General features: G+C 46.3%; 5 protein-coding genes and 1 pseudogene across 5 annotated transcripts; 1 reads left to right on the forward strand and 5 right to left on the reverse strand.

The window, feature by feature from the left end:
• Positions 1–780: 780 nt before the first annotated feature.
• On the reverse strand, positions 781–31,605 carry MAP3K3 (mitogen-activated protein kinase kinase kinase 3). The gene is made up of 16 exons (XM_069953649.1): positions 31,370–31,605; positions 25,181–25,302; positions 24,525–24,565; positions 13,351–13,450; positions 12,899–13,012; positions 12,112–12,229; positions 11,714–11,847; positions 11,313–11,386; positions 10,632–10,699; positions 10,447–10,539; positions 10,074–10,265; positions 8,777–8,925; positions 8,240–8,371; positions 7,374–7,503; positions 6,092–6,269; positions 781–5,888 (listed from the first exon to the last, which is right to left on the reverse strand). Exons 1-16 carry the CDS (start codon positions 31,476–31,478, stop codon positions 5,657–5,659), a joined length of 1,986 nt encoding a protein of 661 aa, XP_069809750.1. The 5' UTR covers positions 31,479–31,605; the 3' UTR covers positions 781–5,656.
• A 3,710-nt stretch (positions 31,606–35,315) lies between these two features.
• TACO1 (translational activator of cytochrome c oxidase I) lies at positions 35,316–45,502 on the reverse strand. Its single transcript, XM_069953650.1, has 6 exons — positions 45,415–45,502; positions 43,460–43,732; positions 43,279–43,385; positions 37,176–37,309; positions 36,652–36,829; positions 35,316–36,055 (listed from the first exon to the last, which is right to left on the reverse strand). Exons 2-6 carry the CDS (start codon positions 43,707–43,709, stop codon positions 35,855–35,857), a joined length of 870 nt encoding a protein of 289 aa, XP_069809751.1. The 5' UTR covers positions 43,710–43,732; positions 45,415–45,502; the 3' UTR covers positions 35,316–35,854.
• Positions 45,503–48,705: 3,203 nt separating this feature from the next.
• LOC138772718 (proline-rich protein 29-like) lies at positions 48,706–55,424 on the reverse strand. The gene is made up of 6 exons (XM_069953321.1): positions 55,263–55,424; positions 53,348–53,438; positions 52,912–53,033; positions 50,429–50,628; positions 48,835–48,905; positions 48,706–48,758 (listed from the first exon to the last, which is right to left on the reverse strand). The coding sequence occupies exons 1-6, from the start codon at positions 55,329–55,331 to the stop codon at positions 48,727–48,729; spliced, it is 585 nt and encodes a 194-aa protein (XP_069809422.1). The 5' UTR covers positions 55,332–55,424; the 3' UTR covers positions 48,706–48,726.
• A 3,584-nt stretch (positions 55,425–59,008) lies between these two features.
• On the forward strand, positions 59,009–78,470 carry PRPF6 (pre-mRNA processing factor 6). The gene is made up of 21 exons (XM_069952932.1): positions 59,009–59,231; positions 63,487–63,652; positions 63,748–63,866; positions 64,015–64,093; positions 66,003–66,179; positions 66,263–66,418; positions 66,516–66,610; positions 67,617–67,773; positions 68,297–68,459; positions 68,541–68,659; positions 69,424–69,642; positions 69,772–69,894; positions 69,975–70,096; positions 70,317–70,455; positions 70,556–70,675; positions 70,758–70,934; positions 71,073–71,206; positions 71,572–71,663; positions 71,826–71,940; positions 73,782–73,908; positions 77,769–78,470. Exons 1-21 carry the CDS (start codon positions 59,065–59,067, stop codon positions 77,919–77,921), a joined length of 2,919 nt encoding a protein of 972 aa, XP_069809033.1. The 5' UTR covers positions 59,009–59,064; the 3' UTR covers positions 77,922–78,470.
• A 5,872-nt stretch (positions 78,471–84,342) lies between these two features.
• On the reverse strand, positions 84,343–86,179 carry LOC138772192 (ammonium transporter Rh type A pseudogene; annotated as a pseudogene).
• Positions 86,180–104,416: 18,237 nt separating this feature from the next.
• Positions 104,417–111,693, reverse strand: SOX18 (SRY-box transcription factor 18). Its single transcript, XM_069953066.1, has 2 exons — positions 111,177–111,693; positions 104,417–108,102 (listed from the first exon to the last, which is right to left on the reverse strand). The coding sequence occupies exons 1-2, from the start codon at positions 111,484–111,486 to the stop codon at positions 107,315–107,317; spliced, it is 1,098 nt and encodes a 365-aa protein (XP_069809167.1). The 5' UTR covers positions 111,487–111,693; the 3' UTR covers positions 104,417–107,314.
• Between the last annotated feature and the right edge of the window lie 32,486 nt (positions 111,694–144,179).

A 144,179-nucleotide genomic window follows, 5' to 3' on the forward strand; every position in this document is an offset into this window, starting at 1 on the left:
GACGGCACTTCCGTGGCAGTGGTGCTTGGTGAGAAAAATGTTCAGATATTAGGAAGAGCCCGGCACTCACCAAGTAGATTATGCTTCTTTATTGTAGTGTAGCAAACGTATGGTACAAGGACGCGTTTCAGCCAAGCATGGCCTTCATCAGCTTAGGGGTGTACACCCCTAAGCTGATGAAGGCCATGCTTGGCCGAAACGCGTCCTTGTACCATATGTTTGCTACACTACAATAAAGAAGCATAATCTACTTGGTGAGTGCCGGGCTCTTCCTAATATCTGAGCTCTCTGGTAATGTCTGTTCTAGCAAATACTTCTATTAAAAATTCAGGACCATGTTTTCTCAGAAGCATTGTGCTATTGCTCTATTATTCCAAACTCTAAGCATACACACTCTATGGGTATAGTAATTCCCAGTTGGTTCATACACTTCCAGGAGGAATCAGAGGAACAGCACAATGCAGTAAGTATCTGCTAAATAGTGGAATACAGAAAATGAAGTGGTCTCCTGAGAGTCTGATAGAGTACAGTATACGCCAGTACGCTCTACTCTCCAACCAGCTAAACATTCAACTCTTTCATTCCGTAGTCTAATGAAGGAAAGAATTGGGGCCTGATAGACACTCACTCCCCCACCTGCAAAATGGTTCTGAACCCACTAAAACAAACGTGAACACATCTTTTACTGCTCTAAGCTCCATAGCTGTTACAAAACTATAACTCCCAGCATGCCCTGAGGTTGGAGACCAGATCAGAAAGTATCAGTCACGTGACTCTGCATTATATTAATATAAATGACCATTTATTGTAAATAAAAACAAATAAAAACTGGGATACATTGTGAGGGCTCTGCACTGCAAGCCCCAAGTCAGTATATATATATATATTTATAGAGATTTATACAGTAAATAGGATATTCCCTTTGGCACAGGTTCCCACACATGAAGGAACAAAATATATTCATTTAACAGATGCACCAACCTTGTAACCTGTTCTCCTGCCAGGGAGCAATGTACTGGCAGTATAACGTCTGATAGACCCATCATGGCCGTCGTCCGGTTCCTCTTCTTTCCCTAGAAGTCAGTAACTTGCTTCTCTCCAGCCATTATAAAACTACAATCCTCAGGCCATGCTGGGTGTTGCAGTCTTAGTATAGCTAGAGGGATGCAAGTTGCAGACTGATGCCTTATACCTCGCTTCCTGACCAACCTTGGCTGATACACAAGTAAGAGGGTACATCTAATACACGCATTGACAATACTGCGCCTACAGGTCATGTTGGGTACTGCAGGGGGCACATAAAGCTACTGAATACTGAAAATGCAATAAAAACATGTCAAAATTAATTCAAGGCCCACTGAGTACAAAATATAAAGGTTGTGAGATGGTTACATCCCCTACGCAGAGGCACAAAGTGATCACACATACGAGATACAAATCCCTATTCAGACAAACAGTATTGTAGCAAAAACTGCAGGACTAACAGACCATAGATTCCTATGATGACGTTAGTTCGAGTTGTAAGATCTGAGGGTGGTCTGGGACTAAAGTCTTGATATGACCATCTAGTACAAGACTTTAGATCAGTGTTCTCTGACTGTAGCAAAACTACAACTCCCATGATGCCATAACAGTCTACAGCTGTCAGTGCATGGTGGGAGTTGTAGTTTTGAAACCACTGGAAAGCCTGGTTATCCAAGTATAGAAAAACACTGCTGCTCTCTACCAGAAACAGCATCAGTCCTGTCTTCAGTGTGGCTGTGGTTTTGCAACTCCGTTCCATTGAGGTAAACGGTGCACATTTCTAACAATACCAAATGCAACCTGAGAACAGATGTGGCACTGTTTCTGCAAGAAAGCTGATATGCTTTTTCTAATTAAGAGAAACCCTTTTAACACTTTAAGGGATTATCCAGAATTATTAAAAAATAGCTGCTTCCTTTAGAAAACAGCACCACCCCTGTCCTTGTGTGTGGTATTACATTTCCATTCACTTAAACTGAGGACAGGTGTGGTGCTGTTTCTGTAAGAAAGCAGACATGTTTTCTAATTCTGAATAACCCCTTTAATTTAAACATTATCTAAATAGTCTTAGTATGCAGAAAAGTGGGCAATCCCTTTAACAAAGGCACTTACCTAAAGAATGATTGTCAGCATCAGCCTCTCTTTCAGTATTCCTCACCTTCTGCACCTACTATATACAGAGTCTATAAAACTGTCCACCCAGAACAAAGGAGTTATAGCCTGTACTATAATCCAGAGCTGCATTCACAATTCTGCACGTTGGCTGATGAGTCTGCTCTTACAATACAGGGGGTAGCAGGTATTTTCTACATACAATTATAGTACAGTGTCTGGGTGTTTTGCTTTCTATTAACTGTCCTCCTTATGCCAAACAACCTCTAGATGAAGATAATAAGCAAGCAGAGAGTGCCAGCAGATTTCTGCTCTGAAGCCTGCAGAATAGTGAGTGCAGCTCTGGAGTATAATATGGAATGTAATTTAGGATCAGTACAGGATAAGTAATGTACACAGTAATGGCACCAGCAGAATAGTGAGTGCAGCTCTGAAGTATAATACAGAATGTAACTCGGGATCAGTACAGGATAATTATTCTCATACTGTAAACTGTGCAGCGGTGGACATTATGATAATAGGAAACCTAAGTGCATGTGTCTGCTTTATTGTGCATTAAATTAAATTCCTTTAATCTGGCATTTGATTATCTAGAAAACCTGATAAAGTGGAACTTTTGTGATATATAAATCATGGTCCTAGCAGCAGATAGAATATTCACATTACATTCTGGACTAGAAGTTCTCTTTTCTAATTCACCGCAATGTTACATAATCCAGCGGCTGCAATGCATAAAGTATATGAGTAATAACATCTCTAGGAGGATATCTCTATCATCTGTGCACGCTGCACAACATAACAGGAAGAAAGCTTCTCTAGAAGTGTACAGGAAGTGATCGGGGAGGTGAGCACATCATCTACAGTGAAAGTGTAAGTCACCCCATAACCCAGTACTGGTGGGTGCGGGGGTGATGAGGAGGGTGAGGGAGGCATGGGTTGTCAATTTCTTTTCCTTTTTTGGTCTTTTTTCACACTGTGTTGTCAAACTGTGCAATTTACTGTGAAAAACAGCAGCAATAGATTGCACAGTGTGGACGCACCCTGCGAAGGGCAGCATCTATATGTCATAGATGTTAGGGATGGGAAACTGTGGCCCTCCAGCTGTTGCAAAACTACAATTCCCATAATGACTGGATAGTCAAAGCTTTCCTCTGACTGTCCAGGCATGATAAGAAATTGTAATTTGTAGTTTTAAAGATTTCTGCGTACTGTTAGTGAACGGGAATTATCTGAATACATGGACCATAAGTCTCCAAACTGCGGCCTTCCAGCTCTTGCAAAACCACAATTCCCATCATGCCCGGACAGCTAAAGCTTTGGATTTGGCTGTCCAAACATGATGGGAAGTGTAGTATTTCCACAGCTGGAGGGCTGAAGATTGGAGAGCCATGACAGACAATCCTCTGTGAGAACAGACCACTCTCCTGTCCTGTTTGTTATAATGTATCAGTGCAGGTGAAACATCTTTCCTTGATTCTCTTGTAAAGAACCCTCAGTACTGATTTTCGGTATCTAACAGTTCACTAACAGCAAGCAGAGATCTTTAAAAATATAGAGAAATTAAAAAAAAAAAAAAAGATAACTTTTCTCATTATTTACCTACCCTGTTAGGGTATTAGTAGGTAATCCCCAATAAGGACCCTCATCTCATTGAGCATCTGCAGAGTAGGTGGACCCAGTGCATCCATATATAACATGGACAGTGTGCAATACTTTAATTCTTGTAAGGTGGCGCTGCAGGTGAACTGAACCCGTGAGCAGGGTGCGGTCCTATCTGAGTATAGGCTGGGGCTACAGGATGATTTTAGCCACAACAGAAGTCGTGTGACCAAAAATCACCATGTCACACTAAGGTAAGTAAATGCGGTCATACAACCCAAATGTGGCAGTGATCGCAACCTGAGAGATTTATGCAACGGTCAGGTTGTGGTCAGTGGTGGAATGCAGCGTGACCACATTTACAGACTCAGCACAGTCCATGTGATTTGTGGTCATGTGGCCAAATTCACTTTCTAGTCCCAGCCTTAGGCTTTCCTAAAATTGTAATACCCCTTTAAGACAGCCACATACACAAACACCAGGCAGTTGCGTGAAATAGAAGACACCCTCTTTCCTCTTCAGAATTAGTTCCGGGTCCCCCAAAAACAATGTGAAAACCTTAATGCAAATGCAGAGTGTGAACGTCACCTAAATGCTGGGGGAATGTAAGGTGTTAACTTTGGCATTTAATACCTGAAAGAAAAAAAAAGGTCATATCCAGAGATAAGACAAATACTTGGTGTAATAATCCGATTACACCCAAAAAATACCTTGTCAAGCCAACTAGAACTGTAAACATCACACACCCAAGGCTAAGGCACGCTATGTGCAGATCCCTCCACGCTAAGCTGCAAGGAACCTCAGCACTGAAGGTTGGTCAGGAAGTTGGAAGTGAACCCCCCCCCGGCACTTAGTTTTTACATCAAGACCAATTCAGTGCCAATACATTTTTCAATATATCTCTATAGCGGTCAAAGGCCTGTAAAGCTAATAGGGAGCACCAAATCTCCAGCACGGGCATGGTTAAAGGGGTTATCTCAATATGCTGTAATATTACTTATCCACATGCCCAGTCACCGTTCCACTGACTTGCCATTGGACTACTAAACAGTCGGGCAGTGTTGCAGTCCCATAGTGAATGAATGAAAATGTGGTTGATCATGCCAGGGCACATCAGGCCCTATTCCTGATTGACGGGATCTCCAGCGGTTGGACACCCACTCAGATCCTGTGGCTAGTTGCTGGGACAGCTTACTGCATATAGTTTCTATTGGACTCTTTAATACAGAATGCAGTTAGCTCTTAACCCTCCCAGAGTGGTGGCTACAAGATGCCAGAACTGTATCATTGAGCTCCATGTCTGTGTAAAGGGAAGCAGGGGATATGCAGCCCTGACCACTGGAAAGATATATTGTAAAATTCAGATGTAAAAACATAGTCCTTCACAGGGAGGGGGGGCACTTACTTAAAAGCAATGTATTGCTACCATCAGGTTATCTCACCGCCACTGAAATGCTTGGACTTTCCTTCATGACAAAATGAAGAGGCCACTGGGCCACAGTTATCATGCTCCCTGGCTGAAGAAGTGTTAAGGCACTTGTCTAAGACATGGAAGAACTCCTTCATGATGGGAGGATGAGGACGGTGCAGGTTTTTACTGGAAGTCATCATGCACCACTCCTCTATACTGTGTCTCTGGCAAGGAGTATAAGGAGCTCTTTTCCAGGAATCAAAGTCACTTCAAGGTAAAAAAAAATTATCCATTGTTCTGCTGCTCTAACACTGAAGTAGACCTAACCCTGTGCCGGATCTAGAACCTGTTCTAGACGCAGCCAGCGATAGGTGGTCGGGATGGGGGAGGAGGCTGGAGGGAAGATTGTCATCGCGTCTCATTAAATGCTCCATGGTCTTCCCTCAACGGTAAACGTTCATCTCACTGGAGAATATCCATGGTCAAGGGAAGGAGGACACTGATGAAGACTCAATAAGTAAGCTGCTGGGCAAAGGGATGCCGAAGAAGCTCCTCAGCAGATGGCCTCTGCCGCGCTTCCACCAGTATCCGCTTTACAAAGTCCCGACATTGCTCTGATGTGTTTGGCGGAAGGTGAGGATTGGTTGGCTGGGTGGCAATTTTAAAAATGGCAGCCATGGCTTCATACTCCGCCCAGGGAGGCTTCTCAGTTAGCATTTCCACCACGGTGCAGCCCAGGCTCCTACGGTAAGGACACAGAGTTAAACAGAGAACAGAACTAGTAGTCTAGAATACTTGGCAGAATGTGGGTGGATACATACGGAGTCTAATTTTTAATTATTATTATTTTTTAAATATTAACTAAGTTTGAAAGCATGTGCAACATTCCAAATGACTGTATGATTCATTATCTTATATCAGTATAATAAGATGTAACAGACTTACCAGACATCAGCTTTCCTCCCGTAACCCTCCCCGCTGATCACCTCTGGGCTCATCCAGTATGGTGTTCCCGTCACAGAACGGATACCAGTTCCTGACATGCAGATTGTCTGGAGCCGCTTACTGGCCCCAAAGTCTCCTAGCTTAACATTCCCTGCGGAGTCCCGAAGTATGTTGGCTCCTAGAAGAAGAGAAAATGTAAGAGTCCTTTTAACACAGCTCAACATGGGGCTGTGCAAGGACGCAAACGAGAGCCGATCAGCAAGATCAGCAATCGTTTGCAGTGCCTTTATACTTGTATTATTGGTGTGGCCATGGAAACTGACAGCACAGATATGCAAACATCTAAGCTATCAGTTTCCAGATCACACATGCAGTGCATACATACATACATACTTAGGATGCTGCTGTGTGATCCGCCATCCTGCTCTCTGGCCTGAAGATACTACTGGGAGAGAGGGATGCTGGATCAGAGAGCAGCACACTAGGTATGTATGCACGGCATGTGTAATCTGAAAACAGACAGCACAAATATATGCATATCCGTGCTGTCAGTTTCCCTTTGCAATTGGCCACACATCCCCTGTTTACACAGGAAGATGTGTGGAGAATAGCAAAAATTTTTAAAGGGGTCATCAATCGCTACAAAAACATGTCCACTTTCTTCCAGAGACAGCCCCACTCATGTCTCCAGATTGAGCGGGGATTTGCTGCTCAGTTCCATTGAAGTGAATGGAGCTAAATTGCAAACCGTACCTGAACTGGAGACAAGAGTCATGTTGTCTCTGAAAGAAAGTGGCCATGTTTTTGTAGCACTGGATAACTCCTTTAAGGCAGCCAATATGATACAATCAGCTAACGGGCAGGTGTTTTCCTGCACCTCGTCTGATCGCTGTCACTTTTAAACAGGCGGATTATCGACCAAAGGGAGGGTTTCTAGCAACCCTGGCCGATAATCGGTCTGTGTAAGAGGGGCTTAAGAGAAGGAAGGGCAGATAAGAGGAGAAATTGATGCTTATCACCTATCCATGACAGGCATCTGATTGTTGTGGGTCTGACCTCTGGGACACCACCTGTTCATAAAAAAGAAAAATCCTTGTCCCCTGGAACAGCAGTCCAGCTTTGCTTTATGACAACCAAGCACGTGTTATCGGTGGGGGTCCCAGCAGTCAGACCCTGACCAATCAGATATAGATGGATAAGTGATAAATTATAATGTTGGGATCACCTGTTAAAGAAAAAAAAAAGTTTTTCCCTTTGTAAGAACACAACACCAGGATCTTACCCTTTATGTCCCTGTGTACAATCATATTGCTGTGCAGGTAAGATACACCCTCCAGGATCTGCCTGGTGTATCTACGAGTAACGTTTTCTGTTAATGCTCCATAAGCTTTCAGCTGATCCTTCACTGATCCCTTAATAAAACAAACCATATGTAAATTATTTTCATCATAATAACAAAGAATATAATATTACAGAGGCTGTCACAGAAAGATACCCTCGTACATACATACTATAAGGGCATAAGGTCATTATAGAGGGGTATTCTACTCACTCAGGACTCCCTCCATGAACCGGAGGAAGTCACCTGTATGGTGGCTAATGCTCTGGAGGAAAGTTGCGGGCACTCACCGGTTCTGTTGCGGTATTTCTTTATTTATTCACGGTTAAAATATGGGATCAATGCATGTATCTGGGACGTCAGACGCCACATCTCACAAGTGCATCACACACATGACGGCCATTCCGCGCGCATGCGCATGGTCTAATGAAGCGCGCATGCGCGCGAAATGGCCGTCATGTGTGTGATGCACCTGTGAGATGTGGCGTCTGACGTCCTAGATACATGCATTGATCCCATATTTTAACCGTGAATAAATAAAGAAATACCGCAACAGAATCGGTGAGTGCCCGCAAATTTCTTCTTTCTACTTCGAATATTGCATTTACTTTATTGTTTGAGGAGCACACCGGTACGGTTTAAACGCTAGTCCTCATGACAAGATCCTAATACACATGGATACGTGCAAGTAGTGCCGGTGATATTGTCTCTACAGACTGTGTGACGCTCTGAGGACTTGGCCTGTATTACACAGCTACTGTAACCTAAGAGAGTGTATGTGAGCGTGCCTGAAAATACGCAACACTTACCCCTGGCATATACTCCATAAAAATAGTCAGCGTCTTTTCGCTTTTGTCCCGTAAGCAACCATAATACTGTACTATCCTTTCGTGATGCAGATTCTTCAGGAGCTGGATCTCACACTCCAATGCACTGACCTCCTGCAGGACCAGAAAACAAGGAAATAGGTTACAAATTTGCAGTAAATAAACTTCTGCTGGGTGTTGGAAGTTTTAGGCCACAATCACACAGTACAGTGGTCCCTCAACATCCGATATTAAATTGCTTCCAGGACGACCATTGTATGTTGAGTCCGGTTACAATGTTACAAGTTACAATGATTCAGAAAGGACCATTGTATGTTGAAAATATTGTAACTTGAGGCCATTGTAAGTCAAGGGATCACTGTATAGTCTTCTGCAGTGTTTGATGCTGTCCCTAGCTTAGAAGGGAATCTTGAATGAAGTTAGACTATAATAGAAAGTCAAATGCACATGTAAAATGCACTGTGTTTATAAGACCTGACCCAATGACTGGGATGGAGAACACAAAAGGGTTCTACTGACCTTGCTGGTTTCTGGACTGTCCGGATCAAACTGAACCTGCTTAGCTGCCAGCTCCCGTCCTATGTCCACATCGTAACACAGATAAACCCGGCCAAAGGCCCCTTGCCCCAGAAGCTTTCCCCTGCGCCAATTTATGGGAGCACTGGGAGCTGAAAACGAAGATGGAACAATGGAAAGTCAGAAAGACGTCACCATAAACTGTGCACGAGATGCTATCCATGTTTAGCGCTCAGCTTCTATATTAGCATTATGGACAATTCCTGTACACTCATTTAAAGTGGTTGTGTCTTTTAACAAACTAGGGGTGGGGTGGGGCAGAGGAAAATTAATCAAAGTAGTTCTAAATGTGTTTGTGTCTATATTATGCCTTTGGCAATACAGGCATCTTATCAGATTTGCACATGGACCATCAAACATTTGGAGAGATGTCATTTGTGAACCAGACTGGAGTGGCTTTGTGCCTTCTTGGGGATTTTTTTCCCCCAAAAAAGTTGCAGTTGTTAAATGTGCTGTGACAAGCAAAAGAGACATAATAGAACGTTACTAATGACAGACGTAGGTAGTGTAAACTTTAGAAAAGTTGTTAATTTTTGAGCAACAACGTAATTGCACAATAAAATCTTTTAAAAACTTTTCTACACTGAAAGACATACGTAAACCGATGATAACCGATTTTAAATGTACAAGTAATTCTTAAAATGTATAGTTTGAAAGATATAGACTGCCTAATCCCACCATGTGCTGCTTGGCTTGATAACCTGTTGCTCTTATTTAAGGCCCTCCAGGCATCCCCTGTCTTGGGTCACTCATGCCCAGTTCAATCACAGTTAACGGATCTGTCCCATTAGTACTAGCAGTTGGTTTTCACTTCACATGCAAGCAAGAGGGATTGTGGAGTGTCAGCACATTTGTTGTCCTATACATATATGTATGTGGTAGCCATCTGTTTTCACCTTCTTTGCTTCATGACACCACCCCTTTAAGTTACAGATGTAGGTGATACAAAATCCCTGCAGTTGCCTAGCCACTGCTGTCAGTAGCTAACAGTGTCTGTAAAAGGAACAAATAGGATGTTGTGGGTATAGTAATAATCTCTGTATATCGTACTGATCTGCATTCTGGGAACTACAGTCCTTCAACAGAGGTGTAATATGCTCCCAGAAGACAGTGAGGTACAAAGAAATTAATTTTAGAAGCTTAGCTGTACTGTGAATGCAGCTTTGAAGTATAATATAGGCTGTAACAATGACTAAGATTTTATATAGAGATGATTTTATACCAGTTTACAGCATCTTACATTTGGTGGGCACGTTCCTCTCCGGTACACCCAGTGTGTTCTCACTGTCTGCACTGCGCAGACGGTTGCGAGCTTCCAGGTATTGCACAGATAGGCCGAGGTTTTCCCCATTGGTGCTTAAAGAACGACTAGATGGCACAAGGGTGAAGAGATTGCCCTGAGGGCGCCGGATCCGTGGGAATGTTCTTCGTCCTAGAAGCATAGTAAAACTTACAGACCAGCTACATGAACAGATAAAGCCTTCTGTATATGACATGTGTGTGACAAACATCACAGGTGCTGCCACCCAGCTTCACTAGACTCCTGAACACAAGTATACATTACATGACCTCATATATAAAAAGCAAGGAGCTCTCAGTCAATGACAACTTACCATCACTATAGTCCTTATGGTGAATAGAGACGTGATACCTTCGAGGGTACGTCCCACCCTTCCCTGCTTTGTCATAGAACTGATTCTCACGATCTGCAATGGAACAGTGATGATAAAGAAAATTTTAGATTCCTCCAAGAGTAACACTGGCCAAGGTGAAACATACATATGACTTATCCTAGCACCTGAGAAATCCTGCCTGTTGTCTGGATTACTCTGAGCTCTTGACATTCGAGACTTCCTGAATGAAGGGCTGAAGGGAGACACAAGAAAGACAGCTCCAATGCAGCAAAGGTAGTAGTAGTGATCAGTGACAGATCAATCAACTTCCTGTAGAATGCTCCACAGGCCTATTTACAGCCAAACACCTGGACTAATCCATTATTTACACAGAGCAGGGGGACCAAGTTACTGAAAACTTTTAATCAATTTCTGACATGTCACAGCAGCGTATGAGAAGTTGTGATCATTGGGGGGGGGGGGGGGGGTCTGGCTGCTGACACTCTCACCAATTGCTGGAATAAAGGCACAAGAACTCAGCCGAGTGCTTTGTCCCTTCATTTCTGCTTAGGATTTGCTTGGAGTGGACAGAGTACTGACACCATGATGGTCTCATAGAAACTGTCATATCATTGTCATATCAAACGCTGATTAGCCCCACTGAAAGGGGTACTTTGCGCCCACGACTGAAAATATCCCATATGCATCACATACACAACAGTACTCTGAGGTTACTCTCTGCTGCATATTTCACAATGTATTTTTATCCTATTGGATAAATATGACATGTGAACGTACCCTTACAGTAGCTACTGTACAATATACACAGTCACTTATCCCTGTATACATATAGAGGGCCTGTATACCTGTCCTCAGACTGGTCCAGAGACTGGCAGCTTCCAGATATTGAATTCTCTGTACTGCTCAAAGGGTCCAGCATCTAAATCAGAAAAGTTAAGTTAGTGGCAGTCAGTTCATTCAGAGGTTATTTAGGATTAGATACAGCTGTATTCTACCAGAAACAGCGCTAATTCAGTCCTCAGTTTATGTGTGATACAGCAGCTCTGTTCCAATGGAATAAGTGGAGTTGTAATACAACCTAAAGACAGGGGAGGTGATTTTTTTGCAAGAAGAAAGACACATTTTTCTAATGTTGGATAACCCTTTAAACCAGTCCAGCATTTTCAGTGATGAAAAATTCCCATCAACATCCATAGGAAAACTGGGAATTAACTACCACACCCCTCTAAGTCAGGTTTAGACTTACACACTGATCATTGGTCTCTGGGATGAACTCGCCCTCACTGTTGATGCTGGTATAGGAGCCCTGCCGGGCAATCCTCTGCTGCCTCTCAGGAACATAGCCAGGAGGTGGGGAGCTGCGTCCGGCATTCTGTGAACCTGTAAGCAAAGAAAATGCCATAAATATACATGAAAATGACATTAGCTATAGGGTGGTGAGGGGCATGGTGTAAATTAAATAGGCTGAATGCATGTGAGGAGAATATAGGTTCTTTGATTTGATTTGTGGTTTTCCAGCTGTTGCCAAACCAAAACTTTTATCATGCCCCAATGGGAGTTTTGCAGCAGCTGAAAAGCCACGGATTAAGGGACACTGCTTCAGAGGGAACAATGGTGATCATGTAATCTATAATGTTTACTCACTGACAGACAGATGTCGGCTCCGGGTCTCTGCAGAATGATACGCCATAGTAACATCACCCAAAGACTGAGAGGCCTTAATCCGCACTTGTTTATGTACCCCAGAGTGAGGTGAGGACGTCTATAGAAAAGAAAATCGGTGTGAAATAGAGCGCTGACTAAACTAATAATATACATCCAAGTAATAATCGACCCTCACTGTACTGCATTATACATGTAAAAATCCACTGAGCTATGCTATTGCTATGTGTGTCTTCAACAGCTTGAAGACACTCTTAGGCCATGTTCACACAACATATATTTTCGTAAAGGTACTTAATACGAAAATATACGTTACGTTGCTGTCTATGGAATCCCAGCCGGAGTGTATACGCATAGTATACGCTCTGGCCGGGATCTCCAGCTGCGCCGCAGAAAACTTACATGAATTCAATGAGAACCTGTCACTGCATACAATGAAGCGCGTGGCACTGGCCGCACGCTCCACTGTGTGCAGTGGGGAGTCCTGATGCGGGCGCACACTGATGCGCCCGCATCAGAACTCAGGGGAGCTAAAGATCATCCAGCCGGTACCGCAGTACCGGCCAGGATGATCTTATCTGGCACCGGACGTTCTGTGACCCGGCCAGAGTCATACAATGTGTAAATATAGCCTTACTGTGGATCAGCAGGTCACACACTGCCCGTCTGCAGACCAGGACCCTTTACTCCCACCTTCTAACTAACATACTACACGACACAAAGCATTGAAAAGAGTGATCAACACAGAAAATTCACAGTAAGGTCATACATGGTTTCTGTCATGGGAGAGGAGCAGAATCCGAAGACTTTTCATGCTGGAACTTCGATCTAAGAGATCGACGGCTTTGTCAAGATCATCCTGACTTCTGAGGGGTATAGACAACTGCAAAGAAAAGAAATGGATGTCAGACATGCAGTATTATTACGCCAGATGTCACTCACAGACATCAAGAGAGTAAATGTGGACTAACCATAAAGACAGCTGGTAACAGGATAGGCTCACAGCCTCAACATATTGCTTTGTCTGGGATGGAGTCACATACACCTCTGCTCTTAAGTAGTAGTGAATACTTTTTCACCTATATATCTACACTGGCAACTACTCAGACAACCAATTCTTCTTCTGAGTCGAAACATTCAAACCAATAAGATCACATAGTTCTGTATAATCTGTGCTGGATTATGGGATTTAACACTACTCATATTCTAGAAGAATCTTACCTCATTGTTCATGTAATGTAGGTCCATCTGCTGCCCAAAGACAAACTTCACTTTCTGTTCTACATCCTCAAACTTTACGGGCCGAGGAAACTGCAGGATCCTGAAAGATAGAGAGGCCGAAAGATCAAGCGTCAGCGTGAATAAAGGCAAATTGCTAGAACGTACACACCGTTATCATGGTGCATATTGTATACATTTATAGTGGTCAGAGTTCCCTTTTTCTGATCCAAATCTGCTGCAGAGACACAGAGTATAATGATAATATTCTGGTAGAGCAAGAACTAGAGTAGCGATCCCCAACTTGTTGCGGAAACGACTTTCAGCGAGTGATTTTTTTACCTTTTTGTCCCCGTTGTCTGAATAAATATTTCTTGTGCCTGTCATTGGGGGACACAGCACCAGTGGGTATAGGCTACTGCCACTAGGAGGCGACACTAGACAGAAGAAGAAGTGACTCCGCCTGGCAGCCTATACCCCTCCTACAGACACCAGGCTAACTCAGTTTTAGTCTAGTGTCCGTATGAGGTAGACACAGGTGCCACGCACCTCTTTATTATTTTAGTTTTATTTCTTTTTCTTTCTTTCTAGGTTATCAGGGGGACCGTCGGCGTGGGCTGCCACACCAGACGTAGCCTCCCCCTGAGGGTGCACTGGAAGTTTTCACTTCCCATGCGCCGGTCACCCGTCCCCCATTGCCAGCTCCCTGCGCAGGATGCCGGTACCCCACCCAGGTGCGAGGTTACCGAGGGGGTGACCCTGCGAGCACCCGAAGACGCCGGACAGGTGAGTAGTCCTGTCCTTGGGGGGGGGGGTCATCCTGGCTAGGGCAACCAGTAGCCTCTTGCCTGCTCTCCCTAGTCCCCATTGCCACAGTGCACACTTCCCTGCAGCGCAGCCCTCTCTCCTCTATCCCCTGTCCTACTGGACAGGTTGTCTCCTGATCCCCCTTCTCATCTCCCTCCTAGCCTGGGCTGATGCCCACCCCCTTTCATCCAGGAGCCACTGCAGCCCGCAGCGGCTTCATAAGGGACAGCTGGGGGATTGCTGGGCTCCTCTCTCCCTTTCCGGTCGCGTTTTCTGGCGCTCCGCGCCGCCGTCTCACTGCCGCCGGCCTGCCCCACAAATTTAGGCCCCGGCTTCTGCCGGAGCTAGGCCGCGTCGGCGCACGCTAGTGACGTCACTGGGGGCGGGGCGCCCGCCCGTTTTTCGGCTCCTCCCGCCACAGCCCTTTCTCCTATTGGCTACTCTGTAGCCCCCACCTTTTTCCTCCTTGCCCCCTCCCTTCCTCCTCTTGCCGGCAGCAGCTTCAGCTCGTGGCCTCCTGCTGTTATCTCTGCCAGTACAGCAGCCTCAGCTCCCTGTGCACAGCAGCAGTCTAGCATCCAGTGCAGCTATTCCAGCGTGCACCAGCTACAGCTTCCAGTGCAGTCGTTCCAGTGCAGCTCCAGCATCCAGTGCAGTCGTTCCAGTGCAGCTCCAGCATCCAGTGCGGCAGCAGCTCCAGCATCCAGTGCGGCAGCAGCTCCAGCATCCAGTGCAGCAGCAACTCCAGGGTCTGGTAGGCTCACCCAGTGGGTGATATTCCCCTCCTCCACTCCCCAGGCTAACAGCCCTAGCTACCATGTCTGGTCCCCGGGATGACCCCCCTAGGCAGCTCGCTCCCGCGGCTGTGGCGACACACTTTGCGTGTGCTCGTTGCAATAAGAAATTCCCCTGTGGTCAGCCTGGTTCCCTCTGCCTGCTATGCCTTAACCCTGGTGCCACTTCCCAGGAGGCCCCCCCTCCAGGTCCTGATGTAGCTTCTCCTGAGTGGGCTAGATCCCTGTCCCAGGCGATCGGTGACCTCTCTAAGCTGTCGCAGGTCATGATCCATGCCATTGAGCGGTTGCCCTCCCAGGCGCCTCCAGCAGCAGGACCCTCCAGGGTATCTCCTGACTCCCCTTCCAGAGGACGGTCTCATAAGAGACCTAGACTCTCTGTCTCACGGTCGCCCTCTAGGTGTTCCTCAGACCTTTCTCCTCCCAGATCCACTGCAGGCGGTTCCGCTTCCCAGCGACCCCTCTCCGCCACCTCGGGGGACCCCTCTGACTCTGCTTCAGAGTCTGACAGGGAGGATCAGCTGGCCTCTGCAGTGCAAGCCTTGATCCGTGCAGTGCGAGACACCTTACATATTGAGGAGGAGTCCTCTTCTACCTCCAAGAGTGAGGTTTCCTTCCGTCGCCAGAAGCGACAGCCATTGGTTTTTCCCAGCCATAAGGATTTTGAGGACCTCCTAGCCAAGGAGTGGAATCACCCTGACCGGCGGATTCCATCCTCTAAGCGTGCCGAGGCTTTGTTTCCCTTCTCCCCTGACCTGGTCACTACATGGACAGTGCCCCCATCTGTGGATCCTCCAGTTTCTCGACTCTCCAAGTCAACTACTCTGCCTCTGGCAGATGGTGCTTCACTCACTGACCCGGTGGACAAGAAAATCGACGCTTTTTCGAAGTCTGTCTTTGTTGCAGCTGGTTCGGCCCTACGTCCTACCTTTGCTGCATCCTGGGTCAGCAAGGCTTGTTCCTCTTGGGCCAGGCAGTTAGTCCATGACCTCTCCCTGGACACCCCGCGTGAGGATCTCCTGTCTCTGGCCTCACAAATTCTACATGCGTCCAAATACTTGTGCGACGCTTCTCAGGAAGCTGCTCGTTTGTCTGCGCGGGCCCTGGCAAACTCTGTAGCCATCCGACGCTCTGTCTGGTTAAAATGCTGGTCAGCTGACGCCGCCTCCAAGAAGGCTCTGACTTCTCTTCCCTTTGCAGGAAACAGACTTTTTGGGGAGCGGCTGGATAAGATAATCTCGGACGCTACGGGGGGGAAGAGCTCCTTGCTTCCTCAAAAACCGATCCCGGCGCCCTCAGCCTCCCAGGCGTTCCAGCCGTTTCCGCTCTTTTGAGCCTCCGGCACGTCGTCGCCCGGCTAAGGATACGCCTCCAGCTCCTTCTAGGAAGCCCTCCTTCAAACCCCGCCCCACCTGGCAGCCCCGTTCTCGCCCTTCTAAGGGTCCTGCACCCAAGTCTTCTTCCTGAGGGTCCTTCACCACTCGGGTCTCTCCCTCAAGTAGGGGGTCGTCTGCTCTCCTTCAAGGAGATTTGGCTCGCCCATGTGTCCGATGTGTGGGCTCGGGAGGTGGTGTCCTCAGGGTACAAAATCGAGTTTGTGTGCATTCCACCTCCTCGCTTTTTTCCATCAAATCTCCCACGCTCTTCGGCACGGCTTTCCGAGCTTTTTCGGGCGGTTCAGAATCTCCTAGCTCAAGGAGTTGTGGTCCCAGTTCCTCCCTCCGAGCACTTCCAGGGATTCTATTCCAATCTGTTCACAGTCCCCAAAAAGGACGGCTCGGTCCGTCCTATCCTGGATTTGAAACGGCTGAACAGGTTTGTTCGCCTTCGGCGGTTCCGCATGGAATCCTTGCGGTCGGTGGTCGCGTCTCTAGAGCAGGACGAATTTCTTGCTTCTATAGACATCCGCGACGCCTATCTGCATGTTCCCATCGCAGCCAGTCATCAACGTTTCCTACGTTTCGCCGTCGGTTCTGGACATTTCCAGTTCGTTGCCCTGCCCTTCGGGCTCGCCACGGCGCCTCGGGTCTTTACCAAGATCCTTGCACCTTTGATGGCTCTGCTTCGGTCAAAGGGGGTGGCTGTCCTGCCATACCTGGACGACCTTTTGGTAAAGGGCCGCTCCAAGCAGGACACTTTGTCCAGCCTCCAGATCACACTCGATCTCTTGACCAATTTCGGTTGGGTGATCAATTATCAAAAATCTTCCCTACTTCCCTCCCGCTCTATGGAGTTTCTCGGGATGCTATTCAACACCGAGATGGCCCGCGTCCTCCTTCCTCCAAACAAAGTTGCCTCCCTGCGCTCGGCAGTCTCTCTGCTCCGCTCGGGCGCCCCCTGTTCGATTCGCCTTTGCATGCGAGTCCTGGGCAAGATGGTCTCCTCTTTCGAGGCGATCCCCTTTGCTCAGTTTCATTCGCGCCCTCTGCAGCAAGCGATTCTGTCGCAGTGGGACAGGTCCCCTCTGTCTCTCCACAAGAAGATCCTCCTGTCCCCTGCTGTTCGCAGGGAGCTTCTTTGGTGGTTGACGTCTCCGGTGGTCCTCCTCGGCCGCTCGTTCCTCCCCCTCAATTGGCTGGTCGTCTCTACGGATGCCAGCCTGTCCGGGTGGGGGGCTGTCTTCGGGAGCCACACAGCCCAGGGCTCTTGGTCGCCGACAGAGGCTCGGCTTCACATCAATATCCTGGAGCTCCGGGCCATCTTTCTCGCCCTGTCTCAGTGGACCGATCGCCTGAGGGGTTATCCGGTCCGTGTTCAGACCGACAACGTCACCGCCGTTGCCTATCTGAACCGTCAAGGCGGCACCAGGAGCCGCTCTGTCATGACCGAGGCCGCTCGCATTCTCCGTTGGGCGGAGCGGGTTGTTCCAGCTCTCTCGGCAGTCCACATTCCCGGGGTGGACAATTGGGCGGCGGACTACCTCAGCCGCGAAAGACTGGATCAGGGCGAATGGGCTCTACATCCCGAGGTGTTTCTTCAAATCTGCCGGCGGTGGGGATCCCCAGATGTGGATCTCTTCGCCTCCAGGCTGAACCACAAACTCCCCATCTATGTGACTCGGGCCCGGGATCCTTGCGCGTTCGCGGTCGACGCCTTGGTGACCCCATGGGAGCAGTTCTCCCTGGTTTACGCCTTTCCTCCTCTGCCCATTCTCCCACGAGTCCTGAAGCGCATCAAGGCACTCGGCGTTCCCGCCATTCTTGTCGCTCCAGACTGGCCGCGCCGGTCCTGGTACGCCGACGTAGTGCACCTCCTGGCCGACGCCCCCTGGCGCCTTCCCCTGCGGGCCGACCTCCTTTCACAAGGGCCAATATTCCACCCCAATTTACCTCAGCTGAGTTTGACGGCGTGGCTGTTGAGGCCGCGGTGTTGAGGTTTCGTGGGTTCTCGGAACCAGTCATCCAAACCATGCTTAAGGCCCGTAAGCCTCAGTCAGCTCGGGTCTACCATCGCGTGTGGAAGGCCTTCTTTTCTTGGTGCGAACAGAATAATTTTCACCCCTTGGTGTGTTCCACGCCCAAGATTCTTTCCTTTTTACAGTCCGGGCTGGATAAAGGCCTCAGTCATTCCACTTTGCGTTCGCAGATTTCCGCCCTGTCTGTTCTTTTTCAGCGGGCTCTAGCTTTCCGCCCCCAGGTGAAGACCTTTCTTCAGGGGGTGGTCCATTTGGCCCCTCCTTTTCGTCAGCCTTTAGAGCCCTGGGACCTTAATTTAGTCCTCGAGGTTCTGCAAGGTCCTCCCTTTGAGCCTCTTCGGGAGGTGTCTCTCTGTTTCCTTTCTTGGAAAGTCGCCTTCCTGGTGGCGGTTACCTCCATCCGTAGGGTGTCTGAACTGGCAGCGCTCTCTTGTCGCTCCCCTTATCTGGTCCTTCACAAGGACAAGGTGGTGCTTCGTCCTCTTCCTTCCTTCCTGCCGAAGGTCGTGTCTGCATTCCACCTTAATGAGGACATCATTCTCCCCTCTTTTTGCCCTGCGCCCTCCCATCCTAGGGAACGGTCCCTGCATTGTTTGGACCTTGTCCGGGCCATACGGATCTACTTGTCAGTCACTGCTTCCTTCCGCCGCTCGGATTCCTTGTTCGTGGTCCCGTCGGGTCCGCGCAAGGGGCTGGCGGCTTCCAAGACCACCATTGGGCGTTGGATCAGGGCAGCCATCGCAGAGGCCTACCGCGTTCGTGGCAGGGCTCCTCCTTTTCGGGTCACCGCTCATTCTACTCGAGCTGTGGGGGCCTCTTGGGCGGTTCGCCATCAGGCCTCAGTGTCCCAGGTCTGCAAGGCCGCCACCTGGTCTTCAGTTCACACTTTTTCAAAGTTTTATCAGGTCCATATCCTGGCTTCCTCTGACGCCAGTCTGGGCCGCAAGGTTCTGCAGGCCGCCGTGCGTTAGGCAGGCCGCATGGGGATTGTAATCTTCTTTCCCCACCCTCTGGGACTGCTTTTGTACGTCCCACTGGTGCTGTGTCCCCCAATGACAGGCACAAGAAAAGAGGATTTTTTGTACTCACCGTAAAATCCCTTTCTTGTGGCTTCATTGGGGGACACAGCTCCCACCCTGTTTGAGGTTGTGCTCCCGGGGCTTGTTCTGTTCTTGGGGTTTTTTCGTTCCCGGGACCAGCCTGGTTTTTTTGCCTGTTTTTGTTACTACTTTCTACTGCTTGTGACTAAACTGAGTTAGCCTGGTGTCTGTAGGAGGGGTATAGGCTGCCAGGCGGAGTCACTTCTTCTTCTGTCTAGTGTCGCCTCCTAGTGGCAGTAGCCTATACCCACTGGTGCTGTGTCCCCCAATGAAGCCACAAGAAAGGGATTTTACGGTGAGTACAAAAAAATCCTCTTTTTGTGAGCATAAGGCTCATTTATGTGAGGAAGTAAAGAAAAAAAATTAAAAAAAGAATAGTACCGCAAACTGCCTGAGGGTGTCACTGTGACTGTGGCTTATTGAATATACTGTCACTTTGCTGTAATGTACTTACATGTGGATTAGTATTTTAATGTCATCAACTTAATAATTGTAACTAATAAATGCAAACTGATCACTTTGTTATTCTTAGGGGATATCTTCCAGAAACAGTGCCACAAATTTCTCCAGTTTGTGCGTGGAATTGCACCTCAGTCTCATTGAAGTGGATACAGCAGAGTTGAGCAGAGTCAGCCCTTTCAAACTGGGTAAAGATAATGCTGAAGTTGTATTTTATACAAGTCACCCCATCCATGTCTTAATGTTACCCAAGCCCATTAAATATCGATTTATTCAAGTAATCTTATACCCACATGGCGTCTGCAATGCCAATCTCCCGTACCCGGCGCCATGTTTCTATAAAACCAGGAATGCCTCATTTGCATACAATGCCCCTGGCACCAGGCAGGAAATTCCAAAGGGGACAGAGATACAACGGTATAGAATTACACTACTGCGATTGAGATACTATCAATAGAGAGCCGTGCTATCCAGTAGATATCCCTGACCTCAACTCCAATGTGACCGGTCTATATCCGCACAGCAGGTCATGAATTACTGAGGATCTCAGACGTGAAGATTATGGGGAATAACAACTTCAGTTGAGAAAGCTACACTTGGCCTCTGCCTGTGCTGAAATGGCTGATACCAAGGAGCAATCCATTGTAAGAGATAAAAATGAGGGTTAGTGTCTCTTTAATTGATGGTTTTAGTAATGACTCCATTAGACGGAGCTGCACGATGTCTTCCGGATCTGGAGCAGACGCTGGCCTTGTCTGTGCTCCTCGGCCAGGACGCTGCTGGCAGCTCTCTCGGACTTTTATCTAAATCTTTTTCAGGGGCTGTCATTTTGACGGCTCTGCAGCTTGTTAGTAGATATGGTTCTCTGGAAGGAGAGGAAACCACAAGGGACATTCCTGGAATATCCAGCACCAAGCGGGGTACAGAGCGCGCCAGTGTTCGCTATGAGTCGGCTGAACCTTGCACCTCTGGTAGGAAGTGCTCCTCGGGCCCTGAGCTATCCCGCCGCTGCCTGTAAATCCTTGCTGCTCAGCCCCAGGCAGTCTTGCATAGCTGTGGTCAGATCTGGCAAACGACACCATATTTCCAGGCTCCTGTCTGTAAATGAGAGACCCTTAAGCGGAGGGAAACTCAGGTTAGGGATCAGAGGGAGCCAGGAAAGGTTCACAATCAGGCCATTGACGGGGCTGCATACATTGCCGGGCCAGACACCTATGAACTATAATTTACCAAATTACACCATGGCCAACATGGGAGAAGAAATAAAAACTAAAGATGGGATGGAGGACCCCACACCGTGCGGCTTATGCTCATACACAGATACCAGGAAATATCTGCTCCCAGCCTGACAGGATACAGCTCTAGAGACACTCAATAGGGCATCATAGCCTATAGCTAGAGTGTCCAGGAAGAGCCAATAGAACAAGGATGTCAAACTCAGGCCCTCCAGCTGCTGCAAAACTACAATTCCCATGATGGGAATTGTAGCTTTAAAACAGCTGGAGGGCCTGAGTTTGACACGTCTGCAATAGAATGTGCTGGCCCAACAGTTATAATGCTTGGGTCATGCCCCACAGTAGCTTCACACGTACCGGATCCACAGGGGATTTCACGCTGCAAATTTGCTGTGAAATCCGCTGCGGATCCTGGTATAGTGAAGGTCTACGGGGGGACACATACTCGCAGAAGACCCGGCCCCTATAACCCCCCGCAGCATACATTACCTGCTCGGTGCCATGGCTGTGTGAGGCTCCCGGCTTCCCTCGCTCCCCATCAGCCAATCAGTTCTGCCGTGCACAGATTCGCTGATGGGGACAGACCAGAGCCTCACACAGCCGTGGCACCGAGCAGGTAATGTATGCTGCGGGCCGGGGCTGCGGGCTGCCGGGGGTTAAAGGGGCCAGGTCACATATCCGTTGCGGAATGAAAATTCTGCTGCGGGTATGTGACCCTATAGACCTTCACTATACCAGGATCAGCAGCGGATTTCGCTGCTAACTCGCAGCGTGAAATTTGCTGCAGATCCGGTACGTGTGAAGCTACCCTTAAGGGTACAAACATACACACCGTATACGCAGCAGATTTGATGGTGCAGATTTGATGCTGTGTTCTCCGCCGGCGGTGCTGGCCGGGTTCTGGTGTGGTCTTTTTGGGTCTGGTCCTGTGGCATGGGGGTCGCAGGGCCGTCCCATGGCCCCCGTTCCCTGGCTGTGCACGCCTGCGGGGTTGGTGGCCACTGACTGGCACGGTGTGGACTTAGTGTAGGGACCCATGTGTATCAGATACAGGCACGAGGTACATGGGGCAGTATGGCTTGATCAATTCATACACAAAATTTTGATGTGTTTTTTATTTAGCCTAGCGGCACTAGTATCAGCCATAGGTGTGAGGTGCAGCACTCTGTTTCTTCCCTGAACCTGATGCTGTGTTCAGTTATTTAGATCTAATCTGCTGCGTATCTGCTGCGTATCGCAGCAGTAAATAAGCTGTGTATACTGTGTGAGTGTTTGTACCCTAAAGGGGTTATCCCAAGACTAAAAATATCCCCTATCCATGAGGGATAACTCAGTAATAGTGGGGGTCTACCGCTGGAATTCCCATGGATCATAAGGGTGAATGCAGAGAAAGTACTAGCTCATTCACTCACGTAACTGTGCTGGACAACGCGCACTGGGTGGAACAGGCTTTGCCGGGCTGATGATTTACACAGTACAGTACTAGATGGGATGTGGGGGCAAAAGGGATTACTGATGCACTGGGTTTATAAAGTGTTACACAATCAAAAGGGAAAGAAACAGCAGCAGAACAGCAAGGAAATGGTTACACTAAGCAATAGAAAAGGGTTACACTAAGGCTGCATACTCTTAAGTGTAGCTTCATACATACCGGAACTGCAGCGGATTACACGCTGCAAGTTTGCAGCAAAATCCGCTGCAGATCCTGGTAGTGTGAAGGTCTATGGGGTCATGTACCCGCAGCGTGCACTGATTGGCTGATGGGGAGTGAGGGGAGTCTGGAGCCTCACACACAGCAGCGGTGCCGAGCAGGTAATGTATGCTCCAGGCCGGGGGCTGCGGGCAGGTCACATACTGCCAGTAGAATGAAAATTCCGCTGCGGGCATGTGACCCATTCACTTCAGACTACCAGGATCCGCAATGGATTTCGCTGCAAACTCGCAGTGTGAAATCCACTGCGGATCCGGTATGTGCGAGGCTACCCTCAGTAAAGTAAATTTAGGACAGTTGGCGCTATGGCACGCCTATTCTCCATCTCCATGATGTCACGTGACATAACCAACCACTGGAGGCGCTGACTGTAACTAGAGCTGATTTTTAGAGTAGCGCTTATATTTGGAGAAACAGGGTACCTAGTAAGCTAGATCCTAAAGCTGTGTTTTTCTAAGGTTATCAATCATTCTAGGTAAATGAAGTCATTTTATGTTACGAATCACATTAAATAGTGTAGAGTTATTTTTAATATGATATTAGTGATATTTAATATTTGCCTGAAATGTTCCTATAGTGTTTGGGACATTTTTTGGCTGGGGCAGTATGACGCAAGCTCAGGGTACCCAGTGATTCCCAGCTACTACTAGCAACTGGCACTAGCCACTAACGACTGACATCAGTGATTACACCCATGTCAGTCATATGAACATTTAAATGCCTTCATAAACCGTGATTACAATGTGCCTTAATGACTTATTCCCACAGGTGTTCAGCGGTCTATCAGCCCCTGATTGCAGGGTGCTGATATGTTATTATGGCAGCGGTCATTAGACCTTTGTATAAGCCACTCTGCCGATTACAAGCAGAGAACTGAGCTAAAAAATATATATATATATATATATATATATATATATTATATTTAAAGAAAAAACTTCCCTAAAAAAAAAAAAAGCGTCCCCCCCCCATTAAAAAAAATGTAAAAATTTACTAATGTCGCATGTGAAATTGTCTAAACCCCAAATGAAAATTCCTGATCCTGAATGGTGAAAACGCAAAAATTACAAAAATTGTACAACATTTTTGATAACATCTTTGCAAGCATGGTAGCGGGGAAAAAAATACTGTATTTTTCCCTTTACAAGATACCCCCCCTGGTTTAGACAACTGAAAACATGGAAAACAAAATTCATGTTTACAAACTTTCCTGGTGGTCTAAGGCAGTGAAGGGGTTAAATATCAAAGTTTACTGAAATGAAAGTGCCACTTTAATACATCCTACACCCCCCAGCTCTGTTAAAACACACACAGCTCTGCTATACAAACATACCCACAAAGTACTACACCAATATACAAACACACTCACCTCTGCTACATACTGTACATTCAAACACAAATACTTCAGTACCAATAAAGAGCACATCTCCCAGTCATGTGACCAATTACATCACTGACATCACTGAACGTCCTGCAGCACCCGTTTTATGGGGCTTCCACATGTAGGAATCTGGATGTGATGCACAGCCAAATGATACCTATAGGTGACATTATCCAACTCACACATATTACTTACATAACTAGGGATAACTCCTACTATTTTGGGCCCAATTTACATTCAAAGACCCAGATGTATAATAATAGAAGAATGTTACTCACCGCCTCTCTCCGCTGTGTTCAAACTTTATTCTCACGTCATTCTATAAAGAGAACCCAGTTTTGTTATTTTTAGCTCCTCTCATAGGTCTGACTGCTGATACCCCCACCCCAATAACCAGCTACAATCACCAAGAAAAGCTGCTGATGATGGCACTGCAGCGGCCACTACAGGGGAAGTGGGGAATTACAGAGCAGCCATTTAGATAAATAAGGTACCAGGTATCGCACTCTGGTAATGAAGACAAGACCCCAGTGGGGATCCTCCCTCTATGAGGTCCAGATGCAATGAATGATCCAAAAGATTATAGTATTAGGATACTGTTTTTGTTTAAGAACAGGGTCAGGTCTATGCACAGGTTGGGTGTGGTACTGCACCTCCCCCACCAATTACATCAACGTTAGGTATAGTATAAACTCCTTTCCAGATAATGATCACTGAGGAAGAGGAAAATCTCACCGGAGGCAATACAGATTAGATGCTGATACAAAATGTACCCGGCTGTAACACCAGACACAGACACGAGTGGCGCTGTGACTGATAGTCCCAAATTCTAACAGGTCGGCGCTCCCGCTGATCGCCCTGTGTAATAGGGGCGTAATCCTGCACCCCCTGTAACAATGAAATCATTCAGCCATGAGGACATGAGGATGCTCACCTGTTTATTGGGAAGGCCGCTGGTCTTCGTTTTCACCCCCTCGATTCCCGTAGTCCGATGTCGCCTTCCCATCTGCAGGGCAACCAGGTCCTTCATAATGGACTTCAGAGCCTCCTGCTCATCTACATGGCGGAAAAAGAGCAATTATAGTGGTCACATGCTAACCGAGAGTAAACACCAACTTATAACTAGTAATATCTAACCATGAGAGGAGACATAACCAGCATCCTCATCTACAATGTATGAGAGGAGACATAACCAGCGCCCTCATCTACAATGTATGAGAGGAGACATAACCAGCGCCATTACCTACAATGTATGAGAGAGGAGACATAACCAGCGCCATTACCTACAATGTATGAGAGAGGAGACATAACCAGCGCCATTACCTACAATGTATGAGAGAGGAGACATAACCAGCGCCATTACCTACAATGTATGAGAGAGGAGACATAACCAGCGCCATTACCTACAATGTATGAGAGAGGAGACATAACCAGCGCCATTACCTACAATGTATGAGAGAGGAGACATAACCAGCGCCATTACCTACAATGTATGAGAGAGGAGACATAACCAGCGCCATTACCTACAATGTATGAGAGGAGACATAACCAGCGCCATTACCTACAATGTATGAGAGAGGAGACATAACCAGCGCCATTACCTACAATGTATGAGAGGAGACATAACCAGCGCCATTACCTACAATGTATGAGAGGAGACATAACCAGCGCCATTACCTACAATGTATGAGAGAGGAGACATAACCAGCGCCCTCATCTACAATGTATGAGAGAGGAGACATAACCAGCGCCATTACCTACAATGTATGAGAGGAGACATAACCAGCGCCCTCATCTACAATGTATGAGAGAGGAGACATAACCAGCGCCATTACCTACAATGTATGAGAGGAGACATAACCAGCGTCATTACCTACAATGTATGAGAGAGGAGACATAACCAGCGCCATTACCTACAATGTATGAGAGAGGAGACATAACCAGCGCCATTACCTACAATGTATGAGAGAGGAGACATAACCAGCGCCATTACCTACAATGTATGAGAGAGGAGACATAACCAGCGCCATTACCTACAATGTATGAGAGGAGACATAACCAGCGCCATTACCTACAATGTATGAGAGAGGAGACATAACCAGCGCCCTCATCTACAATGTATGAGAGAGGAGACATAACCAGCGCTCTCATCTACAATGTATGAGAGAGGAGACATAACCAGCGCCATTACCTACAATGTATGAGAGAGGAGACATAACCAGCGCCCTCATCTACAATGTATGAGAGAGGAGACATAACCAGCGCTCTCATCTACAATGTATGAGAGAGGAGACATAACCAGCATCCTCATCTACAATGTATGAGAGGAGACATAACCAGCGCCCTCATCTACAATGTATGAGAGGAGACATAACCAGCGCCATTACCTACAATGTATGAGAGAGGAGACATAACCAGCACCCTCATCTACAATGTATGAGAGAGGAGACATAACCAGCGCCATTACCTACAATGTATGAGAGAGGAGACATAACCAGCGCCATTACCTACAATGTATGAGAGAGGAGACATAACCAGCGTCATTACCTACAATGTATGAGAGAGGAGACATAACCAGCGCCATTACCTACAATGTATGAGAGAGGAGACATAACCAGCGCCATTACCTACAATGTATGAGAGAAGACATAACCAGCGCCCTCATCTACAATGTATGAGAGAGGAGACATAACCAGCGCCATTACCTACAATGTATGAGAGGAGACATAACCAGCGCCATTACCTACAATGTATGAGAGAGGAGACATAACCAGCGCCCTCATCTACAATGTATGAGAGAGGAGACATAACCAGCGCCATTACCTACAATGTATGAGAGGAGACATAACCAGCGCCCTCATCTACAATGTATGAGAGAGGAGACATAACCAGCGCCATTACCTACAATGTATGAGAGGAGACATAACCAGCGCCATTACCTACAATGTATGAGAGAGGAGACATAACCATCGCCATTACCTACAATGTATGAGAGGAGACATAACCAGCGCCATTACCTACAATGTATGAGAGAGGAGACATAACCAGCGCCATTACCTACAATGTATGAGAGAGGAGACATAACCAGCGCCATTACCTACAATGTATGAGAGGAGACATAACCAGCGCCCTCATCTACAATGTATGAGAGAGGAGACATAACCAGCGCCATTACCTACAATGTATGAGAGGAGACATAACCAGCGCCATTACCTACAATGTATGAGAGAGGAGACATAACCAGCGCCATTACCTACAATGTATGAGAAGAGACATAACCAGCGCCATTACCTACAATGTATAAGAGAGGAGACATAACCAGCGCCATTACCTACAATGTATGAGAGAGGAGACATAACCAGCGCTCACATCTACAATGTATGAGAGAGGAGACATAACCAGCGCCATTACCTACAATGTATGAGAGAGGAGACATAACCAGCGCCATTACCTACAATGTATGAGAGAGGAGACATAACCAGCGCCATTACCTACAATGTATGAGAGAGGAGACATAACCAGCGCCATTACCTACAATGTATGAGAGAGGAGACATAACCAGCGCCATTACCTACAATGTATGAGAGGAGACATAACCAGCGCCCTCATCTACAATGTATGAGAGAGGAGACATAACCAGCGCTCTCATCTACAATGTATGAAAGGAGACATAACCAGCGCCCTCATCTACAATGTATGAGAGGAGACATAACCAGCGTCATTACCTACAATGTATGAGAGAGGAGACATAACCAGCGCCATTACCTACAATGTATGAGAGAGGAGACATAACCAGTGCAGGGGGGGGGGGGGGGGGGGGGAGATAAAAAAAGAACCATGACACAGCCCAGGCACAACCCCCATAGATCTGTCTCATCATACAAAACCAACAGCAATACTGTTCTCTGAAAGACTGATATATGACCTATGATGATAAGGAGAAATGCTCTGCAAAGCACATGTCAGTGAGGTGTAATGCTCTGCAGGACACAGGATGGGGTAATGTTGTGCAGGGAAGAAGTTGGGGAAGTGCCATGCTCTGTAGGGCACAGGATAGAATATGGTTCTGCAGGGCACAGGTTTGTGAGCTGAGATGCTCTGCAGGGCACAGGATAAAATACTGTTCTGCTGGGCACAGGCTGGTAAGGTGAGATGCTCAGCAGGGCACAGGATGGAACAGTGATCAGCAGGGCACAGGCTGGTGAGATGCTCTGCAGGGCACAGGCTGGTGAGGTGAGATGCTCTGCAGGGCACAGGCTGGTGAGGTAAGATGCTCTGCTAGGCACAGTGGGTTGGGTGAGATGTTCTGCACGGCACAGGCTGGTGAAGTGAGATGCTCTGCTGGGTACAGGCTGGTGAGGTGAGATGCTCTGCTGGGCAGAGGATGGTGAGATGCTCTGCAGGGTACAGGATGGTGAAGTGAGATGCTCTGCAGGGTATAGGATGGTGAGGTGAGATGCTCTGCAGGGCACAGGATGGTGAGGTGAGATGCTCTGCTGTGTACAGTTGGGGAGGTGAGATGCTCTGCAGGGCACAGGCTGGTGAGGTGAGATGCTCTGCAGGGCACAGGCTAGTGAGGTGAGATGCTCTGCTGTGCACAGTTGGGGAAGCGAGATGCTCTGCAGGGCACAGGCTGGTGAGGTGAGATGCTCTGCTGTGTACAGTTGGGGAGGTGAGATGCTCTGCAGGGCACAGGCTGGTGAGGTGAGATGCTCTGCAGGGCACAGGCTAGTGAGGTGAGATGCTCTGCTGTGCACAGTTGGGGAAGCGAGATGCTCTGCAGGGCACAGGATGGTGAGGTGAGATGCTCTGCTGTGTACAGTTGGGGAGGTGAGATGCTCTGCAGGGCACAGGCTAGTGAGGTGAGATGCCCTGCAGGGCACAGGCTAGTGAGGTGAGATGCTCTGCTGTGCACAGTTGGGGAAGCGAGATGCTCTGCAGGGCACAGGCTGGTGAGGTGAGATGCTCTGCTGGGCAGAGGAGGGTGAGATGCCCTGCTGTGCACAGTTGGGGAAGTGAGATGCTCTGCAGGGTACAGGATGGTGAGGTGAGATGCTCTGCAGGGTACAGGATGGTGAGGTGAGATGCTCTGCAGGGTACAGGATGGTGAGGTGAGATGCTCTGCAGGGTACAGGATGGTGAGGTGAGATGCTCTGCAGGGTACAGGATGGTGAGGTGAGATGCTCTGCAGGGTACAGGATGGTGAGGTGAGATGCTCTGCAGGGTACAGGATGGTGAGGTGAGATGCTCTGCAGGGTACAGGATAGTGAGGTGAGATGCTCTGCAGGGTACAGGCTGTTGAGATGAGATGTTCTGCAGGGTACAGGATGGTGAGGTGAGATGCTCTGCACGGTACAGGCTGTTGAGGTGTGATGGTGAGATGCTCTGCTGGGCACGGGCTGGTGAGGTGAGATGCTCTGCAGGGTACAGGCTGGTGAGGTGCGATGCTCTGCAGGGTACAGGCTGGTGAGGTGAGATGCTCTGCAGGGTACAGGCTGGTGAGGTGAGATGCTTTGCAGGGTACAGGATGGTGAGATGCTCTGCAGGGCACAGGCTGGTGAGGTGAGATGCTCTGCAGGGTACAGGATGGTGAGGTGAGATGCTCTGCAGGGTACAGGATGGTGAGGTGAGATGCTCTGCAGGGTACAGGCTGTTGAGGTGAGATGTTCTGCAGGGTACAGGATGGTGAGGTGAGATGCTCTGCACGGTACAGGCTGTTGAGGTGTGATGGTGAGATGCTCTGCTGGGCACGGGCTGGTGAGGTGAGATGCTCTGCAGGGTACAGGCTAGTGAGATGCTCTGCAGAGTACAGGATGGTGAGCTGCTCTGCAGGGCACGGGCTGGTGAGGTGAGATGCTCTGCAGGGTACAGGCTGGTGAGGTGAGATGCTTTGCAGGGTACAGGATGGTGAGGTGAGATGCTTTGCAGGGCACGGGCTGGTGAGGTGAGATGCTCTGCAGGGTACAGGCTGGTGAGGTGAGATGCTCTGCAGGGTACAGGCTGGTGAGGTGAGATGCTCTGCAGGGTACAGGCTGGTGAGGTGAGATGCTCTGCAGGGTACAGGCTGGTGAGGTGAGATGCTCTGCAGGGTACAGGCTGGTGAGGTGAGATGCTCTGCAGGGTACAGGCTGGTGAGTTGAGATGCTCTGCAGGGTACAGGCTGGTGAGGTGAGATGCTCTGCAGGGTACAGGATGGTGAGGTGAGATGCTCTGCAGGGTACAGGCTGGTGAGGTGAGATGAGATGCTTTGCAGGGTACAGGCTGGTGAGGTGAGATGCTCTGCAGGGTACAGGATGGTGAGGTGAGATGCTCTGCAGGGTACAGGCTGGTGAGGTGAGATGCTCTGCAGGGTACAGGCTGGTGAGGTGAGATGCTCTGCAGGGTACAGGCTGGTGAGGTGAGATGCTCTGCAGGGTACAGGCTGGTGAGGTGAGATGCTCTGCAGGGTACAGGATGGTGAGGTGAGATGCTCTGCAGGGTACAGGATGGTGAGGTGAGATGCTCTGCAGGGTACAGGATGGTGAGGTGAGATGCTCTGCAGGGTACAGGATGGTGAGGTGAGATGCTCTGCAGGGTACAGGCTGGTGAGGTGAGATGCTTTGCAGGGTACAGGCTGGTGAGGTGAGATGCTCTGCAGGGTACAGGATGGTGAGGTGAGATGCTCTGCAGGGTACAGGATGGTGAGGTGAGATGCTCTGCAGGGTACAGGATTGTGAGGTGAGATGCTCTGCAGGGTACAGGATGGTGAGGTGAGATGCTCTGCAGGGTACAGGCTGGTGAGGTGAGATGCTTTGCAGTGTACAGGATGGTGAGGTGAGATGCTCTGCAGGGTACTGGCTGGTGAGATGCTCTGCAGGGTACAGGCTGGTGAGGTGAGATGCTCTGCAGGGTACAGGCTGGTGAGGTGAGATGCTCTGCAGGGTACAGGATGGTGAGGTGAGATGCTCTGCAGGGTACAGGATGGTGAGGTGAGATGCTTTGCAGGGTACAGGATGGTGAGATGCTCTGCTGGGCACGGGCTGGTGAGGTGTGATGCTCTGCAAGGCACAGTGCATGACACCCGGGCCGCCATGTTGGGGCACAGGACTGGCACAGCTCAGTGCCCGGGGGCTCCCTCACTCACCCATGGCGCGGCAGGGGGAGACGTCCCGGGCTTTGTCCGCGTCCCGGCGCCTCGGGCCTTCCGTCCGGGCTCCCAGCTCTTCCAGTGACGCTCTGCGCAACGACAACATCAAAGGCCTAAACTCCCCCAACTTCTCTCCGGGTGTCCTGTCATACCCGCGGGCGTCTCCGGGTCACCTCATATCCGGGTGTCCTCAGACTCCGAACTGCTAAGGCCTCACGCAAGCGCAAAGCAATACTTCCTACAGGCCAGAGGAGCCGTCAATCATCTCAGTGCGGGATCATCGGCGGCCAATAGGAAAGCCCATCTTTACGTGGACCGCAAATGGAACGCGGCGCAGCCATGGGATGGAGTTTCCGATGACAGCTTTCCCTGACACTGGGCGGTGCACGTGTTACCATAGCGACAGCAGTCACCACAAAATACACAGCTAGTTCAATAGAAAGGTTATCCCTCTTCTGGTAACACCTTCATGCAGATTTCCTAGGGGCATGTTCACACTACAGATTTCCTTGAGATTTCCTCCCAGAATATGCTGGTACTATGTACATTCTATTTTGTCAATTGTTCTTCATGGAAGTCAGTGTTAGTTCATATTGCGCAGAAGTTATTCCTTGTAGTTTTGAAAGCACATAAAGTGGAAGACCCCATACCAAATATAATTCACACTTCATGCCCCCTCCATGATGCCCACTGCAGCCATGCTTGCTAAGTGCAGGGCACAGAATGGCACAGGTACGCAATTCAACCACTAATACCAGGAACTGCAGAACCATATCATTAACTTTATGAACCAGTGACATGTACTATGGCTATGCCTGGCAGTGGTTTAGTCTCAGAACAGAGTTGGCCTGAAGGTAGTGGTGAGAAACCTAAAATTCCCTGCAAGGGGATGTTATAGTTACATGACACCCATCAATAATAACCTGCCTAAAAGTCACATCCATATGCTCTTACTGGCTAAAATAGTTCTTAGAATCAGGGCGGGTTTACACTGAGGAATTCTCAGATAAATTCTGCCGGATTCTGTCGCTAGAACGCGCTTACGGCCGCGCGCCTTTCCGCCAGCTCCATAGACATCTATCTATGGGTCGGCTGATTCCGCTATGCGCCAAAAGAATTGACATGTCAATTCTTTCGGCTGAATGCGGAATCCGCCCGTGCATAGAATAGGGTCTATAGCACGGGCGTTGAGGGGCGTGTTGCCGTGAGCACCTTCTAGCAACGAAATCCGGCAGAATTTATCAGCGAGAATTCCGTAGTCTGAACACATACATTTTCAATGATCATTTGGCCGACAGTTATTTCTCATGTCCTAATCATACATATGAATGTTTTGCATCGCTGAATATTCCTGTGTTCTCCATGGGCAAGGGTGAGTGGCAAGACTGCTCTGGCGGCAACAATGAAGATCAATTGTCCCCAAGCGAATGAGTGACAGCATGCATGCTCAGCCACTGGTCTATTCACTCTGTATGAGACGTCTCAACATAGGAGAGGGGCAGGGTCGAGTCCCATAAAACATCAGTAGCACAGTGGCTGAGCATGCACACTGCCACTCAATCACTTCTAGGACATATGACCCCTGTTCTTGTGATTGATGGTGTGCCAGCAGGATAACTTTCAATCTTGCATAACCCCCTAACCCCTTAAAGACCGGACCAATTTCCATTTTGGCGTTTCGCTTTCTCCTCCTTGTGCTTAAAAGCCCATAGCACTTGCATTTTTTTCACCTAGAAACCCACATGAGCCCTTATTTTTTGCGCCACTAATTGTACTTGGCAATGACAGGCTGAATTTTTGCATAAAGTACACTGCAAAACCAGGAAAAAAACTAAGTGTGATGAAATTAAAAAATTAAAATGCTTTTTCTTTTAATTTGGGGGGGGGGGGGGGGGGGGGGGGGGGTTTGCGCGGTTTGCCCTGGGGTAAAACGGACTTGTTATATATGTGTAACTTTTATTTTATTTGATGGCTTTCAAAAAATTAAAACCTTTTTTAGGGTGCGTTCACACCTACAGGATCTGCAGCAGATTTGATGCTGTGTTCAGTTATTTAAATGATATCTGCTGCAGAAAATCAGCTGCAGATCCTGTAGGTGTGAACGCACCATTAAACAATATATTTTCCTTAAAATTGCTCTTTTATTATAACGCTTTTATCCTTTGGTCTATGGGGCTGTGTGAGGTGTCATTTTTTGCGCCATGATGTGTTCTTTCTATCGGCACCTTGATATCGGCGCATATACGGCACCTTCTATCGGCGCATATACGACTTTTGATCGCTTCTTATTACAATTTTTCTGTATTTGATGCAACCAAAAATGTGCAACTTTGCACCTTGGAATTTTTTCCGCTTGCACCGTTTACTGTGCGAGATCAGGAATTAAATGAATTAATATTTTGGGCGATTACGCACGCGGCGATAACAAACATGTTTATTTATTTATAAAATGGGATTGAATTGGAATATTGAATCGATATGCTAAAGTTACCCATTCAACAGGGTTGGCCATAAGTATGGAGAGTGGTTGCTGATATCACCTTACTGTTTGTGACATTTTAGTACATGGGTGGGGGCAAACATTTGAAGCTTTTATCATTATTAAGTTATTGACACGTTTCTTATTGTTACAGACACCGACATGTCGCAGGGTTAACCCACGAGGAGCTGACAGACATTGTATTGATGTCTGGTGAACACAGTACCCGGGTCATTGCAGCAGACTTCAATGCAAGAAACCCTATGAGACCACCCATCGTACTACTGAATTTGTGTTAGATGAGCCCAAATCTGGACCTATGAAAACTGTCACCAATGACCAATCATCAGTGGTTGTCCTGGCAGCATTTACCAAGAGCCCACAGCGTAGCACTCGACATATGTCCATGGAGTGTGGCATCGGTCGAACGTCCATTCGACAGATAATGGCTACACATAGATGGCACCCTTCCAAGATCCAGCTGCTACAACATCTCACAGAGGATGATCCGGACTGGCGGGTTGAATTTGGAGAGTGGGTCACACAAAAACTGGAACAGGACACACAGTTTACACATAAGGTTCTGTTCAGTAATGAGGAAAACTTTTATGTGGACGGCGACGTTAACAAACAGGACCACCACTACTGGTCCGACAGTAACCCACACTGGACAGATCCCTCCAAATGTGTTGGAACGTGAAAACTGATGGTCTGGTGTGGTACATGGGGTTCAAAGATAGTGGGGCCATTCTTCATCAATGGAAACCTAAATTCCACTCGGTATCTGCAGTTGCTACGTGATGATGTGTTTCCCTCTCTGTGCACTAAAGTTGAGTTCTTCCAGCAAGATGGTGCACCACCATATTACGGATGTCAGGTTCAAATGTTCCTCGATGAACAGTTTCCTGGGAAGTAGATTTCCTGCCATGGCCCAGTGGAATGGCCACCAATGTCTCCGGATCTCACTCCCTTGGACTTCTATCTCGGAGGCCATTTAAAGGCTATGGTGTACTCTGTGAGCACCGGAAAAAAAATAATACAGGAGGCCTGTGGTAGCATTTCTTCTGCAGTATTGCTCTTGGTGTGTCAAGAGTTGGAGAGGAGAATCGTCTAGACAATTGTTGTTGCTCTATGTCACAAACATGTCAATAACTTGATAATGAATAAAGCTATGTTTAAAGTTTTTTCTTGTGCAATTCTCTGTGTTTGATGTGTCACATGACCCCCCCTTCCCATAAAAAAAGTAAAGTTGAATCCAAAATGGCGGCTTTGCAGATGGCCGCCATGGCTGTCACTCAGCCTCAAATGTTTGCCCCCACTCCCATGTACTAATATGCCACAAATGGTAAGGTGATATCAGCAACCACTTCCATTTTATCTGGGTGTTTCCATACTTATGGCCCACCCTGAACATTATGGTAACAGTAATGCTTCTAGATTTCAGACATATAAAATTATAGAAAATAGGCTCATTGAGTTTTTAATTTATTTTTACCCTTTTACTGTAAGATACTGGAGTCTTTAAAGGGTTAAAATTGTGTTATAATCCATATAACTGATAACTAAAATACACCATTAAGGCTCTGTTAAAGGAACACCCTGGGCAAAACTGATGCCGTGTATCATCCCTTGTGCAGGACATATGAGGCTGGAGCATGTCACAGAAATTCTCTTATTGCTCTGTAACCACCTTCTAAGATGCATATACACACTAGATTAGTTTTACGTGGAGTATACCTTTAAGATGATTCAGACATCATTGCTATTTGCAGAAAGCCATCCCAATTCGGCCCCAACAGCTTTGCACTGTGAATGTTGAGCTGTACTGTTACATAACTAACTAGATCTTTACCACTTAGTAGTCCCAAAAATCAGTGTGGCAATGAAGTGTACACAGATCCTTGTAATCCATATGGAGTTCACAGTGGAAGCCATTGGTCCTTTAGTTGTAAGGACCCTTACACCTGTGTCTGAGTGACAGAAGCCCGTCCTGGGGGTTCTTACTATTCTATGTTGTCGTAGACCCTCATAACATCTGGCTGGTCTTTGATCAGTTCCATGAGTTTGAAGACCCTTTCTTTGTCAGTGTCAGAGACTTGTACAGTAATGTTGGGCAAATACTCTGGACCGGAGGAGATTGGCACTAATCCCAAGGAGCTGAGCTGGCTGCGAACATCTCGCAGTGAGGATAGATCACAGATATACTGCAAGGAAAGAATATTAATTAATCATATAAAGAAGTAAGATCACCTATTAATTCTATAAGCATGAACAAGATTAACACAAAGATGCACCTCACTTGTCCACTGGTGTAAATCAGCCATGTTTTTAAAATTTTGTATAGCCCCTCTAAGGCTACATGCACACTACAGGGTCCGCGAACAGGTGCGAGCTGCGGAATCCGCAACAGGTTTTCCGTAGCAATTCCGTAGTGTGCATGTACCCTAATGGTGTATGTCCTAACACTGTATTCCTAGTATGATGTTCCCCAATCTATGACACCCCAGCTATTGAAAAACTACAACTCTCATCGTAACCTGGAGATGAGGGGTTAAAGTTGTGCACCAGTTGGAGTCCACAGGTTGGGGCTGCTATGGAATTTTCAGAGTCTTCTTTTAAAAAAAAAAAAAAAAACACCATGGGACAAGTCTGGGAATGAGTGATCTCCTTTCATTACTTTTCCTATTGACAGACTGCTCCATCCATCATTTATGTTCCTCATATGAGTCTTCATTCTATTTGGCTTCTGTCCTATTCATGTACATCTGTATCCTCTCTTCAAGACGTCTTGTGTTCTCACCTTGTAGACATCCTTCTCCTCCTCCTCATCCTGCACCTCTTGCACATCCTCAGCTCCGGCTTGTATCGCCAAGTCAAGAGCCCGCTCCATCAGCACAGGTTTGCCATCGCTGTCCTTGGTCTGGACAGTCACTACTCCCTTTTTGGTAAAACAATGCAACGCATCAGTGTGGGCTCCTCTGTAAACCATAAAGAAAAGAGAACATTTTTGTTTCAATGTAAAAACTCGAGAAGAATTAATATCGATAATAGAGGTCGGATAGTGTAGCATGGATCAGTACTGCAAAGTCTTCTAAGTACTATGAGGAATGGGAAAAACTTTTTTTTGTCTAAGAGGCTAGGCTAGTGCAGTGATGTCAAGCCAAATGCAAAACTACATTTCCCATCAATTCCAAGCATGATGGGAATTGTTTTGCAACAGCTGTAGGGCAACATGTTTGATGATAAACTTGTTGTCAATGGTCTTTTCTAAAAAAAAAAAAAAAAATTGCCATTATCTTTGATCATTGCTTCGAAAACACTGACCCATTTTTGTTGAGCAGGCTCCTGAGATCGGCAAAAGAGCGATTGGTGTTATCAGTCAAGAGTTCAATGATGAGGGAACATCCACCGGGCCCTCTGGCCTCATACAGCGCATAGGATGTGGGTTTAGATTTATCCTGAAGGGTAAAAAAGAAAATTCAATGATCAGACAATCATCCAAGTCTTATTATTCCAGCTATAACTACTACTTAGATGCCATCATGTCCAGGGAGACTGACCTAACCTAAAAGAGAGATGAAGACGGCCATAGAAAGTAATGCAAAGTACTGTGGCTTTACAGGAGAAGTGATGTGGGGTGGTCTGCCCGAACTCACTGTCGCGTCTTTACACATGGCTCTGTTCACATCTACAGTGTTGCTTCCATTGATAATGAATGCCATGGAGTTCTACTGTACCAGCTGCACAATAAAGCCTAGTGGACTCCAACGTTACATAATGCGGTCTGTCAGGCTTTGCAGTGTGCAGCACTATTTCTTTTTCATTAGATATGATGGAACAGACCATAACTGCCCTCCATTTAAAGTGTCCCTGTCACTTTAAACTTTTAATACGGCCAAGTGTGGAAGCTGGGAGTAATGCAAGAGATGGTCTCCAAAGACTTACAATGGAGCCCGTCTTCCGCAGCAACATGAAAGGCAGCAAGTTGGGGAGTGAAGAGCCTAACTCAGAACTTCTTCTAGTCCTTTCAATCAGTAAATTCACCTTGGATTAAAACTTTAGACATTTGAAAAGTTTCTTAAAGTGACGGTGCCCATTTAAAGAGGTTTCCAAGATTACAAAAAACACAACTACTTTCTTGCAAAAACAGCACCACCCCTGCCCTCAGGTTGTGTTTGGTATAGCAATTTAGCTCTATTCACTTAAATAGAACTCAGCTGCAACACCACCAGCAAGTGGCCATGTTTTTCTTAGACTGGATAACCCCTTTAACCCCTTAACGACCGCGGGCGTAAGTGTACGCCCCCAAAACCCGTGCCTTAACGCAAACGGGCGTACATTTACGCCCGCGGTTTCCCCGATCGCTGCGTGTACACACGCAGCGATCGGGGAAGATGGCCTGCTATAATGTATAGCAGGCCATCCCTGCTTGTCGGCACGGGGGGTGATTAACCCCTCCCGTGCTGACGATCGCCACTATTAGCTGATCAATTCAGATCAGCATATGGCGGCGATCTGCAGCTTTCCGGGTCATCGGTGACCCGATGGCCCGGGAAGCAATGGCGGTCGGTGCTGTCCGAGGACGACACCGACCGCCATTACTGTTAAAAGTAACGGTGGCCACGGTGCCACGTCCCGATCACGGCGATATAAGTACCCCATGAAAGGGTTAAATACCTGCTGTGGACACCTCAGCTAGGTAGCTGAGGTGTCCAGAGCAGGTATTGACCCATACTCACCGGATCCAGCGTCCCGATCGCGTCTTCCGGGTTCCGAACGCGTCCTCGTCTTCGTCGGCGTCTTCGTCTTTTTCCGGCGGTCCCCATCGGTAATCATCGGCTCCAGCGTCGTCAAACTTCGGCTTTTTCCGGAATTGGCGTTCTACTGCCCCCTAGTGGCTGATAAGTGTATATAATACACATATCAGTAACTATAGGGTTGAAGAAAGATTTTATTTTTATTTTTATTTTTTTTTCCCAATTTTTTTTTTTTCTATTTTCCGCACCCTATCGCCGCTGAGTGCTGATCAGCATCGCACGTAAGTGCGCCGCTGATCAGCAACTCCTCCTTTTTGGCGTAGAGTGTTTTTTTCCTATATCCTACAGCCACGGTCTGCTTATAAGTGCCGCACATAAGTGGGGCATTTATCAGCAACTCTTTTCTTGGCGTAGTTTTTTTTTATATACTTAATGTTAAAAAAACATGTAAAAAACACCATTACACTACACGGAATAAAGTTTTACACTACACCACTACATACCCCATATACCAATCCCCGTATAAAGATGGCCCCCAGGGTGTTTTCGGTGTCGGACGCATACGCTATTATTGCCTCCGACACCGAAACAGCCAGTGAGGATGAATGGGGGGTCCTTCGTTCCTCCATTCATCCTCATCCTCATCATCCAATGACGTATCTGGGGGTAGCGTAGCGTACGCTGCCCCCCAGACATGTCTTTTCCGCCAGTACCGTCCCAATAAGAGATCACGGTATGGCGTGAAATTCTACAAACTCTGTGAGAGTACCTCAGGGTACACTTACAGATTTAGGGTAGGTGCACACTGCGGAATGGAGAAGGATAACCCTTTGTGCATTCCGCAGCTAGCACCCACCGGCAGACTGATGCAGGCACGCGTCTCCACCCGTGTCATAGACTCCATGTTATGCTTGGGTGGATTCCATCGTCCGTCCAAAGAATGAACACATTTGACGGAGAGCGGAATCCGCCCGTGCATAGAATGGAGTCTATGACACGGACGGAGACGCGCGCCCGCATCAGTCTGCCGGTGGGTGCCAGCTGCGGAATGCACAAAGGGTTATCCTTCGCCATTCCGCAGTGTGCACGTGCACTTAAAGTGTATGAAGGAAGGGACACCCAAATCCAGCCCCAAGATGCCCCCCCCCCCATCCTCGGAGTTAGTGGGGAGATCATTCGGGAACTGATCTTCCCACTGCTGGATAAAGGTTACCACCTGTACGGGGATAACTTTTATACCAGCACCCTCTCTTCCGGTCCCTCGCTGCCCTGTAGCTTGCGGCACGATCCGAACATATCAGAAGTAGTAATAGCGCCCTAATATTTAGCAGCCATGGAGCGGACCCAGCGCTTCTGGATATGAAGGATCGCCCCGTATCGCACCAGGACAACATTTTCCAGGTGACGTCCCCCACACTGGAAAACAGGAGACCCCAGAAGAAGTGCAGAGTGTGGTGTAACAGGGGGATCAGGAAGGACACCATTTTCCAGTGTGACACCTGTCCTGATCACCCCGGCCTCTGCATACTGGATCGCTCCAAGGCGTACCACACGTCATTGGGGTTCTACATTATCTAAATTCTGTCCCTTATTCCTATTTCAGGGGTCACGTTGATCCAGGGATTATTCTGATCGCCATTATGGAGTCGGGAAGGAATTTTTTCCCTGTGATGAGGCTACTGTCGTCTGCCTTACGAGGGTTTTTTGCCTTCCTCTGGATCAACACAGGTTGAATTTGATGGACCTTATAAACCTTATAAACTAATAATTGTCCTAATACCCCCAAATAAATTAGAATTGTCCCTTTTTCCCCAGCTAAATAGGTATGGCCGCCATTCCCATTAGAGGATGCCATGATGCAATTACAAAGCCTCTGTGCGGCCAGGACAGTAGAAACCCCCGACAAGTGACCCCATTCTGGAAACTACACCCCATAAGGAATCTAACAAGGGGGGCAGTGGGGATATGGCCCCCTGGTGACGGCCACATTTGGGACGTGAAAATAAAAAAAATTGTATTTTTTATTTTCACGGCACATGTTCTACATATGTGCCTGTTACCAGTGGGGTCCATATGCTCACTGCACCCCTGGTTAGATTCCTTATGGGGTGTAGTTTCCAGAATGGGGTCACTTGTCGGGGGTTTCTACTGTACTGGCAGCACAGGAGCTTTGTAATTGCGACATGGCCTCCATCCCCCATTCCAGCCTCTAAATGGCGCTCTGTCCCTTTGGTGGCTTGCCCTGTGCCCATATGGCACATTATGTCCACATGTGGGGTATTTTCGTACTCAGGGGAAATTACCCTACACGCTTTGCGTTTATTTTCTTTTTTAACCCCTTGTGGAAATGGAAAAAAATCAAGGCTAGACCAACATTTGGTGTAATTTGTTTTAAATTTTTACTCTAAATCATTAATCTTGTCTTGATTTTTTCATTTTCACAAGCTAAAAAAAAAAAAAAAAAAAAAACACAAAATTTGTAGAGCAATTTCCCCTGAGTACGGAAATACCCCACATGTGGACATAAAGCGCCATGCGGGTGCAGGGTAAGCCTCCGAAGGGAAGGAGCGCCATTTGGTTTTTTAAGGCTGGATTTGGCTAGAATGAATTTCGAGGGGCCATGTTGCATTTAAAAGGCCCCTGTGTTGCCAAGACAGTTGAAACCCCCCACAAGTGACCCCATTATGGAAACTACACCCCTCAGGGAATGTAACAAGGGGTGTAGTGAGCATATGGACCCCACTGGTGACGGGCACAAATATGGAACAATGTGGCGTGAAAATGAAATATTAAATTTTTTACACTATAATGTTGGTCTAGCCTTGAATTTATCATTTTCACAAGGGGTAAAAAGAGAAAAAAACACACAAAATGTTTAGAGCAATTTCCCCCGAGTCCGTAAATACCCCACATGTGGACATAAAGCGCCATGTGGGTGCAGGGCAAGCCTCTCAAGGGAAGGAGCGCCATTTGGATTTTGGAGGTTGGATTTGGCTAGAATGGATGATGAACGCCATGTCGCATTTACAGAGCCCTCGTGCTGCCAGGACAGTGGAAACCCAACACAAGTGACCCCATTCTGGAAACTACACACCTTAAGGAATCTAACAAGTGGTGCAATGAGGATATGGACCCCTTGATGACGGGCACATTTGTGCCGTGAAAGTGAAAAAATGAAATTTTTCACTTTCACGTCACATTGTTCCACATTTGTGCCCGTCACCAGTGGGGTCCATATGCTCACTGCACCCCTTGTTAGATTCCTTGAGGGGTGTAGTTTCCAGAATGGGGTCACTTGTGGGGGGGTTTCCAGTGTTTTGGCAGCACGAGGGCTCTGTAAATGCGACGTGGCCCTTGAAATCCATTCCAGTGAAATCCAGCTTCCAAAAGTCAATTGGCGCTCCTTCCCTTTGGAGGCTCGTCCTGCGCCCGCTTGGCACTTTATGTCCACATGTGGGGTATTTCCGTACTCGGGAGAAACTGCACTACATGTTTTGTGTTTTTTTTTTTCCTTTTATCCCTTTGTGAAAATGAAAAATTGAAGTCTAGAACAACGTTTTAGTGTAAAAAATACTTTTGTCTTTTTTCACGCCATATTGTTGGGAAAATCTGTGAAGCACCTGTGGGGTTCAGATGCTCACCGCACCCCTAGTTACATTCCTTGAGGGGTGTAGTTTTCTGAATGGTGTCCCTTTAGTGGTGTTTTTTAGGTTTTGGCACCCCAGAGCCTCTGCCAAGCTGAAGTGATACAGTCAGAAATGACCAAATATAAAGGAGCCATTGAAATGCACTAGGTGCTCCCTTATATCTGAGGCTTGTGGTTGCGTCAAATAGCGCAATAGGGCCACATATGGGGTATTTATATAAACTGCAGAAACGGGGCAATAAATATTGGGGTGCATTTCTCTGGTAATAAGTTATAATTATGAAAAATATTGGATTACAATAAAATCTCTGCACAGAAAATTAAAATTTTCAAATTTCTTACACACTTAGCTTTTATTTCTGTGACTCCCCTAAAGGGTTAAAAAACTTTCTGGATGTGCTTTTGCAGAGTTTAGGGGGTGCAGTTTCTGAAATGGGGTGCTTTGTGGGGCTTTCTAACATACAGGCCCCTCAAATACACTTTAAACCTGAACAGGTCCCTAACAATATCTGATTTTGAAATTTTACGGAAAATTTGGAAATTTGCTGCTAATGTTTTACGCTTACTATTGTCTAAAAAAAATGAAATATAGTTTAATAAATGCTGCCAACATAAAGTAGACATGTTGCTAATGCTATTTAATATATAATTTATGTGGCATAACCATTTTCTGTATAAGCAGAAAAGGTTTAAAGTTGGAAAAATGCATTTTTTTACAATTTTTCACGTTATTTTGTTTTTTTTCATAAAGATTCGTTATAAGTATCGAATCCAATTTACAAGAAATGTGAAGTACAATATGTCACGAGAAAACAATCTCAGAATCAGCCGGATAGGTAAAAGCATCCCGAAGTTATTAATGAATAAAGTGACACAGGTCATATTCATAAAATTTGCTCCGGTCCTTAAGGCCATTTTAGGCCCGGTCCTTAAGGGGTTAAGAACTTGACCTTACCACTTACTATTCGTCTCTTCACCCCTTTCCCTCTACATTACATTTTCACTCCTGGCTCTGGTTTCTTACCGCTCCTTTAATAGCAGCCTCAATAGAAGCTTTCGGCATGTTCCTTTGCCGACCCTGCTCAACCAGTTGGCACAATAGCGAATTGAAGTCAGGGTTGGGTCCCCCTTCTGTAAAGAGAGAACAATAACATCACATTGTGTCTATCTTCCCCCCTCCCAGATAACAGAGCCCTCATCCATACCTCTTACTGCCACTTTGATCATGGTGGTGAGCTTGGCGAAGAGGCGTGCCCTGGCTGCATCCTTAGGACCCTTTATATGCTTCACTTTAGACCATTTATTATGCCCAGCCAAGGCTATGGCAGAGGTGTGAAAACTCCCCCCCAGAGGACCAGCACAACAGAATCGATCCAAAGCTTCATGGCATCCAAACAGTAATCTCCAGAGTCGGCTCCGGTGGGAAACACAGAATCTGCCCAGTGCTAGAGACATAGTGCAGCCACCACCAGCTCACCCTGCGGGCATGAAGGAGAAGAAGTCAGACACTGAAACTCACAATAAGGCACCTGTGTGCCACACAAAAGTTTTCATCACTCTATTTTTAACTCACAAAGTTTGTAAAAGTAATCTACCAATACCCCCAAAACAGTGTGTGCCACCACACGGGCCCTTATAACAGTGTGTGCCACCCCAAAGGCCACTATAACAGTGTGTGCCACCACACGGGCCCCTATAGCAGTGTGTGCCATCCCAAAGGCCCCTATAACAGTGTGTGCCACCCCACGGGCCCTTATAACAGTGTGTGCCACCACACGGCCCTTATAACAGTGTGTGCCACCCCAAAGGCCCCTATAACAGTGTGTGCCACCACACGGGCCCTTATAACAGTGTGTGCCACCCCAAAGGCCACTATAACAGCGTGTGCCACCCCAAAGGCCCCTATAACAGTGTGTGCCACCCCAAAGGCCGCTATAACAGTGTGTGCCACCCCACGGGCCCCTATAACAGTGTGTGCCGCCACACGGGCCACTATAACAGCGTGTGCCACCCCAAAGGCCCCTATAACAGTGTGTGCCACCCCAAAGGCCGCTATAACAGTGTGTGCCACCCCACGGGCCCCTATAACAGTGTGTGCCGCCCCACGGGCCCTATAACAGTGTGTGCCGCCACACGGGCCACTATAACAGTGTGTGCCACCCCACGGGCCCCTATAACAGTGTGTGCCACTCCACAGGCCCCAATAACAGTGTGTGCCACCCTAAAGGCCCTTATAACAGTGTGTGCCACCACACGGGCCCTTATAACAGTGTGTGCCACCCCACGGGCCCCTATAACAGTGTGTGCCACTCCACAGGCCCCAATAACAGTGTGTGCCACCCCACGGGCCCCTATAACTGTGTGCGCCACCCTAAAGGCCCTTATAACAGTGTGTGCCACCACACGGGCCCTTATAACAGTGTGTGCCACCCCACGGGCCCCTATAACAGTGTGTGCCGCCCCACGGGCCCTATAACAGTGTGTGCCGCCACACGGGCCACTATAACAGTGTGTGCCACCCCACGGGCCCCTATAACAGTGTGTGCCACTCCACAGGCCCCAATAACAGTGTGTGCCACCCCACGGGCCCCTATAACTGTGTGCGCCACCCTAAAGGCCCTTATAACAGTGTGTGCCACCACACGGGCCCTTATAACAGTGTGTGCCACCCCACGGGCCCCTATAACAGTGTGTGCCACCCCACGGGCCCTTATAACAGTGTGTGCCACCCCACGGGCCCCAATAACAGTGTGTGCCACCACATGGGCCCCTATATCAGTGTGTGCCACCACACGGGCCCTTATAACAGTGTGTGCCACCCCACGGGCCCCTATAACAGTGTGTGCCACCCCACGGGCCCTTATAACAGTGTATGCCACCACACAGGCCCTTATAACAGTGTGTGCCACCCCACGGGCCCCTATAACAGTGTGTGCCACCCCACGGGCTCAAACTAAACTCCCATCAACAAGCACCTTTAAATTAGTTACAAGGTCATATTATGCTTAATATCGCCTTTAAATAACCCCAGGTCATGTGACCTCTATACAGACGCTGTACACAGGAATGGCATTGCTGCTATTTGTGAACCCCACACAATATATCACACGCCTGGCATCCGCCATGTGCTGTGTAATACCCGGGCACACAGGGCACTGACCTCCCTGATCACATCTTCCAACGCCCGTTCTCTCCCCTTGCTTTGCTGAGAACAGACGGTGTGTGGCTCACATAGGTGGAAGTGTGCAGCCGCTGCACAGTTCCGTCGGGATACAAGCGCCATATAGTTTAGTTCCGCTTGTGCAGAGAGTGCCACTCTCCTTCTGTAGCTGCTGGTTCCCGTTTAGGTGTGACACACGGTGTGGTTTTACCATCTAGGTGTTACTCTGTTTTACGATTATTTTTTTTTGTGTTAGAAATACTACCCCCCCAAGAGAGGTGCCCCCAATGACAGCAACTAGTCAGAGTGCCCTGGAGAAGGTGACAGCAAGAGTCCTAAAAAGAGTGACTATACAGGGTGCCTCCCACAGTGACAACCAGATACCCCATCCATATGATCAAATCCAAAGCGCTTCCTTTGACAGTGACCAGTCAGAATGCCTCCCACAGTGACAACCAGAGACCACCACCATAATATTGAAAAATAGTGACCAAAAATACTGTGTGGTAACATAGCGTAAAGCAATATTCACACTACGTATATTTTCAATAAATAACGGCCTGTGTGCAGACTGCAAAACCGGCCGCTATTTATTGACAATGTAGGTTGACATTTTTTGTCCATGGAACAACAGCCGCAGTGTATACACTCTGTAAACACTGCGTCCGCTGTTCTGTCCAGCCGCACAGAAGACTCACATCTATTTTGTGCGGCCGCTATTCAGTGAACAGCGGCCGCACAAAATAGCTTGTGGACACAATGTAAAGTGCGGCTCCTGACCGGACCTTACATTGTGTTCTATGAATAACTGGATCTCGGGCGCACTTGAAAGTGCCTGCATTCCAATTAACAAATTGGTACTGCAGTAACGGCCGGGTAAACAGTGGCTGTTCTGTGACAGGTTGGTCAAGGCTGAAGACGGCTGGAAGAGAGCACAGACTGCTGCTACCATTCCTGAGTAGAGGTCTAAGTGCCACATTTGTTTGCACAAGCCCCTGCTCCTGTTGGTGCCAAAGAGAGTTTTCCTGTGCTCAGTATCACTGTAGGATTCCAGAAGAGGATCAGCCCAGGCTGGCCAGGATGCTTGGTGTTGTTGTGTGACGGAAGAAGATTCCCATAACTGGTAAGCAGGACTCTCCTGCTTGGAGCAACAGCCTGAAAAGAGTCTTCTGAGTTAAAGTGCATTTGCCTAACCAGGCAATTGTGGAAAGAGAACGCTGGCCTAGCTGAGTGGCCATGATTTAAAGTAATAAGAGAAACAGATCGCTGATCTCAGGGAGACCAGCCAAACGATAACACTGCCGGCTGCTAGTGAAAGCGCTCAATGCAGTGAAAACCTAGGTGCATTACCCCCTGGGAAACATGAATGTGCAAAAGAAGAGCCTGTGGAGCCTCATTGAATAATCTCAAAACAAAAGACTAGCCAGATATCTCTCCAGGAAGGACCCAGCCAAGAGGTGGCTCCTGTAAGGAAACCACTATATTAAGTGGCCCTATAAGTCAATGTAATGACAAGGGAAAAACCAAGGCCAGGTTGCCATCCACATACGGCTGTTTCAGGGTGTTGCCCCTCATCAGTGTGGAGCAGGATTCTGGCTAGGTGGGAGCAATGTCTAGTAGAGCCAGTAGTGGATTATAATAGAGGCGTTTCGGGCGGCAGCCCGGGGCCCCGAGCACCTGGGGGGCCCATGACCACCCAAAAAGACTTATACTTTCAGTGGTGTACTGTCTCCTGGCTACACTTCCGCCATGATTTGCAAAAAGTCACTGTTTTTTTATGGTAATTTTGCACAAATCAGGACATCATGACATTATCTATCCTGTACTATGAACGCCAGGCTAGTGCTGCCATAGTTACAGTGGTGTGGGGGGGCCCAGGCTTGATGGACAGCCTGGGGCCTATGGTAAAGTTAATCCGCCCCTGAGTAGAGCCATAAGAGAAACAGATCGCTGATCTCAGGGAGACCAGCCAAACGACAACACCGCCAGCTGCTAGTGAAAGCGCTCAATGCAGTGAAATCCTAGGTACATTGCCCCCTTGGCTGGGTCCTTCCCCGGAGGGATATCTGGCTAGTCCTGTGTTTCGAGACTGTTCAGTGAGGCTCCACAGGCTCTTTTGCATATTCATGTTTTAAAGTGGGCATAGGGATCCTTTGGCCCTCCAGCTGTTGCAAAATTACAATTCCCATCATGCCTGGACAGCCAAAGTTTTGGACTGAAGGTTCTCCACTGCTGCGTTAATAGGACCGCATCCTAACATGTCGTGTTAAAAAGTTGTTTGCAACCATCCTAGCACTGTGCCTCTTTTGTGGGAAGAACTGTTATTATCATTCTCTAGTAAAACTCTCCAGTTGTTCAACGGCCTGTATGCATGTGTGCCTGTAAGCTCTGCTTGGTACACTCTGCCGAGGCCACGGCAGGCCTTACCTTTTCCTTCAATTGCAAGACCTGGAGACAGGGAGTCTCCTCTCCTTTTCACCCTTATTACCCCCACATAAGTGTACACTGGGATCTGTATTATGCTTACGCTATCTTATAATAAATGGATGAACCCAAGTACATATAATGCGTCCTCTCAAATTTCATCTGCATCATGGTGAGCTGTAGCAGTGTTCACTTTATTACAGTATACCGTACAGCAGTATACAGAAACATGACCAGGTAAACACATTGCTTAAATATTACACGCCTGTACTTGTTGCCTTAAGGTACTTGAATGGTGATCAGTACAACATGCTCAGTAATTCGACCTGGATTGCGCAATTCTCATACATGGTTATATAGATTTCTGATGAAGAGAAAACACAACAATTCTGCCTCCATAGAGAATGCAAACAGTGACAGTGAGGATTAGTGCGGAGGACTGATTTATGTCTCAGCTTCATACATCTATGAGGCCAAATCAGTGTGCATGAGCCCTTTACTAACAAACATAAAACGTGGTTGTGACTTTAGCAACATGGCATCTAATACTATCTGATGACGCCTCGTAATTGGTTCTCAGCACAGTCTTCTGCTCTTGTGAAGGTTCACATTACTATGTAGTTCTACACTGGAAACAAGTGATGGATGATAAAACTTAAGGGATGATCAAATTCCAGGTTCAAAAAAAATTCACTACTATATACTGTATGTAAAATATCACATAAGATGGATTTTCATCGTACAAAAATATAATTTGTAAAGGCTTTATATACAGGATCTCAATATAGACATAATATATATATATATATATATATATATATATATATATATATATATATATATATATATATATATATATATATCGAGAGAAGCTTTCGTCCGGATGCATCACATTCTTGCTTCGGTCAGGTCATAATATTCTGAAAGAACAAGAAGGAGATGTATCAGATAGGTGAATGCCCTGTTTCTCTTAATCTGATTACTGACCTAATTTACCTGAAGCTGGAGGGATGTCTGCTCCTACCGTGCCGGTGGCACTCAGCGGTGGTGGTGGTGGCACTGCCGGTCTGTAAAAACAGGCAAATGTAAAGATGTTGTCTATTTAATGAATGGTTGGCCGTGGATTTTGTCTGCCAGAGTCAGAGCTGCTGCAAGAAACCTATTTTGTGAAGTCCATATGCCCTAATAGAGAATATGGACAGGGGTCAACAATCCTTTTAAGATCACTGTATACAAATCCATATACCTTCTATATAATTAAAAGGATAACATTCATAATGCACAATCTGTTTCAATACTATATCAAACTCAATAAGCATAGCTGCAGTGTAAGGCTGCGGTCACACGTTCACAGTTTTATTGCATTTATTTGTTTACACAATTGGAGCCCAACTGATTATGCAGGCTCTACAAATTTGTCAAAATTGCCTGTATTGGCTTTGACATGTGATCAATCAGGCTTAAGCATGTGATCAGCATTACCAGACTTCAGCATGTCCTCAGCATTAGCAGGCTTCATCATGTCCTCAGCATTACCAAGCTTTATCATGTCCTCAGCATTACCAAGCTTTATCATGTCCCCAGCATTACCAGAATTCATCATGTTCTCAGCATTAGCAGGCTTCATCATGTCATCAGCATTAGCAGGCTTCATCATGTCCTCAGCATTACCAAGCTTTATCATGTCCTCAGCATTACCAGAATTCATCATGTTCTCAGCATTAGCAGGCTTCATCATGTCCTCAGCATTAACAGGCTTTATAATGTCCTCAGCATTAGCAGGCTTCATCATGTCCTCAGCATTAGTAGGCTTCATCGTGTCATCAGCATTACCAGGCTTCATCATGTGATCTGCATTACCAGGCTTCATCATGTCCTCAGCATTACCAGGCTTCGTCATGTCATCAGCATTACCAGGCTTCATCATGTCCTCAGCATTAGCAGGCTTCATCATGTCCTCAGCACTACCTGGCTTCATCATGTCATCTGCATTACCAGGCTCCATCATGTCATCAGCATTACCAGGCTTCGTCATGTCATCAGCATTACCAGGCTCCATCATGTCATCGGCATTACCAGGCTTCATCATGTGGTGAGCATTACCAGGCTTCATCATGTCATCTGCATTACCAGGCTTCATCATGTCATCGGCATTACCAGGCTTCGTCATGCCATCAGCATTACCAGGCTCCATCATGTCATCGGCATTACCAGGCTTCGTCATGCCATCAGCATTACCAGGCTCCATCATGTCATCGGCATTACCAGGCTTCATCATGTCATCAGCATTACCAGGCTTCATCATGTCATCGGTGTCATGCAGGCATTTGTCTTGTCATAAACAATGATGCTGATCATATGGAAATGTACAGACTATCGATTTTGACAAAATTGCTGCATCCATATAATCAATTAGGCACTAATTATATAAGCCAGGAAACGTTAAAATAAAAACTTTACTTATGCCTTAAGCATAACAAAGAGTTTCAGACTCAATCACATTCCCTTTCATCATGAAAGATAATATTCACATGTGAGTGACAATGGACAGGCCTTTATTTCAATCATTATTTACAAACTATCATCTCACAGGTCCACGTGGCGTGCAGGTGTGATCGGCAGTGTGTCTTGGCCGATGTGTCTGACGGTTGGTTCACGGTGAGGCACAGGGGCCATAGGAGGCAGAGTGGGGTATGTTGGGTATGTCGGATAGCTGGCTGGGTACGACTCATAATGATGGTGGTAGACCATTGGTTCATCATCTTCTATTTGTACTGGCATTATGCTTGGCTATAGAAAAGAGAAGAGAATAAATGCCTGGTTGTGGCTTCATTTTTTTTACATTAAACTGATCCTCAAGATCAATATCTGATTTTTGTGGGATCTAACTCCTGACATCCCTGCTGTTCAGGTGAACGAAAGGCTGTGTTGCTCGAGTGATCTCCTATGGCCATCAGACTCATTGTGCAGGGTGACAGGTTCCCTTTAAACCAAGCCTGAACCTTGTGCTAGATTCCTGGTGCATATTTGATGCACAGTGTCACATCTTAAAGTAGCAATTTACAAAGGGGGACATTTATGAAAGGTACACCAGAGGCATACACCAGGGAGAAGGTGCAGATTCACTCCTTCTCCCGTACGCCTGGCTCGGGCGGGCTGGCGAAGCTTGGGGGTGTGTGATAAGGCGGGGAGGAGGTGTGGCCTCCTCCCACGCCTCATTTATCATGATTTACGCCTGCTCGCAGGTGTAAAGCATGACGCAAATCTACACCTGCTGGAAGATTTCGTGCACCCGTCCGGCCAGATTCACTAAGAGGCGTGCGCCTAGGAAAAGGGGGCAGGGCTTAATGTAAATCGTAAATGACCCGCTCCTGTGACCCCTCTTCTGTCTCCTGTGAGTGAAGGCCGGAAGTCGCGCTTTCCAATGCATTCTCTATGGGAATGCGTGACTTCCAGCCTTAAATCACAGGAGACAGAAGAGGGGTCACGGGAGCGGGTCACGTGAGTGAGCGCCAGATTTGAATGGCGCCACAGGACTAGAACAAAGCCGTGCCGTCGTGGTGAGTATATGCGCCGCAGCGGGTTGGGGGGCAGATAAAAACTTTTTTGTGAACTGTTTCTTTAAATAATGCCCTCAATCTCAAAGCCATGCCCTGACAGCAAATATGCCAGAATTATCACTGTGTATCAGGCTGATTAAAGATTAACCCCTTAAGGACAGAGACAATTTGCATTTTTGCACTTTTTTTTCCTCCTTGAGCTTAAAGGGGTAGTCCAGCGTGGGGGCACTTTTGCACTGGGACCCAGGACGAGGTTGCCAAGGGAAAAGACGTCCACTCACCTCCCCGGTTCCAGAGGTGGGTCCCGTATTGCGGCACTCCGGTGCCTGGTTCCCAGCCGCTTCCTGGTCTCTGACGCGGGCCCGAGACGTGACATCTCAGGTCCTCTCAGCCACTCAGTGAAAGAGGCGGGACCCCGGCTGGGTAAGGAGGCAAGGATCTCCCCTCCGTGACCATGTCGCGGGGGGCTATCCACCCCACTAGACACCAGGGATGAGGCTGCAGTAAGTTTTCAGAAGCAGCTGTCAACTTTGACAGCTGCATCTGAAACTTTATTAGCGGGCACGGCGATCGGACCGTGCCCGCTAATAGCCGCGGTCTACATGCCGCACCTGGGACCACGGCGGTTCAGAGCAGGGTCACCGCGCGGCCCCGCTCTGAACTTCCCAAGGCAACCGCAGGGCGTAATTATAGGCCCGCAGTCGTTAAGGGGTTAAAGGGAACCTGTCCCCTTGCGAGGGTGAGACTAGTCACGGCTCTCTGTCCTGTCAGTGCTAACGGGCCTCCTTGCCTGTCAATCATCCTGCAGAGTGCACTAACAGGACAGAGACCATGACCAGTCACAGCCCAGATGACTAGTTCACAGCTCTTCCCCTGCTTAGCCCACAGGATTAAAAAGCATTTTACCTGACATGAAGCCTACGGAGCCCAGAACCCCCGACACCATAGGACACCCGGCTGCAAGATCTGTTCTGGGAGCCCAATCAGCAAAATGTGCTGTCTCTTTTAATAGAATTTAATTTATTTTGTCTTGAGAAGAGACGTTTAAGGGGAGATAGGATTCACTTATATAACTATATAAATATCCTGTACAAAACAATATGGTGAGAAGATGTTCCAGGCAAAACCGCCTCAGAAGACAAGGGGGCACTGCCTCTGAGGGGAGAAAAAAAGGTTCAATCTCTGTGGGGGACAAGACGTCTCCACCATGAGAACAGTGCACTACAAAATAACATAAAGGTGTATGTAGGAATATAGGAGGAGATTTATCAAACATGGTGTAAAGTGAAACTGGCTCAGTTGCCCCTAGCAACCAATCAGATTCCAGTTTTCTTTCCTCACAGACTCTTTGGAAAATGAAAGGTGGAATCTGATTGTTACTTGCAAAGTTGGGCAACAATCAATATGGCCACCATTACACCTTTCTCAGTCACAACCCAACTTTCCTACATTCCTAACAGAAAAGTCTGTCTGGTAATGCAGCAATACATCATCTGCTGTAAATAGTACATACCACAGGTGGTGGTGGTGGTGGCGTGGAACCATATCCAAAGCTGGAGAGAGCCGACATTGTCATGTTGTTCATTATAACCTGATGCATCTGGGCATTCTGGATCATCATCAGCTCTATCAAATCTGCAAGTAGAAGATACAGAAGTCTTAAGAAAAAAACAGGGACGGGAATGTCCCATAGAAATGTTACGGCCACCTATAGGGTGGGTAAAGAAGGATGACCAGCTCTAGCTGCTCTTGTTCATCTTCCTCAGGGGCGTGTACCTGGACAAAGCTCCACCTCTTTATGACTCCTCAGGGGTGGAAACACAAGGTAGAGAGCAGCCCTGACCTTCACAAGGCTTCTGAATGAGGCAGGTGAACAAGGGTTATAATAGTAGGAAGGAGAGAACCAAAAAAGATGTATAGGACAATCTTCTATTTAGTTCCCCTCTCACCTTCTTTAGCACGACCATATCGGATCGGATGAGACAGAGGAGGTGTGAAATCTGTTGGAAGCTGTTGGATGATAGTCGGCTGATGAGGAACCTGAGGGATAGAAGCAAAACTCTTACTTATAGTATTCATCATGGTGTGCATTCATTATATTGGTGATACCTACGGAAAGGCCTTGGGGCAAGCTTATAGAAAGAAATAAAAAGGTGAGATATTAAGTCAGAGCAAAGTCATTTAAAGGGGTAGTTCACCAAAAACGTATTTCCTTCAATTCAGCTGGTGTCAGAAAGTGCCAGAGATTTGTAATTTACTTCTATTAAAAAATGTCCAGTCTTCCAGTACTTGTCAGCTGCTGTATGACCTGAAGGAAGTGGTACTGTATTATTTCCAGTCTAGCGATCAGGAGAGGTTTTATATGGGGATTTGCTACTGCTCTGGACAGTTACTGACATTGACAGAGGTGTCAGCAGAGAGCACTGTGTTAGACTAAAAAGAATACACCACTTTCTGCAGGACATACATCAGCTGATAAGTACTGGAAGAGTTGATATTTTTTAATACAAGTAAATTACAAATATTTTCAGGCCATATATGATCATGTCTCTATTGTATATTTTTTGTGATAGTACAATAACATGAACTGGGACTTCATAAATGCCCCCCATAGTACCTCAGTGCAGTGACACCTATCCCAGAACTCTGAGGTAATAAGTCACTAAATGAAATTAATTGTGGGATACCATCTCAGAAAACTGACTTACTACTCTGGGATCTGAGATTAGGCAGAACCCAAGGTTATGGCAAAGTAGTTGCCCAGAAAAAATCATTTTCTTTCAAATCAATTGGTTTCAGAAAGTTATATAGATTTGTAATTTACTTCTATTTAGAAATCTCAAGTCTTCCCATACTTATCAGCTGCTGTATGTCATGCAGAAAGTGTTTTATTTTCAGTCTGACACAGTGCTCTTTGCTGCCACCTCTGTCTCAGAGAGGAACTGTCCAGAGCAGTAGTAAATCCCCATAGAAAACCTCTCCTGGACAGTTCCTGCCTCGGCCAGAGGTGGCAGCAGAGAGCACTGTGTCAAATTAAAAATAAAACAACATTTCCCACAGGACATACAGCAGCTGATAAGTATGGGAATACTTGAGATTTTTAAATAGAAGTAAATAACAAATCTATATAACTTTCTGAAACCAGTTGATTTGACAGCAAAATAGTTTTGCTGGACAATCCCTTTAATACAGGGCCCTTACAGACCTAGGCAGTGGTTTCTGTCTGCTATTTCTCACTGTTGCAGGATATGCTGGGGAGCATGGATTAAGAAATTCACATTGTCCTTGCCATTAACAACTGCTAAAGATCAGTTTGCAGGTAATCAGCCTCACATGGGCCATAGTGAGAATTGCAGTCAGGACGTGACGACATCTGGGGTAAGGAGAAGCAGGTAAGAGCCTGGTGCTGTTACAGCTAGGGCACCAGCAATGCTCAAGCAATGGTAGTGCAAAGCATGACCAACTGCCCAATGAGGTAGGGGACTACTAGGACATGAGTAGCAAAAGATCAAAACAGTGCCCCCTTGTGGTGCCCCTTTAAGACAGTAGAGAATGGCACCATGACCCAATGCAAAGATAGGAACCTGAGCAGGTACAAACCATTCACAAGAAAGGGACAGGGACTACCTCAATCTAGTGAGGCTGCCCCATTTTAGCAGCTACCCCTATATGCCTGTGGCTGTACATATAGCAGCTGCATCCAGATCCTGGGGTCTCAGGGGCCAAATGCCCTTTTGCAAAATATAAATTTTAGTAATATAAATGGTGTATGATAGATAAATAAATAAATGTATAATACATAAATGAGTCACTAAACCAACAACAACAACAAAAATCCCATTTTATACTGATTAGAGGACTTACTGCAGAAGGGATGATCTGTATTCCAGAGCTGGTATAGTATGGAGAGTCCGCAGGATATGGCTGGAACATTGTGACCACAGGGGCGACCCACTGAGTCCAGAGAGACGGTGCTGGGCAGCAAGTGTGAAGCACTGGGAGGACTGGGTGAGGCTGAGATGCTGCAGGTGGTTACTAGGGAGACGAGTGTACACAAATACAGCCAGCCCTGTATACAGCCACTGCATACACACAGCTACACTACCTACACTACACAGGGATCCACTGCACACACACAGCTACACTACCTACACTACACAGGGATCCACTGCACACACACACACAGCTACACTACAGAGAGATCAACTGTACACACAGCTACACTATACACAGCACAGCTACACTACCTACTACACTACACAGAGATCCACTGCACACACAGCTACACTATACACAGCACAGCTACACTACAGAGAGATCCACTGTACACACAGCTACACTATACACAGCATAGCTACACTACAGAGAGATCCACTGTACACACAGCTACACTATACACAGCATAGCTACACTACAGAGAGATCCACTGCACACACAGCTACACTATACACAGCACAGCTACACTACCTACTAAACTACACAGAGATCCACTGTACACACAGCTACACTATACACAGCACAGCTATACTACAGAGAGATCCACTGCACACACAGCTACACTATACACAGCACAGCTATACTACAGAGAGATCCACTGTACACACAGCTACACTATGCACAGCACAGCTACACTACTTACTACACTACACAGAGATCCACTGTACACACAGCTACACTACCTACACTACACAGGGATCCACTGTACACACAGCTACACTATACACAGCACAGCTATACTAGAGAGATCCACTGCACACAAAGCTACACTATACACAGCATAGCTACACTACACATAGATGCACTGTGCAGACAGCTACACTACCTACACTACAGAGATCCACTGCGCACACACAGCTACACTAGCTACACTACAGAGAGATCCACTGTACACACAGCTACACTATACACAGCACAGCTATACTACAGAGAGATCCACTGCACACACAGCTACACTATACACAGCATAACTACACTACACATAGATGCACTGTGCAGACAGCTACACTACCTACACTACAGAGATCCACTGTGCACACACAGCTACACTACCTACACTACAGAGATCCACTGCGCACACACAGCTACACTACCTACACTACAGAGATCCACTGTACACACAGCTCCACTACACAGAAAGCCACTGTACACATAACTACACTATATACAGCACAGCTACACACCAGGGCTGTATTAACAGCTGCTGTTGCCCTAGGCACTAAACCTGAAGATGCCCCATATTGGGCCACATGCATTTCTCTACATGGAGATATATTGTCTAAGGGTACAAACACACTGGGCGTATCCGCAGCGGATTTCTTGTTGCAAATTCGCAACGAGGCCCGCTGCAGATCTGTGCCCTGTACACTCTATGGGCAGACAAACTCGCAGCAGGATGGACATCCCACTGCGAGTATGTTAGCAGCCCGCCTCGTTAATCCCCTGCCACCGGAGCGTATACATCACCTGCTCCTTGCTCCAGCTTGCTTCAGGGCTCCCGACGTCTTCACATTCGCTCAGCCAATCAGTGCGCTGCAGCGGGGCAGCGCACTGATTGGCCGAGCGGGACCTGCCGGGAACCCCCGAAGCAAGCCGGAGCGGAGACCAGGTGATGTATACGCTCCGGTGGCAGGGGATTAACGGGGCGGGCTGCTAACATACTCGCAGTGGGATGTCCATCCTGCTGCGAGTTTGTCTGCCCATAGAGTGTACAGGGCACAGATCTGCAGCGGGCCTCGTTGCGAATTTGCAACAAGAAATCCGCTGCGGATACGCCCAGTGTGTTTGTACCCTTAATCAAGTTTTTTATGCTTTTTTACGGCTTAAAACATAAACAAATTTCCACATTGAATCAATGATTAAAGCCGTCTGCATATTGTCTGAATTCTTACCACAAGATTGGTAGATTGGTAGGTAATAGTTCCAGGTGTCACATTTACCACTGCCACACCAGACCTGACCAATACTGCCATAATGTGACTGGATATCACCGCCATACCAGACCTGACCAATACTGCCATAATGTGACTGGATATCACCGCCATACCAGACCTGACCAATACTGCCATAATGTGACTGGATAACACCTCCATACCAGACCTGACCAATACCGCCATACTGTGACTGGGTAACACTGCCACACCAGACCTGACCAATACCGCCACACTGTGACTGGATAACACTGCCATACCAGACCTGACCAATACTGCCATACTGTGACTGGATAACACCGCCACACCAGACCTGACCAATACCGCCATAATGTGACTGGATAACACCGCCATACCAGACCTGACCAATACCGCCATACTGTGACTGGATAACACCGCCACACCAGACCTGCTCAATACTGCCATAATGTGACTGGATAACACCTCCATACCAGACCTGACCAATACCGCCATACTGTGACTGGGTAACACCGCCACACCAGACCTGACCAATACCGCCACACTGTGACTGGATAACACTGCCATACCAGACCTGACCAATACTGCCATACTGTGACTGGATAACACCACCATACCAGACCTGACCAATACCGCCATAAGTGACTGGATAACACCGCCATACCAGACCTGACCAATACTGCCATAATGTGACTGGATAACACCTCCACACCAGACCTGACCAATACTGCCATAATGTGACTGGATAACACCACCACACCAGACCTGACCAACACCACCATACCTCCCCACCCCTCCCTCCACACCTTGAAAAGACACCAGACTGGCAAGTCTTAACGGGAGGTGGGAGACTAAAAAAAAAAGTTATTTCCTTTCCCCCACTCCCTGGTGCTGCCCCCCTAGGCACCGGACCACAGGTTCCTAGTGGTAAATAGGACCCTGCCTGAGATAGGACAGCAAAAACCTACTGACAGAGTCTCTTTAAAGTGTCACTGTCACTTCACAAAACTTTTGACATGTCATAGAGGCCTCAGGCCTGTAAAAGATTTGATTGGTCCGGGTCTGGGTGTTCAGGTCAGTACCGATCAGGAGATAGACCTCTCCCGGCTGTGTCAGGTGATCAGTCAGACTTCTAATGGAGCTCTATAGAGCACAACTGATCACGTGACTCTCCTAAACACAGGCCTGATCCGGACCCATCAAAACTTTTGAATGTGTCTCTATGACATGTCAAAAGTTTTGTGAAGTGACAGTGACACTTTAATGTAAAAATTTTAAAAAAAAGTATTTTATTTTTAAAATAACGTTATTATATCACAAAGTTCTATAACTCTTTCTACTAGCTGACATTTCAGCACTTTGTTCCCCGTTTCTCTATGATACAGCTACATGTTGCCACCTTACTATATACTTCTATGTATTCCTATGACCCCTGGGCTGGTTTGGCACAGTGGATGTCATGTACACATAGCTCATCTTTATCATTGAGCTCCAGTGTACATTTTCACCATAGATTATTATATTCCCCTCTAAATACATACAGGAGGGGGAGGTTTTAAGAACTAAATGTATTCAGAACCCGACCACTAGGGGGCAGGAGAGCTGCTGTAGAATTGGCTAATTACCATCCTTTCTTGCTGTCTCCCCCCCCCCAGCGCTCAACTCTATGTGCTGTGACAACGTGACCGGAAGTGACGCCACGCAGAGCGCGGTGCATTGTGGACTACGTTGTGGTGTTGCTTCTACACTGAGCTGCAAAAATGGCGGCCTCCTCGTCCTCGGGAAGCGGCCCCGGGCCCTCAGGAGGCGGGAACCCCGGTGGAGCCTCGGGACTGACCGCGTCCATTACCGGCACCATGAACAAGAAGAAGAAGCCGTTCCTGGGCATGCCGGCCCCGCTGGGTTATGTGCCGGGTCTGGGCAGAGGGTGAGAGGCCGAGCTGGGGGCTCTGGGAGGGGTAAGGGATGGGGCAGACTGAGGGGCTGCACTGGTGGTAGGGGGCAGACTGAGGGGCTGCACTGGTGGTAGGGGGCAGACTGAGGGGCTGCACTGGTGGTAGGGGGCAGACTGAGGGGCTGCACTGGTGGTAGGGGGCAGACTGAGGGGCTGCACTGGTGGTAGGGGCAGGGCCGTTTTAATACATTGGTGGGCCCAGTGCACAGCCCTCAAGAGTGGGCCCCCCCTTCCCTTTCGGCACATTGTATAATGTACTGAATTTGCCCCCACACTGTATCAAGAGCCCCAATACATACAGTAGTTACCTTATAACACTATTTCCACCATACAGTGATTATATATTACATAAAAACTGCACTAAACAAAACAGAAAGATATCACCAATGATACCATTACATAAAACCGCCACATCATGACCCCTAACACTACAATCCTATAACAGAGTGCAGTTACATCCAGTGACTCACCGGGGGCGTCTTCTCCGATCAGAGTCTGTCACCTTTTCTTTTTCTCTCCATCCAGCCTGGGCCACCTTGAAGTCTTCTCCTGGCTGTGAATCTTCTCTCCAGAATCTGCCAGACAAATATTTTAGGCTCCAACACATACAGTAGTTAGGTCCCTTGTACCTCTATACAGTAGTTACACCCCTCTGTACTCCTACATAGTTACACCCCTCTGTGCCTCCATAGTTTTAAGGTGTCCCTGTAGTATATAGCCCCTCATGTGCTCCTCCAGTTATATACAGCCCTCCTGTGCGCTCCCCCATTAGTATATAGCCCCCCTGTGCACTCTCCCCAGTAGTATATAGCCCCCCCTGTGCTCTCCCACAATAGTATATAGCTCCCCTGTGCTCCCCCATAGTATATAGCCCCCTGTGCTCCCCCATAGTATATAGCCCCCTGTGCTCCCCCATAGTATATAGCCCCCTGTGCTCCCCCATAGTATATAGCTCCCCTGTGCTCCCCAGTAGTATATAGCCCCCTGTGCTCCCCAGTAGTATATAGCTCCCCTGTGCTCCCCAGTAATATATAGCTCCCCTGTGCTCCCCCATAGTATATAGCTTCCCTGTGCTCCCCATAGTATATAGACCCCTGTGCTCCCCAGTAGTATATAGTCCCCTGTGCTCCCCCATAGTATATAGCTCCCCTGTGCTCCCCCATAGTATATAGCCCCCTGTGCTCCCCCATAGTATATAGCCCCCTGTGCTCCCCAGTAGTATATAGCCCCCTGTGCTCCCCAGTAGTATATAGCTCCCCTGTGCTCCCCAGTAGTATATAGCTCCCCTGTGCTCCCCCATAGTATATAGCTTCCCTGTGCTCCCCATAGTATATAGACCCCTGTGCTCCCCAGTAGTATATAGTCTCCTGTGCTCCCAAGTAGTATATAGCTCCCCTGTGCTCCCCCATAGTATATAGCTCCCCTGTGCTCCCCATAGTATATAGACCCCCTGTGCTCCCCATAGTATATAGACCCCTGTGCTCCCCAGTAGTATATAGTCCCCTGTGCTCCCCCATAGTATATAGCTCCCCTGTGCTCCCCAATAGTATATAGCCCCCTGTCCTCCCCCATAGTATATAGCCCCCTGTGCTCCCCCATAGTATATAGCTCCCCTGTGCTCCCCCATAGTATATAGCCCCCTGTCCTCCCCCATAGTATATAGCCCCCTGTGCTCCCCCATAGTATATAGCTCCCCTGTGCTCCCCCATAGTATATAGCCCCCTGTCCTCCCCCATAGTATATAGCCCCCTGTCCTCCCCCATAGTATATAGCTCCCTGTGCTCCCCCATAGTATATAGCCCCCTGTTCTCCCCCATAGTATATAGCTCCCTGTGCTCCCCCATAGTATATAGCCCCCTGTTCTCCCCCATAGTATATAGCCCCCTGTGCTCCCCCATAGTATATAGCTTCCCTGTGCTCCCCATAGTATATAGCCCCCTGTGCTCCCCAATAGTATATAGCTCCTCCTCCCATATAACATTGAAAAAAACAAACACTGTTACTCACCTGGGTCCACGCGTTCCTCTTCTCTTCCCTCCTGTGGCCGCACTTCCTGCGGTCACAAGAGGCTGCACTCCCCTTACCCTCGCGCCGACGCTCCAGTGACGTCGGGCGCTAGAGGGAGAGTGCGGCCTCTTGTGACCGCAGGAGGTGCGGCCACAAGAGTGACTGACAGGGAGGGAGCCAATGGTTCTCTCTCTCTGTCAGTGTCGCTGCTGCTGCAGCGCTGACGCGCCGCAGCAGCAGCGGGCGGGCGGGGGCAGCGGCGGACGGGGGGGCCCTGCAGGGGGCGCCATGGAGGGGTAAGTAGATTACCCATCCATGGCGCTCCCCCCTGACAGGCTGGTGGCCGGAGCCCTGTGCGACCGCATTGGTCGCACATAGCAACGGCCGGCCTGCTCGGGGGGGCCCCTTTAACCAGTGGGCCCGGTGCACGTGCACCATGTGCCCTCTGGTTAAAGCGGCCCTGGGTAGGGGGCAGACTGAGGGGCTGCGGGCATTGGACTTGATGGGGGCAGCTGGGCAGGTGACGGGGGCGGCTGTGCAGGTGACGGGGGCAGGTGATGGGGGCGGCTGTGCAGGCGAGTGTTGATCACAGTGAGGGGCTGCGGAGATTTGCTCAGGCAATGGTCTGAGGTGGGAAGCACATGTCATGGCGAGGAGCTGTGAAGGGGACTGATGATGATGATGACGGTGAGGAGCTGTGGAGGTTACTGTGGTGATGGTGGTGTCGAGAAGCTGTGCAGGTTACTTTGATGATGATGGTTGTGGTGGCGAGGAGCTGTGGAGGTTATGATGATGGTGGTGGCGAGGAGCTGTGGAGGTTACGATGATGATGATGATGGTGGTGGCGAGGAGCTGTGGAGGTTACGATGATGATGGCGGTAAGGAGCTGTGGAGGGGACTATGATGATGGTGGTGGTAAGGAGCTGTGGAGGGGACTATGATGATGATGGTGGCGAGGAGCTGTGGAGGGGACTATGATGATGGTATCATGGTGATGATATGATATGATATGATATGATATGATATGATATATGATATGATATGATATGATATTGGAGGCAAGGAGTTAAAGCAAATTTTATTTCAGAAAGTGATTTTTTTTTCCCCCCACTACCTGGTTTCTTCATGTGCACCGGCATACCCAAATGTGATGATATCCCTTCTCCTCTGTGACACAGCCAGGCTTTATTCTAATGGAATAAAAATTCACTTGCCAAAATAGTACATTCACTTTAAGGTGGATATACATATTGCAAGGGGCTGTGGTGGATGATGCTGGTCATTGTGGGGGGCTGTGGTAGATGATGCTGGTCATTATGGGGGGGCTATGATGGATGGTGCCGGTCATTGTGGGGTGCTGTGGTGGATGATGCTGGGCATTGTGGGGGGCTGTGGTGGATGATGCTGGGCATTGTGGGGTGCTGTGGTGGATGATGCTGGTCATTGTGGGGGGGCTATGATGGATGGTGCCGGTCATTGTGGGGTGCTGTGGTGGATGATGCTGGGCATTGTGGGGTGCTGTGGTGGATGATGCTGGGCATTGTGGGGTGCTGTGGTGGATGATGCCGGTCATTGTGGGGGGCTGTGGTGGATGATGCCGGTCATTGTGGGGTGCTGTGGTGGATGATGCTGGGCATTGTGGGGGGCTGTGGTGGATGATGCTGGTCATTGTGGGGGGCTGTGGTAGATGATACTGGTCATTGTGGGGGGGCTATGATGGATGGTGCCGGTCATTGTGGGGGGCTGTGGTGGATGATGCCGGTCATTGTGGGGGGCTGTGGTGGATGATGATGGGCATTGTGGGGGGCTGTGGTGGATGATGCCGGTCATTGTGGGGGGCTGTGGTGGATGATGCCGGTCATTGTGGGGGGCTGTGGTGGATGATGCCGGTCATTGTGGGGGGCTGTGGTGGATGATGCCGGTCATTGTGGGGGGCTGTGGTGGATGATGCCGGTCATTGTGGGGGGGCTATGAAGGATGGTGCCAGTCATTGTGGAGGGCTGTGGTGGATGGTGCCAGTCATTGTGGGGGGCTGTGGTGGATGGTGCCAGTCATTGTGGGGGATGGCCATGGGTCTTGGTGTGGGGAGATTAACATTGGTCGTAGTGCAGAGCAGTGGGTAGTTGCACCATTTGTAACACTGTTTCTATAGTAAGAGACCAGTAAGAACTCCTTCCCCTTAATAGACATCTCACTGACGTTTTTCCTTGTTTCCTTTTAGTGCTACAGGTTTCACCACCCGTTCGGATATCGGTCCGGCCCGTGATGCCAATGACCCAGTGGATGACCGCCATGCACCTCCAGGGAAGAGAACAGTGGGCGATCAAATGAAGAAGAATCAAGCGGATGATGATGATGAAGATCTGAATGACACCAATTACGATGAGGTGATTATAAGATGCCACATAGTGTCTTATACAGAGATCTGATGCACCTCCTCATTGTTATAACTGTGTGTCTCCCATTTTATTCCATTCTCCAGTTTAATGGCTACGCTGGAAGCTTGTTCTCCAGTGGTCCTTATGAGAAGGACGATGAGGAAGCTGATGCCATTTATGCTGCCCTGGACAAGCGAATGGATGAGAGGAGGAAGGAAAGAAGGTGAAGTATCAATAATACAGAGGGATGACAGTGATTTTGTCTTGTTCTGGATAAATGTCTGATGTTTAGCGTCATGATTGCTTAGATTATACTGTTATCGCTGATGTGGCATTGGTATAATGACAGCTCCAATGTTTTTTATTAATAGAGAGCAGAGAGAGAAAGAGGAAATAGAGAAGTACCGTATGGAAAGGCCCAAAATCCAGCAGCAGTTTTCTGATTTAAAGGTAAGCCAACCTAAAGTCTCATATGGTAGTTGTGAGCTCTTCTGTCTTGGACAGGAAGTATCTGTATGAGAAGTACCATCATCAGTCATGCTATTTGAGATGACTTTTGTCACCTTGAAGGTCTCTCCTTTCTCAGGTGTAAAATATAACACACAAGATTACTGCTGTCCAAGCTCTCAGTCAGCTGATTTCTATCTCTTCTGATATTCCCCATATGAATGGAGAGGTGGTGGGGTCTGAGATTCTGCAGGACTCTATTGGTGGCTTATTTCTCAGAGAACAAAGGAATTTGGCAGTTGAAATCAAACATGTCCATACTTCTCTCCCCTGACATCCTCTGTAGGGGCACAGTTAGGAGGCCCTCAGTACACATTAGACAGGTGGATGGTCCCATCACAATCTGTAGGTTTGGCTGAAACAAAACTAGCGTGTATGGGTGCTAAGTGAAGAAAGTAGCTAGTTTCTTTACTTATGTGGATAGGTTTTATGTACTAAGAGTTTCCTTCTGTAGTGAAAAAGCAATCTCCCAGCCTCCCCCCTCACATCAAATGAAGCAGGATTTCTGTCTCCATTATGTGGCTATGGAGAGGGGAGGGGCTGTTAGGAGTGACTGAGCACGGAGGATTTCTACAAAGCACAACACCCTGCAATCTTCTCTCAGTAAGTTCATAGATAAGCACTGACCTTTCTGACACCTGAATTTAGCGTTTTAGGTTCCCAGAGAGTCTAAAAACAGCTGACCTTCATGTCACCTCTTCCTGCTCCCTCAGCCCCTCCCCCCTTCATAGGCTTACAATGGAGAGAGCAGAGCCCGTCTTCACTGGCTTCTCTGTAATGAAGACGTGTTTGCCTGATAATGCACAGATAAGAAGTCAGAGGGGGAGGCTGGGAGATTGCTTCTTGAGTACAGAAGGAGGCTTTTTTGGCTGATGAAACCTATTACAGAGTTTCTTAAAATCGCTTATACTACTGATTTCTGCAATAAAAAAAAAACATGACAGTTACACTTTAAGTTGCTGCCAGTCTCCTAGCAAAAAATGTATTTTCTGTTTGACAGTAATGATTGGGCATGTTGAAATCCCAAATGCTTGGCTCTTTGTCGGCACACTACCATATCTATTTAATGGTTATCTGTTACCAATAGTTGGGTTTGACCGACATTTCTTTTTTGTCTTACCACCTTGAGATGTCACTGCATAAAAACACAGATTTGATGGTTAGACCTTTTTGTCCACAGTAAGATCAGATGAGCAGCTCTTTGGAAGTTGTGACCTGCCATATTCTATGGTGATTACATTGAAACTGGTCACCTGCTCCACAACCCCATTCAACTTTTTAAGGGGAATCTGTCAGCTGCAATTCACTTTCCAAACTGCTGACTCGGACATGGACATGTGGTACTTCTTATGTATCTGTCTGTGCTTCCAGAAGAGAAAATTGTTTTATTCTCTAGTGCAAAATGTCAAAGAGGCTTTCCTAACTTCCTAAAAAGATCTGCTGTAAGCTGAAATGCCACCTCTCTCCCCCTCCTATATATACCTGAGCCTGCTTGGGGTTCGGCTTCCAGCCGCAGCTGTCAATGGAACCAAGACAGGGCTAGGATGGGTAATGAGTACGTATTACAGCTTGCAGCAGGAGCTTTGGAACACCTCTTTGACATTTTGCACTAGAGATTAAAAGTATTTTGTCTGTTCTAGAAGCCCAGCTGGATATATGAAAAGTACAATTTGTCTCCTTGCCCTGACATCTATCTAATAGGGTCAGCAATTTGAAATGTGAATGGCAGCTGACAGATTCCCTTCAAGAAGTTATTGAGTATGTTACCAGCACCTTCTTGTAAGCTTATGACCACCTGCGGTCTTTCTGCTCAAGATTGTTTTGTACCAGCAATATTGTATTCTATTTTCAGAGAAAACTAGCTGAAGTGACAGAGGAGGAGTGGCTGAGCATCCCAGAGGTCGGAGATGCCCGCAATAAGCGTCAAAGAAATCCTCGCCATGAGAAATTGACCCCAGTCCCCGACAGTTTCTTCGCCAAGCACTTACAGACAGGAGAGAATCACACATCTGTTGATCCACGGCAGACAGTAAGTGCGTCTGATCTTTGTGTTTATTGTTTTGATCCTTTAAATGCTGCAAAGATGTACATCTTATTCATTTGTCTCTATAGCAATTTGGAGGATTGAATACTCCATTCCCAGGAGGACTAAATACCCCATACCCCGGAGGAATGACCCCTGGGCTCATGACACCTGGTTCTGGAGATCTGGACATGAGGAAAATTGGTCAGGCCAGAAACACTCTGATGGACATGAGGCTGAGCCAGGTGAGAGGCTTCTTAAACCAAGAACTATATTTTATTAAGACTGGTGTGTAAGTGTTAAATCAGAATGGTCTTGACAATTTAATCTTTACACTTATAGGTTTCCGATTCTGTCAGTGGTCAGACAGTGGTGGATCCCAAAGGTTACCTGACTGATTTGAACTCCATGATCCCAACACATGGGGGAGACATCAAGTAAGTGTGGCAATTGAGGTACAACATATTGTAATTTTAGGGCTAGATTTGACTAATTAGCCCTCAATGAATGAATGTGCTGCACCCTGCACGGTCCCCTTGGTTTTTGCTCTGATGACTTCCAGGTCCTGTCCTGTACATTTTCCCACTTGTGGGCAGTAGTGAGAGCGGAGGTCAGAAGTTATCAGATGAGACTGTTGTGTGGCGTTACCTCTCCGCTCTCACTGTTGCCTGCAAGTAGGAAAATGTGCGGCACAGGGTATGTCTGCTTGTTAGTAACACTGTCTGTGGACTGTGTGTCCTGTCCATTCACTTTTAATTGCTCCACTGCAGTATCTAATCTTGTCTATATTCACTGCTGTACGGGTGTATCTAAGCTTTCTGATGAACCAGTGTATCTATGCCCATTGCGTGTGTGTGATACTTTTTACTGAGCCAGTGTATCTAAGCCTATTATGTGCGTTACTTTCTGAAGACCCACTCTATCTAACCCTATCGTGTAAAATACAGTCCGCAGTGCTATCTAAGCTCTCACCTGTGAGTTGAGGCAGGTGCTGCATATAGTGAGGTAACTGGTATTGGTTGTGTACACAGGATTGGACATGTGCACGTTATAATGTTATATGTAGGTGAGGGTACTATGTACAGAGGAGGTGGTATTATAGAGGGGGCCTATGGCTCGGTATGTTGGGATTTGTAGTGAAGGGGCAGGGGATGCATAGATTGTTGCTAATTTGATTATATCAAGAATAATGTGTATATGAAGCGGGTTACAGTGTGAAGCAGCACAGTTGCTGCCGTAAACATCAATAACATTTTCAGTTTACCAGTTCATTTAGAAATAAAAAGAAAATCGAGATTTAAAGCGAGAATCGTCTAAAATGTTTAAAACAATCAAGATTTAATTTTTTGGCTACGTTGCCCTGCCCGTACTATTATTGTACATTCTGTGAAACGTCTAGTCCATGGTAAATTTTTGGCTTGATGGATTTTTATTCCTCACCAGTGATATTAAGAAAGCTCGTCTGCTTCTAAAGTCTGTACGAGAGACTAACCCTCATCATCCACCAGCCTGGATTGCCTCTGCTCGTCTTGAAGAAGTTACAGGCAAATTGCAAGTGGCCAGGAACCTCATCATGAAAGGCACGGAGATGTGTCCCAAGGTGAGCACCATAGTCTGTTCTGAATATTGTGTATATTAGTGGCTAGAGAAATGTAGGACTACATGGAGCCCTTTTATTTCAGGTTCTCAGCTTGTCCTCCAGTTTGAGAGCCACACTTTGCTGCTGTTCTCAGACCTAGCTTTTGTACAGGAATACATCCTCACAAAGATGCCAATAGGAACTCCTCTGAATAGTCTTTTGATGGAAAATCTGTCTGGCACTCACCCAAAGCTGTTACCAAACAAGTTGTGCTGCCTGAGAATGAAAGGGGTTTCCGGCCCTGACTCAGCACTGTATCCCTTTCTATGTTTCTCTGCACAGCATTGCACCTGGCTATACAGCTTTGCAGTGGACTGCAGCCAACCCTATTCGAAAGGCTTGAAAGTGTTGTTCACTGTGGTAGTTCCCTTCACAACAGGTGGATAGTGCCTTTGTGCAGGAAAAATCAGTGATTGCACCCTTTTATTTTCAGGATATGTGGGGGTCCCAGATATATATATCTTTTTTTTCTCTCTCTCTTTAGAGTGAAGATGTCTGGTTGGAGGCCGCTCGGCTTCAGCCTGGAGACACAGCCAAAGCCGTGGTGGCTCAGGCCATCTGTCATCTTCCACAGTCTGTCAGGATCTATATCCGAGCTGCAGAGCTGGAAACTGATCTCCGAGCTAAAAAACGGGTTTTACGGAAGGGTAAGTAGCGTTATATAGATACCTTTTTGTGGTCCTTCCAGTTGTTGTACACTATACTGATCCCTGTTTGCCGGTCCACAGCACTTGAACATGTACCGAATTCTGTGCGTCTGTGGAAAGCAGCCGTCGAGCTGGAGGAGCCAGAGGATGCTCGTATCATGTTGAGTCGTGCTGTGGAGTGCTGCCCCACCAGTGTGGAGGTAAGTCTGCTGTAGCATGACAATGTAGGAGCATGACAGATGTAAAAGCACAGTGGGCCTTATTGACTGTTATCTCCTTATGATGTTATCCTGTGGTACAGTATGTCAGTCAGAGACCACAGTTATAAAGTTAGATATAAAGTTAGAAAGAGCTCAGAAGCTCGGGTTCTTCCAAACTCAAACTTTTGGCATTTGATAACTGATGGCTGAAGAAGTTGAATGCAGCCCTAGGGGAGTCCTGGAAAACATGGATACAGCCTAAGGCCATGTTCACATGTATTTTAGCATTAAATAACGGCCCTTGTTTAATGACAGTGATAAATTACATTGCAGTGTATGGAACAACGGCCGTAGTGTATACACTAAGGCCGCTGTTCTCTGCAGCCACACACAATTTTGTATGACCACTAATCATTGAAAAGCAGCCATACAAAATAGCCTGTGCTCACAGTGTAAAGTACAGCTCCTGGCCGTACTTTACATGGTAGTCTATGGCAAATTGTAGTGCGGGCACACCCCAATGTGCCCGCATTCTAATTAAAATAAAGTGATACTGCAGTATCAGCTGGGTGAACATGTCAGGCATCGGCTGTTGTTTGAGACAGCCGTGTCAAGCAATATCTGATGTTCATACAGTGTGTGAACATGGCCTAAAGGCTTTACTCATGTTTTCCATGCAGCTTGCTCAAGGTTTGCTCATCTCCATATCAGAACCCTATTACACTCTTACGTGCTGTCTTACATGTTAACTTTTTACTCTCCAGTTGTGGTTGGCCCTCGCCAGACTTGAGACCTATGAGAATGCCCGTAAAGTTTTGAACAAGGCACGTGAGAATATTCCCACTGACAGACACATCTGGATTACAGCTGCCAAACTGGAAGAAGCCAATGGGAACACTCAGATGGTGGAGAAGATTGTAGACAGAGCCATCACCTCTCTGAGAGCCAATGGAGTGGAGATTAATCGGGAGCAGTGGATACAGGTTGGTTATGGGCTAAGTGATGCTCCAGATAATTTTGTTTGCTTTGTTAAAATTTATAGGTAATTTACTGTGACTGAATTACTTTATGGTAAAGCTTATTGTTCAGTCATCTTTCCGGTTAAATCATAGGATGCAGAGGAGTGTGACAAAGCTGGCAGTGTGGTGACGTGCCAGGCAGTAGTGAGAGCAGTTATTGGTATTGGCATAGAAGAGGAGGATCGGAAGCACACATGGATGGAGGATGCCGATAGTGTAAGTCCTTTTATATTCATATTTCATAGTAATTGTTTCTAGAGTTCTTTGCACTAAACATGTTGCTTCTTCTTTTACAGTGTGTCTCTCATGGCGCTCTGGAGTGTGCCCGAGCCATCTATGCTCATGCCCTTCAAGTTTTTCCCAGCAAGAAAAGTGTGTGGCTCAGAGCAGCTTACTTCGAAAAGAACCACGGTACAAGGTATGCTGGGATCCCCCAAAATGTTGCAAAGGAGTATTCCTACTTCACGTTGATAATGAAAGACAATTATTACCCATGTCACACAAACTTGCTGACTTTTCTATTGTAAACAGCAAAATTGTTAATTCAGCTCTGGGAGGTTGTAATTTAGAGATTAGTGATTTGGCTCCATAACATCTGCTGCCATAGTTGAATGACATATTGTGTCTTTGTTCTCCAGGGAGTCACTGGAGACCCTCTTGCAGAGAGCAGTTGCCCACTGTCCTAAGGCTGAAGTTCTGTGGCTGATGGGTGCAAAGTCCAAGTGGCTAGCAGGCGATGTACCGGCTGCTAGGAGTATTCTTGCACTTGCTTTCCAGGTTAGTATTATGAATATTATTTATCCACTAGCTTCTTGTTTAGCTGCAGTTTTTCATTAGGGGCTCACATTGATTATTTGTATTTTTTTTTGCTTCTCAGGCTAACCCCAACAGTGAGGAGATCTGGTTGGCAGCCGTCAAGTTGGAGTCTGAAAATAATGAGTATGAGAGAGCTCGAAGGCTGCTGGCAAAGGCTCGGAGCAGTGCCGCTACTGCTAGGGTAAGTAGCGCCCTCTTCCTGCTGTGTTCTGAGGTTTTGATGTACTAGTTGTGTTTCATGCTGTATTACTATAACTCTGCAGGTCTTCATGAAATCTGTTAAGCTGGAGTGGGTGTTGGGGAACATTGAAGCTGCTTTGGAGCTGTGCGAGGAGGCCCTGGGTCACTATGAAGATTTCCCCAAACTCTGGATGATGAAGGGGCAAATTGAAGAGCAACGGCAGCAGATTGAGCAGGCCAGAGAGGCCTATAACCAAGGGGTAAGGGCGAATGCAAGTCCTATTATGAAGACATAATACCTTTTTTATAAGGTTTATTTTCTGTAGTGTTTTATGCTTAATATTTAGTCTTAATCATGCAATGTGTTTTCTGTTTTTTTTGTTTTTTTTTTATTGTAGCTGAAGAAATGTCCTCATTCAGTCCCCCTTTGGCTATTGCTCTCCAGGCTGGAGGAAAACGTTGGGCAGCTGACCAGGGCAAGAGCTATCCTGGAGAAGTCCCGTCTAAAAAATCCCAGGGTCCCTGAGTTATGGTGGGTTATTATTTGCATTATCCTTTACGTCATGAAACATGTTGTCTAACCAGAGGTGTGACCCCTTTTTAAAAGCTGCTAGTGCCCTGGGTCACAGCCAGGATAACATTTCTCTTACAAATGTATTGTTACATGGTGGCCAGTTACATGAATAATAAAAGGATGCACTAAGTGTGCAGGAACCCACCTGTAAAGGCAGACTTTTTGTTCTGGCTCTTTGAGCCTCACGCATCCCCCTTAATACTAAGAAGGTAGTTTATCTATATTTCTGTTACAAGATCATCAGGGTGTATGGGGCTGGATTATGTAGTTAGGTTTATAACTCCTCTGATTCACATTCTGTCTGACTTTCCCATTCACTGCAGGTTGGAGTCCGTGCGACTGGAGTTCAGAGCTGGTTTAAAAAATATTGCAAATACCCTAATGGCAAAGGCTTTGCAGGAATGTCCCAATTCAGGTGAGAGTCAAGATATCCAGTGTTTTCTGATGAGCATGGAAGGGGAAAATAATATCAGATGACTAAAGAGCCCAGTGAAATGGGCTCAGAATGTGTGTATTGTAACCGTACCTATAGTCATTTTTCCTTGAAATGACTTCTGCTTTGTGTATTTTTTATTAGGTATCCTGTGGGCTGAAGCAATATTCTTAGAAGCCAGACCTCAACGGAAGACAAAGAGTGTAGATGCCCTCAAGAAATGTGAACATGACCCACATGTGCTGCTAGCAGTTGCCAAGTAAGTACATGCCTGATTTTTGGGACAGGTTACCATAACATGCTGCCATACCCTTAACCCCTTCCCGTATCAGTGCGTAACTGTACATCCTGATGTAGGAGGGGGCGTTCAAAAGGGGGGGCGCGCGGCAACCCCGCTCTGAACCGCCACGATCCCAGGTGCCATTTGTAGCCCGGGACCGCGACTATTGGCAGGCGCGGTCCGATCGCCGCGCCCACTAATTATACTTTTAAATGCAGCTGTCAAATGACAGCTGTATTTAAAAGTATTACTGTCCCCCTTTCCCTGGTGTCTAGTGGGGATCGCGGAGGGGAGATCCCTTCTGCTTACCAAGCAGGGACTCTGCGCTGATCCCAGCTCGGCATTTGATTCCTCTGGTCTGCTGCAGACCAGAGTAATACAGCAATGATCTCATTGATCATTGCTGTATAAAGTATACTGCAGTGATCTTTATGGGAGATCACTGCAGTAATACTGAAATTCCCCCAGGAGGACTAAAAGTTAAAGTATAAAGTAAAAAAAAAGTGTTTTTATTAATAAAAAAAAAATCCCCTCCCCTAATAAAAGTCTGAATCACCCCCTTTTCCCATTTTATAAATAAAAATAAATAAACATATTTGGTATGGGCGCATGCGTAATCGCCTAAACTATTAAATTATCACATTGTTGATCTCGCATGGCAAGTGGCGTAAGCGCAAAAACCCGCCAAAGTGCAAAATTTTGTCACATCAAATTCAGAATATTTGTAATAAAAAGTGATCAAAAAGTCGCATATACGCAAGTAAGGTACCGATAGAAAGTACAGATCATGGCGCAAAAAATGACACCTCACGCAGCCCCATAGACAAAAGTATAAAGGCGCTATAGGCATCGGAATAGAGCGATTTTAAGGAACATATATTTGTTAAGGGTATAAACCCACACACCGTATATGCAGCAGATATGCAACAAATACGCAGCAGATTTGTTGGTACAGATTTGATGCTGTGTTCAGTTATTTAGATCTAATCTGCTGCGATTTTGCTGCGATTTTGCTGCGAGTTTGCTGCGTATCGCAGCAGTAAATACGTAAAAGCCATCACATAAAATAAAAGTTATACAAGTTACATATCGTTGTAATTGTAACGACTTACGGAACATATATAACATATATATGTAATATATATAAAATGCGTTTTTTTTTTTTTTTTTCAATTTCATCACATTTAATTTTTTTCTGGTTTCGCCGCATACTTAAGCCTGCCATTGCAAAGCACAATTAGTGGCGCAAAAAATAAGGGCTCATGTGGGTCTGTAGGTGAAAAAATGCAAGTGCTATGGCCTTTTAAACACGAGGAGGAAAAAATTAAAGCGCAAAAAACGAAAATTTGCCCGATCCTGAAGGGGTTAATACCGATTCCCCCTATACAGAAGTGTAGCAGCTGAGCATATTTTAAAGGGGCAATTCTATAAAATTTTATAAAATCCAGCTTTCTTCCTTAGAATGACTGACTGTATTATTATTAATGTAGATAGAAGTAATACCACTACTAAGAATATTGCTTTCCTGTCTGAGTTTATTGCTGCCATTCTAGCTTCTCTAACCTCCTGTGATCATAATTTATCATTGGTGGCTGCTGCTGGTACAATGAAAGGATGACTGTAGTAAGTGGTTGAGCTTAGGCCTTTACATTGATGACACAGAGGTCATGAGCAAGTGAAATTTTCTCTGATGTTGATGTGAGCATGTGGTAGTAGGTTGTCTATATGGCCAAAGACCTTCTAAGTGTGGAACTTTGGAAAACTGTGTGTTCTTCTGTGCCACGTGTAATCATCTCTGTCTCTCACTTTATTACTTTCAGACTGTTCTGGAGTGAACGGAAAATTTCTAAGGCTCGGGACTGGTTCCACCGCACTGTGAAGATTGATTCTGATCTCGGTGATGCCTGGGCCACTTTCTATAAATTTGAGCTGCAGCATGGTACAGAGGTGAGTGCTTTCTTCACATACAGTTTTATTCCTTCAGAGGGTTTACCCCTTGTCATATGGGTGCTTTATCGTAGATATGCTATCTATGACAGATCTCTTACAATGCTTGTTCTCTTGTGCACTGTATAGCCAGAGCATAGCACATTAGCATTAACATATTCTCCATGTCTTTACCACTTTATTAACCCCTCGTAGTTCTAATACACAACTATTTATTACCCATAAGGGTGAATTCACACTTAGTTGCAGTACTGAAAATCATTTCCATTGAATGGGTTTGTTACTGCAACAGATGCATGGGCCCCATTCATGTGGATGGGGTAGTATCAGAAGTCTGCTTTCAGTGACTGTACCCTAAAGTAGTAATTGCCAACATTTGGCTTGCTAGCTCTTGCAAAAATACAATTCCCAGCATGATCTGACTGATATTGTGGTGTAATCTTTAAGAGCAGGTAAGCTAATGCTTTATTATTCAATTGCCTACTACTTAAAGTGACTCTGTACCCACAATCTGCCTCCCCAAACCACTTGTACCGTCAGCTGCTTTTAATCCAAGATTTGTCCTGGGGTCCGTTCGGCAGGTGATGCAGTTGTTGTCCTAAAAAACAACTTTTAAACTTGCAGTCCTGTGTCAAATTGGTGCGGCCTAGAGTACTCATGCCCTAGGATTGCAGCTCCCCTCCATCCCTTCTTAACACTAGGAACACCCCTGGGCAGGATTTTTCTTATTCCTCACCTGTCTGAACACTGCACAGGTGCCTTAACGATCCAGCTCATGTGTAGTGTTCACGCAAGTGATGAATAGCAGAAATTCTTCTAGGGGCATTCTTATGATGAAGAGGGCGAGGAGGAGGGACAGATGGGCGTCGCAATCCTAGGGCATAGACACTCTAGGCCATGCCAATTTGACACAGGGCTGCAAGTTTATAGAAAAAATGGAAATGGATCCCACAGCTCCGATAAAATGTAGAAAATTTATTGAAACATAAATAAAAAATAACAAAGTGATAAAAATTGTGCGATTTTTATCACTTTGTTGTTTATTTATGTTTCAATAAATTTTCTACATTTTATCGAAGCTGTGGGATCCATTTCCATTTTTTCTATATTACTTTGCCGGGATACGGCCCGAGTATTCTCCACGTGCTCCTTTGTGGGACGCTGATGGTGCAAGAGAGACCAGCATTATGAGGGTGAGCTGACAAACTTGCTCTGTTCTGCAAGTTTATAAGTTGTTTTTTAGGACAATAACTGGATCACCTGCTGAACGGACCCCAGGACAGATCTTGGAGTAAGGTACAAGCGGTTTGGGGGGGAAAGATTGTGGGTACAGAGTCGCTTTAAGATCACTCTGAAGACCTTGATGTAGGCATAGAGCAATTTCTGAACCGATTAGGCATCTATGTACACATGTAATATAATCATCCTTGTTCCCCAGCCTGTGGCGTTCCTACTGTTGTCCAAATAGAGCTTCAATCATGCCTTGGAAGCCTTCGCCTGTCAGGTCTTGATGATAATTATTGTTTTGCAAAAACTAAATAGCCACTGTCCTATAGGGTTCCCAAACTAAATACTTTAGTTCACTTTTTTTCACACTAGAAGCTGTAAAGAAACTATCAGATGTTGTATTAATATGTATCTTATCAAAAACATTTGAGCAGAAGGTGTATTCACATCCTACGCAGGTGTAAAGTGCAACTCTGTGATTGATGTAGTAAAGAAATGTGCAGGTAGAATACATTCAGCCTGGCATTCCTGCCCCTGCGGTGCCATTCTTGAGCTGAATGTCTTGCAACTTTATGTGTACATGCATAAGATGGCAGAGGCACATGCTCAGTCCTTGCAGCCCTCTTATTTTATGTATACAGTTCTTGTGAAAATCCCCCCCCAATAGTTACACGTTAGAAACATTGCCCTGTGTAATCTGATCTATTAAAAAATTGTTATGGCTAGTGTTCGTATATTGGCTGCATAGATTGTGCTCCACTGGAAGGGAGATTTAACCTGTGCTTGTCCCTTTAAGTGCTCCATATGCATTTACAATTTTTTCAGTAAAACTGCCTCTGGACTGCAGACAATTTTATCGTTACATAGTTACATACATAGTTAATACGGTTGAAAAAAGACACATGTCCAAGTTCAACCAAGGAGGGGATGGATACAGGGAAGGGGGAGGGGTGATAGGTTCTATACATAATGCATTTATATTATTTTGCTCTAAGAACTTGTCTAGCCCTGTTTTGAAGCCCTCTACTGTTTTTGCTGTGACCAGATCCTGTGGTAGACTGTTCCACAGATTCACAGTTCTCATGGTAAAGGCTTGTCGCTTCCGGAGATTGAACCTTTTTTTTCTCCAGGCGGAGGCAATGCCCTCTTATCCTTTGAGGGGGTTTTACCTGGAACATCTTTTCCCCATATTTCTTGTTGGGGCATTTATATATTTAAATAAATGAATCATATCTCCCCTTAAACGTCTCTTCTCCAGACTAAACAAATTTAATTCTTTTAATCTCTCCTCATAACTAAGATGCTCCATTCCCCTTATTAGTTTAGTTGCCCGTCTTTGTACCCTCTCTAGCTCTAGAACATCCTTTTTATGAATCGGGTTCCAGAACTGGACAGCATACTCCAGATGAGGCCGCACCAAAGCTTTATAAAGCGGTAATATTATATCCCTGTCCCGTGAGTCCATGCCTGTTTTAATGCATGACAATATCCTGCTGGCCTTAGAAGCAGCTGACTGACATTGTGTACTGTTCTGTAGTCTATTATCTACAAGTACACCCAGATCCTTCTCCATCAGCGACTCTCCCAGAGTAACTCCCCCCAGGACATATGATGCATGTGGGTTATTAGAACCCAGGTGCATAACTTTACATTTATCCACATTGAACCTCATTTGCCAAGTGGACGCCCAAACACTCAGTGTGTCTAAGTCATCCTGTAACATCTGCACATCATCCATAGACTGTACTGTACTACAAAGCTTGGTGTCATCTGCAAAGATAGAAACATTGCTGTTAATTCCATTCTCAATATCATTAATAAACAAGTTAAACAGAAGAGGGCCCAGTACTGACCCTTGGGGTACACCACTTATTACCGGGGACCATTCGGAGTAGGAAACATTGACCTGGGTACGATTATTAAGCCAGTTTTCAATCCAGTTACACATTAAACTTTCCAAACCGATAGACTTTAACTTACCCATCAGACGTCCATGAGGAACTGTGTCAAACGCTTTAGCAAAATCCAGGTACACGATATCCACAGCTGCGCCGCTGTCCAGGCTTTTACTTACCTCTTCATAGAAACATATTAGTTTTTTTTGACAGCTTCTGTCCTTAAAAACCATGCTGGTTATCACTTATAATACTATTAGCCACTACATATTCCTGGATGTAGTCCCTTATAAGCCCCTTAAATAGTTTCCCCACAATGGACGTTAAGCTTACAGGTCTGTAGTTACCTGGGGAGGTTCGAGAGCACTTTTTGAAGATCGGCACTACATTTGCCTTATGCCAGTCCCTCGGCACAATACCAGTAAGCAAAGAATCTCTGAATATTTTATACAAGGGTAGAGAAATTATCGTTACTGTTCTGCAATCTTTTCTGTTTCCACCTTGTGACCTGTTTCATGGTTCACTTTATAGGGATTGTATTCCATCTGTATAGTTTTTACGTGCTGTGGCCCTGTACTCTGTTTTTGGATAGTGATGTGAACCCAGTTTGGCAGCAGGACAAGCACGGAGAGGACTTTCTAACCCTCTTCTTGTACAAAGGAACATTTGGTTCCCAAACAACAAATGCAGATATATTCCAGAATTTATAGATTTTTTTTTTATCATTATTATTTATAGGAGCAGCAGGAGGAGATCAGAAAGAGATGCGAGAATGTTGAGCCACGGCATGGAGAGCTATGGTGTGCCGTATCCAAAGACATCAGGAACTGGCAGCAGAAGCTTGGAGAAATTCTCACCTTAGTGGCATCTAAAATCAAGAATACATTCTAAGCCTCTGCCAATATGCTGTACATACCCTTCCTCACCACCAGTATATTATATTTTATATTGTGATTTCTTTCATCACTATTGGAGATACCACATCCTTGTTTCCAGGCATTGTAAGCAGAGAACATTGATAATTCTGCCAGTGAATAATTCTCTGCTTACAATACATACAAAGTAAGTCAGGTCTCTCAAGACCAGACAATGGATTTTGGATTTTCTATGAAAATTCGTTTATGGGGATCTATTTTTGTTCATAAGGGTCGAACATGAACTGTGTCAGTCCTGAACTGTAGCAGCAGGTTTTTAGCTTCCTTATGACCACTTGGGGCAGTAGTGATCACCCAACTTTACTATTGATTGGTTTTTAAAAGCTAATTTACATGGGTCATGTGATGTCAAGATGCTGCGTTGTTTCAGCCTGCTTTATGCTACCCTTGTGTTGTATAAACGTTTATGAATAGCCTGCTATGCGGATCCTCCCCTCACATCGGGTGTTCTGTGTCTTAGCATCCTCTTGTGATGATGTGTGTAGTAGTGAACATCAATACAGATCTTTTTATGTAAGTTATCTTGTGTGTTTATTGTATTGCTGTGGAGTAACCATAAGAAAAAGCACACATTATAGTATATAGTATATAAAAGACCATTGGGTGTATGTAGTAATGGCTGCCCTCAGAATGTTTCTCCACAGAGATCGGGATCCATCTGACCAGGCCATGTTTCTCCACAGAGATCTGGATCCCTCTGGACCAGGCCATGTTTCTCCACAGAGATCTGGATCCCTCTGGACCAGGCCATGTTTCTCCACAGAGATTGGGATCACTCTGGACCAGGCCTTGTTTCTCCACAGATCTGGACCTCTCTGGACCAGGCCTTGTTTCTCCACAGATCTGGACCTCTCTGGACCAGGCCATGTTTCTCCACAGAGATCTGGATCCCTCTGGACCAGGCCTTGTTTCTCCACAGAGATCTGGATCCCTCTGATACAATTTATGCACGGTAGCCCCCTGGAGTCATGTGTCTGTTTCCCTTAGATAGCTGGAGCCGATAGTCCGCTTTTATGACCCATCTGTGCTAAGGAGCGTTTTTTTTTAACACTAGCGTTGGATTCAGCTTGGTTTTCAGACACTGCTCCTCCTATTCATCAGAAGAATTCTTTCATCCTGCGCCATCTATATGATCCATTCTATTTCTCATTTCCCCAATCACACCTTTATCTATACTCTTCACAGCCCTACACCCTGGCTGTTCTAGCCCCAATGTCCAGGTGTTACTGAGTCATTCTGATCAGTGGATTTTCTCATGTGGATTCACACTGATTTTATGCTGCACTCTGGGATCACAGACAGGGCAGCAGGCTATAATAAATGTGCCGCTAGTGCCTTGTATGGTATGCATGGAAAGCACCCAGTGATATATACTGTATATATTTTTTTGTCTGGTGTAGAAGTTATGAACATTGACAGCTTGTAGTATCTCTCCTCCACCACTGTGTGGCGCACTCTCCCCTCAGGCAACGTCTGTCATGCTAGTTATGTGCCAGGCATGCAGCACTGGTTAAGCGTCTGACATGCTGTAATTGTGGCTTTATTTGTGAGCCTGGGGACAGCTGTGTGTTACTGATCAGGGGGGGCGAGGAGGGACACAGGCGCAGGAATGTCTATAAATTTATATTCTGTCTCCATGTCACCCCCTTTCCTTTTATTCCTGTCAGAGCAGCTCTTCTATATATGGAGTATTGGAACTGGATTGTCAGCCTTGCATAACTGTCTGTGTCATACAGCGGGTTAACCCCTTCAGTCCTGGCGGCGGCACCAACAGGGGACATCTGCAGCCAGACACCAGTCCTTTGTATCCTGTATTAGGCTATATGTATGATGGTCGGCGAGGTTGAAAAGGTATTAAGTTTACATGCAGTCGTATGTAAAGTAACACACTGCACGTCTGCGCATCCCACTGTGCAATGCTTTGTTGTAGATGGCGCTTGCAATTATAGGGGCCATGTTGACAGCATGAAACTGACATGTAGCAGAGCTCAGTTTGTTATTTATAGGAACTTAGCTGATCCCTGTCTTATACTGGATGAAAGCTGCAGATGATTTAGGAGTTTCTGATATGTATTATCAGACATAAAGGGGTCACCCATAACACCCAACCTGGGGGCAGGCACAGGGGCACACCAACCTATTGGTATCAATACCACATTACAAATGATACTCATCCATGGTGCTTAAACGTGATAGCTGGGACTTGTAGTAGCATCAACAATCTGCTTTACGGATCACTCCCCTGTGGTATAGGGGGCGCGCACATGTTTTTGCTGCCCTCCTAAGGGATTTTTATGGGAGACAAACCTATTGGTTGTCAGTGAGCAAATGTGGAAGATATGATGCAGGAGGGGAGGGAAGGAAGGAGGAAATGTAGAGAGCGGGAGAGGAGGTGGTGAGGTCATAAACCTGCCTGAAATTTGAGAAAAACAAGCGGAAAAATAAAGGTCTATAAATAGTTGGCGAGGGTCAGCGAGGAAGGCGCAACGGTAACGGGAGTCTGGGACAGCAAGGAAAAGCTGGGTGATGGAGTTGACCATGGTCCACATCTCATTACTATTCTAAGGGAATGGTCACCCAGCTTTCTCAGGATTCTGAATAGCAAACCCCAAGGTGCCTCTTTTCATTGATTCAAAGGGCAAACAACCTGCAGATAGAAGTGACGACAATTCTGTTCATCTACTTTACTTATCTATGTGTCCAGGAGAGCTGGGTACTGTGGAATAACCAGGTACATTGGCTATTATGGATACAAGGAAAGCTGACAGTTTGGCCACTTAACAGAGTACATTGGCCATTCTGAATGAAAGCAAAGCTGGGTGATAAACAGTATGGCAGCATAACTAGTACATTGGCCATTTTACATATAAGGAAAGTTGGGTTCATTGGTTATTCTGGATACAAGGATGTTCATGATTAGAAACATTTCCCGGAACTGTCTCTTTAAGAAAGGGGGGAAAAAAGTTGCCATCCTGCAGCGCCCCTGCCACGTAACGGAGGTGACCTTACACTGCAATGGCACTTTCTCTTATCGCCAGCATCATAAATGTTCCGGATTGAGGGAGATATGTTTGGATAAGCGGCTATATTACAAGTTAATACTTAACCACAGAACGGCATGGAAAAAAACTAGAGGGTCTGTGCAATGAGCACTGCCATGTAGCCGTTACACTTGCCACCCAGCTTTCTGCAGAACCTGATCGGTCTCTTATTAGAGCTGCATTGCCACGGACCAGACTCAACATAATGTTATAAGCCATTCAGGGACAGTGGAAAGCTGGTTGATGCCTCTATTGTTCTGATGGGGCTGACTTTCCAGGCAGGTCATCCAGTTAGACACAAGGTATTGTGTTTGAGATCGAATGGACGGAAATTTATACAAACCGTTCCAAAAGGTAAATGTGTGAAAAGTGGAAATGATACTGAGGTGACTATATCTCTGGAGAAGACAAAGGATGAGAAGAATTATCATAGGATCCCAGCTGTAATGTAATAACTCACATATTATGTTACATTATATAGGATTACGCTAGTCACTTTTTGTATCTTAGTATAGCATAGAGATCTTACAGTAGGAGTATATTAGGATATGTTATGCGAGTTAATTGATGCTTGTTTTCCCAGTATAACAATGTCCCTAATGAGGGCAGGGAGCCAGGCACTGGGGCTCCATCCCATCTGTAACAGTGTGGGGCTGTATACATGGGATGGCTGTAGACTTTGGGGGCTATGTGGCTGCCACTGTTATGGGGCCACTGCAAATGGCATGGGCAATAGGTTGTAAGCACTCTTAGGCGGTCACTGTTATGGACATTTTAGAAAGCTATGGATTTTGGGGATACTTGTGCTTTCCCTGTTACTGACACCGTGTAATTGCCAGTATTAGGGTTCTCTGTCTCCACCATTATTAGGGGGCATGGATATGGGTAGTAAGAGCTCTGTGGCTGCCACAGTTATGGGGGCTCTCCGCATGGCATAGCTCTGAGTTATAAGAACACTGGATGTCGCTGTTATGGGAGCACTGTGGAAAACAATGTGTTAAGGGACATCTTTGTTACCGAGGCACTGTGCCTGTTAAATGGTGACATTGTCTGTCACACTTATGGGGGGTACAGTAGATATGTTGTCTATAGCTAATGGGACACTTTGGTTGTCCTTGTTAGAGAGACATCGTGGTTGCTAGGCTTATGAGTAGGGATGGTCTGAACAGAGTTCGATTCGGGTTCATATGAACCCGAACTCTCGGTAATGATTCCCGCTGTCTGCCCGCTCCGTGGAGAGGGTGGATTCAGCCGGAGGACCACCTGGAAAACTGGGATATAGCCATAGGCTGTATCCCAGCTTTCCAGGCGGTCCTCCCGCTGTATCCACCCGCTCCAGGGAGCGGGCAGACAGCGGGAATCTGATGCCAAGCGTTCAGGTTCGGACCATCCCTACTTATTAGCACTATAGAAACCTGTAGGTTATAGGTACACTTTGGCTTTTTCTGTTACAGCCTTAACGCTTAAATGCATATGACCCCAGTTGGATCAGACAGTGGGTTACGTGCAGTGCTGACGGTGTGGAAGTCTTCATGGACACCGCGCTGGGTCCACACTTCGTGACAGGTACACTTAAAGGCCATGTTTACATGGCGTAAGACACCGCCCATTCCGTGACCCAGCCCGGTCACGGAACGGCTGGTGTCAGAGAAGATAATCCTGACCGGTACTGCAGTACTGGCCGGATGATCTTCACTGCTGTTGAATTCAGATGCGGGCGCATCCACGTGCGCCCACATCCAAATTTGCCGCTGGACACAATGGAGCGTGCGGCCGGAGGCGTACGCTCCAATTTGTGCACTGACAGGTTCTCTGCGTCCGCTATTAATTGAATAGCGCCCACAGAAAACTGTCAAGTCTGTTTTTTGCAGCATCGCTAGGGATTCTGGCCGGAGTCTATACACTCTGCCCGGGATTCCCTTAGCCTGCAGCACAATGTAGTATTAATCACTGCTGTGTTGCAAATTTGCAACAACGGTCATGATTAATAATTTACTTACGTTGTGTGAACATAGCCTAACTCTAGAATGTGTTCAATGGAAAGAACATGGCAAGAAGACGCCAGTGTGTGGACACTGCTGTGTGTTTAACTACTGTATGTAGCTTTTATTGGTGTCAATCAAAGACCTATGCTAGCATAAGTATTGGTATTGTTGAATGGGTGGAGCCAGGTAGTATGGGGCAGATTGAAGGTGGAGCTGGAAAATGTGCTATGGGAACTGTATATTTGTTATTAAAGGGGTTGTCCAGTTTAGAAAATCCATCCTCATACGCCCTACTAAAGGATGCTAAATTGATAGAATGGGTCCTCTGTTGTAATCTTAAATTGGTTCCTAAGAGTGTCTCTTGTATTGGAGGACCTGTCCTGTCCTGCATTTAGAGACAAATCATTGATGTTACTAAACACTAATCCTTAATTTCCCCTGTGCTGGTTCTGCAGAAAAGCTAAACACTTACTTCCAAGTCCACCATAGAATACGGCTTAGGGCCCTATTACACAGGACAATTATCGTTTGCATATTCGTTAACAATAAACGATTTAAAACGACCGCTATTATGAACGACCTGAAATCGTTCACCCATTTACATGGAACGATGATCGTTCATTATCGTTCTTGCGGTTGTCCTGTTGTCGTTATTGCGTTTGTAGCTACTGCAAACAACTGAACGACATCTTATTCCATGCGAGCGATTTGCGAACAAGCAATGATAAAAGTAGGTCCAGGTCTTATTAAGTGATCAGCGATTTCTCGTTCGTCATTTAATCATTAACTGCTATTCAACTGAACAATTATCACTTCAATCCGAACGATTTAACGAATTTCTGAACGATAATCGTCCAGTGGAATAGGGCCCTTACTGTCAATTGAACCTTCTAGAAAAAAAGTATTGTCCAAAGCAGAGATGGACAATCGTGATCTAATATAACATTTGAGTAACATGATTGATTACTTCCTAGAAAATATCTATCTATATTTTTTCCCTATAGGGGAATTATATAGTGAGCCCTATTGGGGAAGTGTTGGCTATTACTCTCTGTACGTTACTGTTAAATGTTGGAGTCTTAATGATATGAGATACATAATATTTAAAACACACATACAGTGCATACACCTGCTGTACATACACATACACATACACAGTACATACACCTTTTCTCAATTGTAGCCCAACATTAACTATGTAGTCCACTATTCTGCACAAATCTGTTTCTGCAAGGAAACTATCTACAAGCTTGCTTACTACTGTTCATGTATGCAGCTTGTAGATCGTTTCCATGCAAATATTTCCACAAGTTATGGAACAAGCCAGGTGAAATTGGGTCATGACGACAAATAACAAAGATGCTTTTATGTACAATTGCATGCTATACACCAAAATGATAAACATTTGTATATTCGCGGTGATTCAAGAGTCAGAAATGAACCCAAGATTGTATCAAGACTTATTAAGTCATACCTGCAAAAGTCTAGGAGCTTAAAGCTATGGTGGTAGATCGTGCTGCATTAACATCTCAGATTCCTAGGGTGCTCTAATAATTCTATAAAAGCAAATTTGAGATGTTGGGATTCATATGTATTAACTATAAGGGTGAGCGGCAGGATGGCAGTAGATATGGTCAGGATATCATATATGCTTTAGTGGGACCAGCAAGTGTTTCTGAAGTTCATCGGTTGAAATCCATTTTCCTCCTGTATCTTCAGGGACTTGGAAATACAACTGGTCATCAAAAAAGTTGTCCTTAGAGGGATGCATGAAACAAGGCAATCTCATCAATAATCCTGTTATATAACCACCAAGTAGTGATATCCCAAAGGTTACTCCAAGGGCCACAGCCTGCTGCAGAGCCTGGCCCTGTGCCGTCCAGGTCTTCCTGTTTCCGAAAAGTTCTAAGACAGCCTGTTGTCCCTCCATATCATTGTAGAGAATTTCATGTAGACTCAACCCATTAGTATTAGCAGGTCCAAGCAATATGACCACAATGCTTCCAACTGTGCCAATGATTCCCGGCAGGCCATGCAGGTTATGGATTCCACATTGGTCTTGCACCTTCATCTTCTGGGCTAAGAAAGGACTTAAATATTGAAAGCCTAGAGCGCAAGCCATGGAGGCTAAACACCCAATGCTAACTGCTCCTCCTGGGCTGATAAAGTCTGCTGAAATCCCAACAGCGACTCCTCCAGCTAAGGTGGCGTTCTGGAGATGCACTAGGCTTATCCGGCCTTTTTTTTCCATCAGGCTAGACATGGCAAAAGTAGTGATTGTCCCTGAACTCAAGGCAAGGAATGTATTCACAATGGCCTGGTGTTGAGCTTTTCTAGTCTTGGCCAAGACAGAATTGAAGCTTGGCCAGAAGATCCAAAGAAAGATGGTCCCCAGAAAGGACAAAAGATCAGAACTGGAGGTTGTGACCTCTTTTGCGTGTCTTTTACGAAGAGATGGTTGGTACAGAACTTGAGATACTCCCAAGCCAAAATAACATGAGAAGATGTGGATGGCCACCGTGCCTCCTACATCCATAATATGGAAGTATTTGTTGATCAGCCAGTCATTGACCACAAAGAGGGGGATTTCCATGGCTGAAAGGAGAAGCAACTGAACTGGACTGGTCCTTCCCAATACAGCACCAGCCGAGATGAGAGCTGTGACGGCAGCAAACTCTGCCTCAAGAACATTACTGAGCCTCAGGAGGATCATCCCATGTCTGAAATGGTAGAAGAAGCCTTGAACAACCATGGACCACTGAATGGCAAAATTGCCAATCAAAAAATTGATGGCAATCCCACCAAAGCCGTAAAGTTTCAGAAAGGACAGCATGAGACCTAATCCACCGAACAACATGATGTGGACATCCTTAAAGAAAGGAAAGATGGTGCCTAGAACGTCATCCTTATCTTCTACTGTTGTGGTCACATTGTTAGAATTGATATGGCTGGGTGGGTCTTCAAAGCTGAAAAATAAAATAAAGACGACTATGAAGGCTCCTTGGAGCAGAATGAGTAGGATGGGCAGCTGGCATCGTAGACTTGGTGAGAAGACAGTGGACATTATGCATATGGCAGATCTTGACGTGTTCCTCGTTCATCGGCAACTTGTTGCAGGTTTAATTCTGGAGCATAACAGCTCAGAGGTTCTTCTCACTCACCGGCTGCCTGTCCTGTCCAATCACAGGGTTACGACTCTGAGCGTGGTAACCTTTGTGCAGTGGTAATATACACTGCTTAAATATTACCTTTTATTAGCATGTTACAAGCTGTGTTTACATTCAGTCCTTGGCATTGAATGCACTGCTGAGCAGCAGAGCCTCGGGCTGTATCCAAGCATTGCCTCATCAGAAGTACACGCGTACAAAAAGCAAAGTAATCAGATTAAAATTGGACTATTCCAGAGCTCAGATATCAGATAGTTTATCACAGTTCTTAAAGGGATTGTACAGGATTAGAATATATGTCTGACACCGATATATATCTGACACTGAGTTCACATAAAAGAAAATACCCTTAAAGTTATTAACAAAAATTTACAAAACGGCCATCACCTTAAGTTTTCATGTCTACTGGTTACAGTATGATTTCTACATTGTAGCAACTCATAGCCTGTACAGTATTCCATGGAAAGTTGAGAGAACTAAGCTTTCAGTGGGGTTTGCTCAGTTGTTTACTGAGCCATCAAAAAGAAAGCAAAACTATAATTTTCATTATGCCCTGAGGGCCAGAGTTGTCATTTTCTAACAGCTGAAGAGCTACAGGTTGCAAAGGTTCTTGGTGCATTATGGGAGTTGTAGTTTTTCAGTAGCTGGAGACTCAGAGTTTGGGAAATATGATACAGGGTCCTAGGTGGAATCTGGAGTTCTTTTAAAATAATTTATTATGATACAGGTGATTTAAACCGGTTTATCTGCCATAGGGTCACATTTTCTGTTCCTTGAGAATGTAGAATTTCCTGTTTGCAGGCTCTACTGTAGTGAGAGCTACCCTTCTCTTTCCAGTCTGGGCCGCATGAACGTACCTTGTAAGCTGCCACAGTGAGACCAGGGGCATAACTGCCGTATCGGCTGCTACAGGACCCAGCGCATAAGGGGGCCCAGTGGCTCGCTCCTCCAATAGTCAGGCCCCCTAAGCCTGCATCATTTGCAGCACCCAGCGGCTAAGTGGGCCTCCCAGGTGCTGTAAATGTCTCTTAAACAGCAGGTGCTTGTGTGGTGGCACTGTGATTGACAAGAAGCCAATCTCTCCCTCTCTCAGTGCTCTGGTGCCTGAGCCTGGGAGGAGGGCTAACAGGGGATTCCCTACCAGGGCAGTTTCTAGGTCATTTTGACAACAGGGCGAATATTGATAAAAGCCCTTGGGAAGGAAGGGGAGATTACTCAGGCTACTAGGAAGAATATAGTAATAATGCTTACTGCTGTACCCGCCATATAGTAATAACGTCTCCTGCTGTGTGTTTTCCGTAGTAAAATACCTCCACTGCTGTGCCCTGTGCCTATATAGTAATAATGTGCCTGCTGTACCCACCATAGTAATAAAGTTCCCCCCCTCTGCCTGCAATAACCCCCCCCACACACACACACACACACTACCCCCACCTAACCCCCCTATACACATTATCCCACCTGACCCCCCCCCCCTTCAAACACTATCCCACCTGACCCCCCTACACACACACTATCCCACCTGTCCTCCCTACACACACTATCCCACCTGACCCCCCCTACACACACTATCCCACCTGTCCTCCCTACACACACTATCCCACCTGACCCCCCTACACACACTATCCCACCTGACCCCCCTACACACACTATCTCACCTGACCCCCCTGCACACACTATCCCACCTGACCCCCCCTACACACACTATCCCACCTGACCCCCCTACAAACACTATCCCACCTGACCCCCCTACACACACTATCCCACCTGACCCCCCTACACACACTATCCCACCTGACCCCCCTACACACACTATCCCACCTGTCCTCCCTACACACACTATCCCACCTGACCCCCCTACACACACTATCCCACCTGACCCCCCTACACACACTATCCCACCTGACCCCCCTACACACACTATCCCACCTGTCCTACCTACACACACACTATCCCACCTGACCCCCCTACACACACTATCCCACCTGACCCCCCTGCACACACTATCCCACCTGACCCCCCTGCACACACTATCCCACCTGACCCCCCTGCACACACTATCCCACCTGACCCCCCCTGCACACACTATCCCACCTGTCCTACCTACACACACTATCCCACCTGACCCCCCTACACACACTATCCCACCTGACCCCCCTACACACACTATCCCACCTGACCCCCCTACACACACTATCCCACCTGACCCCCCCCTACACACACTATCCCACCTGACCCCCCCTACACACACTATCCCACCTGACCCCCCCTGCACACACTATCCCACCTGACCCCCCCTACACACACTATCCCACCTGACCCCCCCTACACACACTATCCCACCTGACCCCCCCTGCACACACTATCCCACCTAACCCCCCCCTGCACACACTATCCCACCTGACCCCCCTGCACACACTATCCCACCTGACTACCCTACACACACTATCCCACCTGACCCCCCTACACACACTATCCCACCTGACCCCCCCCCCCCTACACACACTATCCCACCTGACCCCCCTGCACACACTATCCCACCTGACCCCCCCCTGCACACACTATCCCACCTGACCCCCCCTACACACACTATCCCACCTGACCCCCCCTACACACACTATCCCACCTGGCCCCCCTACACACACTATCCCACCTGACCCCCCCCCCCCCCCCCCCACACACACACACACACACACTACCCCACTTGGCCACCATTCCAACAGATACACTACCCCAACAGCCCGGCTCTAGAAACGGCCCTGGGTCACGTCTGTGCACAAGCCGCTCCACAGTATCAGGAGATAGAGATATACTACAGGGTGGCAGATGTAGCAGAGCTCAACTCCCTGAGACCTGCAGTCCCATGGAACACCACAGATAACACAGTGATAACTCTGAGTACAGATAATGTAGTAGATGTCCCCTGCAGTCCTATGTAACACCACAGATAACACAGTGATATCTCTGAGTACAGATAATGTAGTAGCTGTCACCTGCAGTCCTATGTAACACCACAGATAACACAGTGATATATCTGCAGTCCTATGTAACACCACAGATAAGACAGTGATATCTCCGAGTACAGATAATGTAGTAGTCACCTGCAGTCCTATGTAACACCACAGATAACACAGTGATATATCTGCAGTCCTATGTAACACCACAGATAAGACAGTGATATCTCCGAGTACAGATAATGTAGTAGTCACCTGCAGTCCTATGTAACACCACAGATAACACAGTGATAACTCTCTGAGTACAGATAATGTAGTAGCTTTCCCCTGCAGTCCTATGTAACACCACAGATGACACAGTGATATCTTTGAGTACAGATAATGTAGTAGATGTCCCTGCAGTCCCATGTAACACCACAGATAACACAGTGATATCTCTGAGTACAGATAATGTAGATGTCACCTGCAGTCCTATGTAACACCACAGATAACACAGTGATATCTCTGAGTACAGATAATGTAATAGATGTGGCCTGCAGTCCTATGTAACACCACAGTGATATCTCTGAGTACAGATAATGTAGTAGTCATCTGCAGTCCTATGTAACATCAAAGATAACACAGTGATATCTCTGAGTACAGATAATGTAGTAGATGTCACCTGCAGTCCTATGTAACAGCACAGATAACACAGTGATATCTCTGAGTACAGATAATGTAATAGATGTGGCCTGCAGTCCTATGTAACACCACAGATAACACAGTGATATCTCTCTGGGTATAGTATAGAATATGGGGACAGGAGCACAGTATTGGGGACACCCTGCATTACCCCCATAGTAAGAGACCTGCACTGCCTCAACACAAGAAAACAAAACAAAAACAAACCAATATACTCACCTAATCCTGGCCCTGGTCTTCCCCTCCTCTCCTCTCTCCTCTCTTCTCTCTCGCCTGTCAGCTGCCGCATGGATCCTCTAGCAGGCCCGATGACATCATCACTGGCCTGCTGGAGGATCCGCGCAGGGGGAGAGGGGGCCGGCGCCGGCAGCTTGCAGGAGATCATCAGTGAGGTCCGGAGGGGGAGGGGGCACCGGCGGCTTGGAGGACATCAGTGAGGTCTAGAGGGGAGGCGGAGGGGGCGCCAATTACTTGGTCAGGGCAGGAGCTGGGCGGTGTCGGGCGCCGCTGGGCGCCCCCTTAGCTGTCAGCGCCCCGTGCGGTGGACCGGCCCGCCCGGTCCTAGAAACGGCCCTGTTCCCTACAGTGGGATGCTTATTACATTGGGGAATACTACATACTGGGAGGGCATTAACTACCAGGAGGGGTTGCCTACAGGGGGATGTCTGCTGGGTGTGGGAGAGTGCTAACTATCAGGGATATGCCCACATGCAAACTGGGGGTTACCTACAGCTAGCTACAAGGTGTGTGTGTGTGTGGGGGGGGGGGGGGGTTAGGGAAATTGGGTATATGGGGGCATAATTGTTAATATATATGCACAGAGAGGCTTAACTACTATATGAGGGCAGAGAGGGGTCTAACTAGTATATGGAGAGACAGAGTGGCCTAACTACTATATAGGTGCACAGAGAGGCTTAACTACTATATGAGGGCAGAGAGGGGTCTAACTAGTATATGGAGAGACAGAGTGGCCTAACTACTATATAGGTGCACAGAGAGGCTTAACTACTATATGAGGGCAGAGAGGGGTCTAACTAGTATATGGAGGGATGGAGTGGCCTAATTACTATATGGGTGCATAGAGAGGCTTAACTGCTATATGGGGGGCACAGAAGGCTCTAAGTACTGTATGGAGACAAAGGAGCCTAACTACTATATGGAGGCACAGGGGGGGGGATAGAAATGTGGAGGCTGGTCTGAAAGATTCTGTTAGGGTGAGTTGTGGCTGGGAGAACACCTGATGGTGGAGAAGAAAAGGAAAAGTTAACAACTACAATCTGAGAAGAAGCCCCATTATTTATTCAGAGAAGATATTTCCTGTGAGTCACTGGATGCAGCTGCACTGTAATCACTGTAATCAATGTTGTGGTAATATATATCTCTGTTGGTATTGGTCTTAGATTAGATTTGGTCAGTAACAGTATGGTGGTAATAGTGATGATCATTGTGTGGAGGTGATATTTAATATATTCTATACCGGTATTATTGGTCTTTGTATATTTGCACCTTCTATACTAGTATTATTGGTCTCGGTATACAGGATTTGGTCAACAAAAGTATGGTGGTAATATGTATGGTGACAATATTTGCTCTTAGTAGTGTTATTTGCAAGCTGATTGACTAATGTATGTGTGTATACGGTGTTATCTTGCATGGAAAATTGTCTTATCTATGTGAATAAGGGTCCTTTTTTATCAGGGGTGAGAACCTTTGGCCCTCCAGATGTTGCAAAACTACAATTCTCATCATGCCCAGACAGCCAAAGCTAAATCTTTGGCTTTCCGGCCATGATTGGAGTTGTAGTTTTGCAACGTCTAGAGAGCCAAGGTTCCCCATCCCTGTTTTAAATGGTGCAACATTCCGGGTCGGGGGTGGGGGGGACGGTTCAAGCAAAAGCTTGCTATGGGGCTCAATCATTTCCAGTTAAATGAGGCAAATTCTGAGATGCCATATTTTTTTTTCTATAGTTTCTCAATGCACAACAGTGATGTTGAAATACAAAATTTTCCCTTTCCAATCCGAGCATTTTTGACACGTTACCAAAATTTTGACCTATTTCTATCCCTCAGACGTGTTTTATCTATATCCCTTTAAACCCCTTGGATAACCAGATAGATGCTTTAGTCTGTCTTACCTAAAAAGTAAAATTCAAACATTTTTATAAAATTTTATTGGGGAAAAAAAATTGCTGAAGAAGCTGCTGTTAATTGAGAAGACGGTCCATGTATTATTAGGTATAATTATTATTGTTTTTGTTTTTCCTTTTTGTTTACTTATGTGTTTTGAGCAGAGACCAAGGTCGGATGTAAGAAGTTGGGTCAGCAGCAAGAATGACCTCATCGTAAGATCAGGTGCCCCCGGGAATTAATGCACGGAGAAGGGGCAGGATGTGGGGGAAGGGAATTCAGTTTACCCTCATCCCCCTCCATTGTAAATTTCATCAACAGGAAGGTAAATAACATGCAGCTCCAGGCACCTGTTAGGCTGAAAGGCTGCACCTGGAGGGGAGGACAAGGGCGGGTGTTGGTCCTTCTTACTCCTCAGGGAGCGGAGGCAACATGCCAGATGAAGCAAACAAGTACAATAAGTGTGACCCCTGGAGAAGACAACATATAACTGATGGATGATGTCATTTTCTGAACCAATCTCCTCCACAATGATAGTGGCCATTATGGGTCACATAGTATCTAGCTGGTAGAGTAGGTTAAAGGGGTTGTTCAGCGAAAATCTTTTTCTTTCAAATCAACTGCTGTCAGAAAGTTATATAGATTTGTACATTACTTCTATTAAAAAATCTCAAGTCAGCTGCTGTATGTCCTGCAGGAAATGTTTTTTTATTTTCAGTCTGACACAGTGCTCTCTGCTGCCACCTCTGTCCAAGACAGGAACTATGTCTCAGTTTTCTATAAATCACCATAGAAAACCTCTCCTGCTCTGGACAGTTCCTGTCTTGGCCAGAGATGTCAGCAGAGAGCACTGTGTCAGACTGAAAATAAAACATTTCCTGCAGGACATACAGCAACTGATAAGTATGGGAAGACTTGAGATTTTTTAATAGAAGTAAATCACAAATCTATATAACAGGTTTTGGCTGGGCAACCCCTTTAAATTCTTGCACAGGGGCCCAGGCCAATATAGAGTCTGAGCCTTGCGGGCCCCTCAAGTGTCAGCTCAGCATGGCACATGTGTGTAGTGGGCCCCCCAGGCGGCATCAGCACCCGGGAAGTGCGGTCCCCATGCTCCTGTGGAGCTCCTTTAGTGAGTGGATGCTGTGCCCGGTCGGGGCTGGTTCTCCTCTCTTCCTGCACGCTGCTGATGACACCCCTCCTGTACTTCACTGTCTGGCATACCTTGTATGAGGAGGAGCGGAGAGGGAGGAGGTGAAGACAGACCCGCCCCTTCCTGTACTCCACTGTCCGGCATACCTTGTGTGAGAAGGAGAGGAGAGAGCATGTGATAATGGGCTGGAGGGATCCTGCAGGGTTATGGCTGCCAGGGACAGGACTGTGAAGAAGAGCAACAGCAGCAGCTCTCCCAGTTGGAAGTTGTAAGATAGAGGGTGGACTGTGTAATAGAAAGCACCTCTCTGGTGCTGTAAGTTTTATTGTAAGTTTATGCCTTTTAGCCAATAACTGTGCCCCCTTCCCCCTGCAGCATAGTTGTTAATCTCTTTCATCTCCCCCCTAGGCAGCCACATACAGTACATGTATCTATCCCACCTGTGCAGCCACATACAGTACATGTATCCCACCTGTGCAGCCACATACAGTACATGTATCCCACCTGTGCAGCCACATACAGTACATGTATCCCACCTGTGCAGCCACATACAGTACATGTATCCCACCTTTGCCCCAGCAGTGATTAAGGGCCCATTTGTTCTATCCCCTATTAGCTCGGTCACTTCCACAATATGAGCTATATATTCTCATCCCCCTTACAGCATCCAGTGTATAATGCACCTAGAACCCTTTAAGTACAACTTACAACAGCTGCAAACACTACAACTCCCAGCATTTACTGCAGTCAGAAGTCCTCAGGATGTGCTGGGATTCGAAGTACAAATGAGCAGAGAACTCAAGGGGTTGTCCTCTCGGAAACTACAACTCCCAGCATTCTCTGAGAGCTTCATAAGTGTAAGGCATTCTGAGAGTTGTAGTTATTGTTATTCAGGCAGCTGTGGTCACAGATACATCAGTCCAAGATGAGACCAGGTCTGCATGTCGCTTCTGATGGGTTCTTCATTTGGGTGCCCCCCTTGATCAGTTCTGTTGGTGGGCCACAGGTACCCCAGTTCCACACTGGGGCCTGCAAGGACTGCAGTACAGTCCTTTAGCAGGCCCTGGCATCTGTGCTGTAGGGCCCTTCCGAGAAACCAGGAAACATGTACCAGATACCCGGCCGTACATATGTGTGCGTTTTTAAGGCAGAAAGGTGAAGAAACCAATGGGTTATGGGGGCCCAAATACATTTTTTGCACAGGGGCCCTTTGCAGTCTGTGTCCGCCCGTTATATATGTATGTATGTATGTCATAGTTTATTCGCTGTATAGAGCTATTTGTTATGAGTTATATAATTCAGCCCCATAGTGTGGTATTATGTGAGCACAGCAGGGTGTACATTAGGGGGTAGTTTCACAGTTTCAACCATCCCTCTTGAGCCCCTATTAACTGTATGTGCATCTACACATGCAGGAAGTCTTTTGCACTAATATATTGTATATTACACTACCTATACACAGTGGGGGAGATTTATCAAACATGGTGTAAAGTGAGACTGGCTCAGTTGCCCCTAGCAACCAATCAGATTCCACCTTTCATTTTCCAAAGAGTCTGTGAGGAAGGAAAAGGTGGAATCTGATTGGTTGCTAGGGGCAACTGAGCCAGTTTCAGTTTACACCATGTTGATAAATCTCCCCCTATGATAATATTTCTTACCTGCTTCACATTATGGCCTCTGGGAGATGCTTTGTGGAATTTGCATATGACTACAGGCCAGTGGCATAGCTACCGTGGAGGCAGGCCACGCAGCGGCTACGGGCCCTGTGCTGGTGTTATGAGAGCACTTCCCCTGAGGAGCTGCCCCGTCGGGGGTGGGGGGCATACACCACCCCCCAGACACTAGGATACTTTGTTTCGCTATGGGGCCCCATGAATCCTAGTTATGCCCCTGCTCCAGGCGCTGAGACATCCTTATTCCTATCTACTATTATCAGGACTTCACATTGAATGTGTCCACATCTTCTGATTATATAGAAATGTAGAATTTTTTTACAGAAATGTATTGAAAATCAGATCATGTGGCCATAAGTCCTGCCTGACTCTCCTCCACTGAATCAGCTCAGTAACATTGGCAGCAAGGAGCAGCAGGACCTTTAAAAAACCCTACTTCGTTCTTATCTCTTTAGATATGTAAGGGAGTCTGAGAATTTAAAAGCCTGGTAATTTTCACCGCATTATCTAAGTGAGGTCAGTGTGGGGCAGGGGATAGTATAGGGCAGGGGTCCTCAACTGGCGGACCGCGGTCCGAACCCGGACCACGGAGGCCAGCTGACCGGACCCCTGGTCAGACCTCCTAACCGCCCCGGATCCGGTCCGTCCCGCTTCCCACCGCACTGCCTCCCGCCCCATAGGCGTACTGTCCTTAGATGTCAGTACGCCTGTGGGGCTGGGGGCAGTGTCGGTCCGGCCCCCGGCTGATACGCGCTCTCTGGGGATGTCCCAGGGATTCACCCCCTTTGTACCTAATATCAAAGGCCTGGTGAGAGAGAAAAAAATGGCAATTTTCCCGCTAATAAGCAGCAATTCTGTATATAAATAGTTGAACGTTTGTGACAAAGTAACAAAACACGTTTCCTACTGATGTTCAGCTCGGACCTTCACCTGACAATAGACCCCGGTAAGTGGACCTTCACTAAAAGTTGTTGAGTACCCCTGGTATAGGGAAAGAGAAGAGGTCACCAGGTCGTTTACACACAGAGCCAGAGCATTTAGGTCCCCTGACGTCTGGTAATGAGCACAGCCAGTGAGCATCTGTGCTGCTATATACTGCTGACACTCTGCATGGGCTATAATCAGAAGTGAGATCTTCCAGTAGTTTTAAGGGTCCCTGGGATCCCGGGCCCCATAGCAGTTGCCTTGTCTGCCTACATTGTAGCTACGCCACTGGAAGCAAGTAAGCTGGTGACTGCAGGGGACCTACTTTTTTTTTTTTAAATCTTAGGGTGGTATTACAGGGGCCGATGGGGGCCCGATAATACCTGTAAACAAGCATAAAACTGTTAGATTGGCGCTTGTTTACTGGGCCTATTACACGGCCCGATAATCCTTTAACAAGGGCTGCAAGGACATTGTTAACAATGTCCTTGCAGCCCTTGCTTAAACTATTTACTTTACCTATCCACGCTCCAGGGCTGCTCCTGAAGCTAAAGCCCGGGACCCGGGGAAAAGCTGACCGCAGGAGCCCGCTGTCACATGTAGTGGTGCGCGGTCAGCGCCCGACAAATATAGGTTCTTACCTATATCAATGATCAGCCAATGATTGTTGTCATCAGCTGATCGTTGTATTTATTACACAGAGCGATAATCGGCCGAATCGGGCCTATTATGCCGATTATCGTTCTGCGTAATAGTACCCTTAGCAATGGGTTACAGGGGAAAACTTCCTGGAGGCTATATACTGGGGACCTTGCCTACTACGGGCCTATATACTGGGGACACTGTCTACTGGGGGCTATATACTGGGGAAATTGTGTACTGGGGGATATCTATAGGAGGAATTTACCCACTGGAGGCTAGATACTCTGGAATACTGTCTACTTAAGGCTATCTACAGCTGGAATCTATCTGGAATCTAAAACTGCCTAATGAGGGCAATGTACTGGGGGCTATCTACATGGGATTTGCCTTCTGGGGGCTTGAATAATGGTAGAAACTGCCTATTGGGGCTATCTACAGAGGAAACTGTAGTTTACATGGCAAACTGACTACTGGGGCCTATATAGTGGGGGACACTGTTCCCTGGGTCCCTGGGGCTTATGTACAGTGGGAATCTGGCTACTAGGGCAGTCTACAGGGGAAAACTCCGTCCTGGGGGCTATCACAGCTGCATGCAAGGATACTGGTCGGTGTATAGTTTTACATCTATACAGGCAATATCCAAAGTAGTATAAACTGCATAAACCCTTTTCTAAAAGGGACATGCTTGGAGAGATGCAGAGCTTCGTACCACCCTTGAATTAACAGTTTAAAACTGCATATGTGTAAGAATAAATGTATTAAAGGGGTTGGCCACTTTATAGTAAAATTACTCAGTGTACAGTATTAGTAAGTGTACTCACAGCACTTACTGACAGCATCTCTCTTTGTACCTCATAGATCTAAAATCAGACTTCCCTTCTCCAGTCTGTGCTGCCCTGCTTTGTAGTTAGTCTGTCCATAAGATGGCCGACATGGAGGAGTGTGTTGTCCCACCACGGGTGTTTTTTTCTCTCTCCTGTGCACCAGTCAAAAAGCATTCTCTCTCAGGTTAAGTGGTGATGAAGTATTCGGAAGTTTCGCCACTAGGTGTCAGTGTTTTCTATATGTCTATGCATTGCACAGCTGAAGTCAGTGTTGGGTTAATGTTTTATGTATACCATGTGTTTGTAGCTGACCAATAGAACAATGCTCTTTTCTTTTTAGCCTATTATCTTTCTCCTTTCTTCTGCACACACTCAGCCCCACCACTTACAGAGAGGCACACTGTAGGCCCCTGTAGGAGGAGTTACTGGTGGAGGAAGTGCAGTCCAGTTCCTACCAGATTCTCAGAGAGGAAAGACACAGAAACCACTGTTTTTGCTGTAGTTAAGCCAGGGCCTGGCTGATGCCAGGACCCCTGTCGGGGACAACAAGGTCAGTCTAGTCTAGACACAAGTGTGTATAGATGCAACCAAAGACAAACAGTTCTTTTATTATTCCTACCATATTTAGTATGCAGTGCTAAGCACTTTAAAAGGGAGAGGTAACCCTGACCCATGCCTAGAACACATCTACACAGAGCAGGGCAATATCCTGAAATAAGAGGAGCTAGCCTCGATAGGACAAAGCAGCCAGTACTGACGGCCTATGTATACTATTGTGCAGTGCAGGTAACTGGGACAACCCGGAAACTTCTCTACTCTACTCTACTCTTTAAGCACCGCTAAAACTATCTCCTATATCTATCTCTCTATCTATCTATCTAAATCTCGGAGTGGTGTGCAGTCCCAGTTTAAGGTGCTGGAGTGTCAGGCAACGGAGGCTGGATTAACGTCTCCTCTTCAAATAAATTCAAGAAATTGCGGCACTTCCATAAAGTGAAAAAAATCTTTAGTGTTTATTCAAAAAAAATACATCAGCCAGTGCAACGTTTCTGTCTCATCCAGAGACCTTTCTCAAGCATTCTTGAGAAAGGTCTCTGGATGAGACAGAAATGTTGCACTGGCTGATGTATTTTTTTGAATACAAATACAAAAAATTATTTCAGATAAGTGCCAGAGATTTGTAATTTGCTTCTTTTAAAAAATCTCCAGTCTTCCAGCTTCTGTATGTCCTGCAGGAAGTGGTGTATTCTCTCCAGTCTGACACAGTGCTCTCTGCTGCCACCTCTGTCTGTGACAGGAACTGTTCAGAGCAGTAACAAACCCCTATAAAAAACATCCCCTGCTCTCCAGATTGGAAAGAATACACCACTTCCTGCAGGACATACAGCAGCTGATAATTACTGGAAGACTTGAGATTTTTTTAATAGAAGCAAATTACAAATCTCTGACACTTTCTAGCACCATTTGATCTGAAAGAAATTTTTTGGGTTAACTACCCCTTTAAGAATGACATAACTTCTTATAACAAATGGAGGCTAAAACAATTTTAAAGGTGCCATAGGGTGATACAAAAAATACCATAGATGTATAGGTAAAGGAAAAACTGCTCATCTATAGGTGTTGTACTGTACTCCCATATACCGTAATCCCATCCTCTCATTAGTCCTACTGTATATTCCTATACACCTACCCCCTTCCCCTCACCCCCATTTACTGGCGGAGGGCCGCTGGGAAGCTGTCCAGCTGTGTGTTATTGTGGAAGGCTGAGCGAGTCCTGCAGACCAGAGATAAGCAAAGGGAATTTCCTGTCAGCTTCCGCCTCTCTGGACCTCTCGCTCCCATCTCCAACTTCCCGACTCATGGCAGGGCTGAGAGCTTCCTGTTTGTACAGATTCCCGCACATTAAAACATGGAGCTGAGGGCATTGTATTGCCCGGGCCGATATGAGTCCAGTTAACCCTTGTGGAGAATGCCGATTCGCCGCTAGACCTTGGCCAGCTCTTGCTGGAGCAACCTGGATAAAATACAGAAAGTGTGATGTGTCCCTCGAAATGTCACCAACTCATTTTTACTTGGCGTCATTGAATCACTTCCTGTGGAGTCCTGCGCAGCTTTCACATATGACCGCATGACCCGCTTTTCATGAATCACTATTACTACAGTACAAGATTGAGTCAATATACTGGAAGAGCCATGGAATCATCAGTTAAAGGGCATTTGCCCCTAAAATAGTTGCCTCATTTTGTGTAGTTTAATACAATAAAATTGTATTCACTCACTTACTAGTTCTGTCTATTTTTAGGTTACAGTCAATATGGCTACCAGTTCATCTTCCTAGTTAAGCAGTGATATTGGTATAATGGTTTATCCCTACTTCTTCTGAAGGAGATCTCTTTTGACTAATTTTTTTTCTAGAAAGCAAAAAAAGACAAATTACCCCAGACGTACTTAACAAAGCAAATCAGTGAAGAGTCAGGAGGCCATTATTCTCTTAAAGGCCAATCACTGGACTGAGTGGCCTGTCACTGAAGAGACTAGGCCAGAAGTGTCACAGACGGCTGTGGGGAGCAGGAAGTGCACGGTAAAGTCATCAGGACACTGTGGGAGCATGGGTAAGTCTAGGAACACAACTTGAGAACATTTGTCTCTGCTATAGAACCAGATCTCTTGACTTCAGGACCAAGAACATAGTATCTCTTTGTCAGATTTCATCTCTTGACTATATGGTTCTCAGATGAAGGACCGTATCTCTTAGGGCCCTATTCCACGGGATGATTATCATTCGCATAATCATTAACGATAAACGATCTCAAACGACTGCAAATGCGAACAGCCTGGAATTGTTCCCCCATTTACATGGACCGATGATCGTTACTTATGATCGTTCTTGCAGTTGTCTTGTCGTCGCTATTGCGTTCGTAGCTACTGCAAACGACCTAACGACATCTTATTCCATGCCAACGATTTGCGAACGAGCAACGATAAAAATAGGTCCAGGTCTTATTAAGCGATCAACGATTTCTCGTTCGTCATTTAATCGTTAACTGCTATTCAACCGAACGATTATCGCTTCAATCCGAACCATAATCGTCCCGTGGAATAGGGCTCTTAGCTCTAGAAAAAAGCATCTTGGACACAGAAACACAAGTCATGGGTCTGTGACCACAATTCTTTTCTGTTGGATCTGAAACCATGTGTCTTGACTTTGGGACCATTATCAATTGACCCTAGAACCACGTCTTTCAACGCTTGGAACTTTAGCATAGTATTTCTTTGTAGGATTTCATCTCTTGACTTTAGGACACATCTTATGGTTCTCGGATCTAGGACCATATCGCTTAGTTCTAGAAAAAGCATCTTGGCCACAGAAACACAACTCATAGGTCTGTGGCCACAATTCTTTTTGGTTGGATCTGGAACCATATGTCTTGACTTTAGGACCATGTCTGTTGGGTCTAAGTACAACAAACCAACTTTTTAGGGGTCTAGCACCACATTTCTTTCAAAATATGCTTCTTGGAGGAAGTTTCCTTTTCGCTCTAGCACCACATTTCTTAGCGTTAGGATGGTATCTCATTGCTCTAGGAGAGTATGCCCTGACTATACATCTTATTCAGGGGCCTCTTCTGCTGCTAGTGATTGGGTTAAATCTTTAGCTCCCAGTTTTATCAGCTCTCTGCCAAGATTCCCTCTGTGAGATCTGATGTTTGTCTGGGCAGCGAAGAATCACTGGCGGAAGCAGAATGACTACAAAGATAAGCAGCGCAAGGAAGCTGGGTGCATACAGGTGACATAGTGGAGACGGGCGGCCATGAGAAAACCAAAACCCAGTCAGGTTTCTAGGGTGCCAGGATAAAAGGCTGGGTTTAATATTGCCTACTTGATAACCTACCAAAACATCTCCTGTATATAGTGATATGGAGCATGCTGGTATAACCTGGGTATCTCCAGTATATAGTAATATATGTACAGCTGGTATAAGTTATACATCTCCTGTATATAGTGATATGGAGCATGCTGGTATAACCTGGGGATCTCCTGTATATAGTAATATTTGTACAGCTGGTATAAGTTATACATCTCCTGTATATAGTGATATGGAGCATGCTGGTATAACCTGGGTATCTCCTCTATATAATTATATATGTACAGCTGGTATAAGTTATACATCTCCTGTATATAGTGATATGGAGCATGCTGGTATAACCTGGGTATCTCTAGTATATAATTTATATATGTACAGCTGGTATAAGTTATACATCTCCTGTATATAGTGATATTGAGCATGTTGGTATAACCTAGGTATATTATTATATATGTACAGCTGCTATATGTTATACAGTTATTGGACAGATGATGGTGTAAATATGGCACAATGATGAGAGTAAGAGTAATACGGTCTGATGTTTCTTTTTCCGTCTCTTACATTGCAGATAAAATAAACCTGTTCATCCCCCTCAAGCTCTCTAACCTATAGCGTTGTTTACCCTGATTGCCTCCTGTCAGGCAGGAAAGGGTTAACCTTAACCGTTACCAAAACAAAGCGAAAAAAAAAAATCCCAGTATTGAGAACAGGAAAATGGTCCGGATTCCACCTCTCCCGCAACAATAATGTGAATTTCATTTTAAGCCAAAATGAATGTCATTTGCTGAATCCCCCCCTCCATGTGTCCTCAGGGGGCTTTCCCAAAAGCAGACAGAGGGGTGTGTATGCGTTTTTTCCTCTTTTTTCTTTTTTTGGAGGGAGGAGGGGGGGGGGGGGGCGTTTTTGTTCGACTCCTAAAACTGAATTTTCATCTCTTTTTGGTGTTTTGCTGTTTGCTTTCAATTAGCTTGAAGTCTGTTTTTACTTATTTTACTTATAAAAGGAATCAGAACCAGAGATGTATGAAAATGAATAAGCGGCGAGAGGATCCGGCAAGTCTGGTGTGAAGCGGCTCTGTGGCACCCTTGTGGTTAGGTTACTCTTCAAGCTCAATTTTTAAGAGGCAAGGCACCCGGAGGCAAATGCTGTATCAAAGGGCCTCAGTGATTTCTGATCACCCCCACCCCCCTTCCCTCTATAGCCAGAACAAGGGCTTCAATGGACCAGTCTTGTTCTGCGGGACCAATGCTTATACAGCTTTTAAGAGTCAACAGATGCAGACTTATTTGCCATTCAGGGTTTGCGGCGAGTGGAGTGTAATTGGGGGGGGTATTCTCTCCATCTCTAGGCTGTGACACACTCAGAGACACGCACCATCTCCACATGTAACATAAAGGCTGCTCCGTGGTTAGCTTGTTATACAGTCTTGGCAGAGCGCCCCCCCAGCTCACCCCCTGGATTCAGCCGCAGTGGAGCCGGCCCACACATGGCTGAACTTTTCGTAACGAGACATGGCGACACTGGAAATGGAAATAAAATGTTCAATTAGCAGGAGGGGTGGAGGCTGGGCGGATGGAGAGGGGGTTAGGTGGTCAAAGGGGGGGTTGGGTTGACGTTGTCAGGGTGAGGCCATGTTTTCAGAGAAAGAGAGATAGGTGTATTAGGAACAAATTTGGGGTTTCCTACTGTCAGTGAGAGGGGCTGATCAGCAAAGAGTAAAGAGCAGTGTTTAGATCCCAGCACTATAGTATGTCATCTATGACGTTATCCTGGTGCTATAACATGTTTTCCTTGATGACCTCATATGATGTGATGCTGGTGCTATAGCATGTGATCTATGATGACATCACATGACATTATCCTGGTGCTATAATATGCTATCCTTGATGACATCATATGATGTGATGCTGGTGTATCTTTGATGATCTATGATGACATGACATAACAAGTCCCTGGTGTTATCGCAGGTTGTCTGTGATGATATCACATGACATGATGTTTCTTTTATAACCTTTCATCCATGATGACATCACTTGACATATCCCTGGTGCTGTAATATGTTATCCTTGATGACATCATATGATGTGATGCTGGTGTATTTTTGATGACATAACAAGTCCCTGGTGTTATCGCAGGTTGTCTGTGATGATATCACATGACATGGAGTTTCTTTTATAACCTTTCATCCATGATGACATCACTTGACATATCCCTGGTGCTGTAATATGTTATTTACAATGACATCACGTGACTGCCCGAGACTGGTGTAAACGGCTCATAGCAACCGATCACAGCTCAGGTTTTATTTTAGCACAGGTGAGAGCTGAGCTGTGATCGGTTGCTATGGGCAGTGTACACCAGCTTCTGTTTGATACACTTAAAGGGGTACTGCAGCAAAAGAAGACCCAATTTTTTTCAAATCAACTGGTGTGAGAAAGTTATAGGAAGGAAGTGGTGTATTTTTTCCAGCCTGACACAGTGCTCTCTGCTGCCACCACAGTCCGTGACAGGAACTGTCCTGAGCAGTATCAAATCCCCATAGAAAACCTTTCCGGCTCTGGACAGTTCCTGTCCTGGACTGTGGTGTCAGCAGAGAGCACTGTGTCAGACTGAAAAGAATACCACCATATCCTGCAGGACATACAGCAGCTAATAGGTATGGGGAGACTTTTTTTTTTTTTTAATAGAGGTAAATTATAAATCTATGTAACTTTCTGACACCACTTGATTTGAAAGAAAAAAAATGGCCAGAGTACCCCTTTAAATCTGGGTTATTGTGTGAATCATAATCATCCAGGGCTGCACGTCCATGAGGCGGCGCTCTTTCTGCCTCTAGGGGAGCAGCATTTTTTAAAATGATACTATGTGTGTGGAGCACAGACAGCATCTCTAGGAAATATTTCTGGGCCCCTGGCAGCGGCTGGGTAAATAAGGAGTGTGACAGCTACAGAGGAGAGCTATGTATTATACAGGGCAGATGTACTGACATGCTATACAGCTGCGCTACCTCTTAAAAGGGTTATCCAAACTTAGAAAAACATTGCTGCTTTCTTCCAGAAACAGCACCACTCCTGTCCTCAGTTTAGGTGTGGGGTTTTCAGTTCCATTGAAGTGAATGAAGTTGAACTGAATTTTTTCTCTTACATTTATTGTGCGTGTTCTTTTAGGGCTGGAGTTATGTGATGGAAAGCTGTAAAGTAAAGGTATTCTTTTCTAAGAAACTGGCGTCAAGGAAAGCACTGATGTCAAAGGTCATTGAGCCAGTATAAAGTGCAGAGATATGAAGCTGACAGGGAGAGATGACAGAACATATACTGTGACTTTATATACCCCTTCATATAATTCTTATAGGAAGATTAGATCAGAACAATACAAAATTCACACAAACATCAGACACGGAGCAACACAGAGGTTTATCGACTGGTTTATTGCAAATTTGCACTAGACCAAATGAACCAATCAGCGTGTTACAATGAATAACCAATCACACATTAGCTCATGTTGATGCAAGTAGGACAAATACATCTCCAGTTTTGATTGGTCGATTTGAGTCACACCTTTCTTTAATATAATTTATGGTTGGCCATGAAGTTACCAATACTTTTAGCCTGAAGTGGAGCCTGAAAGGCGGCCATCCCAACTGGGGCCTCCAGTGCTGGCAGACTCTGGGGGAGGCGTGTGTAGTGTAAGGTGTAGAGGGCGCAGCTTATAGAGGGGGTCCCCTATTATACGGCCCCCCTCCCTAGGCATTAAAGCTAATTGTTGATTGGTTGTGAAGATTTAGTCTAAATTTTACACCTATTGCAATGATTTTGAATTGCTGGGTCTGTATATGTGTACATGTATGTATATATGCACTTGTATGTGTGTATATATAATACATATACACACACACAGATGTATGTATATGTGTACATGTATATATACGTACAGATGTATGTATATGTGTACATGTGTGTGTGTATATATATATATATATATATATATATATATATATATATATATATATATGCGCATATTTGTATGTGCATCTGTGTATAGTGTATGTATGTATGTATGTACATATGTATGAACCTGTGGATCACCAAATGTATATATGCATATATACTGTTTTTTGAGTATGTGTATTGTATGCCTGTAGTGTACATGTATGTATTCTGGGTATGTATGTTTACCTCTATATGAATGCAAGTATATACTGTATGTAAAAAGGCTGTGTATATTTGTATGTGCATCTGTGTATAGTATTGTGTATAGCGTATGTATGTATGAACCTGTGGTTTACCAAATGTTGTGAAACTATAAATCTCATAATGGGAGTTATAGTTTTGCAGCAACAGCTGTAAAGCCATTAGGATGGGGAACACTGGTACAGACTGGAATCTGTGTATATGATGTATATAGCAACAGTGTATTTACTGTGGGTATAGTATGTATATTATAGCTGTGTATGTATGTATGTATGTATGTATGTGTCACTGTATTATTAAGTATTTGTGCCATTGATCTTTATAAAACATTTTGTCGCCAAATCGATCAAATTCAATATAAAACTACAAGTCCAGTCAAATCCTCATTGTTTTTTGTTTGATCCATAAAAAAATGTTACATTGACAAACAGTTTTTACATGGTATACAAATGTAAAAAAAAGTGTTATAACATGGAATACAATACTGATTCAACCTCTCAGGACACAGGAGAGGCCAGTGCAACAAGTTACCCAGAATCCCGGCAGCCAGGGGGTTAAATGGACCTGCTGTTCCCGGGGGTTCAGTCTCTATGGTCAGGGACAAGTCTGTGGGTTACTTTATAGCGCAGCCCTGGAGGGTGATCCAGGACTGGGCACAGTATCAGGGATTGTAAGGCTACATCTGGCTATATTATTTTCAGAAGATTGGGCAAGCAGACAGTCAATGCTACAATTTCCCTTTGGTTGCACATACTAATGGGGTTCACTGCATTCATAATAGGTTTTGCGAAAAAATTCTGCTTTGACAATTGCAAGGAGCTGCAATAATGTATCGGCAAAGTAACAATACTGCAAAATGGGCATAGATGCCTATCAGCAGGGGTGTAACGTACGGGACGCTTGCACCAGCTTTGTTAGCCAATTGGGGCCCAATGTCTTGTCTTCCAAGTAAGAGTAAGTGAGTATTATCCAGTGCTACAAAAACATGGCCACTTTTGCACTACTCTTGTCTCCAGATTGGGTGGGGTTTGAAACTCTGTTCCATTGACGTAAATGGAGCTTAATTGCAAACCACACCTGACCTGGAGACAAGAGAGAGGGAATAGTGGCCATGTTTTTGTAGTGCTGGATAACCCCTTTAGGTTAGTGTTACACAGCAATTCTGGCCACAACAGGGGTTTCCTGACCAAACATTGTCATGTCAGTTGTCATTTAGATTTTGTTAAGCAAAGTAAATGGGGGCCATATGGTAACCCACAAGTGGCTGTGACAACTACCCAACAGTCTCCAATGGATTTTTTGTAACTGTCGGGTTGCCGTCTTGGTCGTGACATCACTAGTAACCACAGCAGTCTCACTTTATGCTTTAGGAGATATTTTAATACACGCAAAGCAGAAAAAATGCAACCCATCCTCTTATTAATGCAGGATATAGAGTACATACATGTGTGGAGTTCTCCTTTAAGGTGCACCTATCACCTGCACAATAACATTTTAAACAATTTATAACAGGGACTATTCCCAATTTTAAGGTAGATCCCATCTTTCTGTAACCTGCTTTTACCTTGTAAGTGTGATTATTCCACCTGAAGGCCACCTTAACATGTGGTTTATACGCCCTCCTACAACTTTTAGTTTACTGACTTACGTCCGTATTTTTGGTGTACAATTGCGGACGGAATAAGCAACAATTAATTTCCATGGTCCCATTTACACAACTGTAGGTGTTAGGGGTCTGTGCTTGGGCCGTGATCCATGCCGCAAAAATGCTGACAGGTCCCAGTATGGACTGCACACAGGCTATGGATGCACAGCAGTATGGACGTGTGAACTAGGTCCTATGGTTCCCCTCTACTGTATCCAATGCATAGGGCACAGTGGCCCTGTGTTGTATCCAAAAACAATCCCTTTACTCTGTCTGCTGCCTTGTACCCTAGTAAAAGAGACTAGAGTGTTGCTGATCTGCATGTGTGTCCTCCAATGACCCCATTCCACATCCCTGTATCACAGGGATAATCTGCACCTGGCACCCAGCTGAACACTGAGCTAGGGCTGCGCCTGCCCCGTACTGGTGCCCACCTGCCACCATAGACACCAGGCATTTGCGCTCACAGTGGAGTCATGTCAGCCGGTGATGCAAGGACTATAGTACATAGCGGTGCTGGCATCAGAGAGAGCAGAAATCAGACTGCTCTCCTCACAGGGCATAGTCCTAGCGGTTGCCAGCTTGGTCATTGGCAAGTGATACCCAGGAATGGACACCTGAGTCCTGCTCATATTAAGATATTGGTCAAATTCGTTGCGGTCAACATCACCCCACAGCTCAGATGGATTCAGATTATCCATGGTGTCCAACTGGGGTGCTTCAGGAGGTGGAGACAGCTGGCCCAGTGGAGTGCAGGTTGGAGGACCCCCATGAGGGTTGTAGTAGAATGCAGCGGACGGTGAAGTCCTAAGAATATTACTCATATGAGATGGCAAGGGAGAGTATTGTATGGAGAGCTCCCTCAGCGTCTTCTCTTGGCCATATTCAATGCCATGCTGATAGGATCTAAAGGGCATGGGCTCCATGTCCTCCCGCATGTTAGGGGGGAAGAAGGCTGGCTCACCCTGCTCCAGAACATCCAAAGGAGACATTTCTGGGGTTGGCAACCCAAAACTCTCCAGTTCATTGGATGCCAAAGGCTGCAGTTCTCGAAAGTGAGTGAGGTTGGATGGAGCGTGTACTCCAGAGTATCCATCAGGTCTTAGCAATGGAGCTGACTCAACTCTCTTCATCTTTTTGGCCTGCTTCTTCCTACGTGGGCGATACTTGTAGTTTGGATGATCATGGAGATGTTGAACGCGCAGACGTTCCGCCTCCTCCACAAAGGGGCGCTTCTCTATGGCAGATAGACTCTTCCAGGACTGACCTGTAAAAAGTAAATAATGATGTCATCAATGTGTTCAAGGAAAATGACAGACAAGCCATGTATAAGAATATAACTACTATAATACTGCCTCCTATGTACAAGAATATAACTAATATAATACTGCTCCTATATACAAGAATATAACTACTATAATACTGCCCCCTATGTAGAAGAATATAACTGCTATAATACTGCTCCTATATACAAGAATATAACTACTAGAATACTGCTCCTATGTACAATAATATAACTACTATAATATTGCTCCTATGTACAAGAATATAACTACTATAATATTGCTCCTATGTACAAGAATATAACTACTATAATACTGCTCCTATATACAAGAATATAACTACTATAACACTGCTCCTATATACAAGAATATAACTACTATAATATTGCTCCTATGTACAAGAATATAACTACTATAATACTGCTCCTATATACAAGAATATAACTACTATAACACTGCTCCTATATACAAGAATATAACTACTATAATATTGCTCCTATATACAAGAATATAACTACTATAACACTGCTCCTATATACAAGAATATAACTATTATAATGGCACAAGCGAGGAGATGAAAGATCACCGAAGCACTCACCGGTTTGTAGTAGTCTTCAGAAGTTTATTACATAAACATCACAGGGAGGGGAGATGGTGGATAAGGTGCGGGAGCGTCTCTGCAAACAACGTTTCACGCCGAAGCGCTTTGTCAAGTTCAGAGGGAACTTGACAACTTGACAAAGCGCTTCGGCGTGAAACGTTGTTTGCAGAGACGCTCCCGCACCTTATCCACCATCTCCCCTCCCTGTGATGTTTATGTAATAAACTTCTGAAGACTACTACAAACCGGTGAGTGCTTCGGTGATCTTTCATCTCCTCGCTTGTGCCACTACATTACTGTGTTTCCTGCCGCAGCACCCCGATATAAGTCTGACACACTTGCCTGTGTACGTCTTTCCATTGTGCCTCACCTGCATCTATTACCCTTATACACCGAGAGTGCGGGCGCTACGTTCTCATTGATTGATCCATAACTATTATAATACTGCCCCCTATATACAAGAATATACCTACTATAACTATCCACATGGTGGGCCTAGATACATCAGCTGGAGATTATTCTATGATGACATTGAGTAACAGGACATGATGAGGGTTGTAGAGCTGCAATTGTACTGGAGCTTTTTGGTTGTATGTAAGTAAAACTAACTTACTATTCTTTGCACTCCACTACACTTCCACCATTGTTATGTTGCCGGGCACAGTCTTGTTAACATTCAGACCCTGAAAACCTGTCCTGACCTCATATACCTCACAGCTGAGGATTTGCTACAACTGTATCCAGCCCTGACAATCCTCTGTGAACTAAACAGCTGACGTTCCAGACCGATACATTCTACCTGCTCTCACACATTCTTGCAGAGAACTCTCTAGAGTGTATACAATGGTAACAACCCTCAGCTGTGACCGGCATTAGGTCTAGATGTATTTTCAGCCGCTCAATGTAAACAAAAATGTCCCTATTAACTGACAGGAGAGATTTAGGATATTCAATTACAAAGTATATTAGAAGGTTGCTGAGTTTTTTATAGGCACCTTTGATTTTTTTTTATTGCTGTATTGTCATTTTTATGGTGCAAAAATAGGTAATAGTTCTTATTAAAACTTTTGCCCAATGTCTCTTCTCTCTCATCCCATTCATAGAGAAATCCATCAGACTGGTCTCCAGGCTTTTGTCTGGACAATTGTCTAAGCTGATCGAGGATCAGATGAAAGGTCAGCTTTGATTTGGTATAGACCAGTTTGAAAGATTTCACTCTGAAGGAATACAATGCAGTAATAAAAAAGAGATAGATAGATAGATAAATAGATAGATAGGAGATAGATAGATAGGAGATAGATAGATAGGAGATAGATAATAGACAGATAGATAGGAGATAGATAGATAGATAAATAGATAGATAGAAAGACTGATGGAGCAGAATAGTATTCATGACACACACACAACCATATGTATACATTTTAATACCCTATGCCAGTAGATATCCAATGGCACTGTGCCATCCTGCATTATTTCATTATTTTATTACCAGTGGCTGAAGAAGTTGGATGCAGCGCTGGAGAGTTCTGGAAAACATGCATACAGACATAGGCCTTTAGGCTACATCTATGTTTTTCAGGATTCCCTAGGGTTGCATCCAACTTCTTCAGCCACCGGTAATCAAATGCCGAATGATCAGACTCAAGCATGCCTGAGTTGTGCTCATCTCTGATAGATAGGTAGATAGATAGACAGACAGATACTCCACAGCACACCGCAATAGATGAAAAAGTGATATTGTGATTTATTCCGCCACAGCAAAAAATTCACAGCAGACGTGGAGCACACAAAATACATAACGTTTCATTGATATCACACCATCATTCTCAAGTGTAAGAGATAGATAATAATACCAATAATAATAATAATAATAATAATAATAATAATACCTAGACAATAACATACCTCCCATATATAAATTATTATGTACAAAAATAGGAAGAGACCACTGAATTGTTTGGATTAACCATAACTAATATATTCAACATACGTAGGGTTGAATATATTAGTTATGGTTAATCCAAACAATTCAAAGGTCTCTTCCTATTTTTGTACATAATAATTTATATATGGGAGGTATGTTATTGTGGAGAAAAAAGTTTTGAATAAAGATTACTTATAAAAAACAAACAAACAAAAAAAAGAGATAGATATTAGACGAATAGATAATTATATAGAAGATAGATAGTAGATGGACTGATGGAGAAGAATAGTATTTATGACACACACACGTCCATATGTATACATTTTAATACCCTATGCCAGTAGATATCCAATGGCATTGTGCCATCCTGCATTATTTCTCCATGTATTGTGCCAGTGTCTGTGGCTACACACCCTTACCCCTATGGCACCCTTTCCTATATTCATATTAGATCGCCCTGAATGATCCCCTTTAGTGGTATAGAACAAATCATGCTAGCCGCCCCCCTATCCCATTACAGAACTCATCCTCACCCAGCATCTTGCTTAGTACAGCATTGTGTAGATCCGGGTTTTGCTGTGCCAGTCTCTTCCTCTCATCCTTGGCCCATACCATAAAAGCATTCATGGGGCGCCTGATCCGGGGGTCACCAGGCTTTTCATCAGAGGAGCTGTAGCCGCCATATCCAGACTGGGGGCTTGGAGCAGGGCTGACCTGAGCTACAGGAGAGTTGGAGGTTCGGCCGGGCTCAGGAGCAGTGGCCGGAGGAGGGACCCATGAACTTCCACCGCCTCGACCCAGAGTAGTCTCCTCTCTGCAGTAATTTGACTCAGATCTATGCATTCCAGCTAGGCAGATCCTGTAGACAAAAGTGGGCGCACAGAATGGGGGGGTGTCCTCAGGTAATGCACAGTGTACTCCACTGGAGAGAGTATAGATGAGATCGGATGTATCGTCTATCTATCTATCTATCTATCTATCTATCTATCTATCTATCTATCTATTTTCTCTCTGCTCTATCACTGCCTCTTTGTCAATGTCCCTTTGTCATCCAGCATCCAGCTGTTTGAGCAGTTTGGAATAATAGAGAACAAATATAGAAACTTGTCACCAATCAGCTGCAGGATGGGAGGGGACGGACACGGCTGGGGGTGAGGAGGGGCAGAGAGAGGGTCTGATTCTCTGAAAAGCAGTTTGCTTGCATATTCACTAGGAAAGAAGTTAACCCTGTACAAGATATACAGCAAGTTAGAATGACAGGATCAGTGGGTTCTATACCAACTGTGCTATCAGCAACAGATATCGAAAAAATGGGCAGTAATTTATTTGGCCTGTCCTGGTAAAAAAAAAAAATTACTTGTAAAGTTTTGGATACACCTGCTCTCATTGTCTCCCCCAGCTGTTTAATACACTATGAAGAGTAGTGGAGGAGGGGATTTGACTACTGATGGGTGCAAATTTCTGACTACCACAAAATTGGTTGTCACATTTAGCATTCATTGTCCTCACAAACTAAGCTTTCTTCTATAATACTACCCCTATACACACCTGCTATAATGCCGCCTCCTATGTACAACACTGTAAGTAATATAATACTGCCCCCTATGTACAAGAATATAACTACTATAATACTGCTCCTATGTACAAGAATATAACTACTATAATACTGCCCCCTATGTACAAGAATATAACTACTATAATACTGCTCCTATATACAAGAATATAACTACTATAATACTGCTCCTATGTACAAGAATATAACTACTATAATACTGCTCCTATATACAAGAATATAACTACTATAATACTGGCCCTTATATAACTACTATAATACTGCTCCTATGTACTATATAACTACTATAATGCGGTTCAGGGAAGAAACAGAGCGCTGCACCTCACACCTATGGCTGATACTAGTGCCCCTAGGCTAAATAAAAAACACATCAGAATTTTGTGTATGAATTGATCAAGCCATACTGCCTTCTCCGCCGGCGGTGCTGGCTGGGTTCTGGTGTGGTGTTTTTGGGTCTGGTCCTGTGGCATGGGGGTCGCAGGGCCGTCCCATGGCCCCCGTTCCCTGACTGTGCACGCCTGCGGGGTTGGTGGCCACTGACTGGCACGGTGTGGACTTAGTGTAGGGACCCATGTGTATCAGATACCGGCACGAGGTACATGGGGCAGTATGGCTTGATCAATTCATACACAAAATTCTGATGTGTTTTTTATATAGCCTAGGGGCACTAGTATCAGCCATAGGTGTGAGGTGCAGCGCTCTGTTTCTTCCCTGAACCGCATAACTACTATAATACTGCTCCTATATACAAGAATATATCTACTTTAATACCGCCCCTATGTACAAGAATATAACTACTATAATACTGCTCCTATGTACAAGAATATAACTATTGTAATACTGCTCCTATATACAAGAATATAACTACTATATTACTGCCTCCTATGTACAAGAATATAACTACTATAATACTGCCTCCTATGTACAAGAATATAACTACTATAATACTGCCTCCTTTGTACAAGAATATAACTGCTATAATACTGCTCCTATATACAAGAATATAACTACTATAATACTGGCCCTTATATAACTACTATAATACTGCTCCTATGTACAAGAATATAACTACTATAATACTGCCTCCTATGTACAAGAATATAACTACTATAATACTGCCTCCTTTGTACAAGAATATAACTGCTATAATACTGCTCCTATATACAAGAATATAACTACTATAATACTGGCCCTTATATAACTACTATAATACTGCTCCTATGTACAAGAATATAACTACTATAATACTGCCTCCTATGTACAAGAATATAATTACTATAATACTGCTCCTATGTATAAGAATATAATAACTATAATGTAGTAAACAAATAAAGAAAGCAGTCGGCACTCACTCAATTTGCTGCAATATGTGGCGTTTGCTCCAAATCTTTATAGCAGGGAGGGAGGTGAAGTTAGTGCAGACGCGAATATGGGACAGCCGTTTCATACTGAGTGTACTTCTTCCTACCAGGTAGTCCACCCTCTAACTAGACTATAACTACTATATAAAAAAAATTCTATCTACTCTCAAATACATTATGTAATGTATATGTAACAATACACCAACAAGAAGAATCCGAGTTGGATTATGAAATTAGATTGTATGCTTAACTGTGTAATGAGTAAAACAAAGGAGGAATCATCAGTGTGGAAGGTATGAAAAAAGTTTATGCCCAAAATTAGAATGGATAAGCAGATAAATAATAGATGAATACTGTGAATTACCAGCAGATGGGGCCAGAGTGTTTAGGTATCTCCATCTGCTAAGCCAGTGTCCCGACCTGTGGCTCTCCAGCTGTTGCAAAACTACAGCTCCCATCATTACTGGTAGTAGCTGCTGGTAGTCAGGATATGATGGGAGTTGTAGTTTTACAACAGCTGGAGAGAAACAGGATGGGAACACTGTGCTATGCAATGAGATAGTAAAAACAACAATGTAAATAATAATAATAGTTTTTTTCTTAGATATATATTTTTTGTTAAACCACATTTTTTTTGTCTTTTATTAATTTTTATTTTTGTAATGTAACCAGAACACTATGACTGACATATTCTTATTACAGAGGCCAAAGAAAGTCCAGCAGCATACAAGCTGGCCCTTGTTGGAGACTGGGTCCCCTGCTGTGGACGCTCCTGACTGACAGCTCTATCTTTGCATCAGCTCTCCAGTAATTCTATCACTCCAGAGAGCTGGACAAAGCTGACTTTGGCGGATGGCGGAATCCGCCCAACCATAGAATGGAGTCTATGGCGCAGGTGGAGATGCGATCGGGGGCAAGTGGCGGAATCTGCGGCGGTTTATGCACCTGGATTCCGTAGTGTGAGCACACCCTTAAAGAGCAAGGAGGAGGGGGGAGGGATTGTATGCAGGGGCAGCAGGGCCTACTCAGGAAGGTGACTACTCCTGGGCCCAGTAATGGCATGTATCCCAACTGGCTGACTGGAAAATACACAGTCACAGTCACTTACACTATGTGCTGTGCTGTCTGTTGCCATCCAGGCCCTTCCTCTGGCTGTCGAGTATTTGTAGTTTATTTAATATGCTAATGAGATGTTTAATGCACTGGGGGAGGGGCTACCACCCTCAGTTCATCGATCTGCCCCTCCTGGCTAATATCAGCAGAACTCCACAGAGTGCTGCCCTACTGTTTATTAGGAGGGACTTGACTGGAACAGAATCTTCAATACAATCCTTGTAATGTTCTCGAACCAGACAAACCAAATTTCAACTCATCTCTAGTCATTACCAACAGCACAGAGTATTTCAGGAATATACCTATATTATAGTAATATGCAAAAAGAGTCCGTGGAGCCTCATTTAAGAGGCTTGAAACTCTAGCAACATATCCCTCCAGAGAAGGACCTAGGCAAGGGGATGGCTCCTGTAAGCAGACCACAAAAAACACCATATTAAGTGGCCCTTTAAGTCAATATCCAACAGATATGATAAGGGAAATACCAAGGCCAGAGGTCTATCCACGAACAGCTGTTTCGGGATGTTGCCCCTCATCAGTGTGGAGCAGGATTCTGGCTAGGCGGGAGCAATGCCTAGTAGGTGTACTAGCATATTATACAATGGGGTAATCTGGCTGGCCCTGTAATTATATATGGTGACCGCCTTGTCACCATAGTTTATAAATTACACACCATTTAATGTCTGTAAGAGGTTAATAAAAATACAATTCTTCCACATCTTCCATGAAGGCATTATTTTCCTCACAAATAGCTTGTGGCAATCACACATGTGGCAAACGTGTGCCAGCTCTGCTGTATCGTCTGGCGCCCCATCCTGGGTCTGTATACTGGATGATGGGGAAGGGGCTAAAATCTCACACTCAATATGATAAATATGAGTCACATAAAATATAGAGAGACATCATCCTGTGGGGGGTTGTCATAAAACACTTACATCTGGAAATAATCTGGGATATAAAAAAAAAAGCCCAAAATAAGACAAAGAGGGGATAAAAAAAATCACAATATATTTAACGGACATGGACGCCTTCAGCAGACATTTTCTTTTATTGCCTCAATAAATCTACAATGAAATAGCAATTTTACAATAGATCGTGATACAAAATTTCCTGTCATTTGGTTTCCTCAGCTCCTATACGGAATATGTATCTCCAGGGTAACAGATAGCAAACAAATTCTATGCAGTAATCCTGCAGTTTTTCAGTCTCATAGTTTATTGTGATAGACAAGACTGCAAGATCTGACTACAAAGAGTTTGTTGTCTGTTACCATGGAGACACAAAATTAAACCTGTGGAAAATCTTAAATAAAAGCTGTTTGTGAAGATGTATATAGTCCCTGTTAAAGAGTATTTCATAAAATGATATAATATAAAATAACATTATTAATACACATAAACACACATATAACATATATATATATATATATTTTTAAAAATATTTACATTGAGGGGCAGCAGTAGGAGCAACATGGCCCCTCTGCTGCTCCATTGGCTGTGTTAGGAACTGCAGGGCTGCTGAAGCCTTGGTTTCAGTATAGTTAGATATTTCTAGCGCTGTTGCATACAATTCTTTCGATACCGAGCCTTTCTTGATGTCTGTCCTAATGCATGTTATTATTAGAATAGACATTAGTCTTGTACTCCCTGGGGGGTTTTGGGAGGTGATTTGTACCATTTGGGGTTGGTAAAAATGATTCAAATGGTTACAATTGTTCCAAAAAAAAGATTCCTTATCAGATTACCTTGCCTATAGTACCCCTCACTTCCCCATACAAGAACTACTGTCTTTCTGTGCTCCACAGGTCCTCCCCTTGACCGTTACCATGCATCAGCTGAGTATTATTATTATTTATTGAGTGCCCTTAATTCCAGAGCGCTATATAATAGATAGGGGTAACGAGCAGAAACAACACAAGAACAAAACACATTACATGAAGGCAAATGGCAAACTGGTACATGGGGGAAGAGGACCCTACCCGCGACGGCTAAAAATCTATAAGGTACTGAGAGAGAAACAGGAGGTAAAGTGCAGCCAGTCAAGTGTGATGCGGAGTTATTGTAGGTTGTAGCCTCGTTTGAAGAGATGGGTTTTCAGGTTACTTTTGAAGGTCTTGATGGTGGATGAGAGCCAGATGTGTCGGGGTAGTGAGTTCTAGAGTATGGGGAAGGCTCGGGCAAAGTCTTGGAGGCGGTTGTGTGAGGTATAGACAAGGGGGGGGGGGGGCACAAAAGGAGGTCACTGGAGGATCGAAGGTTACGTGAGGGACGGTAGTGGGATATCAGGTCAGAGATGTATGGAGGGGACAGGTTGTGGATGGCCTTGTACATCATGGTCAACAGTTTAAAATGAGTACGTTGGGCAATGTGGAGCCAGTCAGGGCCATTTTTACCACTAGGCACCCGTGGTCCGGTGCCTAGGGCAGCACCTTGCAGGGGGGCAGCACCAGGGAGCAGGGGAAGGAAAAAACTATTTTTTTTTGTTTTTATTTTTTTAGTCTCCCACCTCCTGTTCAGACTTGCCAGTAAATCTGGTGTCTTTTCCAGGGGGGTGGGGGGTATGGTGGTATTGGTCAGGTCTGGTAAGGCCAATCGGTGTGTGAAGATGGGGCGTCTTCAGGTTTACTGCCTAGGGCAGCAGCAGTTGTTAATACGGCCCTGGAGCCAGTGAAGGTATTGACAGAGGGGGAAGGCAGAGGCAAAGTGAGGGGAAAGGTGGATTAGCCGGGCAGCAGAGTTAAGGATAGACTGGAAATATTATCTTATGACCTGAGGGCACTGTGTGGAGAGTCTTCTATTCTGTTGGGAGCAGTAGACAGGGAAAGCAGATGTACGGTAGGCTCACCGCTGAGCACAGTACAGTTGCAGCGCTTGTGGGAGAGCACTTAAGTAAAAGTATGCTGTGGGTGACCAGATTACTTTGAGCAACCATGGGCCCGCCCGTCCCAAACGCCATTATAATAATCTGCCACTGCTGCTGAAGTCACCGCAAAATAATACTCTACACCAGTGCTTCTCAATTTCAGTCCTCAGGCCTCACCAACAGGTCACGTTTTGAGGATTTCCCATACAAAGGACACCTGTGAGAATACCTAATACAATGAGTATAATTAGATCACCTGTGAAATACTAAGGAAATCCTCAAAACATGACCTGTTGGTGAGGCCTGAGGACTGGAAAGCACTGATCTACACCACTTAAATTCTGCAGTACATAAAGAGTTAACAGCAGAACAGACCATTACTTCTATGCCTCTTCTCCGGCTCCCACACTGTGCAGAGGTCGGAGTTCAGTAAGGCAGGTAAGAGATGAATATAGTGTCCCCTTCCCGCTGCTGTTAACCTTTTCTTTTCTGCAGCATATAAGTGATGCAGAGTATAACTACTCTGCATTATTTAAAGGGTTAACAGCACAGAGCTTCCCCCTAACCATGCCTATGTTTGATCTCTGTCTGTTTCAGCAGCTATGACGCGGGCCATTCAGAGCTAATTAGCGGGCTAGATGTGGCCTGCGGACCATACAATGCCCAGGTCTGTGTTATATGGTGCCACTCAGCGCTACTGGCCCAAACAGCACATACCTTCTTCCTCCATCCCTGTGCGCTATAGGGGGCTATCAGCAGGTTTGATTTGGTGGTGGTGAAGAAAGAGGAGCCGGCAGCCCGGGAGAGTGAGCAGCTGGGGATGACAACACGGCGGGAGGTACGTGCCGCAGCTGCAACATAGTGTTTCCAGCCATAAGTGTGTGTGTGTGTTTGTGTAATATATAGTTACAAAGTTACAAAATCCACAGCACTCACAAAGCAATGTGGTGAGTGGGTGCCAACTGCAGCACTAAGGGGCCGTTTTGCGATATATAGAGGTCCAAAAAATGAATCTTCAGTGATTTTTTAGCTCATAAGGGAAACAGCAGCAACGTTTCAATGTCACAATAAACACAATAAACTATGCTTGAGAAAGGTGTTTATTGTGACACTGAAACGTTGCTGCTGTTTGCCTTATGAGCTAATAAATCACTGAAGATTCATTTTTTTGGAGCGCTGCCACATTTATGGACATGAGTTTGACACCTGTGGTGTACAGTATATGCGTCTACCTGCTTTATATATTGTTGGTGTCTAGGTATGTGTGTCTGTATGTTGTATAAATTGTTAAGGTGTATGTATGTGTTTTATACTATAGATACAGTACTGTCCAAAACATTTATGAAGGTGTGGAAAAAATAGTGCGCCGTAGGACACTTTCATATACACAAGTCCTAATGGTTTAATAATATTAATTAACAAGGTAAATGAACAGAAGATCACTATTTGGTATTACCAGCCTTTTCCTGCTGACCATTATCTTCCAGGTACACTTGGTAAAGTCAGGTGTATAATTAACCAGTTATATCAAGTTATATGTAGGTTAAAGGGACTGTACCATCAGGCCTGGGCTGAAGCACTGGAGGCGGGCTGACCCACCCCCAATGGGAGGAAACCCCCGTTCCTCTATGATACAGCTCCATTGATTCTAATGGAGCAGTATCATAGAGAGGCAGAGGTTTCCTCCCACTGGGGGTGGGTCAGCCGCCTCCAGTGCTTAAGCCCAGGCCTGATGGTACAGTCACTTTTAAACAGAAACAGCCAGAAAATGGGGGAAGAACAGCCAAACTCTGCTACAAAGGGAAGACAGTTTCGTGGCAAGACTGAGCAGTCACTATGTGGTGTCCCACTGATGGTTTTTCTTGTGTACCTGTCCTAAAGTTCTCACTCCAGTTACATTGGTGGATGAAGTACTCCCAACTAGGTGTTTCTGTTGTTTATTTGTATTTTTTTTGCACAGCTGAGGTAATGGGTTAACTGTTTATGTTATGTGCTGACCACTATCAGGTCCTCTTTCTCTCTCCATCCTATCCTGTCTGTCCTCTCTTACACACACAACCCTCCACATGGAGGAGTTAGCTCCATGTGGGAGGAAATGCAGAGGGTTAGTTGTTGGAGGTCCAAGAGGACAGATGCAGGAGAAACTACATCAAATGGAGATTGCTTCTATAGCAGCGACCATTATTCCTACTATGCAGTGCTAAATTACCGTAGGGGAGAGCAGCTCATAAGGAACACCCTAGCCCATGCCAGGAACCTCTCTAAAAAGTGCAGGGCAGAGTCCTGAACCAAGAGGAGCTGACCCCAGGAGGACAAAGCTACCAGAGTAAAAAGGTCTACGTATCCTACTGTGTAGTGCAGGGCAACTGGGAAGTCTCGGGAACCTGCTACACCCAGATAACCGATGACTGGGGCTCATGGTACCCACCTAGGACGGGTTCTACGATACTAGGGGCAGAAGGCGGTCAGGCATTGTCTAAATGTGAGTACAAGTATCACTTATCTACTGATATATATCTACACTACAGTTCCAGCAGAATACAGAATCTGCACTGGGCAAGGGCTCCTCTGGCAACTCCTCTCCTCTTCTCTCTACAAAGTACTGCTACTTCTACTAAAGTTCCTACTAGGGATGGTCCGAACCTGCCGAGGTTCGGGTTCGTACGAACCTGAACTCTCGGCAATGATTCCCTCTGTCTTCCACCTCCGTGGAGAGGGTGGATACAGCCGGAGGACCGCCTGGAAAACTGTTTTCCAGGCGGTCCTCTGGCTGTATCCACCCTCTCCACGGAGGTGGAAGACAGCGGGAATCATTGCCGAGAGTTCAGGTTCGTACGAACCCGAACCTTGGGAGGTTCGGACCATCCCTAGTTCCTACTATCTTCCAGCACCTATTCTTCAAGTACCAACTGTACTTTACTGTCAGCACTCAAGTCTGTGTCAAGATTTTTTATCTGTGTAACGTGTACTGCCTATTCACAAAGTTATGTAGTAAACTGTTATATTTTCGTACAAAACACACAGGACTCTGTCTTCCTCTGTCTGCACCTGCACCCATACACACACCACTGTCCACCTTTGGTTATTGTTCCCCTTTTCTGTGGGTGGTGGTACCGACATCCTGGGTGGGTCAACTACGACTCCAGGTTGCCTTGACAAGAGCCCAAGTGACCCACAACAAGCCCGGAGGTTACCGACCATTTTTGGGGATCTCAAACCGCCCATACAAAGCAGGTATCAACATCACACCTGTGCACTGCTACAGTGCTGGCGAATTACCACCTACAAGGCCAATTGTAAACGTAAAGAATACCACCACAACTAGACAAAAGGTAGTTTTACTGCATCACCAAGGTCTCTCCCAGGCAAAGATTTCAAGGCAGACTGGGGTTTCAGGATGTGCTGTTTAAATTTTTCTGAAGAAGCAGTCCAGTGGTTGTCCAAGCAAACTTAGTCACCTGTTCTGATTAGCACTTTCAGTTAAATGTAGTGCTGTAATGATAGAGGGGGGATTCATTGGAAACCCCCTGTCAGGCACTTGTTGCCACAGACAGCTTTCTCCCTCCAGCCACAAGAAGCTGCTCCATCCCTTAGTGCTCTGGTGCACAAGTGACGTCATTTGTGTTTTCTTAGAGCAGGGAGAGAGTGTCTTAAGAACTCATGCAAGGTGAGTATGTTTTTTTTTAATTACACAGGGGATGCCTACTTGGGGAGGAGGGGAGCTATGGGGGGTATGCATACCATGGGGCACGCTATCTACTGAGGAGGGGGCATACTAGTGGAGATGCCTAACTTGGGGGACACTATCCACTAGGAAGGGGGACACTAGTGGAGATGCCTAGCAGGGGGATGCTTTCCACCAGGGAAGGGGTATGCTAGAGGAGTTGCCTAACATGGGGGACACCATCTACTTGGAGGGGTACTAGTGGAGATTTTTAACATGGGGGTTGCTATCTCTGTGGGATACCAGGGGAGTGGAGATGTCTAACATTGAGGACACTGTCCACTGGGAGGGAATACTTGTGGAGATACCTAATATGGAGGAATCTATCCACTGGGAAGGGGGAATGCTAGTCCACATACCCAAGATGGGGGCACTACAGAGAGGCCTAACTACTGTATGAGGGGCACAGAAGGGTATAACCTCTATATGTAGACCGAGGGGCATAACCATTATATAAAAATACAGAGGGGGGCAATACAGATGTAGAGAATTATGATGGTGGATGAGGAGCCTAGCAAATTGTCTAGCAAATTCTACAGGGTTAGCCATGGTTGGGAGAAGTCCTCATGATGGCTAGGCTGCATGAAGAAGAAAAGAAAATGTCGGTGTCCCCTTGTGATTAACTCAGAGAAGACGCCCTTTTAAATCACTTAGAGAAGATGTTCCCTGTAAGTCACTGGATGTAACTGCACAGTAATCATTTATATGGTGTGCAGATCCTGTGTACAATTGCTGTCTACCCCTATATGGTCACTGTGTGAGATGATATTGGTCTTACCACAGTGTCTTTTATTCAGTACCAATGTGGTTGCAATAGTAAGCATCTGGTGGTATTCAGGGCTGCCTTCAGTAATTTTAGGGCTCTATACTGACTTGTCTGGGCCCCCACCTTACCAAGAGCAATATTTCAAATACAGTGGTACCTTGGTTTAAGAGTAACTTGGATTAAGAGCGTTTTGGTTTAAGAGCTCACAGTTTTTCAAAATTATGACTTGGTTTAAGAGCATTGCTTTGGTTTAAGAGCTCCCTGTACTGGGTGGGAGCGCGAGTGGAGGAGGGGCATGGTCTGCATAGCGTGGTCTACAGCACTGAACTCTGACCCAGAAAGACTCCCTCACCTTCCAAATCATAGCAGATCCACTTCAGGCTAGGGCTTACATCAGGGGACAGGACTGTGGAGGTTATCTTCATAGCTGTAACCCCTCTCTCCCCAGACAGAGAGTGCTGCATGTATGTGCCCCCATATGTCCTGCTCATTCCTTTATGCTCCCTGCAGTCTCTGTCAGTTTCCCATCCTCTCCATTACTGTACAGTAACTTATAATAGCACATATTCAGATGTTTCTGAATGTTTTTTTAATCTATTTTACATGTTACTCAGAATAATAAATCATTATTTTTGGGGTGTGCAACCAATTGTTTGAATATCAATGATTTCTTATGGGAAAATTTGCTTTGGTTTAAGAGTGGATTTGGATTACAAGCATGGTCCCGGAACGAATTATGCTTGTAATCCAAGGCACCACTGTAATTCCTAAGTCAATTTGGGACATATCTTGGTCTATTTACAGCCCATACAAGCTGAAATACCAGCCAATTAGGCCAAATGTTCAGTCTTAAAAATAAATAGATTTATGCAAGAATGGCTAAAAAAAAACAAAAAAACACGGATATGTTAAAAGTTAAGATCACTTGGGGTCTCAGTGCTGAGACCCCTAACAATAATTAATTACAGCCAGGTGAAGAACATGGTAATACACTTCACACGCCACACAGTACGACCGTTTACAGGAAACTTTATACTCTTTTATTCATACAGTTTTAATTTTATGATGATTTTATTTATTTATTTATTTATTTTTTCTAATCTAATTTTTATTATTTAAGGGTTTTTTTTGTAAAATAACAAAACAGGTTGCAATGATACATAGAAGATTTTATGTAGCAGGTTTGAGTGCAGAAATTCTGCACTGTATAACTGTACCAGCAAAGTGGAATGTATACATATATACTGTATGGCTGGGTTCACACTACGTATATTTCAGTCAGTATTGTGGTCCTCATATTGCAACCAAAACCAGGAGTGGATTAAAAACACAGAAAGGATCTGTTCACACAATGTCGAAATTGAGTGGATGGCTGCCATATAACAGTAAATAACGGCCATTATTTCAATATAACAGCCGTTGTTCTAAAATAACAGCAAATATTTGTCATTAAATGGCGGCCATCCACTCAACTACAACATTGTGTGAACAGATCCTTTCTGTGTTTTTAATCCACTCCTGGCTTTGGTTGCAATATGAGGACCAGGCCTGTATTTAGAGTTCATGCTGCCCTAGGCACTTTGAATGCCGAGGCCCCCCCCCCCCCGGCGAACTAGTGCCCCCTTCCCCTCGGCACTGGCAGGTTACATGCATGGTGTATACCCTGGCACAGCTGGCAGGCCGGCACTCCAGCACCCAGTACTACTGAGCGGCACCCCCCGACTGTCAGTAGTACTGGGGTGCCCTTTTGCTTGATGCCCGCTCTTCTCATCATCAGACGTGATGGAGGAAGGAAGGAGGGCGGGGACTTAATTTGGGGACAGCTTCTGTCCAGTGTCGGACTGGGGCACCTGGGGCCCACCAATATAGAACCAGTGAAACGCGACATGCTGACCCGCTCCTTTCCTGGATTTATCTGTATCTGTGACAAATCTCAGAACCCCCTCCATTTATACAGCTCTCAGGCTATGCTGGGATTTGTAGTCTCTGAGAGGACAACCCTTTAATAAATCACTGTGTGCAGAGTCTCCTGGTGGCTGCAATCTGTGGGTGACAACCATCAGCCCTGAAGGTCCAGCAATACATCTGTCTACAGCCGCAGTTATCATAGGATTGTACTACTTTACTACAACTCCCAGCATATCCTGAGGGCTGCAGACTGTCAGTACATGCTGGGAGTTGTAGTGCATGCAGCTGTTAGGTCCTAGGAGGCTTGGTGGAAGATCAGAATACATAGATCTGTGGGGGCTCAGTGCAGGGAGATGACCCCAGAACATCACTAATAGGGATAGAACAAAAACATCTACTCCTATCCCCTATTAGTGATGTTCTGGGGTCACTTCCCTGCACTGAACCCCCACAGATCTATGTATTCCTATATGTCGTATAATGCACCTAGGACCCAACTAGAACAGCTGCAGGCACTACAACTCCCAGCATATCCCGAGGGCTGCAGACTCAGTACATGCTGGGAGTTGTAGTGCCTGCAGCTGTTGTAGTTGGGTCCTAGGTGCATCATACACTGGATGCTTTGTGGCATATAAGAATACATAGATCTGTGGGGGCTCAGTGTGGGGAAGTGACCCCAGAACATCGCTAATAGGGGATAGGGGGAGATGTTTTTGTTCTATCCCCCATTAGTGATGTTCTGGGGTCACTTCCCTGCACTGAGCCCCCACAAATCTATGTATTCTGATCTCCCACAAAGCACCTAGTGTATAGGACCCAACTACAACAGCTGCAGGAACTACAACTCCCAGCATGTACTGAAAGTCTGCAGCCCTCAGGATATGCTGGGAGTTTTAGTACCTGCAGCTGTTGTAGTTGCATTCTAGTTTAAAAGTTTGTGCTAGTGTACTGTAGTGACCGCAGGGCTGTGTCAGTACACTACCGCAAACCATACACTGACCCATTTAGACCCCAATGGTACACAGGCTCGGCACACTATAGAAGTGATTACAGTGCAGTTACTAATGACTCACAGGTGACGTCTTCTCCGATTGCCGTTGCTCACTTTTTTCTTTCTTCTCCATCTGGTGCAGCCATCATGATGACTTCTCCGACCACAACTCGTCTGCAGGCGGGCAGAGCAGGGTGACTGGGGAAGGGAGGCAGCTGGGGGTAACTGGGGAAAGGAGGCAGCTGGGGATGGCAGGAGGAACAGCTGGGGTGATAGGGGGAGGGGGAGAAGCTGGGGAGTAGCTGGAGTGACAGGGGGAGCAGGAGAAGCTGGGGAACAGGGGGAGCAGCTGGGGGGATGAAGGCAGCTGGGGCAATGGGGAGAAGCTGGGGCGACAGGGGGAGAAGATGGGGTGGCAGGGGGAGGGGGATAAGCTGGGGTGACAGGGGGAGGGCGAGAAGCTGGGGAACAGGGGGAGCAGCTGGGGCGACAGGGGGAGGGGGAGCAGCTAGGGGTGGCAGGGGGAGAAGATGGGAGGGCAGCTGGGGTGGCAGGGGAACAAGCTGGGGTGACAGGGGGAGAACCTGGGGCGACAGGGGGAGAAGCTGGGGAATGGGGAGAAGCTGGGGAACAGGGGGAGCAGCTGGGGCGACAGGGGGGCAGTCGGGTTAACAGGGAGGGGAGAAGCTGGGGAACAGGGGGAGAAGCTGGGGCGACAGGGGGAGGGGGAGCAGCTAGGGGTGGCAGGGAAAGGCGGAGAAGCTGGGTAACAGGGGGAGCAGCTGGGGCGACAGGGAGGGGGAGCAACTAGGGGTGGCAGGGAAAGGGGGAGAAGCTGGGTAACAGGGGGAGCAGCTGGGGCGACAGGGGGAGGGGGAGCAGGGGGAGAAGATGGGAGGGCAGCTGGGGTGGCAGGGGAGCAGCCGGGGGGGCAGAGGGAACAGCCGGGGGGGCAGAGGGACCAGCGCAGAGAGACCAGCTGGGGGGGATGCAGAGGGACCAGCTGGAGGGGGGCAGAGGGACCAGCGGGGGGGGGGGGGGGGGGGGCGGTGGATTAGCCGGCCGGCAGGGACAAAGGCAGGCTGGGAAGGAAGGTCCCCCTATGCAGGGCCGGCGTGAGCTTCCGGCACAGACTGTCACACAGGCCGGAAGCTCACAGTGCAGCCCCGCGATGCCCAAACTTCCCTGCTCAGCAGCGTGCGTGTGACGTAATCACGCCGCTGCTGAGCAGGGAAGTTCGGGCATCGCGGGGTTGCACTGTGAGCTTCCGGCCTGTGTGACAGTCTGTGCCGGAAGCTCACGCCGGCCCTGCATAGGGGGACCTTCCTTCCCAGCCTGCCTTTGTCCCTGCCGGCCGGCTAATCCACCGCCCCAACCCCCCCCCCCCCCCCCGCCGCACCACCCGGGCGCGGATGTCAGCGGCGGGGCGGCGGAGGGGGTAAAAAAATAAATAAATAAAATAAATAAAAAAAGAAATGTGTCCTGCGGGTGCCGCCCCCCGCAGGGCGCCGCCCTAGGCACCGGACCACGGGTGCCTAGTGGCAAATACGGCCCTGATGAGGACCACAATACTGACTGCAATATACGTAGTGTGAACCCAGCCCTAACCTGTAAATAAAAGCCATACTGTTACTAAATACCAGTGGAAGTATTATCACTGTACATATCACCGCCATACTGCTACCAAACAAAACCCAGTACACTAATACCATTAATACCATTGCACGAGGGAGAAATAATACTGCCGCATCATACCCATATATGAACACCACACTGTGACCAAATAATGCTGCTATATACTGATACTGAGGAAAACTTTCCTAGACCAACATGACCAATGAAATTTCCATCTAGTAGCCCTGCACCCAGTGCACCAAAACGCCAAGTTAGCATATGGATTAAACTCACAATATCACAGAAACAGTGCTGAGGATGAAGGTAAAAAATTTACCTTCATCCTCAACAGCCTGTGTGCTATAGTGACATATTAGCAGGTTAGATGCTTCTAATTCTCCAAGATGATTGAACAACCTCCCTGCTGAGTTTTTATGATGTATGATGTTGTAGAAGTGCACCTAGAAGAAGTGATGCTGTTCTGGAAATATGCCTAGAAGAGATGCTGTCTGGGAAGTGTATCCAGAAGAAGTGATGGTGTTTAAGAAGTGTATCCAGAAGAAGTGATGCTGTTCTGGAAGTGTACCTAGACAAACATTATGCTGTTCTAGAAGTGTCCTTAGAAGAACTGTTGGCGTTGTTATGTATATGCTGTTTGCGTGTGTATACATGTTGTGTATGTATACATGTACTCTATACTTGCTCACTTTTAACTCCAAGTCTGACGCTTTAATATCAGTGTCAGGGACAAGAATGTTCAAGGGCAAATCCTGAAGAAATCTGGGACTGTCCCGGCACGTCTCATGTGTTGTGCGATATAAATATGACAGAAGGTCCAACCCCTCCGCAGATACAATAGGAACAGTTGCAGGAAGAATAGACGGATTCCCCCCCCATCCCCCCTATGGTCACTAGAAATAGCCTATATTGTATGTGTGTTAGTGATCCCCCAGCTCTAGACCCCACAGTCTCTTATCTCTTCATATCACCTTTCCTCCCATACTGTCCCTCCTTTGTGTCTAGAACCGCCTGCCCAGATGTATAATTGCCTATTATATGCAATGTGTTATACTGTAAAGTTTATAATCAATTGTGTTATAGTGTAATTGGTTTCGGAAGTCTGACAAGATGTCTGAGCAACGGAATACTCAACATTTATACCAGGAGGGCTGAGTAAAAGCGAACCAATCACTACGATTCTGCTGCTAAAGCAACCAGCAGCGCCCGATAGATGTGCTGAAACGTTCCCTTGTCTTCTATGTAGTCTGTGGTAATGGTATCTGCTGAAATTCGGTCTTTAATTCTGGTACATGAAACAGACAGCTGTTTTTGGGGTGTTGCCCCTCATCAGTGTGGAGCAGGATTCTGACTAGGTGGGTGCAATGCCTAGTAGATCAATATGGCAAACAGATCACTGATCTCTGGGAGACCAGCCACTCTATTGAGCGCTTTAACCAGCAGATGACAGTGTCTTCTTTGGCTGGTCTCACTGAGATCAGTGATCTATTTGCTGTATTGTCACCACAAGTCTTGTACAGTTTGCCTATGAAGGAGGAATACTAAAGCTACAGATATGTGGAAAATGGACAAGGGAGCAAAATCAGTGAAGAGATGGGTATGGGGTGGGGGCAGGGGCATACAGGGTGACCTGTCTGGGGTAGGGACAGGGGCATACAGGGTGACCAGTCTGGGGTAGGGGCAGGGGGATACCGGGTGACCTGTCTGGGGTAGGGGCAGGGGGATACCAGGTGACCTGTCTGGGGTAGGGGCAGGGGGATACCGGGTGACCTGTCTGGGGTAGGGACAGGGGGATACAGGGTGACCTGTCTGGGGTAGGGGCAGGGGGATATAGGGTGACCTGTCTGGGGTGGGAACAGGAAGATACAGGGTGACCAATCTGGGGTGGGGGAAGGAGAATACAGGAAACTGGAAAGAATACATCACTTCCTGCAGGGAATACAGCTGCTGATAAGTACTGGAAAACTTGAGATTTCTTTTTGATAGAAGTAAATTACAAAAATATCAGGCACTTTCTGGCACCAGTTGATTTGAAAGAATTACCATTTTTTTGGTAAACTACCCCTTTAGGCCTGAAATTTGTGTCTGCATTTTGGCATCCGCAATCTGCTAATAACCATCGGTAGTGCACATCTAAGACAAGGTGAATTCTGATTTCAGATATTGGGATAATTCTGTAATACGTGAACTATTGGTTAGTCAGCAGCTGTTGGCGACATGACCAGACCGCCACCTCCAATGGAGGAGCAGGTGAGATGTGTTGGTGCAGGCACCGTCACCGTCCACCATGACCACACAATGAGACAAATCTCCCCACCATGTCACCTCTGTCCCTTTCCTCCTGGGCTTTCGTGACATCCTGAGAAACTCAGCAAGACTTTGCAGCTCTGGGAATATTAGGGACGTGTGGCGGGGAGGAGGAGGAGGGGGGGGGGTTACAGAATAAAGAAGACCCCTCCTCTGGCGTCTCCGGACTCAGCCCCTGGAGTGCTGTTGGTGTCCCTGCTAGCTGCCAGGGAGACTTCTATTATGTCCCTGCGTGTGATGGAGACAGGGCAGGAAGTGTAGAAGCCGCGTGTGAGATCTGGGGAGATCCCAGCTTCCCACAAAACCCTCCAGACAGAGACACAGCTCGGCCTGGACCTCAGGAAACACATACACACACCAAGCACATGTCGGGCAGGGGCCATACAAGAGCAGGCTTCCTGAGTGGGAGAGGAGGAAGACTGAGCCAGAGACAAGGGGATGGAGAAGAGGTGCCTAATCAGAAAGCCATTCAACCCTGAGCAAGACCAAGGGGTGACAACAGAGAGCAATAGATGGCTACCTGTCACTACACATCAATGTAGAATGAAATTCTGCAGCTGTCTATTATGCTTTGTGTTTCTTCTTATCATTCACTCGTCCGCAGGCAGGAAAACCATCCAGGACAGGCGTTCACCGTCCATAGGTCAGCAAAATTTGCTGATGTGTGAATGCAGCCTAAGACTTCTGGTTGCTGTCAGTGAATGAAATCACTGTAGCAGCTTTATAATGGCAGTATGGGGTGCTATTGCTGGCAAACTTTGGATAGGAACTTTAAATAGGATTTTTTTTTCTTTCAGATCGACTGGTGTCAGAAAGTTATGCAGATTTGTAAATTGCTTCTATTTAAAAATGTCAGGTCTTCCAGTACTTATCAGCTGTTGCATGTCCTACAGGAAGTGGTGTATTCATTCCAGTCTGACACAGTGCTCTCTGCTGCGTGACAGGAACTGTCCAGAGCAGAAAAGGTTATTTTATGGGGATTTGCTCTGGACAGTTCCCGTCGCAGACACAGGTGGCAGCAGAGAGCACTGTGTCAGATTGAAGAGAATACACCACTTCCTGTAAGTAAGGTGCAATACTTTGAACTATTTACATATATCCTTATGGAGTAATAATGATGGCCATGAAGAGTAAATGAACTGTAAAACTATTGTGGTTTTCTTTTTTTTTTTTTATATAAATCAAATAAAGGTTAGTGTTGTAAACAAATATCGCAACAATAAGTTAATTTTTTTTTCTTTCAAACAAACTGAATCAGAAAGTGGCAGAGATTTGTAAATTACTTAAAACATCTATCAGCTTCTGTATGTCCTGCAGGAAGTGGTGTAGTTTTTCCAGTCTGACACAGTGCTCTCTGCTGCCACCTCTGTCCATGACAGAAACTGTCCAAAGCAGTTGAAATCCCCATAGAAAACCTCTACTGCTCTCCAGACTGAAAAAATACACCACTACCTACAGGACATACAGCAGCTGAAAAGTACTGGAAGACTGGAGAAGTAAATTACAAATCTCTGGCACTTTCTGGGACCAATTGATTTGAAAGAATTATTTCTAGTGACTGAAAAGTGAGTTGTCACCTTTCACCTTGTTGTCCCAGAGCACCATGAAGACTTCTTCCATCCAAGACTAATCTCTACAGAATTTGCTAAAAAAAATATGTTAGGTCTCTCAATTTTCCATCACCCTTCTCACCTCAATGTAATGCCCCATCCTTAGTGCCCTAAATGGGAATAATACCCCCCTTTTGTGTCTTACAGTAGTGGAGTCCCTTTCTGCCCCCTTATATTTCCACACAGTAGTACATCTCCCAGTAATTAGCCTACACTTTGTGCCCCCACACAGTGGTTATGCTCCCCTTCCTACCCCCAGATAGTAATTAACCAACCAGTAGTTAGCTCCTATTTGGCGTCCCTATACAATAATTGTGCCCCCCTTTTTGTGCCCAATACAGTTGTTAGACATGAACCTCACTTCTCCTTATTCCCATGCTGAAAGACTAGCTCCATGGGCAGTTGGAGGTTGAGAGGGAAGTCCTGTCCTTGTAGGATCCAAAATACTTTTATTCTGCATGTCTATGCTGTAGTGACAGTCTTAGGGTGGTAGTACAAGGCCCAATGATCGTTGTAAGTAGCACCGATTTGCTAGATGGGCGCTCGCACAGTACATTTTTCACAGCTCGAGAATTGTGCGGCAAGGGCTGCATGGGCATTGTTAGCGATGTCCGTGCCGCCCTTGCTTTACATAGAATATAACATACTTATACTCACCTGTCCAGGCTCCCCCAGCGTCCTGCTTTCTTTTCCCCATTCACCACAGCCACAGCTGAAGCTTCTAAAGCCATCTCTGAAGTGACAGGCCGCTCAGTAAATCACTATCAGAGACAGGACAGCACCAGTAATTGGCTGAACGGCCTGTCACTTCGGAGACGTCTTCAGAAGCTTCACCGCCTGCTGTGGGGAAAAGGCAGCAGGACACCAGGGAGCCTGGACCAGTAAGTCAATCAGGTGACGATCTACTGCTCGGCTGATTGTTGTCTTTATTATGGTGTGTTTAGACCAGAGATTTATCTGACAGATTATTGAAGCCAAAGCCAGGAACAGACCGTAAACAGGGAACAGGTCATAAAGGAAAGACTGAGATTTCTCCCCTTCTCAAATCCATCCCTGGCTTTGGCTTCAAAAATCTGTCAAATAAATCTCTCTGTCTAACACACTATTACACAGAACAATACCTGCCACAATCGTCTCGGTTCAGCAGATAATTGCTCCGTGTAGTAGGACCCTTTAAGGCACAAAGATCTTTGGACGCAAATGATCGCTAATCAGCAAGATCAGCACTCGTTTGCAGTACAAAGCATGATAAATTGCGCAGACAGGCCTCACGAGCGACCACTGAATCAGTTGTGTGGCCTTTTAAAGGGGTACTCCACTTAATAAAATTTAATCCTGTTTAATCCCCACCCATAATCTAAGCTTGTTTGTAATAGTTTTCTATTACATGAATTAGACCGTTTGTCTGCAGCACATTCTGACTTACACCCTGAAGCTGCAGAAAATCCTCACTTCCTGGTCCACATGGTCTCGGCTCCTCTTTCCCCCCCCTCCCTTCTGAGACCAAAGTCACATGAACGTGGTCTCTTCTGTTGCCAGACAAGCTATAACACCTCATCAATAACCCTGCCTACCACTGACATAACACCAATCAGAGAGCACCTTGCTAAGGGGCGGGGAAACAACAGAACAGTGACAGCCTCCTGAGCAGTAAAGGGAAAAGGAAAGAAGCATCTTATGTGGAGTCCAGTCAGTGTGCTGTGAAACAGTGACAGAGAATATACCTTAATAAATCCTGTTAAACTACTCTATAATTAAGCCTGCTTAACTTTATTAAGTGTGCTATAGAGAGGATACACTTAAAGAACCTGACCCAAGGCAACCCCCCCAATTTCCTCAGAACCTCAAAGAGTTCACCACACTGACAATACCCCACACTGCCATACCATAAGAGTGGCGTGTGAATAAACAGATATTTTGATAGATACAGTATTTTGTGTACAGTGTAAAACAGAAGCAGATTGAGCCAGCGATGGGCAGATACTTGTCAGTTGGCTCTGGGGTGCAGTGCTTGCTGGCAGTGGCGGTCTTTGGCACCAAGCACCCCAAGCGATCGCTTGGGGCCCCCAACATCCAGAGGGGCCCCCACGCCCCGCTCTTGTGTTCAAGACGGCTGGACAGGGCCGCTGCCCCGCTCGCTGCTGCCATCTGAACTGTAACTATGAGCACTCGTAATGAGCGCTCATAGTTACATGCAGCAGCACTGACAGGGCGGGAGACATTGGCCCCCTTCCTATCAGTCACTCTTGTGGCAGCTTTGTCCTTGTGGTGCCGGCGCTCCAGTGACATCACTGGAGCATCGGCGCCAGGACAAGGGGAGTGCGGCCTTTTGTGAGAACCCTTCCTGTGGCCACAAGAGTGAAGAGAAGAGGAGACGCCCGGACCCAGGTGAGTATAAGTGTTTGTTTTATTGTGTTATATACTATATGGGAGGGGGAGCACACAGGGGTCTGTTTAACTGGGGTAGCGCACATCGGGGGTCTATATAAATGGGGGGAGCACACAGGGGGGCTATATAACAGGGGGAGCACACAGGGGGGCTATAGACTACTGGGGCTTCACAGAGGGGTCTATATACTACTGGGGGCAGCACACAGGGGGTCTATATACTACTTGGGGCAGCAGAATGGGTCTATATACAACTTGGAGAGCATACAGGAGGTCTATATCCAAGTGGGGGAGCACACAGGGGGGCTATATACTACTGGGGGAGCACACAGGGGTCTATATACTACTGGTGGGGCACACAGGGGGTCTATATACTACTGGGGGAACATACAGGGGGTCTATATACTACTTGTGAGGCACACAGGTAATCTATATATAACTGGGGGAGCACACAGGGGTCTTTATACTACTGGGGCAGCACACAAGGGGTCTATATAATACTGGTGGGGCACACAGGGGGTCTATATACTACTGGGAGAACCACACAGGGGGTTTATATACTACTGGAGGAGCACACAGGGGTCTATATCCAAGTGGGGGAGCACACAGGAGGTCTATATCCAAGTGGGGGAGCACACAGGGAGCTATATACCACTGAGGGAGCACACAGGGGGCCTATATACTAGTGGGGGAGCACACAGGGGGTATATACAACTGGGGGCAGCACACAGGGGGTCTATATACAACTGAGGCAGCACACAGAAGATCTATATACTTCTGGGGGAGCACACGGGGGGCTATATATAACTGGGGGAAAACACAGGGGTCTATATACTACTTGGGGAAGCAAACAAGGGGTATATACTACTGGGGGCAGGACACAAGGGCTATATACTATTGGGGGCAGCACACAAGAAGAATATATTACTGGCGGTAGCGCACAAGGGGTATATACTACTGGGGGCAACACACAGCGGTCTATTGTTTTGGAACGTGTGTCGAGGGGGGGGGGGCCCAGACATAACTTCGCTTGGGGCCCCAGAAATGCCAAGACCGCCCCTGCTTGCTGGGAAATGTAGTTTTCTGGCTGCGCCATCTTGGATATACACTAGCTTTTAGAAAAAATTGTATGGTGGCAGCTAGAAAGATAGGATACGGCTCAAAATACAGTTTGGGAGAATTTAAGTGGAATACTCCTTTAAATGTATTATATCGGGCACACATCTCCTGTTTACACAGGGAAATGGAGGATGTGTGGCTGATAGTAATACATTCCTAACAAATTCCTGTTCCTTGACTGATCACTGACAATTTTACACGAGCCGATTATCAAGCATTTTAAGGAGCACTCTTTGCTGATAATCGGCCAGTGTAAAAGGGCCTTTAGGTCGTGCAAACCTCTTGCGTTGTAATTCTAGTCGGTTGCAGGCCTGCGGGATGTTCTTCTTCTTTCAAAGCCCAGGCCCCAAGTCCTGTCCAACTCCTTCCAGACTGACCCTAGTTTTTTTTTTCTCCTTTCCTTGCCCACTCAAACTTTTCTCACAATTTTATCTTTACCCTCCTCCACCCTCTCAGCCAACAGTGGGCCGTCCCAGCATTCTTGCTCATTCTTCAACTCCAAACATTTTCTCCCTTTTTACCCCATTTTTAACTTTATTTAGTCCTGTTCATTTTTAGATAAAGGTCTTGGAGGTGAAGTTTATTAAATAATTTATCATTTAAAGGCGGGTCCTAGCTAGATGCATTGATTGGCTGAGTGGGCATTTCCTGTGCATCAAACAGGAAAGCAGGAAGTGCTGAGTAACTGGATCCTTTAGGGGAGGTGAAGGATCAGGAAAGTAAGTATAAGTTACTTTCTATTTTAAACTGGCCTGGGTGAAACCCTGTAATACTTGTCCAGGGTAGCTGACTTGGAAGGAAAGAGTCATGTGTCTGGGGTAGTGATTAGTGGATGATTTATAATCAAAGATTTTTTTTTTTTTTGTATAGAATAAATTTGCATATCTCATATGTACCTGTGGGCCTGAGAGCCATAGGGTTGAGTAATTCCTGTTATTTTAAGCTTGCAACAACCATACCTTGTTAGAGGGGTCCCTTCACAATACACTATCTTCCTGTTGGGACCTCCAGTGATCGGGAGGGATGTGTAGGGAAACCTTGCAGTAAGGATGCGTTCACACTACGGGATCTGCATAGAATGGAGCCTAAGGGGCGGCCACATCTTTAAGCGGGAGCACGAGGGGGCGAGCCCTAAGTGTTTAATTTACCTGCAGCACCACCACAGGAGAAATGAAACATTGCACAGTAACCATTCACATCAATGGTTTGTCTGACCACTCTGGCCATAAAATGAGGATCAAGAAAAGTGGACCCCCCCCCATCAACTCCACTAATGGGATATATGAGAATAGATTTTCTAAATTGGATGAAGCACTGGGTAAGCGATCACCAATCTGCTAGATCCGCGCTTGGTTACAGAGCCTAATATTGCTAAAGGGCCTTTTACACAGAGCCCGAAGCATCACTAGAAACGCTCCTGCGGACGATAAGTGGCCGGTGTAAAAGTGACAGCGATCAGTTGATTATTAGAACCTGTTTTAAAATTTATTGTTATCGGCCGCACATCTTTCTATGTTAACAGCGTTATGTGCTGCCTGGAATGATAAAGGGAAACTGACAGCACAGATATGTATCTATCTGTGCTGTCAGTTTCCAGATCTATACTTACCAGCTACACTGCATCTGGTTCTCCGGTCTGTGTATCTAAGTTTATCATGTGCGATATTGTTTCCTGAGCCTGTGTATGTAATTCTATCATGTGAGATACAGTCTGCATAGCCGATTTATCTAAACTTATGTCTCTAGTAGCTGAACGTCCCCATATACAGTCAATAATTGACGGCCAATCAATTGTTCAATTGTCAGTTATATCTCCTGCCTGCCACCCGTCTTCCCATACACAGGAACATTCAGCGCGAATGAGCATTCCTGTATTTTCTATAGGGAGGGTTAAACCACAGCGAGAGAGCTCTGACTGCGGCTTTTCTATCACACCTGACCCCCGACATTATCACACCTGACATCATCAGTCGGTGGTCACTCGGTAGAGCCCCATTCACTCTATACTGACGGTAGTATCAAAGCCATATAATGTGTGATACTGTCTGTTATCTAATCTCTCATGTATGAGACTGTATGTGGAAATATCATATCAACGCCTATTATGTTTGATTCTTGTCCCCAGAGCCTTTGTATCTAAGCATATTCATTTTGGATACTGACTACAGAGCTCTTGTACTGTATGTAAGCTTATCACTTGTTGTATCTAAGTGTCACGTTTCATACTGTCTCTTAAGCCAGTGTATCTAAGCCTATCATGTGCAATACTGTCTGCAGAGCTGTTGTATCTAAGCCCATCATGTGCAATACTGTCTGCAGAACTGTTGTATCTAAGCCCATCATGTGTGATACTGTCTGCAGAGCTGTTGTATCTAAGCCCATCATGTGCAATACTGTCTGCAGAGCTGTTGTATCTAAGCCCATCATGTGCAATACTGTCTGCAGAGCTGTTGTATCTAAGCCCATCATGTGCAATACTGTCTGCAGAGCTGTTGTATCTAAGCCAATCATGTGTGAAACTGTCTGCAGAGCTGTTGTATCTAAGCCCATCATGTGCAATACTGTCTGCAGAACTGTTGTATCTAAGCCAATCATGTGTGATACTGTCTGCAGAGCTGTTGTATCTAAGCCCATCTGGTGTGATACTGTCTGCAGAGCTCTTGTACCTAAACCTATCATGTGCAATACTGTCTGCAGAACTGTTGTATCTAAGCCCATCATGTGTGATACTGTCTGCAGAGCTGTTGTATCTAAGCCCATCATGTGCAATACTGTCTGCAGAGCTGTTGTATCTAAGCCCATCATGTGCAATACTGTCTGCAGAACTGTTGTATCTAAGCCCATCATGTGTGATACTGTCTGCAGAGCTGTTGTATCTAAGCCCATCATGTGCAATACTGTCTGCAGAGCTGTTGTATCTAAGCCTATCATGTGCAATACTGTCTGCAGAGCTGTTGTATCTAAGCCCATCATGTGCAATACTGTCTGCAGAACTGTTGTATCTAAGCCAATCATGTGTGAAACTGTCTGCAGAGCTGTTGTATCTAAGCCCATCATGTGCAATACTGTCTGCAGAACTGTTGTATCTAAGCCAATCATGTGTGATACTGTCTGCAGAGCTGTTGTATCTAAGCCCATCTGGTGTGATACTGTCTGCAGAGCTCTTGTACCTAAACCTATCATGTGCAATACTGTCTGCAGAACTGTTGTATCTAAGCCCATCATGTGTGATACTGTCTGCAGAGCTGTTGTATCTAAGCCCATCATGTGCAATACTGTCTGCAGAGCTGTTGTATCTAAGCCTATCATGTGCAATACTGTCTGCAGAGCTGTTGTATCTAAGCCCATCATGTGCAATACTGTCTGCAGAACTGTTGTATCTAAGCCAATCATGTGTGAAACTGTCTGCAGAGCTGTTGTATCTAAGCCCATCATGTGCAATACTGTCTGCAGAACTGTTGTATCTAAGCCAATCATGTGTGATACTGTCTGCAGAGCTGTTGTATCTAAGCCCATCTGGTGTGATACTGTCTGCAGAGCTCTTGTACCTAAACCTATCATGTGCAATACTGTCTGCAGAACTGTTGTATCTAAGCCCATCATGTGCAATACTGTTTGCAGAGCTGTTGTATCTAAGCCCATAATGTGCGATACTGTTTGCAGAGCTGTTGTATCTAAGCCCATCATGTGTGATACTGTCTGTAGAGCTCTATAATATATATATATATATATATATATATATATATATATATATGATAAATGTGATGTTCATTTGGCAGGGTCTCTTGTGCCCCCTCCTCGGTGTCTCAGGATGGTGGGGGTGCAGGCGCTGGCAGGGTCTCTTGTGCCTCCTCCTCGGTGTCTCAGGATGGTGGGGGGTTCAGGCGCTGGCAGGGTCTCTTGTGCCCCCTCTTTGGGGTCTCAGGATGGTGAGGGGTGCAGGCGCTGGCAGGGTCTCTTGTGCCCCCTCCTCGGTGTCTCAGGATGGTGGGGGGTGCAGACGCTGGCAGGGTCTCTTGTGCCCCCTCTTTGGGGTCTCAGGATGGTGGGGGGTGCAGGTGCTGGCAGGGTCTCTTGTGCTCCCTCTTTGGGGTCTCAGGATGGTGAGGGGTGCAGGCGCTGGCAGGGTCTCTTGTGCCCCCTCCTCGGTGTCTCAGGATGGTGGGGGTGCAGGCGCTGGCAGGGTCTCTTGTGCCCCTTCCTCGGTGTCTCAGGACGGTGGGGTGCAGACGCTGGCAGGGTCTCTTGTGCCCCCTCCTCTGGGTCTCAGGATGGTGGGGGTGCAGGCGCTGGCAGGGTCTCTTGTGCCCCCTCTTTGGGGTCTCAGGATGCTGGGGGGTGCAGGCGCTGGCAGGGTCTCTTGTGCCCCTTCCTTGGGGTCTCTGGATGGTGGGGGGTGCAGGCGCTGGCAGGGTCTCTTGTGCCCCCTCCTCGGGGTCTCAGGGTGGTGGGGGTGCAGGCGCTGGCAGGGTCTCTTGTGCCCCCTCCTCTGGGTCTCAGGATGGGGGGGGTGCAGGCGCTGGCAGGGTCTCTTGTGCCCCCTCTTTGGGGTCTCAGGATGGTGAGGGGTGCAGGCGCTGGCAGGGTCTCTTGTGCCCCCTCCTCGGTGTCTCAGGATGGTGGGGGTGCAGGCGCTGGCAGGGTCTCTTGTGCCCCCTCCTCGGGGTCTCAGGATGATGGGGTGCAGGCGCTGGCAGGGTCTCTTGTGCCCCCTCTTTGGGGTCTCAGGATGGTGGGGGGTGCAGGTGCTGGCAGGGTCTCTTGTGCCCCCTCTTTGGGGTCTCAGGATGGTGAGGGGCGCAGGCGCTGGCAGGGTCTCTTGTGCCACCTCTTTGGGGTCTCTGGATGGTGGGGGTGCAGGCACTGGCAGGGTCTCTTGTGCCCCCTCCTCGGGGTCTCAGGATGGTGGGGTGCAGGCGCTGGCAGGGTCTCTTGTGCCCCTTCTTTGGGGTCTCAGGATGGTGGGGGTGCAGGCGCTGGCAGGGTCTCTTGTGCCCCCTCCTCTGGGTCTCAGGATGGTGCGGGTGCAGGCGCTGGCAGGGTCTCTTGTGCCCCCTCTTTGGGGTCTCAGGATGCTGGGGGGTGCAGGCACTGGCAGGGTCTCTTGTGCCCCTTCCTTGGGGTCTCTGGATGGTGGGGGTGCATGCACTGGCAGGGTCTCTTGTGCCCCCTCCTCAGGGTCTCAGGATGGTGGGGTGCAGGCGCTGGCAGGGTCTCTTGTGCCCCCTCTTTGGGGGTCTCAGGATGGTGGGGGGTGCAGGCGCTGGCAGGGTCTCTTGTGCCCCCTCTTTGGGGTCTCAGGATGGTGGGGAGTGCAGGCACTGACAGGGTCTCTTGTGCCCCTTTCTTGGGGTCTCTGGATGGTGGGGGTGCAGGCGCTGGCAGGGTCTCTTGTGCCCCCTCTTTGAGGTCTCAGGATGGTGGGGGGTGCAGGCGCTGGCAGGGTCTCTTGTGCCCCCTCCTCGGGGTCTCAGGATGGTGGGGGGTGCAGGCGCTGGCAGGGTCTCTTGTGCCCCCTCTTTGGGGTCTTAGGATGGTGGGGGGTTCAGGCGCTGGCAGGGTCTCTTGTGCCCCCTCTTTGGGGTTTCAGGATGGTGGGGGGTGCAGGCGCTGGCAGGGTCTCTTGTGCCCCCTCTTTGGGGTCTTAGGATGGTGGGGGGTTCAGGCGCTGGCAGGGTCTCTTGTGCCCCCTCTTTGGGGTCTCAGGATGGTGGGGGGTTCAGGCGCTGGCAGGGTCTCTTGTGCCCCCTCTTTGGGGTCTCAGGATGGTGGGGGGTGCAGGCGCTGGCAGGGTCTCTTGTGCCCCCTCTTTGGGGTCTCAGGATGGTGGGGGGTGCAGGCGCTGGCAGGGTCTCTTGTGCCCCCTCTTTGGGGTCTCAGGATGGTGGGGGGTGCAGGCGCTGGCAGGGTCTCTTGTGCCCCCTCCTCGGGGTCTCAGGATGGTGGGGGGTGCAGGCGCTGGCAGGGTCTCTTGTGCCCCCTCTTTGGGGTCTCAGGATGGTGGGGGGTGCAGGCGCTGGCAGGGTCTCTTTGGGATTCAGTCTGGGAGCCGCCTGACTCCGCTGGAGGTGCGGTTTCCTCATTAGGGACCCCACCCAAAGCTGCCAGAGACTGTGGAGAAGAGGGAAGGAGGCAGCCGGACCCCCCTCCTCCACCACGGTTAACCCTTCAAAGCTTTAATGGGAAAACTCTAAATTCAAAAGACAAAAATGTGACAGCATACATTTCATCTTCCCCCATTAGAGGATGCCATAAGAAAGCATTCCAGACCTAGGCTGACCCTGTCACTTCAATGTTAAACCCCTGTTCCCTAACCTGTAGCTCTCTAGTTGTTGAACTACAACACCCAGCATGCTAAAGCTACAGGTTAGGAACCATATGAAGTTTAACTATTGCTGCAAGCTGTCAGGGCATGCTGAGAGTTGTAGTTTTGCACCAGCCTGAAGAGCACAGGCTGGAAAACACTGCACTAATGTGGTCTGTGCTCGACTGGTCACTTGCTAGGTGGTACAGTGTGATGCCACTTCTGTGGTGGTTGGTCGGAATATAGCTCCGCCAGTGGTTGTACTGTTGTGATGCTAGTGCCGGTTGGGCACACAGGTATGGAGGCACACCTACTTTTAGTTTAAGGGAGCTGGCTATATCCTTTCCCCTGTGGTCGGTGACCTCCCGGGCTGTCAGGGGGTCCCTTGGGTACTTAATACAGTGGTCCGGAGTGGAGCTGTGACCCACCTGGACTATCTGTTTCGCCACCCACAGAAAGAGAAAATGACCCAAGGATGGAGTAGTGACTGTGTAGGTGCCGGAACAATAAGTCCTGCTGTCATAAATAAAATCTTTTTTACTGTGAGAATACTTTATACAATAGCTGATCATAAACTGTAGATGTGACAGAACAGAATCTGCGCTAAGAGCCTTTGGAGTGGAAGAGCTGAGCTGACTTGGTTGTGTACTGAGAGTAGAGTGAGCTGAGAACAGTAGAGAGGAGTTTGTGCTGCAAGTTCAGAGTAGTGGAGAAGAGTTTGTGCTGAGAGTCCAAACCCAGGGTAGAAATGTGCTCTGCGGGAATTTTAGAAGAAGTAGAATACTGAAGAATACTTGAAAGATATTTGTTCCTATGTTTCGACCTTTGTTTTCGTTGTACCACCTGTTGCCCTACAGTGTCGGGTGACCCGTCCTATTAGGGTGACACAAGCCCCAGACCTTGTTACCTGAGTTTTTTTTAAAGGTTTTACCTTGTTACCTGAGTTGAGCAAGGTGGCCAAGTTTACCTGGTTACACCTGTGCTACGAGATAGAGTACGTAGGCTTCTAGCAACTTTGCATTATCCGGATCAGTTCCTCTTGTTTCAGGATACTGTCCTGCCCTTTTAGAAGTGTTCACAGCGTGGGTTGGGGTTTTCTCTGACTCGTCCTTTCCCGAGTAGCTTAGCACTGTATACTAGGAATAGGTGTAGCTTTTGAAGAAAAAGTCTCTGTGTCTCCCATGTACGTCTATCCACTACCACACACTAGACTACACTGGACTGACTTAGTGTAGACGTGCACTTCCTCTCCCCATGTGACAACTTACTACAGGAGGTGTAATATCCCCTGTGAGTGGTGGAGAAGAAAGTGTAAAGAGAAAAGGAGCATAGAGATAGGTGAAGAAGAGAAGAGGGCTCCCATTGGTGCGCAGATCATAACAAACAATAACCCCTTGTTCACTACGGCTGTGCTATACATAAGTGCATATACAGATAACAGCAACATCTTGTGGTAAAAGTTAGGTACTACTTCATTACCACGTTTACTTGAAGTACAGACTTTTGAGAGGGGTGTAAAAACTAATAACACCCGTGGTGGGACACCACACTAAAAGGTCTTTTAATCCTGGGGAAACCTGCAGCCATCCAGCTGTTTTAAACCTACAGTTCCCAATATACATGGACAGCTAACGCTTAAGATTTGTCTGTCAGTGCATGATAGAAATTGTAGTTTTGCAACATGTAGACTGTACCTATTACTGTAGGCTGTCATGGCATGCTAGGAGTTGTAGTTTTGCAAAATGTAAATCTGCACTTTGGGGAACAACACGTTTGAGGGCTGCAACTATTACTGCAGGCTATCAATGCATGATGGGGGTTGTAGTTTTGCACCTGCCAGAATCTTCCATACATTGCAAGCAACATCAGATGTTACAGAAATAAAAATAAAAATAAAAATCATATGCAACCCTTTTAGTAATATAGTCTGTCAACGGAATGGCGACAGTGGCATCTAATGGCCAAAAGACAGTATTACATTGCCAATGAGTTAAAGGAACACTTCCTAAACTTTAGACAACTTAAGCTTTCAGTCAATAAAATAAACGAAGTTGAAAAAAATATATACTGTTTTTATATTACAAGGTGGTCAGACCTGTGCAGTGATCAGATGAAGGAATGTCAATGGTGAGAAGATAGTTGGTGGAAAAATGTCAATCTTAACATAGGTACTTTCTTCCAGAAACAGCGCCACTCTTGTCCTTAGTTTGTATGGTATTGCAGCTCAGTACCATTGAGCTGAACGAAGGTGATTTGTGATACCACACACACAACAGATGTGGCGCTGTTTTTGGAAGAAAGTGACTATTATTATGCAAAAAAAACTCAGACAACATTGGTAAGTCAAATCTTTCAGGGAATTATCAGAGCTTCATAGTATACCAGAGGGACTCATATCATATAAAACACCTGCAGGGGATTTATATAGTGAAGAGTTTAATCACAAGTGGAAAGATTTTTTTTTTTAAATCTCAGTCTTTAGCCAGTGTACATTTTGTTATCGCATGAAGGAAGGAAATCACTAAAGGGGTACTCCGAGACTAAGAATGTGTTTTCAATACATTGCTTTAATAAATTTATATATTTTTTTACTTATTACTTTCTACTATAACTATTACTATAACTACTCTTATTGTTACTATAACTACTTTTTAAAAAATTGTATTGTTTTTTTATTTATATATATACTTCTGGTGCCTGGCGGCAGTAATGGGTGAGGGAGCCCCTCTGCTGCCACCATATTTGTGTCTGGGCTCTAAGCCCTGCAGTTCCCAATCCCCTGCTCTGGTCTAGGGCTATTGAAGCCTAGACACCTACAAAGAGGGCAATAAACGTCAGGCCTCAGGATTGACTCAAAAGCCCGGATAGGAAACAAGAAGGGAGGGGGAGGGCAAAATAGCACAGAAACCGGGACAGAAACATTAACCCCTTCCGAGATAAACTATCAACAACTGAATATGGAGGTGCAATGCCCAGTCAGTGTGCACTCCGCATTCAGTCGAGTGCACTTCAGATCTCTCACACCGAATTTATCCCAGTCCATTGATCGGTTTCTCCAACCATATATTAGGAAGACTCTTACATATTTGAATATAACTCAAGTGACTAAACTGGTGGAAATTTCAATTGGCTGACTGGCTGCTGACCACACTAGATGTAAGTTCCCTTTATATTTTAGGGATTTATGGCAGTAAAATCCTTTTTACAACAAGATCAAAAGTGCCAATCTAACATTGTGCACCAGGGCCTATGAGCCTTTAGCTTCGGCCCTGTAAACATATGAAATAAAGTGCGAGGTCCAGGTGGTGTAAATCCCTTCACAGTTTCATATCCAAGTACAGTGCTATGTTGGAACCCAGCAGAGTCTTTATCAAGGCTGCTGTGTGATATGTAGCACTGTACTCGTATCGGAAAGAAAACTATATAGTGATTCACTTGTGTGTTTATGTGTTCCAGGGTGCCTTCACACGTACCGTATCGCTGCGTATTTTACACTGCGTTTTTATTGCTGCGTGTTTGGTGTGATTTTTACATGAGAGTTTTGATTTTCACATGAAAATCATGTGAAAATCAAAACTCGCATTTAAAAATCGCACTAAACACGAAGCGATAAAAACGCAGCGTTAAATACGCAGCGATACGGTACATGTGAAACTACCCCCAAAGTTGTTTTACAAAGCACAAACAGGGCAGTTTCTAGGCCATTTTGGCCACAGGGTGAAACTGAAAAAAGTGCCCCCCGCCCTGGACTGATCTGTATCTGTGACCACCGCTCCCTTGTGAATAACAACTACAACTCTCAGAATGCCCTGCACTTATGAAGCTCACAGGGTATGCAGGGAGTTGTAGCTTGTGAGAGGACAAAACCTTGAGATGTC

The sequence above is a fragment of the Dendropsophus ebraccatus genome, chromosome 14 (genome assembly GCF_027789765.1).
Source record: "Dendropsophus ebraccatus isolate aDenEbr1 chromosome 14, aDenEbr1.pat, whole genome shotgun sequence".
NCBI lineage: Eukaryota > Metazoa > Chordata > Amphibia > Anura > Hylidae > Dendropsophus > Dendropsophus ebraccatus.

Coding starts and splice junctions, on each gene's coding strand:
- SOX18 (XM_069953066.1), bottom strand. CDS start 111,486: ATGCATAGATCTGAGTCAAATTACTGCAGAGAGGAGACTACTCTGGGT. Junction 108,103..111,176: donor TGTACTAAGCAAGATGCTGG/GTGAGGATGAGT, acceptor TACTTTTTACAG/GTCAGTCCTGGAAGAGTCTA.
- LOC138772718 (XM_069953321.1), bottom strand. CDS start 55,331: ATGTTCCAGCCATATCCTGCGGACTCTCCATACTATACCAGCTCTGGA. Junction 53,439..55,262: donor TACAGATCATCCCTTCTGCA/GTAAGTCCTCTA, acceptor TCTATCCCTCAG/GTTCCTCATCAGCCGACTAT. Junction 48,759..48,834: donor AGACATCCCTCCAGCTTCAG/GTAAATTAGGTC, acceptor TTGTTCTTTCAG/AATATTATGACCTGACCGAA.
- PRPF6 (XM_069952932.1), top strand. CDS start 59,065: ATGGCGGCCTCCTCGTCCTCGGGAAGCGGCCCCGGGCCCTCAGGAGGC. Junction 70,676..70,757: donor GCAGTGCCGCTACTGCTAGG/GTAAGTAGCGCC, acceptor ATAACTCTGCAG/GTCTTCATGAAATCTGTTAA. Junction 71,207..71,571: donor CCCAGGGTCCCTGAGTTATG/GTGGGTTATTAT, acceptor CATTCACTGCAG/GTTGGAGTCCGTGCGACTGG.
- TACO1 (XM_069953650.1), bottom strand. CDS start 43,709: ATGTCTCTAGCACTGGGCAGATTCTGTGTTTCCCACCGGAGCCGACTC. Junction 43,386..43,459: donor GATCAAAGTGGCAGTAAGAG/GTATGGATGAGG, acceptor CTCTCTTTACAG/AAGGGGGACCCAACCCTGAC. Junction 37,310..43,278: donor AGGCTGCTATTAAAGGAGCG/GTAAGAAACCAG, acceptor TTTACCCTTCAG/GATAAATCTAAACCCACATC.
- MAP3K3 (XM_069953649.1), bottom strand. CDS start 31,478: ATGTTGTCGTTGCGCAGAGCGTCACTGGAAGAGCTGGGAGCCCGGACG. Junction 24,566..25,180: donor GCGGCCTTCCCAATAAACAG/GTGAGCATCCTC, acceptor TTCTCTTTATAG/AATGACGTGAGAATAAAGTT. Junction 5,889..6,091: donor GGGAGGAAAGCTGATGTCTG/GTAAGTCTGTTA, acceptor TCCTTACCGTAG/GAGCCTGGGCTGCACCGTGG.